This window comes from Corythoichthys intestinalis, chromosome 20, assembly GCF_030265065.1.
Source record: "Corythoichthys intestinalis isolate RoL2023-P3 chromosome 20, ASM3026506v1, whole genome shotgun sequence".
Taxonomy (NCBI): domain Eukaryota; kingdom Metazoa; phylum Chordata; class Actinopteri; order Syngnathiformes; family Syngnathidae; genus Corythoichthys; species Corythoichthys intestinalis.
Genome location: NC_080414.1, coordinates 38,802,001 through 38,946,179, shown reverse-complemented (window position 1 = coordinate 38,946,179; position 144,179 = coordinate 38,802,001). Strand labels below are relative to the sequence as shown.

The 144,179-nt window shown below is 41.2% G+C and overlaps 2 protein-coding genes across 14 annotated transcripts; one reads left to right on the top strand and one right to left on the bottom strand.

Annotated features, from left to right (window-relative positions):
- Window positions 1-7,703: 7,703 nt before the first annotated feature.
- Window positions 7,704-38,373, bottom strand: LOC130909066 (gastrula zinc finger protein XlCGF57.1-like). The gene is made up of 3 exons (XM_057825144.1): window positions 38,052-38,373; window positions 15,114-15,224; window positions 7,704-11,081 (listed from the first exon to the last, which is right to left on the bottom strand). Exons 1-3 carry the CDS (start codon window positions 38,131-38,133, stop codon window positions 9,607-9,609), a joined length of 1,668 nt encoding a protein of 555 aa, XP_057681127.1. The 5' UTR covers window positions 38,134-38,373; the 3' UTR covers window positions 7,704-9,606.
- Window positions 38,374-63,286: 24,913 nt separating this feature from the next.
- LOC130908527 (zinc finger protein 79-like) lies at window positions 63,287-140,884 on the top strand. Of its 13 annotated transcripts, none has more exons than XM_057824041.1 (6): window positions 63,287-63,311; window positions 70,431-70,556; window positions 84,887-84,991; window positions 111,123-111,385; window positions 114,361-114,505; window positions 137,064-140,878. In XM_057824041.1, exons 4-6 carry the CDS (start codon window positions 111,167-111,169, stop codon window positions 138,059-138,061), a joined length of 1,362 nt encoding a protein of 453 aa, XP_057680024.1. In that variant the 5' UTR covers window positions 63,287-63,311; window positions 70,431-70,556; window positions 84,887-84,991; window positions 111,123-111,166; the 3' UTR covers window positions 138,062-140,878. The 13 variants fall into 13 exon arrangements, 12 of the variants coding, with proteins under 12 accessions (XP_057680024.1, XP_057680023.1, XP_057680020.1 ...); XM_057824040.1 differs by having other exon boundaries at window positions 63,287-63,596; window positions 70,434-70,556; XM_057824037.1 differs by having other exon boundaries at window positions 63,287-63,596.
- The last annotated feature ends 3,295 nt before the right edge of the window (window positions 140,885-144,179 follow it).

Below are 144,179 nucleotides of genomic sequence, written 5' to 3'. Positions count from 1 at the left end.
TAGACTTAATGAATCCACACCCCCAAGTCACGTGAATTTTCACACAGCTAGAAGCACGGGCCGTGGAGGGGGGGTGGCAGTAATATCACACTCTTGTTTAGGTATGAGCCCAAAAAGTAAAGCTAATCACATTTATAAATCCTTTGAAAGTCTAGCACTATCAATTATAGACGCTAACTGGAAGAACCAAAAACCAATTCTTTTCATAGTGGTTTACCGTCCCCCTGGTCCCTACTCACAGTTTTTGTTAGATTTCTCTGACTTTTTATCTAGTACTTTGCTAAGCTGGGATAGAATTATAATTGTAGGGGATTTTAATATACATGTTGACGATGAAGGTGACTCCCTTGGTAAGGCCTTTAATGACCTACTAAATGGGACTGGCTTCATTCAAAATGTAAATAAACCAACTCATAGTCACAAGCACACCCTGGACTTGATTTTAACATACGGTACAGAGATTAGTGACCTTAGTGTCCATCCCCACAACCCCGTACTGTCTGATCATTTTCTAATTACCTTTCAGTTTGTGCTTCAAGATAATCCGCCACTAGTGACCAGAACTCAGATGAAAAGGACATTAGGTGATCACTCTGTTTCAGAGTATAAACAGATAATTCAGCCTATATTTGCCTCCATGACATCTAATTATGAAGGAATGATGCCCGGCCTTGCTGTTAATGACGAGTTTGTTGATCGTGTTCTGTTTACGTTTCGTACCACCCTCGATGTCGTCGCTCCCTCCAAATTAAAGTTTGTCAAGCCGAGACGAGTCTCTCCCTGGTATAATGCTGAAACACGCTCTCTTAAACAATCGACACGCAAATTAGAAAGACTTTGGCGCCGTTCCAACACAGAGCACACCCTCTCTGCCTGGAAACGCAGCTTAGTGACATATAAGCAGGCCTTGCGTACGGCTAAAACCAGATATTACTCATCCTTAATAGAGGAAAACAAAAATAATCCTAGGTTTCTGTTCAGCACTGTAGCAAGGCTGACAAACAGTCACACCTCAATAGAACCTTATATCCCAACCACCCTTAGCTGTGATGACTTCCTAAAAATTTTTAACAATAAAATCGCAACTATTAGAAATAAAATAAATGAATCACTTCCAGTTATTAGGTCTGATAAAGTGCAGACAAAGAATTCGGAATCTCCTATAAAACCCTCTAAAATATTAAATAACTTTACCACTGTAGACCAAATTGATTTAATTTCTATTATAATGTCCTCCAAACCATCAACGTGCCTCCTCGACCCAATCCCAACCAAACTTTTTAAAGAGACCCTGCCTCTAACTATTGACACTATCTTAAATATAATAAATACCTCATTAGTTACTGGCTACGTGCCGCAGTCCTTTAAATATGCAGTTATTAAACCGCTCTTGAAAAAATCTACTCTTGATCCTGATATTTTGGCCAATTATAGACCTATTTCTAACTTACCATTTCTCTCCAAAGTCCTTGAAAGAGTGGTAATTAAACAGCTCTGTCAGCACCTACAGGACAATAGTTTATTTGAACAGTTCCAGTCTGGCTTTCGAGCTCATCATAGCACTGAAACCGCATTAGTTAAAGTAACTAATGACTTGTTACTTGCCGCTGACGTTGGATTAGTCTCGATCCTGGTTCTGCTGGACCTGAGCGCAGCCTTTGACACAATCGACCATAATATCTTATTGCAGAGATTAGAATGTGACATAGGCATTAGAGGAGCAGCACTATGCTGGTTTAAATCATATTTATCTAATAGGTACCAGTTCGTCAATGTAAACCAGCAATCATCATCGTACTCTAGAGTTAGTTATGGTGTGCCGCAAGGATCTGTCCTCGGGCCCATCTTGTTTACGCTGTATATGCTTCCTCTAGGTAATATCATCAGAAAACATAGCATTAACTTTCACTGTTACGCTGACGACACACAACTGTATTTATCAATTAAACCTGAGCAGGTCAGGCAAGTAGAAAAACTAAGCGCCTGCGTCCGAGATATAAATACCTGGATGAGCACTAACTATCTTCTACTTAACCCTGAAAAGACAGAAGTCCTTATAATAGGCCCGAAAAGTGTTAGAGACTCTTTATCTGCCCAGATAGTCACTCTGGACAATGTAAGTGTAGCCTCCAGCGCCACAGTTAAAAACCTAGGAGTTTTATTTGACCCTGACTTATCGTTTAAAGCACACATTAAACAAACCTGTAGAACGGCTTTCTTTCACCTGCGCAACATTGCCAAAATTAGAAATATTTTATCTAAAAGTGATGCAGAAAAATTAATTCACGCGTTCGTTACATCGAGATTGGATTACTGTAACTCCCTACTTGCAGCTTGTCCTAAAAACTCTCTAAAAGGTCTTCAGCTAGTCCAAAACGCAGCAGCAAGACTTTTAACAGGAACCAATAGAAGAGAGCACATCACCCCTGTGCTCCAGGCACTTCACTGGCTTCCAGTCGAGTTTAGAATTAAATTTAAAATACTCCTTCTTACATTTAAGACCATTAATGGGTTGGGGCCATCTTATCTCACCGATGCTCTCGTCCCATACCGCCCCAACAGAATACTCCGATCTCAGAATGCAGGTCTACTGGTAGTTCCCACGGTTTATAAAAGTACTGTCGGAGCTAGAGCCTTTAGCCACCAAGCCCCTGTTTTATGGAATCGGCTTCCAGCTAGTATTAAAGAAGCCGAGACAGTTTGCACATTTAAGATTAGATTAAAAACGTTCCTATTCGACAAAGCTTATGGTTAGGCTAGTTGAAGTCGGAGTAGACTCACTGTTTAGTTTAAGCTGCACTAGAAGCTATAATGCTGGGGGCAGTACAGCCGCTGAGTTCTCCTTTTCTTACTCTACCTACTACTTGTCTTACTTTATTTCTATTTTCCATTGTTAATATCTAGTTGTCTAGTCTCTTCATCACTAGTCACCCGGTGTCCCCTTTCCCCCCTACCCTCTGGGGAGGGGCTATTTTTCAGCTGCAGCCTCCTGACTATCCGGACCCCTGGCTGGATTGACGTCCTCGCTGCTACCCCCGTCTCATCTGACCAGAGGGACCTCCTCTTGCTCCTTTACTCCACTGTATTTTTACGGACTACAATTTCGCTTGCTAATTCCCATTAGCCGTTCTGGGGTTCCTGTCTATCCGTCCTGGGAGTGGATCTCTCCTGACTGTGGTACTCCCCAAGGTTTCTCATTTTTCTCCCAATTGACTCTGGAGTTTTTGGAGTTTTTCCTTGCCGGCATGGAGGGTCTTAGGATAGGGGATACCCAGGACTTGAACTGTATCTATTCATCTTTGTTGCTTCATTTCTAATTGTGTATCATATTGCCTCTGTAAAGCCCTTTGAGACCTCTGTTGTGATTGTGGGCTATACAAATAAAATTGAATTGAATCGAATTGAATTGAATAGGCTCGAGTAAGCCACAATTGTTCTCTTTTACTAAAATATGTTCTTAGAAACACATATATTGTTGCCATTGATTTAAAAATCTATAATAATTAGTATATATTTTGACCTACGGAAGGCGCCATGTTTTACGCACGCAATACACGCTGGGGGAGATGACGCGGTTTGGCTGGACTGGAAGAATAGCTACGCTAGCTAGCTAGCAAAGCTAGTATTACAACTGGGATGATTTTGTCACATTCTGCTACCAGTCAGATTGTTTTGTTACAGAGCTCCTGACGTCGTACCTGCATCCAATTCCAGCTCATCAGCAGTGTCATTAAACCAATCCTAGGCGGCTTGCCGAGATATTGACTTGCCGCCATTTGACAATTTTTTTATCCCTTCGTTGCTAGTTGCATTATTGCCTTGCTTTTTTTTTTTTTTTTTTCCGTTTTTCTGCCTCTCACGACGGTTTTCCCTCAGGTTTTTTTTTTTTTTAATTGATCCCGACCTACTTTCACGGACCCGTTTTGTGTTTCCCTTTCGCAATCACGTGTTTTTTGGTGTGTTCAATTCACCTTTTTACCCAATCTCTATGTTATCGTTGCATGCTTGCTGTCTGCAGTGAGCCGCATTTTCCAATTCTGTGGTCAAGCCAGCCGCACTTTCTTTTCAGTCGTGTTTCCATCTCAGGTTTTACCGCACAGACGGACAACGTATGTGGGTTGCGATTGCTTTTTAAGGAAAACCATGACTCCAACATCAAGTGGAAGTAAAGTCATGCCCTGTCCCAGTCCTGTGGTCTAAGCGCTCGTCTGTCACATGGTAACCATGGGTTCAACTCCCGCTGGACCGCCCAGTGTACATTGGATCGTCAACATCAATGGCGACGTGAGCATCATACCTCGTGGCTTCATGCATGCGACAAAGGATATTTGCTGTCAAGTTTTAGGAGAGGCTGCTGTTTAAAAAGGTTGATTCAGCGTATAGAGAGCTACATATTCCCTGCACTTAATGCTCGTTTTCAGTCCTTTTGTGTTTAGATTTACTGTCACTTTCTGCCACATTGCCAGTCAGTCCATGAAAATAGGGCCCACATCACACTGGTCCGCGTTGCAAAAAAGCCTTGGGAACACATACTATACATATCATTGAAAGTGAACCAACCTTCTAGTCTGCGAAGAACAACCTTTGTGTGCATTATTTTGCGCACAGTCGAGTGCTGTTGACCTGGGGGCTACTCTTTTACTCCACAAAGTTCCTCCTGGAACTTTTCTACAGCCGGTATAGTTCTTGCGAACATATTCCTCACTTGATTTCAGAACGCTTGACGACATGCTTTGCAGCTTTGTTAGCCGTTGGCCAGCTAGGCTAGGCTATAGTAGGCAGCAAAACTTCAACGAGTGCCCAGACTTGAAGCATGACTTATGTTTCAGTCCTGAATGTGGCGAATGCTGGACACGTCGTCGAGACTTCGATTTAACTAAGTCACTGAAATAGAGGGAAAAACAATACGTGCACAAAGAAAAAAACACTCCATCTTGGCCAATCTTTTTCATTTGCTACAGCATTGCATGAAGGGAAAAACAGTCTCTCTCCAGCCCAATCGAGAGGAGTCTGGCTGTAGCCGGCCTCTTGGGAACTTTGCTGCAGTTCTCGTGGACATTTCGGATATTGAAGAAAAGGCAATATCGTCACATTTTTTATTTTTTGATTATTTCTTTCATTTCAGGCAGTTACATTGAATTTTACAAATATACTTCTTCTGCTTTCAACAAACAACAAAAAATTGCCTGAAAGGGAGTGGGACGATGATAACCACCCCGACTTCTCAATTATCATGCAAATAATATTTTCCTGCAACCTGTTTTTGTTTTGGTTACATACAGGTAGTGCATATTGTTTCCCGACAACGGTCCAGGACAGAACCCGCAATGGAAATTTCCCCTTGTCAGCAAGAGAGAAAAACAATGAGAGAGAGAAAAAACATATAAGTATATATACACATGTATTACATGTATCCATAACAGGAGTGGTAATAGACCTACAAACAGTTAACAAAACAAAAAACACTGATATACATGTAAGACCCTCCCTGTATATATTGTGACCAAATGAAATGTTTATAGCGCAATTGAAATATGTGAATATTTTTACACTGTTTTAGTGTAAATGACTTAACTCTGTGTACAGCAACAGCCGCAGCCCCCCAACGGCCCACCAAGCCCAGGGCAGGGGAGGGGAGGGGAGGGTCCTCCACCGGAGCAGGCAACACCCAGCCGACACACTGGCGTCCAGCCAGCCACACGCCACAGAGCGCAGAGCGGATACCCAGGCAGAGAAGAGAGGGGAAGGTGGAAGCAGGAGAACACTGAGGAGCCGCCGAGGGACAACAGCTCAGCTTGGGGCGATGGGACCGCTGCATGGAATTTCTACCCAGCCGCCTGTCCCACCGCCCTTTGCTGGAGCTCCCCCGTGGAGTATGATGTGTGTGGTGCATTCAAAAAAAGGTGCGGGAATGGCGGGGCCGTCCGTGAGGAGGTAACCGTGATGTCACCCCCCACCCCCAAGGTCTCATCCATCCCACAATCTTGGTGTGTGATACATCAAAATCAAGGGGGAGCCGGGCCGGGACTGTATGGCCCAGTCTTTACTCTCCCTAGAGCAGAGGTCACGGAACCGCGGACCTCGGTCCGGTTCCGGACCCCCAACCTGTCTGGACCGGATCTCAAGCTCTCGCGAATAATACACGTTGCAACAACAAAAATCATTTTTTCCTCCGGGTTTGAAGAGCGGAGGTGGGCAACAAACAAAAACCTTAGAGGTGACGCACGTGAGCCAGCCAATGGGAGTGAAGCATTTGAAAGTTATTTTTAGAACAGCATGTCTCACACTCGCTTTCCAGACTCCGCGGAGTGATAGCCAAAAACTGAGCCGAATGAAGTTGGAGGAAGAGGCGAAAAGGTACGGCAAATGGCGTGCTCAAAACTACGCAAGATTGATGCAGAAAACAGAGTGTTTTAGGAGAAGTAGACCAACACATTTTTGTTCATTTTACCTGGCGGCAGCACAAGACCGCTATGTTCTGAGACGGTGTTCTGCCAAAATCTGCTACATCGGCAAAACGTACTACATTAGTCGAATTTGACACCCAAAGTACTACTGTGCGCGCTAAACTTGTTTTGTTTGGATGCATACAGGCAGAACGTACTAAAAAATGCCTTAAGAAAATACTTAAATGCAGTTATACCAAATAAGGATGGTTTAAATACGCTACGTGACTAATGTCTGCTTCAAAGCTAACACAAAACACCACAATGGTTAAACGTATGAGAGGGTAATAATACATGCAAAAAGTATTTTTCAGGTAATGAAAAGGTTCTAAAAAACTAAATAAAAACAAAAATAGTGAGTACTCGCCGCTTCTAACCGATGTGCGCATGTGTGCGGATGCTTGCGCAAGAGCGCTGAGCGTTGTGTAGATGTTTCGCCGCTTAGTAAGGAATGGCCGAACAACGGAAGCGCTTGTAAAAAGCAGCCATTTGAAAAGGCACTATGAAATGAAGCACGCAGCTTTTTCGCAAAGTTTCCCTATGAACTCTGCCATCTGTTCTCAAAAAATAGCAGAATTAAGGGCTCAATACGATCGCTTTATTATTTATTACTAATTAATTATTATTAAGTATTATTTATTACTATAAATTTATTTTTAATATTTTATTTACATTTTTGAATGTTGTAATTATCAGCATGGCCACGTAAAGATACGATTGTATTTTTGGGAAAAAAAGAAGCATTAAAAATATTTCCGGACCCGAGATTGTTGTAATTTTTTAATTTCGGACCCAGAGGAATTTTAATTCATGACCCCTGCTCTAGAGGAATGAATGAGTATGTAGGTGCCAGGGTGAAAGGTGTAGGTGCCAAAGACCACCCCCGGCAAACTGACTGCCACTGACACCTGTCTAGGAAATGCCAAGAGATGGTCAATGTTTTTTTTTTTTTTTTTTTACAACATATGTCCTGCATATGATGCATTTGTGTTGTGGACCCACATTCATCAAAAGTGGAATTCAACAAAACAAAATCAAGTAGATAATTTTCTGCTAGCCCTACCTCAACAAGCCAAATCAACCACAGAGAAATTACCAGGTGCCCCCCCGCCCAACCCCTTTTAATTTCTAAGTAAATATATATGGGTCGAAATTGACCCTAAAACCACATACAGTGGGGAGAACAAGTATTTGATACACTGCCGATTATGCTGGTTTTCCCACTTGCAAGCCATGTAGAGGTCTGTAATTTGTATCATAAGTTCTCTTCAACTGTGAGGGACGGAATCTAATACAAAAATCCAGAAAATCACATTGTATAATTTTTGAATAATAAATTTGTATTTAACTGCATGAAATAAGTATTTGATACATTACCAACTAGTAAATATTTCGGCTCTTAGTTCTTTTTTAAGAACCCCTCCTGTTCTCCACTCATTACCGGAAGTAACTGCACCTGTTTGAACTTGTTACCTGTATAAAAGACACCTGTTCACATGCTCAAACAAACAAACTCTAACCTCTCCATAATGGCCAAGACCAAAGAGCTGTGTAAGGACATCAGGGATAAAATAATAGACCTGCACAAGGCTGGGATGGGCTACAGGAAAATAAGCAAGCAGCTTGGTGAGAAGGTAACAACTGTTGGAGCGATTATTAGAAAATGGAAGAAGTTCAAGTTGACGCTCAATCTGCCTCGTTCTGGGGCTCCATGCAAGATTTCACCTCGTGGGGCATCACTGATCATGAGGAAGCTGAGGGATCAGCCCAGAACTACACGGCAGGACCTTGTCAATGACCTGAAGAGAGCTGGAACCAGTCTCGAAGAAAACCATCGGAAACACATTACGCCGTCATAGAAGCCAGTGCATGTCCAGTCACGTCTGAAGTTTGCCACTGACCATCTGGATGATCCAGAAGAGCAATGGGAGAAGGTCATGTGGTCGGATGAGACCAAAATTGAACTTTTTGGTCTAAACTCGGCTCGTTGTGTTTCGAGGAAAAAGAAGGATGAGTACAACCCCAAGAACACCATCCCAACCGTGAAACATGGAGGAGGAAACATCATTTTTTTGGGGCCTGCTTCTCTGCCAAGAGTACTGGACGATTGCACCGTATTGAGGGGAGGATGGATGGGGCTATGTATCGCCAGATCTTGGCTGATAACCTCCTTCCTTCAGTGAGAGCCCTGAAGATGGGTCGTGGCTGGGTCTTCCAGCATGACAACGACCCAAAGCACACAGCCAAGGCAACTAAAGAGTGGCTCCGTAAGAAGCATCTTAAGGTCCTGGAGTGGCCTAGCCAGTCACCAGATCTGAACCCGATAGAAAATCTATGGAGGGAGCTGAAAGTCCGTGTTGCCCGGCAGCAGCCCCGAAACCTGAAGGCTCTGGAGAAGATCTGCATGGTGGAGTGGGCAAAAATCCCTGCTGCAGTGTGTGCAAACCTTGTCAGGGACTACAGGAAACATTTGGTATCTGCAATAGCAAACAAAGGTTTCTGTTTAAGTTTGATTTTTGTGATGTATCAAATACTTATTTCATGCAATTAAATGCAAATTTATTATTTAAAAATCATACGTGATTTTCTGTTTTTTTGTATTAGATTCCATCCCTCACAGTTGAAGAGAACTTATGATACAAATTACAGACCCTTTACATGCTATGCAAGTGGGAAAACCAGCAAAATCGACAGTGTGTCAAATACTTGTTCTCCCCACTGTATGTTACTATATTTATTAGTATTAGAATAAAAATATATACAACTATGAACATTTAACCAATATGTTCCATCATCTCTCAGGAATAGTCTGGTAGCGTGGCAACAATTTAATTATTTTTGTAATTTTCTTGAGATTTATGGGAGGCATTTTTTTTATATTGAAAATGAGTATTCTGTCAAAAGAGATTCCCTCAATGGTTACAAGAAGAATATTTCAACCAATTTTTCATGGATAAGGAAACCTAAAAACGTAACCAAGAAAGAAGAAACACATTGGATCATGAATATTTCTTTTTCGATTGTATTCTATGGCAGATTGAAAACACGGGTCAAAAACGACCCGAACACCGGGGAAAGCAACAGAAAGCTAACACAAGACATAGGTTAAGGAGCTCTAACAACTGAATCTTTGACCACAAACTGAGCAGGAAAAGGTTTCTCAGATGTGGGTTCTTCTGTGTCTTTTTAAGGTTTGCATTTCAATGAATGTTTTTCCACAAACTGAGCAGGAAAAATGTTTTTCGTCACTGTGAGTCCTTGTGTGTTTGTTTATGCTGCACTTGAAACGGAATCTTTCACCACAAACTGAGCAAGAAAAAGGTTTTTCGCCAGTGTGGGTTCTTGTGTGTTTTGTTAAGTCTCCCATCTGAGCAAATCTTTTTCCACAAACTGAACAGGAAAAAGGTTTTTCACCAGTGTGGGTCGTTGCGTGTTTGTTTAAACTGCTCTTGCAATGGAATCTTTGACCACAAACTGAGCATGAAAAAGGTTTTTCACCAGTGTGGGTTCTTGTGTGTATTTTCCAGTTTTCCTTTTTAGTGAATCTTTGACCACAAACTGAGCAGGAAAAAGGCTTTTCTCCGGTGTGGGCTCTTAAGTGTGTTTGTAAGGTGAAATTGCAACTGAATCTTTGACCACAAACTGAGCAAGAAAAAGGTTTTTCGCCCGTATGGGTTCTTGTGTGTTGTTTTAATTGTTGCTTTTCAGGGAATCTTTTACCACAAACTGAGCAGGAAAAAGGCTTTTCGCCAGTATGGTTTCTTGTGTGCAAGTTCAATTGTCGCTTTCGAACGAATCTTTCACCACAAACTGAGCAGGAAAAAGGTTTTTCGCCAGAATGGGTTCTTTCGTGTATTTTTAAGGAGCTCTTGCAACTGTATCCTTGACCACACACTGAGCAGGAAAAAGGTTTTTCACCAGTGTGGGCTCTTGTGTGTTGTTTCAATTGTTCCTTACGATTGCATCCTTTACCACAAACTAAGCAGGAAAATGGTTTTTCGCCAGTGTGGGTTCTTGTGTGTTGCTCCACGTGTTGCCTCTGAGCGAATCTTTGGCCACAAACTGAGCAGACAAAAGGTTTTTCACCAGTGTGGGTTCTTGTGTGTTTTGTTAAGTCTCCCGTCTGAACAAAACTTTTTCCACAAACTGAGCAGACAAAAGGTTTTTCGCCAGTGTGCCTCCTCATATGCGTTCGACAATTATACTTATTAGCAAAGGTTTTCCCACACAGAGGGCAGATGCATCGTTTTTCATCATTGTGATCATGTTTATGACCATCATCACTGTAAGGCGAGAGTGACGTGGCGTCTTCGCTATCAGATAGTGGAGCGATGAAACTGCCCACTTGCAATTCTTCCGTTGAGCTGCTGCTGCCACTCGGAGGCTCAGCCCCTCTGCTGGCCTCACTCGGACCATCTTCACTCTTCAAGGGCTTACCGGTCCACCAGGTGATACCTTCCTCTTCTTTAACGTATGGCAGCTCTTCTTCCTCCTTTTTGATTGGAAGTTGCTCTTCTCTCTCCTTCTGTTGACAGGGCTCTGGTTCCTCCTCTTTGACTTGGGGGAGCTCAACATTCTCTAAAATGCCAGGATATTGTGGCTCCTGCCGCTCAACAACAAAATATTTTCTGAAACCTGCAAGACACAAGAAAATCATTGAAATATTATATGGCATCATCGGCCAATCTGTTCTTTGTGCAAAACTTGTAGGAGATGAGTACAGTTATCCTTCGCAACTTCGCAGTTCGCGTTGCATGGATTCAGTGCATCGCGGGGTTTTAAAAAGCCTCACAGCCAACATGTCTGCGGTTTGGAAGTATTTTGAGGTTTCAAAGATAGATGCTCGGATTGCTGTCTGTAAAATCTGCTCGGCTCAAATGTCCCACTAGGCCAAAGAATTTTTCCACCTCAGGTTCAATCCGCTACTTATCCTACAGACATGTTGAACAATATGACTGGTATGAGAAGCTCACAGAAACAATAAAAATGTCGCTCCCAGCATATAGACTCCTTCTTTGGTGGAGGCTTTGAGAGGGTTTCTCAGGATAGGGCCAAGGCAAAGGACATTCATTGGAAAAGAATGAAATAAAATTCATTTTCAAAAAATAATTGTGTATATGTGCATTACTCGGCCTTTTGGATTCAGCCAAGAATTTTGCAGTATACCTTGAAACCGGTAACCGTCACATGTCTAGTAAGGACTGTCTGTTCCAAAATTTTGGAATAAAGTGTTTTCATGTGCGCCGATCGGATTATCAGTCTGTATAAACCACCCCTCTCGTTCGGAATGGAATAATGAGCCGAAAAAGCTGGATCGGGTCACAATATTCCGAATGGGGTGTCCACATGAAGCATTTTTATTTCGACTCAGGCTTTTAGTCCAGACAAAAGTGTCCATGTATACGTCCCCAGTGATATACACTACCGTTCAAAAGTTTGGGGTTACTTAGAAATTTCCTCTTTTTTGAAAGAAAAGCACAGTTTTTTTCAATGGAAGTCATTAAACTAATTTTTTTTTTTTTTTTTTAAACACTATACATGATTAATGTGGTCAATTACTATTCTAGCTTCAAACGTCCAGTTTTAATGCAATGTCTACGTAGTTTTGTAGAGAGGCCCATTTACAGCAAACATTACTCCAGTGTTCAAATGGTACAATGTGCTTGCTAGTTCCCTTAGAAGGACAATAGATGATTAGAAAACCTTGTGCAATTATGTTGGCACAGCTCAAAACATTTTAAGTGGTTAGAGAAGCTATAAAACTGATCTTCCTTTGAGCTAGTGAGTATCACCTTTGTGGGTTTCATTGAACTCTCAAAATGGCCAGAAAAAGACAACTTTCACGTGAAACTCGACAATCTGTTCTTAGAAATGAAGGCTATTCCATAAGAAAAATGGCCAAAACATTGAAGATTTCCTATAACGCTGTATACCACTCCCTTCAGAGAGCAGCACAAACAAGATCTAACCAGCGTAGAAAGAGAAGCGGGGGCCCGCTGCACAACGGAGCAAGAAGACAAGTACATAAGAGTCATAAGAGAGTTTGAGAAATAGGTGCCTGGCAGGTCCTTATCTAGCAGCTTCATTAAATAGTACCTGTAAAACGCCAGTGTCAATGTCGACGGTGAAGACACGACTTGCTGGCTTTCAGGCCAGCGTGGCAAAAAAAAAAAAAAAGCCATATCTGAGACAGGCTAATGAAAGGAAATGATTAATATGGGCAAAAAACACAGACATTGGACAGAGGAAAATTGGAAAAAAGTGTTACGGACAGACGAATCATAGTTTGAGGTGTTTGGACTTTGGATCAAAGAGAAGAATATTTGTGAGATGCAGAACAACTGAAAAGATGCTGGAAGAATGCCTGATGTCATCTGTCAACCGTGCTGAAGGTAATGAGATGGTTTGGGGTTGCTTTGGTGCTGCAAAGTGGGAGATTTGTACAAGGTCAACATGATTTTAAATAAGGAAGGCTATCAGTCCATTTTGCAAAGCCATGCCATACTCTGTGGACAACGCTCGAATGGAGACAATTTCATCCTACAACATGACAATGACCCAAAGCACACCTCCAACTATTTAGGAAAGAAGCAGGCAGCTGGTATTCTATCTGTAATTGAGTGGCCAACACAGTCAACAGATCTCAAACCCATTGAGCTGTTGGGGGGCAGCTTGACAGTGCCCATCAAACCAATCCCACAAGTTGGATTGGCTTCTGGAAGTTTCTCCAGATTACCCCAATAAATTAACAGCCAGTATGTCATTGGTCTGCAAAGCTGTAATTGTTGCAAAGGGAGCATTCTTTGATAAAAGCAAAAGTTTGAAGGAGAAAATGATTATTTCAAATAAAAATCCTTATTTTTAACTTTGTCAATGTCTTGACTATATTTTCTATTCATTTTGCAACTCATTTGAAAAATAAAAGTGAGACTTTTGAAGGAAAACACAAAATTGTCCGGGTAACCCAAAACTTTTGAACGGTAGTGTAGTTGGCATCCATTGTTTATTTCTGATTAATGGACGAAAGAAGAGACCGTAGGCGCGAGCACTAACAACCATCAAGACTTTTCCTGCTGGCCACACGTTTAATATACAGTGGGGCAAATAAGTATTTAGTCGACCACCAATTGTGCAAGTTCTCCTCCTTGAAAAGATTAGAGAGGCCTGTAATAGTCAACATGGGTAAACCTCAACCATGAGAGACAGAATGTGGAAAAAAAACAGAAAATCACGTTGTTTGATTTTTAAAGAATTTATTTCCAAATTAGAGTGGAAAATACGTATTTGGTCACCTACAAACAAGCAAGATTTCTGGCTGTCAAAGAGGTCTAACTTCTTCTAACGAGGTCTACCGAGGTCTAACGAGGTTCCACTCGTTACCTGTAATAATGGCACCTGTTTTAACTCATTATCGGTATAAAAGACACCTGTCCACAACTCAGTCAGTCACACTCCAAACTCCACTATGGCCAAGACCAAAGAGCTGTCGAAGCACACCAGAGACAAAATTGTAGACCTGCACCAGGCTGGGAAGACTGAATCTGCAATAGGTAAAACGCTTGGTGTAAAGAAATCAACTGTGGGAGCAATTATGAGAAAATGGAAGACATACAAGACCACTGATAACCTCTCTCGATCTGGGGCTCCATGCAAGATCTCACCCCGTGGCGTCAAAATGATAACAAGAACAGTGAGCAAAAATCCCAGAACCACATGGGGGGACCTAGTGAATGACCAACAGAGAGCTGGGACCACAGTAACAAAGGCTACAATCAGTAACACAATGCGCCGCAGGGAATCCTGCACTGCCAGACGTGTACCCCTGCCGAAGAAAGTACACGTCCAGGCCCGTCTGCGGTTCGCTAGAGAGCATTTGGATGATCCAGAAGAGGAGTGGGAGAATGTGTTATGGTCAGCTTTAACCAAAACAGAACTTTTTGGTAGAAACACAGGTTCTCCTGTTTGGAAGAGAAAGAATACTGAATTGCATCCGAAGAACACTATACCCACTGTGAAGCATGGGGGTGGAAACATCATGCTTTGGGGCTGTTTTTCTGCAAAGGGACCAGGACGACTGATCTGTGTAAAGGAAAGAATGAATGGGGCCTTGTATTGAGAGATTTTGAGTGAAAATCTCCTTCCATCAACAAGGGCATTGAAGAGGAGACGTGGCTGGGTCTTTCAGCATGACAATGATCCCAAACACACAGCCAGGGCAACAAAGGAGTGGCTTCGTAAGAAGCATTTCAAAGTCCTGGAGCGGCCTAGCCAGTCTCCAGATCTCAACCCCATAGAAAATCTGTGGAGGGAGTTGAAAGTCTGTGTTGCCCAACAACAGCCACAAAACATCACTGCTCTAGAGGAGATCTGCATGAAGGAATGGGCCAAAATACCAGCAACAGTGTGTGGAAAGCTTGTGAAGAGTTACAGAAAACGTTTGGCCTCCGTGATTGCCAACAAAGGGTACATAACAAAGTATTGAGATGAACTTTTGGTATTGACCAAATACTTATTTTCCACCATGATTTGCAAATAAATTCTTCAAAAATCAAACAATGTGATTTGATAAAAATGCTATATTAGACTGAATAACATTTCCGGATTCATGAGAAGTTACTATATTTAATTTCTGCCTCATCTGAAAGAAAAAAAAACGCTTGAGATGACCTTGAAGGTGTATGAACTCTTTCTCCTCCTCCTTGATGCATGATGACGCTTCTTCCTCCTCCTCGAAGCATGCAGACTCCTGGTGCTCAGGAAGATGAGCTTGGCTGGCATCTGCAAGACCAAGACCACAAACAAGTCTTATTTCTTCTTTTGCAAACTTGTGTCAGGCAAACTGCAAAGTAAAAAACGCCGTTAAAAAGAAAAAAGCACAAAATGCAAATTGCCACAACAAGAGTGCCAATTCCAGAAGCTTCGCAAAAAAAAAAAAAAAAAACAGGCATGGAAATTGGCCAAAGCACGATTGCAAATAGCCATGCAAACCAACCCCAATAGCCCGCAACACGAATGAAAATGGCCCGCAACACAAATGCAAAAGGACAGCGCGGAAGTAGACATGAGGACTTGAACTCCCGTCCTACTGCTGCCACCGTAAAGATGGCCACAGAGCAATATATACCAAAGTGTAAATTTGTGAGCAAATTTTTGCAACTTACGTTTTCAAGCTCTGCAAATGTAGGGATGTGACGTGATTGTGTTGTGGTCAGGGTTGCCAGATGGGGAAAGACTGTCTTCAGCCCAATCACAGCGAAAATAGAATAGAAAGCCTTTATTGTCATTGTAGACAAGAGCTAAAGCTTCGTCATAACATGCACCACATGAAACAAAAGCAAAAGTATAAAAACACAGGTTCCAGTGTACACAAATTGGGAATGAAGTGAATAAGTGATAAGCAGCAAGTCGTAATGTACAGGCGTGCAACAGTGCATATATGACAATTTACAGTATTCATAACGGGAGGCAGATGGTTGACCTGATATGATGAAAATCGTGCATCAATATTGTTGTAACAGAGCAAATATTGCCTATGCAGTACCCAGATTGAGACAGATGTCTGAGAACAATTTACTTAGTGAGATGCATGTGACAATTTAATGGCATTAGCAGTGCAATGACCGTGACATTTCCATTCAAACTGGAGTTGAGTATGGTGACAGCTCTTGAAAAGAAACTCCCAGAGTTTGTTTTGGCTGTTATGGTCCTGTAGCGCTTGCCATTGGACAACGGGTTGAAGAAGTGGAAGCTGGGGTGTGTATTAGGCCTGCACTGTATATCATTTGAATATCGCCATCGCGATGTGCGCATTAGCGCTATCGCGTTTTTACCATGTTTCTGTATGTATGATATAATTTTCAAATTGTTGGTGTGTGTGCAATGGACCCATTGTGAGATTTCTGAATAAAGATCATTCATACACTAAAATTCTGATCGCAATACACTAATACAAAAACATGGTGAATCAAACAAAGTCTTGCCAAACAGAGCTATTTAAGTCATCTGGTGAAAATTCTTCTGATTTTAATATTGCAATATATACTCACCGGGCACTTTATTAGGTACAACATGCTAGTAATTGGTTGGACCCCCTTTTGCCTTCGGAACTGCCTCAATTCTTCGTGGCAAAGATTCAACAAGGTGATGGAAGCATTCCTCAGAGAGTTTGGTCCATATTGACATGATGGCATCACACAGTTGGTGCAGATTTGTCGGCTGCACATCCATGATGCGAATCTCCCGTTCCACCACATCCCAAATATGCTCTATTGGATTGAGATCTGGTGACTGTGGAGGCCATTTGAGTACAGTGAACTCATTGTCATGTTCAAGAAACCAGCCTGAGATGATTCCAGCTTTATGACATGGCGCATTATCCTGCTGAAAGTAGCCATCAGAAGTTGGGTACATTGTGGTCATAAAGGGATGGACATGGTCAGCAACAATACTCAGGTAGGCTGTTGCGTTCCAACGATGCTCAATTGGTACCAAGGGCCCAAAAGAGTGCCAAGAAAATATTCCCCACACCATTACACCACCACCATCAGCCTGAACCGTTGATACAAGGCAGGACGCATCCATGGTTTCATGTTGTTGACGCCAAATTCTGACCCTACCATCCGAATGTCGCAGCAGAAATCGAGACTCATCAGACCAGGCAACGTTTTTCCAATCTTCTATTGTCCAATTTCGATGATCTTGTGCAAAGTGTAGCCTCAGTTTCCTGTTCTTAGCTGAAAGGAGTGGCACCCTGTGTGGTCTTCAGCTGCTGTAGCCCACCTGCCTCAAAGTTCGACGTACTGTGCGTTCAGAGATGCTCTTCTGCCTACCTTGGCTGTAACGGGTGGTTATTTGAGTCACTGTTGCCTTTCTATCAGCTCGAACCAGTCTGGCCATTCTCCTCTGACCTCTGGCATCAACAAGGCATTTCCGCCCACAGAACTGCCGCTCACTGGATATTTTTTCTTTTTCGGACCATTCTCTGTGAACCCTAGAGATGGTTGTGCATGAAAATCCCAGTAGATCAGCAGTTTCTGAAATACTCAGACCAGCCCTTCTGGCACCAACAACCATGCTACGTTCCAAGTCACTCAAATCACCTTTCTTCTCCATACTGATGCTCGGTTTGAACTGCAGGAGATTGTCTTAAACCATGTCTACATGCCTAGATGCACTGAGTTGCCGCCATGTGATTGGCTGATTAGAAATTAAGTGTTAACGAGCAGTTGGACAGGTGTACCTTATAAAGTGGCCGGTGAGTGTATATACCACAATATACTGTATTGCAAACCCCCAAAAATTTGCAATGTAAGTTTTTTCCAATATTGTTCAGCCCTAGTGTGTATAGCCTTTTATGATGCTCGTTGCTCTTCCTAGGCACGAAAAGTTGTAGATAGTGAACAAAGGAGGAAGCGGCCAGCCGATGACCTTTTGTGCCATTTTTATCACCCTCTGTAGTCTTTTCCTATCTGCTTCTGTGCGGCCTGAGTGCCAGACTGACACAGCATAGGCAAGCAGGCTCTCAATGGCTGAGCAGTAGAGGGTCACCAACAGGATGGTGTCGAGTCCACTTCCTAAGCATTCTCAGGAAGTGGAGTCTTTGTTGCGCCTTCTTAAACAGTGCAGCGGTGTTGGTTGCCCAGGAGAGGTCAGCAGAGATGTGAACCACAAGTAATTTGAAGGATGCCACTTGCTTCATGCTTTTGCTGTTGATTAACAGGGGGCCAGGGTTGGTTTTCTGACATCGCAAGTCCAGGATGAGTTCCTTAAGGCTGGTTTATATTATAGGTACACAATAATTATTGGACCGATAATAGGACTTATGATGTCATCCCAATAAATACAACACTACTAATAGGTCCCGTAATATACAGTGTAATATTTTTGGCATGGTGTCGGTGGATTGGGATGTGTGCGTTCGCTTCCACTCCTGTATTGCCAGTACAATGTATCAGTGACTGTGTGTGGTTTAAGAAGACAGAGTTGTGCCACAAATCAAGCGCTCCCTTTCTGTGAAATAACACTCAAGTGACGGCAGTGTGTAGCACGGCTGGCTAATACGTCGGTAGAGTGGGATTTTTTTCAAGTTGTCATTGGAAAACGCTTCAGTCGCAATTGGTAACAAATGAAAAGTCGAAGTTCCACGACGAGGGGAAAAAAGCATCGAGTTAAAACGCATCTTAATAGGCCACTTAAAATATCACAATCGCTTCGATGGCGTTTTAAAAGAGTACGAGGACGCGCGAGCTGCGCACGGAGCCGCCCAGCCAATTCCAACGCCAGCTAAAAAAGTTGTTAGGTTGTACCGTTTAACGAGGCCTTTGAAAAGTTTCACAAAGATGACCGAGGGCTAAAGCGATCACAAACATGATCACAGAAATTATGGCGCTAAACAACCAACCCTATTCACTCATCGAAGACGTCATCTGGAGTCCAGGTTCATCATTCCAAGCCGGCAAAGTATGATGAGATTGCGACATTCTTCCATACTTCGATCGGCAACCATGCACCACTTTCACCACGGACATATGGACGTGTAATGTTAGTCTTGACAGGAAGTGGCCGTACAAGGATTTCGCATTGTGCAGAGAAGAAACCTCATGCTTTATCTAAAAATGGGTTCAATCACTGGCGTTTATATTGATTATTATAAGGCAAGCCATTAATCCTTTTTGTTCTACCATATTTTTGATAGTGAGGAATGAGTGGTGAACCTTACTATGCAGTATAATGTTTGCATTTTACCGTGTTAGTAAGTTATTGAGAGGCCTTTTGGTTATTGATAGGCTTGCAGTCATATAATTAACAGATTAAGAAAGTTGTTTCATGGACCAAGACCACAACAGTCTTCTCTTCTGTTGCTGTAAATATTTTTCTCTGATGACAAAGCACAATACCTGTTCGGTTTATGTTTTAGTTCAGTGCTCCTTGTTCAGGGAACACCTCTTCAATGACATTGACTAATTGTAGGTGATTGACTCAAATTATATTTATTTGACAAAAATAAATATTGACACTTTATTTGAAGTCGAGACTGTTCTCGTCTTTGTTTTGTCCATTATAATAATGTTCATGTCATCATGAAAAATCTGGTTAGGTCAAAGGCAAATCTATGTTGAATCCGCCACTAGTTTTTTTTAACCACCAGGGGTTCAAAAACTGAATATACATTTAAAATTTATATATTTATTAAGGGTGCACGATATCCTTTTTTTTTTTTAAACCGATAACTTCCTGCTCCTCAAGGCCAATACCCATACGATAACCGATAATATATATATAATTTTTCAATGTTTATTCACCTAAGCAGGGTCCCCCCAGAATTGATAAATCTAAATTCAAGACTTTTAAGACCTTTTTTAATGCCATTTCAACTGAAAATTAATACTTTTCTTGCACCCATTATTTACATCATATTGAATAATATTAAATAAAGCTGAACATCAAATTTAACCTCAATTACTAAGTGTTTGACAAAAGAATGCACATATATTGAAGATACAATTAAAACACGTCTAAAGTAACATTATAAAATGTCAGAATTTTTTAAACACACACACGCAAAACCGCATGTTTGTTTATATTTAACAAACTTTTCCAGCGTTATTTCGTTGTGTAAAGAAATTTATAATGATCATAAAAATATGTAGTCTATTTAAACATTAAGAAAATGTGCAGGTTTTTTTCTGCCAACTGAGAATTTGTTACAAAAGACAGGCTTTTATGCAGACATCATCACAAATGTTATCACACAAAACGCGGGTCGGGCTTTAATACTCGCAGACCAGTTCGGGTCGGGCTGGATTTTTCAGGCCCGATTTTACCTCAATCTTAAACTCTTGATGAGCTTAAATTGGCTGCAGTTACGAAGTCGGGAATGCTCCCTCCGGAAAAAACACGATTTGACCAACATTATGTTTAACAAACTTTTCCAGCGTTATTTAATTGTGTAAATGCATTTATAATGATCATAAAAATATGCAGACTATTTAAACATTAAGAAAATGCGCGGTTTTTTTTTTCTGCCAACTGAAAATTCGTTACAAAAGACAGTTACGACATCAGGAATGCTCCCTCTGGAACAAAACGCAATATGACCAACATTGTGACAGCCGATGCCGACCAAAAATTACGTAATATCCGAACAGATCACCAATGGACTCATTTGAAGTATATGAATGGTGGTCTGTTTTGGTGTTCAGAATCCACAATACTTCTGCCTGCAGGGTTTTCGTTCCACCGACAAACGGACACATTCCCGATGCAGAGGTGGGTGGATTCTCCGTTTTGCCGGTTGTGGTGGCACAAGTTGCATTTCGATTTGTAGTGCAGTGCATCATAAAAATTCTATGCGTCATCTTCGTTATGGATTTAAGAAAAAAAAAAAAAAACTTCGTCACGGATATAATTTAGGTTGCAGAGATGTTCTTGAAAATTAAGACCACGGTGAAAAAATTCCAGACTTACAACAGCTAATTTAATACTTTTAATAGCTTTAATAATGGAAAACTAAATTCAATGCTTTTTTAATACTTTTAATAACCCGTGGGTACCATGCTAAGTTTTTGAACACCTGTAGGTCAAAAATACTAGTGGATGATTCAGCATTGATTTGCCTTCGACCGAACCAGAATTTTCATAATGACATGAACATTATTATAATGAACAAAACAAAGACAAGAACAGTTTTGAATTCAAATAAAGTGCCCGTATTATTTTTTTTTCAAATAAATATAATTTAAGTTAATCACAATCAATCAGTCAATATCATTGACGATGTGTTTCCCTGAACATTGAGCACTGACGTAAAACAAACATAAACCCAACAAATATTGTGCTTTGTCAGCAGATAAAACATTTGGTGCAACAGGAGAAGAGACTTTTGTTGTTTTGGTCCATGAAACAACTTTCTTAACGTGGCAATTATAGAACAGCAAGCCTAATGTGACATCATGCGGGGACAGGTGGTGGAGGGCCGTTACATTCTTTTTCCAGAGCTGAAGAATCCAGTCAAAATGGCCGCCAGCCCAAAGACTACGCTTCCTAGCATGCCGCACGCCTCGAGGTGTGGCTGCTTAAGCCACTTAATTGCAGCTGGCCTGGAGGACAATATAAGAGACGACCAGATGAAGCCAAGGGAGAGGCGGAAGCAGACTGACAGAAAAACTTGGAAGAAAGTATTTTGATGGGACCAGACCTAAGTTGCCCTTTTTCAGACATTTTAGTTGATTGTTTGCTTCGTTACTTCTTGTGCCACATTTTGGCCTTTTTCTTTTGGGGAAAGCAGCTGTTTTTTCTGAATAAAGAACTGTTTGGTTGGACACCTTGGCATCTCAAGCTCCTTCCTGGCCTGGCCTACCTCGTGTGCGGTCACACTATCAATAACCAAAAGGTCTCTCAAGAACTTGTAAACATAACACTGTAAAATGCAAACATTTGCGAATTGCCATAGAAGTGTTTAAAACTCAGTGAAGGAAAATACGGCCTCTAGAACAGTAACAAAACTTTGCATACTGGCAAAACAGGAGCGGAAACAAACGCACACGTCCCAATCAGACACCGTGCCCAAAATATTATTAATAGGCCCGATAAAATATATTGTTATAGGATTTATTAGGATGACGTCATAATTCCCATTATGATTATCGTGCACCTCTAATATTTATTATCGGTTATCCATATCGGTAACGTCTTTAAGGAGCAGGAAGTTATCGATATCGTTTATATTTATATATATATTTTGGGTGTGTGTGACAAAATACCGAAATGGTATTATATCGTGATGCTTTCCATACCAAAAGTTTATCGATAAGCTCAAGCCAATAATCGAGATATCCTTTTTAAAAGGTGTAAATGTTAAAATAAAATTTAAAAAACAAAAGGAACCAACAAAAGTTGTTACCAAAATCTTCCACCATAATAGTGTTTCAGTTAACTCTATGGCTGCCATTGACGGCACTCGACGCCCAATCCATTAAGACTGGGAAGTGCTAATGAACGAACGCCAAAATCAGAACATTCACAGTCCCTCTTTCAGATGTTTGGGACATTTACTTTCTGTACGTTTTAGGGCTTTTAAAGGTAATTGCCTGTTGATTCCCGGGTCACTTCCTGTTCTGTAACCCAAAATCAACAGGAAGTCACTGAAAATCAAAAGGTAATGACCTGAAAAGGCCATTGGCTGCCACTGACGGCCATAGAAGTGGGAGCGGTCCGTCTGAAGAGGGAGGTGTTCATCGCTGCCACCCTCCCAGTTCAAATGGACTGGACGTCTACTCATGATAAACTTAGAGCAGAAGGACGAAGATAGAACTTTTTTCTGTTTATTAGTTGTTTTGTAGAATATCCTAGAAGGATTTCCTGACCAATGTATGATAATCTTGATCGCCATATCGTGAGATCATTGTTATCGTGAACTTTGTATCGCAAATCGTATTGTGAGGTACCAAGAGGTTCCCACCCCAAATTTCTGCCTGACGCGTTGAACGTTCCGCGCGAAAACGAGATGTACAGAGTTTGTCATTTTGTCTGCGTTTCCCGGTGTTTGATGAATGAGGAGAGCACGCCCTTTTCATTCAATACTGGTAAATTTGGTGCTCCACCAGCAACTCCGCTATTTCACCTTCGCGCTTTTTTTTTCCTTTACAAAGCCGTCTCTTAAATTCGTGCACAACTATTTGATGGCTTCTTTGTCCCTCCAAGTGTTTTGCAGTCTCTTTCCAAGAGTTGTTTATGACATGTTGATCCTGGTGGTCTTTATCGGCAGAATTATACAAATGTTCGCGAACCGCAGCAATAAGGAGTTTGTCCGCCATGTTCTTCCACAAGTGTTGATGGATTTTCTCCACTTGCCTCCGCCAAAGGCAGTTAGTTTATACAGTATACCATGCATCAGTTTTAAAAAAATTCCGACACGTGCGCAGTGCGGAAATCTGACATGTTCCAGCGCCGCACGGAAAGGAAGGCGGGTCGCTGAAATGACATCCGTTTTCCGTGTGAAGGCATGCTGACCACGCGGATGCATCAGGTATAGACCTGGCTTTAGTCTTGGAAATATTCACTGCCTGGTTGTTGGAGGTGCACCACTCACTGGGTCTGAGGACCTCATCCCGGTAGGCCGCCTCGTTCACATCTGTGCTCATCCCAACCACCATTGTGTCGTCTGCAAATTCACAATGATGTTCTCAGGGTGGGTGGGGCTGCAGTCATGCGTGTCGTGTGAATAGAGTAGTGGAATCGGCACGAAGCCTTTAAGTGAGCCGATGCTGAGCGGGCGGGTGGAAAAGAGGTGGGGACCCGGCTTCATGTGTTGGGGTCAGTTGATCAGACAGTCCTTGATGCAGTAGCAGGTGGGAGTCCTAGGTTGGATAACTAGTCTAGCAGCAAACCACTTCTTGATTAGAACGTGTGACATAAAAAAATTATTTGACATCAAATGAAATTTCCACGTCAATCCAACAGTCCCTCGTTTGTTGGAAGAAATTGTATTGGCCATTCTTCGCAGCGAACAGCATCTTTTGGAAACCCAAAACGGATCACATTCTCACGAGTGTAAAACATGCAGCACACTGGGCTGGCATAACGTGAAAAAAATAAAGGGAAAAGTCCGTAAAATCCAGCTTCTTCCTCAATCTGTCACACATTTTCATGGCTCGGGATTCAAAAAGTTGAATAATTGCGTCCGCATACAGCCAAATGGTCCGTTTCCTCCAGGAGCATAAAATATAGCGTGTAATATGAAATACACATGGTTCTTCTTGTCATATGCACTATAAATTTGAATTAAGCACATTGGTCAACTCCTGTGCCAATAAGTGGATTTGAAACTTCAAATATATAATCATTTTTGATATAAAAAAAAAATTAAAATGAGATTAATCACGAGTTAACTGCATGCTATTCATCGTTTAAACGCTATATGGCAGTAGTATTAAAATTAGATGATATACAGTGACCCCTCGTTACTTCACGGCTCAACTTTCGCACTCTCAGTGCATCGTGGATTTTTTAATCATAAGCATCTGATAAAAATAAAAGTTCTAAAAACATTTATGTAAACACTATTTACATCTACGTTCATATGTACACACACACACACACACACACGTATCATTTGAAAGCTAGAGAATGAGTGTACAGTATGTATTAGTTATATTATTCATGCATTACTTTATGTTCATAACTTATATTATTAATATTTTATTTTATAGTTTCACTATTCGTTAATGTTCTAATGATAACATATGCATTTATAGGACTTTATATACACTTACTGATAAATATACACACTAAAAAAAATTATGTTTAAAAAAAAAGGGGCGGGGGGTGACACTACTTTGCGGTTTTTCACTATTAAAAGCAAAGAGTGATGTACTGTAATGGGGAATTGGTTAACCACCAGTAAACTATGAAAAATGCGATTAACAATTTGAATCCCTTGACAGCACTACTTTTAACATTAAAAATCAGGCATGAAAATGGGTCAGGGGTTTAAAAGGTGAGAAAGGTGTGGAGGAAATATGTTCCGGCGTTCTGCCAAAATGTTCGCCGTCAGCAAAACGTCCTACATGTGGCGAATTTGACCATTTTAATTTTTCACATAAGGCTTAATATTCGAGTTAACGGGGGTTTAATTAGTTGAAGGAGTTGATTTCAACCACCATTGACTCGCGCTAGCTTAGCCACTCCGGAGCCCTGAAACTAACAAATAACTGTCAAACTGCACAGAATTTGTTCAAATCATTTCCAACGACTAATTAAACCCCGGCTAACTCAAAGATTAAGCCTAATGTAAAAAATTCTGAACTTCCCCTTTAAAATAAAGACCATTGAATATGGCCCTTAAAATGTTGTTAAAAGTTTTAAAAGTTTTAGAGCAATAAAACAAACAACACAAATGAATAAAATGAACAGGAATCCTTCAAAGTATTTCATAATGGGTCCTAATTATTTTTCGAACAGATCATGTGACTATAGAACCTTAGAGACAGCCGTTTGCATTGCTTAGCCAAAACTACAGCTGAGGAGGCAAGACGGGTATTTAGAATTTCTTTAAACCTAAGCTTTCAAAACCCTCAACAACAACTGAGCTTGAACCGAGGATTGAGCACGAGCAGTATCAAAAAGTCCTGGCTGTCGTGTTACCTGTTGTGCTGTAATTCCAAGTGGTGCTTGAATTGGATGCTTATAGCGGTGGACAGTCTTTTTGAGCCAGCGCAAAGTTTGCAGCGCACGGAGATATTTTTGTTATCTTTACTGGACAAAAATGTGAAGTAATGGCTGTGTTTCCAGTGTGCAAATGCAGCCGTTTGTAGTATATCTCCTGCCTATTTCATTGCATCCTGGCGAGGTAGCAAGGCTATGTTGTTTTGGCCGCAAACTCCCAGCGCTCACGCATCATGGTAATACACGTGACCCTTTTTGTTCCATCCCCGATTAAAAAATGTGACATGTGATGTCACTCCCATGACTACAGTATTCTTCATTCTACACACATTATGGGGCAATAACAAAATAGTAACGCACAGGCATCAAGGAAAGTAATTTTACTCAGATTACTGATTTAGAAAAATGAACGCGTTAGATTGTTCTTTACTGAAAGAAAGTAATCAGATTAGTTACGCATTACGATACCGCGTTATTGACAACACTGCTTTTATATTACCGTTAAATACACAAGCTTGACGCTACCTTAACGGGAGCTATTTTTTCACCGGACGCTCCGGCAGTGTTCAACGCAAGCTGCAACGAACGGCAGTAACTTTGTCATACCACAAAATATGAAAACGAAAACCATTACTCACTAAATTCAATATGCTGGCAAATGCATTCATCTATAAACAATTGGGAGTGATACTTTACCTCCTCCAGCGAATGTGAATTTGTGCTTAGTACAAGATCATCTGTCGCAATTAGCGATCTTTGACGCTCTTTTTTTTTTTTTTTTTTCCTCCCCGCATACAAACTTGTTTCTCTCTCAGCGGCTGTGATTAACCTCAATGAAGTTGCTGTCCTAGCTAAGCCTTGCCCTATCATTCGTCTTTGTAAGTTTTTAGTAACTTTGTGTATTGAATTTGAAAGGAAAATGTGTGTTTTGTTTTTGACGAACTTTTTCATGAAGCTAAACTGTTGAAGCTACTCACATGTGGAAAAATACGAGTGTACAACGTTTTAAATGTATTCATTTGGTATATTTCAGTTACCACGATTTGAGAGATCAATAAATTGAAGAATTTACGCCTTGCGTTTGGAGTGCTTGTTTTTGGGTTTGCTGGAATAGCGTCACTGACACACGCAGCATCAAACAGGGGAAGGGGTAAGCGCTGCCGCGCCAAGCTAATTCTGGCTGCATTTTCGACACATGAAAAATAACGAATACGTACTACTGTATGACGGAAAATTTTAGTGGTTTTGTAACCGCGACGTTTTCATAGCATGGTAATCCGTGAAGGTAACTGGCACATGCCTACAAACGACCCCCCCCCCCCCCTTTAAATTTTTCTCCTCGGATCTACACGATTCACGTAGGTCATCCTTTTTGACTTCAAAACGGCGAATTTCGCCGAAAGGTGAGAGATTTTCATGCCTGAAAAATGAATTCTTATTGCCAGCGTTGTACCGAAATTTGCGATCCGTCAGATTCTGTGGCAAAGGAAGGCGATGTTGCCAACAGCAAGGCCGACAGCAACGACGAAGAGGAATCGAAGAAGACAACTTACGCCAACGGCGTGAACTGTCATTTGCTTTGTAAACGAGGCTCGCTACAAGTTGCCAAGGCTAATATTCGCTTTCACTGTATTAACATCATGACATTGGATCAGGACATCGTTATTAAGAAAATGCTTTAAAAAATTGAATGTTTCATGTGAATTTTTGACATTGTGAAATAGTCCACTGTAATAAATTGGTATTATTCTTTGTCATGATCAAGTTTTTGTGTAAATATCCCATTAAATAAATGACATAAAATGTATGGCTTTTGATGTTGTGAAAATGTGCGCTTTTCTAAATTAGGTACCGTATTATATTTGTGATATTATGGAATTGTTTGCTCTTATAAATTACTTTTATTCTTTTAACTTATGACTTTCTTACACACACATGCATTCACAATTTGAAATGTATAAGGCTAATGATATAAAAGTATATATGCCATAGAGATGTCCCGATCCGATGACATCTCTATGGCATATAGGCCGATATGGGCAAAAAAATGTGCATCGGTATCGGATCGGCCGACACGGAAAAATTCCGATCCAGACTTCTGATACAGTTTTTTTTTTTAAATCCGGTCCGGGTTTTCCAGCGCACCGATATACATAATCCATTCCAGTTTTTGCTTCGGTTTCCCTAAAATCCGGTCCGCATTTTAAGGCACACCTTCAACACACTACATTGCCGTCTCCGAATCTACCGAGACTTTATCGGTAAAAATGTCAGCTGTGTAGGATCATTTCACCTTAAAGGACGACAAAGACGAAGAGGCAGAGTGCAACATATGCCACAATAAAGTCAAGCGTGGTGGTGGTAAAGCTGTAAGAAGTTTTAATACAACCAACCTAATCAAGCATTTAGCGACATACCACCACAAACAATATAAGGAGTATGTTAAGAAAACCGAAGACAAAAAGAAAGGTCTTACGCAACTAACACTGGCAGAAACTTTGCTATGTGTGACAAACTGGCACTCGACAGTCCCAAAGCCCAGGGAATAACAAGAGTCATTGCCGAAGAATTCATTCTGGATGACGAGCTATTATCTCTCGTGAGTAAAGACGCACCATCCAACACTTATGCTGCATTCCAGAGAAGTGGGAAGTCGGATTTATCCCACTCGGATGGTACCAGTCCGACCTCAAAGCGTTCCAAGCAAATGTAAACAACAAAGATGGCTGATCGCGACGAGGTGTTTTTTATTTTGGCCATCCAAAGACATTTTGACCTCCAGTGAACCTGCCTTCCTATTACCGATCAAATAGTAGAGGAAAAACGACGGCTGCGTTATAGCCCACACTGTAAACTGCCTTTTTTTAGTTAAATCCTTTGCTGATCGTCAATATAAAAACATAGCACAACAAAGATAATTCACTGTATGAGAAAAAAATACATGGCATCTCAAATAAACTTGATTTACTTCATTATTGTGTTATCATTCAATACGTTTTCTTGAGCGCCATTTTGTCCAATGACGTCAGATTGAAACAACTTGGAAGTCAGGGTAGTTATTTTTTCTCTGACTTCGCGACTTGAACCTCCCAGTTCGAGTGGCGTTCCAATGATATTTTCCTAGTCGGAGATCAGAAAAGTCCGACACCCCACTTTTCTTGAACGCAGCATTAGAACCACGGTACAACATGCCCAGCCGTCATTACATCCTTGAGCGATTCGGCCGTGGAAGATTCGAGAACGATTCACAAACATCCAAATTCCGATTATTGAAATATGACAAGTAAAGCGGAACTAATACACAGCGCGGTCTTCGGGACGCAATGAGAAACGGACCGCATTGCGTCCCGAGAGTAAAGGTCATGCTTGTCTAATAGATATCATATGTATATAGAACTAGATGCAAAAGGACAGACTTGACGGCGTTAGCAACACGTGCATTGAAAACTACGTGCGTTAGTAAACAGCCGCCATCTTAAAGCAGGAGACTTCCCTTGTAGGCTGTTGTAGTGAACCTTCCAAGCCAACCTAATTAACTTTTTATCCAAAATACTCCTAAATCGGCAAAATCTTGACTTGAATCTATCTTCAGAACAGTTTTTAAACTCTCACATGTCCAAAGTAGACAGAAGGGAAATTATGGAATAACGGGAGCAATTTTAACAACTTTAACAGTTGAGTCGCTAATTAATTGAATGTAGTTTAAAGCTGCTGATACAGAATGGGGACTTGAGTATTTTATTTACTGTTTTAAAATGTTAACTTGATACTGAAATAGTCGTATATTTAAAACTGAGAGGCTTTTTATACAATTTTTGTAACTAATGCACGAAACATTAAAAGCATCTAATAGCTTGGGGGGGTTGTGGAATTTTCCACTGACAGTTTACAAAATTATTTGCACGTTTTACTGACTGACTATGCCATTTCTGTGTGTTATTTATAATGTTTTGTGTTTGTCACTGAATAAACAAGTCAGTTTCTTGTTACCAACCATTGTGTGTTATTCAAACTCATCTACAGTAACTCAGCTGGCTAGTTGTTATCAAGAGTACTAAAACCCTTTTCAAAATGGGTCTGACAACAAAGTAAGGAGGCTAAATAACTTTAAACTTTAATACATGCTCAGATAGGCCGGTCTCGGCCAGTATCGGTATCGGATCGGAAGTGCAAAAACCTGGATCGGGACATCCCTAATATGCCGTAGTCAGTGATTGATCTCGCTGTATTTTCCTTATGCTCTTGCCCAGCCCATCAAAAGACAAATCCTTACTCATCTGACATTCTTTTACCGTCATCTGAATATGTATTTACTCAAAACCACCTCCAGGACCTATATTTTTTTAGGGGTGGACAATATCCATTTTTTAAAAAAACGTTATCGATAACTTCCTGCTCCTCAAAGCCGATACCGGTAACCGAAAATAAATATATAATTTTTTAAATGTATATTCGCAGTTTTTGAACCCCTGGAGGTTAAAAAAAAACTAGTGGTGGATTCAACATAGATTTGCCTTTGACCTAACCAGATTTTTCATTATGACATGAACATTATTATAATGAACAAAACAAAGACAAGAACAGTTGCGACTTCAAATAAAGTGCCAATATTTATTTTTTCAAATAACTATAATTTGAGTCAATCACAATCAATTAGTCAGTGTCATTGAAGAGGTGTTCCCTGAACAATGAGCACAGAACTAAAAAGATAAACCCAACAGGTATTGTGCTTTGTCATCAGATAAAAACATTTGATGCTACAGGACAGGAGACTGTTATGGTCTTGGTCCATTAAACAACTTAACCTGGCAATTATGGGACAGCAAGCCTATCAATAACCAAAAGGCCTCTCAATAACTTTTAAAAATAACACTTTAAAATGCAAATATTTGCCAATTGCCATTGTAAGGTTCATCACTCAAAGATAGAAAAATAAGGCCTCTAGAACAGTCACAAAACTTTGCATAAGCCAAGGCTACGATTCCAGTAAAGAAATACTTATAGGTAAATGTTGATAAATTTAATTGAAACAAAAAGTGCATTAAGACTCTTCACAGTATCCAAAAGTAAATAACTATAACACTGAAACAAGTTATAAATTTAGTGAAAGCACATTCCTCATTATCAAATATGGTAGAATAAAAAGCAATAATGGCTTGCCTTATAAGAATCCATATAAACGGCAGTGAGTGAACCCATTTTGAATGAAGCATGAGGTTTCTTTTCTGTACAGTACGAAATCCTTATCCAGCCACTGCACCGTCAGACCAAGCATGCTGACAGGACTGTCCGTGGTGAAACTTATGTGCCGTGCATGATTGCCGATCAAAGTATAGACGAGTGTGGCAATCTCATTCTAATTTAGAGCTGTCCCGACTAGTCGACATAGTCGACGTCATCCATGACGTAAATCCGTCGACGAGCACAACATCCCGTCGACGGTTAATGAAGGGTTAAAAAAAATATATGCGTGGAAAGTTCAGAAAAATATATGCGTGGAAAGTTCAGAATGTCGGATGCTCTGTATGCAAGCGGGGAAAGCGGCACAAAGCCAAAAAAGGCGCACCAGAGTGTCCAAAACATTGACTTACTTCAAAGAAACAACGGAGGGTACACTCTTCTGTCCTGTCTCTTCAATGTCAAGCTTGGCTGCACGTCGGCCGTGAATAAACACCTCATGCGCCGTCACCCAGTTTGTAATTTTTTTTTTTTCATTTTTTGTACACCAGAGGGTGCTGTCGCCTTACTGAATAATAATGTTTCATTGACAATGGGCCTATAAGTGCTATTAGTATTGTCCTTAATGCTAACTGAAAGGTTTATTTCATGTTATGGTTTATTTTATGGTATAGAAAATTATATAAGGTTAAAAGGTCATAAATATATACAGTATATACAGTGATTGCACTCAAGGGAGAGATTGTCAATGATAAGGTAATAAATTAAGGTAAAGGCAATTCATTGATATATAAATAAGGTTTAAAAGGAAAAAGGTGAAAAGTTTTTGTTAAGTTCTAATTGTGTTGTTTTATTTGTGTGCACCGTAGCTCTTACGGTGTGATTACATCAAGGATGGAATAAAAGTTGTAAACCATCAGTTTAAGAGACCACCTTTTCAATCGGGATGCTACACTAGTTAATTCTATCAGCATTTGAACTCACTGTTTATTTGTGATTTATTATTGTTATTTACGTGTTTATTTGTACTCTAATAAATAATTTAAGTGTTCCAATATGTTTTTTGTGAACTGATAAGCGTCAACAAAAATTTCACTGCTAAATTAGTAAACAAAAACAAAATTTTTAATTTTTTTTTTTTTTAATTATTAGTCGACTAATCGTAAAAATAGTCGGCTGACTAATCGGGAGAAAATTAGTCGTTTGGGACAGCCATATTATAATTTGCCGGTAAACATTCATCTGAAAAGTGGTGGCGGCTTGGAATGATGAACCTGTGATGGGCAGCTTCATTCGCAGCTCGCACATCCTCATACTATTTTTAAACACCATCGAAGCGATTGTGATCTTTTAAGTAGCTTATTAAGATGTGTTGTAGGTCGACGACTTTTCCCCTCCTCGTGGAACTTAGGCTTTGCATGTGTTACAAATTGCAAGTGAAGCGTTCTCCACCGACAATTTTTTTAAAAATCCCACACAACCGACGCCATGCTTGTTGTTTACTAGCCAGCCGTGCTGCACACTGCCGTCACTTAAGCGTTTCGTCACAGAAAGAAAGCGCTCGATTGGTTGTAAAACTCCCTCCTCCCAAACCACACACAGTCACTAATACGTTGTACTGGCAAAACAGGAGTTGAAACAAACGCACACATCTAGAGCTGAAACGAATACTCGAGCAACTCCTGGGAAACCCAGGACTTGAATTTATTTATTCATCTTTGTTGCTTCATTTGCTGTTTCTGATTGTGTATCATATTGCCTCTCCAAAGCCTAGCAATGTTGTTGTGATCCAGGGCTATACAAATAAAATTGAATTGAATTGAACTCGAGTTTAAAAACTGATCTGAGTGATTTTATTCACCTCGAGGAATCGTTTGATTTTGCCAGCTCTAAGCATCACGTTTTGCCCGGACTACTTTTAATGCGGGACAACGCGCTGATGTGACGTGCGTAGAGGAAGAAGCAATAAAAAAAATATATAAAAAACCTTTCTGCAGCCGACAGTCGCTACAAACTACGCCGTCGTTGCTAAAAACTAGCCCGCATGATGCGGTGGTAGCAGGTAGCATCTGATGTGTCTCATAGATATCACATGTACTGTATGTTGAACTAGATGCGAAATGACAGAGTCAGCGGTGTTAGTAAACAGCCGCCATCTTAAAGCAGTACACTTCTAAGCGCTAATAAGATTAACGTTACTGTCACTCGCTCACGTACGCAACATTGACCCTGCGGAGCGCTAGGTTTCTATTAAGACCACTGTCGATGCGTGGCTAACGTGTCTTACATATAGGCTTTATTTAATCAGTGAAACATAGCGCTGTAGAGTGATGAGGGTGTAAAATGAAAATATGATAAAGCTAACTGTCAATTTCAGCTCAGTCGTCATTGCTGGATAAAACACCAAGTAGCACTGGCCCGTAATGTGCTCCAATACAGCAGGTATCATACTGTAACGTTGACAAAGTCACCCGCTTCGTTAGGTTGCAATAATATCTTTTTGGGAACTTGTGGAATGACAACAACAACAGGAAGGCACGTGTCTCGCTCTCCCGCACCTCCCTCACCAACGCACGTCACGCGGTGCATTCAGGAACGCATGCAAATATCCCCGCCATATTATAACCTGATATGTTACAATACATTTATTTTGAACACTGCAAAAACTCAAAATCCTATCAGGACTTAGTTTAGACTAACTTTAAACTTAACTAGAACTTAAAAATAGCTTGACACAAATGGAAATTCAATTGAAACACGATGGAAAAACGCCTAACTTTTAAGTGATGTGTTTTATCAAGCGTAATGGCATTTTTAGGTAAGAAATATACAGTGGGAAAACCCATTGGCAGTGTATCAAATACTTGTTCTCCCCACTGTATATAGTTTTTATAAGCTCTAAAAGTTTTTGGAGTGAAAGCAGTGAATTGGTCTTTTTTTTTTATTCTAGTCACATCAGAGAGGCAATTGTTGGCTGTTTTCAACAATGTACATCGAAAATAAAGACATTGATTGACTGAAAATGTTTCAATATTAGATGAAATGTCTTTTTTTCTCATGTATATTAATAATTGCTCTTTACCTAAAAAATGTTTTATCCGATTACTTGATTAATCGATAGGATTTTCAATCGATTACTCAATTACTGAAATATTCGATAGCTGCAGCCCTACACACATCCCAAACCGCCAACACCGTGCCAAAAAAATTATACGTATATTATCGGTCCTATTAATAATGTTATTGGATCTATTGGGATGACGTCATAATTCCTATTATCGGACCAATAATTATCGTGTACCTGTAATATTTTTATTGTCACATGTTCTGGTAGGTGCAGACGTGGCTGTCAGAAATTGTGATCCTCCCCTATTGTGTCTAAAATCAATCAAGTCACTTCTAAGGCTCTTTGCTGATCTAATGACAGCCCCCACTTTCCCTAGTACAACTCCTTTCAATTGGACCCCAGAGCTGAAAATTGGGTTAATCGGCTATCGCAAAAAGTGCAAGGGTCAATGTTACGGCGCCACCTACAGTTGGGGAGGATCACAATTTCTGACAGCCACATTTGCATCTATCAGAAAATGTCATGATAAAATGCACAGACTCTGGAGGCTCAATTGAGACAAGATGTGGTAGGGGGGAGTAGGGATAGTGTCAGGGGATCAGGAAAGAGCTTTAAGAATGACTTGATTGTTCTTAGACACAGTAGAGGAGTATCACCATTTTAGAGCTGTCCCGACTAGTCGACGTCGTCGACGTCATCGATGACGTAAATACGTCGACGGGCAAAACATACCGTCGACGGGTAATGACAGGTTTTTTAAAAATTACATCCGGATAAAGTTATGAATGGCGGGCACTCGCGATGCAAGCGGTTGTTACTGGCACCCCCAAGGGGTCAGCTCTTATTTCAAAGTGACCGACATTGTCAGATTGAGCAAAGAGGAAGAAAGTGGGCGAGCAAGAGAGAGGGAGCGACATCGGCGAGTTGGGAAAGTGCGCGGTAGCGCGGAGTTCAGTGGCTGCATCCCCCACGTTTTTGTTTTGGTCAATAAAAGTTTCCATCAAGAGCCATCTGACGCCTCTCGGTGTTGTTATGCACGCCGCCGCCTTCCGGAGGAGGAAATCGGACGAACCGACGACAACGAGCCAAGTGAATCGCCGGTTTACGCTTCACTACGGCGAGGAGTTGAAAAAACCGCCAATTACCAAAAAGGGCAGAACTGGTGACACGTGAAAGTGGCATAAAGCCAAAAAAGCGGATCAGAATAGCCAGAGCCTGGAATAATTTCAAGGAAAATATGGAGGGTGCCACTGTGTGTACTCTCTGCTAAGCTGATCTCGCATACCACGGTAGCACGTCGGCTATGAATGAACACTTGAAGCACCGTCACCCAAGTATAATTTTCGAAGACAACAAGAAACAACAAGCTAGCGGATTGTAAATCCATACAACTTTCTAACGAGTTTTTAAAATGGAAGTTACCTTTATGTTCGTCATATCAACGTGCATTTTTATTTAATAAAATAATATATATATATATATATAATTTTTTTTTTAATTATTATTAAATTTATTAGGATCATGGAAGGTCCCACTTGGGGAAAATATACACATATATTCTGTATATGCATAATATAATAAAAATATATATGGAAACAGCACTGGCCCGCTTACTGTAATCCATGACTGCACTAATGTTAGTTACTTAAATTATAAAGTATCATTGTGTATACACATTTAGTAGTATACTATAAAATACTATATATTTAATTTTTGTTACTGTGAGTATGTGCGCCTCTCATTCAAAATAATTGTGGTAATATTTCTGTGTGCCCTCTACTTTATCTATTTTCAGGTTAAAACAAACAAAAGTTGAATAGTTTTTCCCCTCCCCCAAAAATGCAGAATGCACACCAGAAAAGGCATCTGAACTCAAAGTATTCTGAAAATGGTTGTCCGGGACATTGCAATTCATTTTAACATTTAGAACAATATAGACAATGACAACTTTCACAAAAAGAGTAAGAATTGTTTTGACTCCTGTTAAAGAGGTGAAGTCTCAGTGTTTCCGTTTACATTTTTTTTTTGGCACTAGTTAATGCCAGCAGCATTTGACCTCATTGTTTGTGATTAATTATTGATATTTATGTTATTTATTTATATGTAATAAAGAATTTAGGTGTTCCAAAATGTTTTTTGTGAATTAATAAGCTTCAACAAAAAGTTCATTATCAAAGTAGTAAAAAAAAAAAAAAAAAAAAAAAAATAGATTAGTCGACTAATTGTAAAAATAGTCGGCTGACTAATCGGGAGGAAATTAGTCGTTTGGGACAGCCCTACACCATTTCCGACAGCCACATCTGGACCTATCGGAATATATGATGATAAAATGTACATACTCTGGGGGTCCAGTTGAGAGGAGATATAGTAGGGGAGATTAAGGATGGTGTCAGAACATCAGCAAAGAGCTTTAAGAGTAACTTGATTGTTCTTAGACACAATAAAGAGGTATCACAATTTCCTACAGCCACATCTGCACCTATGAGAAAACGTGACAATCAAAATATACTATCTGGAGGTCGTTTTGAGGAAATACGTGTTCAAATGAGGGTAAGAGGATGTCAAATAAGTGAGGAATTGCCTTCGATGGGCTGGGAAATAGCATAAGGAAAATACAGCGAAATCACACACTAACTACCGCATTTACATTTATATCATTGTCCTTACAGTGTATCTATCTTTTCATGGGACAACACTGACAAAATGACACTTTGACACAATGAAAAGTAGTCTGTGTGCAGCTTATACTAGTATAATAGAGTTCATTTATTTTCCCCTCAAAATAACTCAAAATGTAGCCATTAATATCTAAACCCCTGGTAACAAAAGTGAGTACACCGCATGGGAACTACGTCCAAATTGGGAACTGCTTGTCATTTTCCCTCCAAAATGTCATGTGACGCGTTACAGGAGTGCTGTCAGCATTGCTGCAGGGATTGAAGAGGTGGGGGGGTCAGCCTGTTAGTGCTCAGACCATACACCGTACTCTTCATCAAATTAGTGTGCATGGCTGTCACCCCAGGAGGAAACCTCTTCTTAAGACGGTACACAAGAAAGCCCACAAACAGCTTGCTGAAGACATGTCAACAAAGCACATGGATTACTGGAACCATCTCCTATGGTCTAATGAGACGGGAGGGCTTTCTTCATAAGAGGCTTCCTCCTGGGGTGACAGCCATGCACACCAATTTAATGTAGAGTGCCGCGTATGGTCTGAGCACTAACAGGCTGACCCCCCCACCTCTTCAATCTCTGCAGCAATGCTGACAGCACTCCTGTAACGAGTCACATGACATTTCGGAGGGAAAATGACACGCAGTACTCAATTTGGACATTTATGAGTGTACGTAGTTTCTACGGGGTGTCTATGGGGTGTACTCACTTATGTTGCCGGGGGTTTGGATACACTATTAATGGCTATATTTTGAGTTACTTTGAGGGGAAAATAAATGAACTCTATTATATAAGATGCACACGGACTACTTTTCATTGTATCAAAATGTCATTTTGTCAGTGTTGTCCCATGAAAAGATATAAATATCTGCAGAAATGCGAGGGGTGTACAAACTTTTGTGATGCACTGTATACATTAAAAATTGTAAATGCGTGAGTGTGTAAGGAAGAGTAATAACCTCATAGAATGAATGTAATTTATAAGTGCGGATAATTTCATAATCTCACAAATACAATACAGGAATGTAATTTATTAGAATACACATTTTCACAATGTCAAAAGTCATACAATAAATGTAATTCATTGAATGGGATGTTTACACAATAACCTCTTCAGGAAGAATAATAGCAATTGCAGCTTACTATTTCACAGTATCAAAAGTAACTAATCTATTCAAGCAAAAATTTTCGAAACGTCAAAAATTCATAATATATATGATTTTATTGAAGCAGACATTTTCTTCATGACAACGTCATGATAAAATATCATGACGTTTATTTTATTCCGTGAAAGGGAAAATAAGTCTCGGCAACTTGTAGCGCGCGCGTATCGCCTCGTTTACGTAGCAAATGGTAGTTTACGCCATTAGCGTAAAAGTCTTTCTTCGTTTCCTAATCTCGTTGCTGTTGGCAACATCGCCCTCCTTCGTCACAGATTCCGATGGATCGCAGATTTCGGTACAACACCGGTATCTGTCTGTCAAGCACAGTAATAGTATACGTAAAATCGAACGTGAACCAACCTTGTACACATTCGAGTGTTGATGACATGGGGGGCTCCTCTTTTACTCCACAAGGTGGAGTCAGTGTCGTTCTCCCGGACATTTTCCTTATTTAATTCTGAAGGCTTGACGACGTGTCTTGCAGCTTTGTTTGCGATTGACCAGCTAGGCTAGGCTAAAGCAGGTTACAAAACTTCAACGAGTGCTGAGACTTGAAGACTGATGTATGAGTGGCTGATGCCGGACACGTCGTCGAGGCTTCGGCTTAGTTAAGTAATCGAAATCGAGGGAAAAACAAGACGCGCACAAAGAAAAAAATGTTCCACCTTGGCCAGTCCTGATCGTTTGCATTTCCGACCAGAATTGCATGATGGGAAAGACAGTCTCCAGCCGTAAAACCCGCCTATTTCCATAATTAAAAAACAAAAACAGCCCAAATTAAGACTTTCCTTTCAAGATAAAAATGTTTCTCATATACAATTCAATCTATATTTTTACATGTTCGGGGAAAAAAATCAACAGTGGCATCGTAGCGTTAACGTTGCTCCTATAAGGATCATGGGAAGTGTAGTTCGTCACAGGAATCATTCAGTGCATTCAGCAACGCCCTCTGGTGTTATTATTTTCATTTCAAGCAATAGAATTACTAATATATGACGGTCTACTTATTCATTATTATTATTAAACATCTAAATTACATGTTTGACAATAGAAATCACCACAGAAGTACAACTTTGACAATATTTTCCAGAACCAATTCAAAGTGCATTGTGAGAACATTTTTTCTAAAGATTGGTGTCAAAATCTGAAGCAAATCTTGCTGTCACGAGCCGATGCTTCAAAAAACATCACAAAACACACACACACACACAAAGAAACACTGCATCAAACCAAGGGCGTAGGTTTGGTCTCAATATTGGAAAGGACGATATAACAGCATAACCTGCATGTACACATTTTGCTGGGGACGGGACATTGATAAGACCAAACAGATTGGGTTAACGGCTGTCAGGGCTAAATTTCTCACCAGTAACAACCTAATTAATTCATAGGCTAAATGATTAATGCAAAATAAATCTGTATTGACTTATACTTTCACACTGCAAGTTTACAGTATAAAGTCTTAATTTGATATTTTTTCTTAAATCTAGTCAAATGATTTTCTCCATCTTGTTTTGAGTGTGAAAGCTAGTTAACCCTTTAACACCTAAGCCTATTTTGGCCGAATTTGCATGCATTTTATGTTGCCTTTATATTTCAAAGAAAAAATTTTTTACAATGGCCAAATTGGGTCCCTTTTTTCAGGACACCTTGAACTTCATGTCTAAACTGTTGTTTTCTTCACTGACCAATTATAATCCACATTTTGGACCCAAAAAGACAAAAAAATCCCAAAATCTTTTTTCAAAATTTGTAATGTTGACGTCCCATTGACAACCAAACATGCTCGACCAACCGTTTTGAAGCTTGATAATATTTATTCAACTTGTTAGGGTAAACATTCAATAGAAAAAAATAAGATTGAATAGTTTTATGTTTGACAATTCAACACAAACAGCAGGTATGGTCATAGGCGTTTACACATACTATGGTCAAAACAGGTTATAGAGTGCAAAATAGTGCAAATATATATATATATATATATATATATATATATATATATATCATCTAACACAAAAAGGGTTTGGAAGATATCTCTGTGAAGTTAGGTGTTGTACCCATCACCTTATCAAAAGTATATACGTACATGCAATCAAGCTTCTCGAACACACATCTACATAAAAATTGAAAAGATTATAGTGAAGAAAAAATATATATAACATTGAAAAAAAGTATTTTAAAAAATATTTACAAGTAGTTGAATTCAAAATTCTCCCTCCCTCTCTCTCTCTCTCCCTCTCTCTCTCTCCCCAAGAGTCTGGCTGCAGCCCGCCTCTCTCAGTACCCTGCGCCGCTCGTCTCAGTACCCATCCCGCAGACAGGAAGTGACGCAATATCGCAGCTCTCAGACCGGAAATGACAACATGAAGGAGCGCTCGAGCTCCGAGCTTCCGGTTTTATCGTAATAGTTAGCGTCCATTCGAACGTAAATACTAGTTTACTTTTCTTTTCGCACGTCTTTTATTTTCGGTTTCAGCATCACTCATTATTATTTAAATAATAATTTATTTCCATGCTCCTTAAATTGATTTGGTGAAATCGGGAGATTAACTCTTTAAGCGCGGTCAGTTTGTTAAAGCCTGCTGATTTTACCAAAATGAAAAACACGGTTACAGTACATCAAAATTAAAATACACACTACTGCAATAAAGGTTTAATTAGTGACTGAAATATCGCCTGTGACCTATCACAGTGTGTACTTTAGTTTGTCAAATGTAAAATATACTCCAATTGAGAATATACCAGATATTTTCTTTAGTCAACAATCTCCTCAAAAAAGGTAAATCAATCTTCCAGATGGTTGAAACAGAACTTGAATGGCTCCAAGACATTGTAGTTCGTGCTCATCCTCTTCCATCTGCAGGATGCTTGGGAACTCCTACTGCATTGAATTGCACTTACTACTTATGCTACTTACTTCCATTTGGATCTGTGTGACATCCCTGTATCTGCATGGGAAGACTACCATTTGGGGGTCGTGATTTAGTTTCTTCCCAATGGGGTGGTGATCTTGGAGCTAGTAAAAAAAAACAAAATAATGAAACAATATATAGCTAAGCAGAGTAACAATATCAAGAAAAAATTACAACCTTGTCCTATTTGGATCATGTGACAACATTCAAACCACAAAGGACCAGACAAAACAAATGAAGGCAAAACAACAATACCATACAACAACAAAAACAGCGAGCTGCGAATTGCAGGCATGTACATAATGAAAAATAAGAGTGCAATATAATGAAAACTACACAAAGAAGACTGTTCATTGTGGAAAAAAAGATGTAAAAAGCATTAGCAGCATTAGCCAATTCGCTGCTGAATTCATCAGTACGTATTAAACAATATACGTAGAGCAAAGTCACATGCAGTAAGTAAAGGACGACATTATTTAAATTATATTAAGAATACTAGATATAAGTACGGTCTTTTCAACTCAGAATAAACACTTCATATTTTCACCTCAAGTGTTGTTTAACTATTTAACATTTTTAAACATGCATACGCTTTTAAAAACTTTTTTCAGTGGGGCCACTTAGCGTGTTTTCTTCGCGAGAGGTGAAATAACGTAACTTTTTTTCGTCGCAAGGGTTGACGACATTTCCGGTCTGAGGGGACTGAGAGCTGCGGTATTATGCGACTCAATAAAGTTTTTTTTTTTTTTTTTTTTTTTTTTTTTTTTTTTTTTTTTTTTTTTTTGCGCACTCAATAAAGCTTCTTCTTGAACAGGTCACGGAGGGAGCTGCGTCGCACACAACGTCACACAGCCTACTCTTTCGCCGTTTGCGCTCTACTGTCACTTCTACTCGCCGAGACGCCGATTCATCAGAGGAAAACAACGACAAATACGACTCATCTTCTTCCTTGAGTTAATGAAATAATGCATTAGCTTGTGCTAAATGTAGTTTTAGATTCATTCTGCACGTTTCAAAGTCGCTCGCTCAAACAAACCGGTGTGGTGCATTTTTCGGCACAACACCGGCCGTTGCTTGCTTCGCATGCCTCCATTTCAATAGTTGGCGCCTCGCTCGGAAATTTATTAAAAATTATCACATTCGGTTCCTCCTTCCTGACATCACAATGACACTTGGGATAAGTCGTCTCTTGTACTGCTTTCGGTTTTGAAAAAGGACAAGAAATGATGGAAATATGGAGATGGATACATGGTCCATGCAGCGTTTTAATGCATAATTATGAGTGCAATAAAACTATAAAACTCAAATGACATTATCTCCCGTTTTTCTTGGCTGATTGACTTCAAATAAAAACTGGTGTGGACATTAACTTCCGCACTTTCAAACGAGACCAACCAGCTGCACGTGGGTGATGTAATTACAGCGTGACGAAGCTTCAAAGACGATATGCGTAAACGCGTCGCTGCCGACACGTTCGGTGTTAAAGGGTTAACAGATTAATGCGTCAGATTCGTCCACTTATTTTTTAGGTAATATTGCTATTTGTTCTTATAAAGCCCAAACATCTAAAGGTCGGTCATTTTTCACCTAAATCAAGAAGGCAATGCTTTCATAACTGAATCATATAATGCAAATAAGGTTGCTTAAAAGTTGGTGGGGACCATTTGAGCATCATGTGTTTTATCCCTACACTGTAAAAAATTTCAGCGTAAAATAACAGTAAAGAGCTGGCATCAGGGTTGCCATTTATAAACTGTTCTTCTACAGTCTTGGTAATGTAAAAATGTTTCACAGTAATAGTCCGTAATCCAGAAAACTGTTGATTCCTGTATTTATAGAAAACACAATAAAAGTCCGTCAGCAGGATTGCCATTACCAGACTTATTTTACAGTCTTGGTAATGTAAAAATATTTAATTGTCTGTAATCCAGGAAAAACTGTATTCCTGTATCACCAGAATTCACAGTAAAGAGCAGGCAACTGAGGAGCTGCAGTATGCTGCATTTTTATACAGTGTTTTAACAGTATTATTTGGGAAAATGACTTTACAGTCTATGAATGCATATATTTCCGTCTAGTACAGAAAAAAATGTTGATGTCAGGTGCGAAACAGAACAGGTTTTATTTCATCGTGTTGGCAGGCAGTGAAAACGGACAGGAACTAGAGAGATGGTGCAGTCGGGTTGTGTAGGTCAGGCTGGCGATCTGGTGTAATCGGGTCAAGCAGGACAGGCTGGGTCAGAAGTGGTGATCGGTCAAGGACAAACGACGAACAGGAGTGTGCTGAATCGTTGAACTGATACCGACTCTGGGAGGCAGTGCCTTTTTTCTTTTATTTGAGCAATGTGGAAACCTTTCTCCATTAGGTGAAAACCTTCAATAAACAGTACAAAAAGAAAATGTCAACAGTTGCATTTGACTAAACAATTCAACATTAACATTGAATCTCTGGGGAGGGGCTATTTTTCAGCTGCAGCCTCCTGACTGTCCGGACCCCTGGCTGGATTAACGTCCTCGCTGCTACCCCCGTCTCATCTGACCAGAGGGACCTCTTCTTGCTCCTTTACTCCACTGTATTTTTACGGACTACAATTTCGCTTGCTAATTCCCATTAGCCGTTCTGGGGTTCCTGTCTATCCGTCCTGGGAGTGGATCTCTCCTGACTGTGGTACTCCCCAAGGTTTCTCATTTTTCTCCCAATTGACTCTGGAGTTTTTGGAGTTTTTCCTTGCCGGCATGGAGGGTCTTAAGGATAGGGGATACCCAGGACTTGAACTGTATCTATTCATCTTTGTTGCTTCATTTCTAATTGTGTATCATATTGCCTCTGTAAAGCCCTTTGAGACCTCTGTTGTGATTGAGGGCTATACAAATTTAATTGAATTGAATTGATTTGAATTGAATCTCTTGCACTTAAACTACAACTATTTTAGAACAGTCAATTAACTCTTTAAATTGCACACAGTCAATAACTAATTTCAAATTACAGTGTTTAAATCTCACTTTTTTAAATATTAAACCTTTTATACCATAAAAGGACAAATTCATTAAATTACAATGTTTTAATTAACACAATTAACAACAAAAAGTGAACGCTAGAAAACATTAAATGTCAATGTCAATATCAAACCAGTGTCTCAAATCCCAAATTACCCATAAACAATATACTACAATTGTCCAAACATTTCCACCGGTGAGTCAAGCAATGTGGCTAATGGCCGCTGCTGCTAGTGATGTGCCCTACTGTGCCGAGGCTCCGATGCGTGTGCCGAGCAAACCGGAAAAAAAATCTGCAAAGCGCGCATCGAGGCATGTGTTGATTACGCTTGTGGCCACGCCCGAAGCCTCGGAAGGCACGTTGCTACGTCCGAAGCTTCACGAGACGGGCTTCCTACGTCATCGCCAACACATAGTTTCGCCGGTGATTCGAAATGAAATGGCGCACCGAGACGACAATGAGCTGACAGGTGACACTGACACACCCAGCTCGCATCTTCAAACCTAAATTCAATCGGATTCGTTTTGCAATGGACGCACTGTCCAACATCGAAAAAGAAGAGAACATCCCCTGCCTGGGCTTATTTTGAGCAGTTCCCTCCTAAAAAGGTACAAATTATAATAACCAGTGTGAATATATATTGTAAATTATTGTGACAACACAGTATATCCCTCGTTTTAATGTATTTCTTCTACTAGCTGATTTTTCAAAAGGTGAAGTGCAAACTTTGTTCTAAAGAACTTGGGTACCAAGAGAACACTTCATCTATATGTTGAGGCATTGTACCCCGGCCTCATCCGTCCCTTGCGAAAGACTATTTTCAAAAGCAGGAGAAATCCTATCTAAAAAAATGAAACAGTTTTAAAGCCAAAAACTTTGGAAATTAGGAACGCTTTCCTCAATAAAAATGAATGAAATGTGTGTCTTGTTCCTTTTTTATATGTCAATGTCTAAAATAAAGCAATCATTCTTTCAAGTAGAGCCTACAGTAGATCTTGAGCTCGGGTCGGGCCCAAAATGTCACTCATTTACGTTCGGGTCGGACTTCTTCTCGCTAACTTTTTTTTTTTTTTTTTTTTTTTTTTTTTTAGAATAAATGTATATTTGTATATGGAAGTTAAACTAAGGAATAGTTGTTATAAAATAAAATAAACTGTGGTAATCCCAAACATGAGCCGCAGTAAACCAGTGCATTGTTTGCGCACATGAAGGCTCTGGGGCACTCCGCGAGTCTGCAACTCTGCATCCTGATATTTCCTTTTCGAATTTCGATATGGATATGATATTCGTCAAACATCTTTATTATCATTTGTTTCGAGGGCCGCACCTCTTTATGCAAAGCAGGACTTCGTGGTGTTCTTTAAAATGTTTTGTTTCAGTGCTCCTTAAGGCAGGTTGTTCTTTTGTTTGTTCTGATGCGAGTCATTAAAATAAAGAATGTTATTTAAAAGTATTTTAGTTTATTTTTGTATATGCTGCTGTTCCTCTCCTTGTCAGAGAGGTGCGTCCATGAGAGCACAATATCCCACACAGAAATATATTTAACAAACCTATCCAGCGTTATTTCGTTGTGTACATGCATTTATTATGATGATAAAAATATGTAGACTATTTAAACATTAAGAAAAATTGCGTTCTTTTCTGCCAACTTGATTAAAATAAATGTCTGTTGCTGCATTGTGCCAAGGAAATGACGCATGAACTATCCACCTGATAGAACAGACACACAAATATGAAAGATATAAATGTTTATTTAATATGCATTTTACAGTCTTGTTCAACTGGGAGAATTTGTTACAAAAGACAGGCTTTAATTTGTTATCATTATGCACACAGGTGTTGTCACAAATGTGATCACACAAAATGCAACCATTTTCCAAGCAGTGCTCTGTCCAGGTCTGACTGACGCATTGCATCCCTGCATTTCCTCCTTCTGGGTCCTCACAAAAAATAAAATTTCGGCTTTTTTTCGGGCTCGGGGATACAAATAGAAAAATACAATTTCGGTTTTTTTTTTTTGGGCTTAGACCTGAAAGTTAAGTTAATTGCTCGGGCCGGGTTGGGCTGGATTTCTTAGGCCCAATCTAGGCTCTACTTTCAAGTAACACACACACATTCATTCACATAACAACTCCCTGCCCTTTTGACCCCATCAAATCCATGGTATCATTTTAATCACTCTGTCTGTCATGATATTTATTTTCCACATGAAGGCGCCATAGAGCAAATGAAGCCTCATGATGCTTCGGTCCAGGAGCTAGTGATGGGTCCAGTGATACTAATGCGCCGGCGCGCGCGCCGAGCTCATGGAGCAACCCCTGCATCGATGCGCGTATCGCTACAAGAAAATCACGTGACCGATGCATGAACTCATTGAACTGTGTCGACACAGTCATGACGCGGCAAACTGCTTCAAAAGGAAGCGCGTCTGTCAACGCGATGGAGCTGCTGAAACAATCCACATCTCACGGTTACTTCCTCGTTGTCTACATGTTGTGGAAATGGACGTAAGACAGGGAAAATGCAGTTGTCATCTTCCATTCAAAATACAATTAATTTTAATGTAAATCTGAGTTTATTAGTGTGACAGGTACACGCGGGTCCGTCATTTGTGGAGCCTTGCCTTCACCTTTACCTGTATTTGACATGTTAGTTTAGTGGTCAGAGCGAACGCCACTCGTCCCCGATGCGTAGTGCGCTCGGGTTCGAATCCTGGTCAGAACGCAGCGCAAGACCAAAAATTTTCGGTTTTACTATTAAAGTTATTTTTTTTTTTGCAGGTGAAATGTTGCATTTGTACTTTGTATATGACTAACCTGCCATATACGAACAGTTTCCACCTCCTCAATGCTGAAGCATTACTGGCCCAAGCATGAGAATGAAGTTTCTGATAATCCCAAAATAAACACAGGTATAGAGCCATTCCTTTACTTTCCCACAGTCACTTTTTTGGTAATTTATTAGAAATCTGTAATTAAGCTATAATTTATTTTTTGTCCACTTCAATTTCTTTCTGGTGGGTTATGGTAGCACTTAGATGACGAAGTGGGGAGTCAAGAAGGCAATGCAACTGTAGATGAAATTGCAAAAGTGCAACGATGCATGGCTGAGCCGAACATGAACCGAAGCCCAACTGAGCCAATGGACATCTTATCCAAACCTCTTTCAACTGGAAATTCTTGTGCATGCTGGCATCATTGGTTCCATGCGAGTGTGTTGTCCACAGCAGGCTTGTTTGATTTTAAAAAGGTAACCAACTAAATTTTAAACATTAAAAAAAAAAAACTATGTTTTTGAATAAAATTTTATCAGAACAAAAAGTCCACAGGCATTCCTCATTCACCCATTCATTATTACTTACATTTTCACATTATAATATATGTTCACATAATTTAAAGATATGGAATAATGCAATATGAATGCAAAGACTTAAATTATTTGATTTTACATGCTATGTCATCAATTCAGTGTCAGTCTGTCAAGTGGGTTGCCTGTAGGGATTTTTTATGTCCAGCAGGTGTCAGTATTCAATGACACAGTATCCACACTGTGTCAACACAGTGTGTCACTGTGTCGACACGCTTCATGAGGTCTCACGGACCCATCACTACCAGGAGCGAACCAGTTTGATGGAAAGCCTCATTGCTTCATGATGCTTCAGTTTGCCATCACTGGCTGCTGGCACATTTCATCTTTTAATTCTGCTGCTTACCGGCTGCCTCTCTGATTATATTTTGCCAACATCTCCAGCTGCACAGGACTGCAAGTGTCAATAGCCAAACCAGGGTGCCATCTTCCTTTCCTTGCTTTTATAGCTCTGGGTTGCTCATGGGTTGATTGGCCAATCTCTTCCAGCTGTGCATCGTTTCCATTGTGCTTGCATGCCAGTGATTTTCCAGTTCACGCCCTGGTTGTCTGCTCAATGCTTTTTTGTTGATGTTTATCAGGGTTTGACTTTACAATGGTTGAAAAATAATTGTCCATGTTGTTCTTCAATGTGAAGAAGTAAGAGTTTGTAAAAAAATAAAAATAAAAAATAAAAAAACTGAAGCAAAAAAGCACCTGTCTAATTTACTCCAAATGTAAACATTGGTCTCATGTGTGACGTGGGGAAAAAGTTTGTCGCAGCCAGTGAGGTTTCCACAGTAATTCACCGCCATACCACTAGATTGGTGTGGCTTTGTCTTTGTATGGTTTTGGGGGACTCTTGTTGAATTCCTTTAATTTTCCACCGGTCATTGACAGCAATGGCAATGGAGATGGAACGTGTGCATTTGAAGCTGCAGCTAATTAATATTAAACAACAAATGTTGTCGATACAAATGTTGAAGCGTAGGCAACACAGAAGTCGTTTGCGAATGTTTGAAAATGGTGTTGTTGTGCTGAACCGGAAACAATGGTCTGAGCGGACTAATCACAGTCCTTCGACGTTCACGTCACGCGCGTTGATGTGATGTGTAGTCAGGACTTTTTGGAGGTGCACATCAGGCTATGGCGTAGGGTCATAATCGGGTCTGCGTTAATGGCGTAGGTCTGCCGTCACCGCTACGCAGAAGCATAAATCAGCCTTCAGGGTGATGGAATGCTACAATTTTTGGAGAAGGCCCAGTTTAGATCAGAGTGGGGATACAACAAGAAACATAACATATGAGTAGAATAGAATGGAGGCGACGTCAAATAATATAATAATATAGCGTATAGGCCAACCAAACATCCAGTCTGGTGTTTGCATCGATGTGATTGTGTTGTAGTCTGAACCCATACATCATCCGGTACAGCTAACGCTAATGCATTTAGCTAACATTTGCAACATCAAAATTTAAAACTACTAACAATCAAAACATAAACATAATAAATTTATTAAATAAATAATAATATACAGGTAAATAGAGAAATAATTGAAAATAAATTTTATCGTATAGTAACTCCACTGTTGGATACATATGAGACACTTTTATTTATTTCCCCCAAAAATTCTCTCAGCTGCATCTTTTGCAAAACAATAGAAAACTGCCCTCTACTGGCACTCCAGAGGAATTAACATCAATATTATATATCGCTATCCAGCATCCTAACAACTTTAGTTTAATATAAAATATTTTAGGTAATATGAGTAAGACTTAATTAACTTACCATTTATAAATTGGTACACATAAATCCCAATATAAGTTGAACAACAAGCAATGAAGAGGAGCAAATGTCATCTAAAGTCATCCTCTGATGAGTCTCCAATATCCAAATTATGGGTAATTAGGTCCTCCAGGATTTGATGGCAAATTATTTGCGGTGTCTAGTTATTTTAATTTAAATTGGCAAAAAAACATAGTCTATATTGCCACAATGCTCCAAATTTCCAGTCAAAACTCAGTTTCCAAAAAATACGGTAGTGTCATGTAATTGAAACATCAACATACCGTTTACAGCATTTGTCTTGTTGCTTTAATGTTGGTAACCCACAATGCATTGCTAACTACCCACAATGCATTGCTAACTACAGTAATAAACTGTTTAACACAAAAACTGTATTTTAGTGTTCAAAATTGGCCGTAAATTTACAGCAATTTTTTACAGTGTACCATCCCTAAGCAAACATACACCCATGCATCTAACACTAATGTAATGTCATTTTTCAAATTATTTTGTTAAGTTTGACTGTGTGCCTAAAAATAAAAATGATATGCCATTCACAGCTCATGCAATGCGAGGCTCTAAAAAGGCTCAGCTTATTGGAGAGAAGATGCTGCTGGAAGCAATCAACGTAGCTGAACTTCAAGATGTGGACATAGAAGAACCGGTATGGGGGTCACTGAACTTTGCCAGGACTAACTAAAGTACTCTTAAATAGATATGATGAAGCACTAAAAAAGTACACTAATGTGGTTAATATATCTAGCCTATTTTCAAGTATTATTTTTAAAAATGTGAGATAAACAATATAACTCTTATCTGTATTTTTGAGTATTGGCAGATGACCGGTGTTTTGACTTGTGAGCTCAACTTTGCAAGCTGTGACAAACAAACCAAACAAACAAACAAACCACAACACGTAAAAAAAAATAATAATAATTAAACATAAAGGAAAAACAACGCTGCCTCTAGCGCTAATGTAATTTTTACAATGATTTTGTCAAATCTGACTGTGGACCTAAAAATCAGAAATGACATGAGTTCAAAGCTCATGCAATGTGAGGCTCTAAATTGGCTGTTCAGCTCATTAGAGTGATGCTGCTGCTGTAAGCAATCAACAGAGCCGAGCTTCAAGATGTGGACATACATGAAAGCGTTCAAGTATGGGGGGCACTGGATTGCACTAGGACTTGAACTTAAGTACTCTCACATAAATTTGAAGACGCAAATTCCAAAAAAAGCACTCTGATGTGGCCAACATGACAGTTATTTAGTTTACTTTCAAGAATTATTCAAAACATATGTGACATACTATTATCATGTAATTCTAATGTTATTTTTTTTCATATACACACACATATCTGTATATACACACACATATATACAGTGAGGCAAATAAGTATTTAGTCAACCACCAATTGTGCAAGTTCTCCTTCTTGAAAAGATTAGAGAGGCCTGTAATTGTCAACATACAGTGCCTTGCAAAAGTATTCAGCCCCCTTGAACCTTGCAACCTTTCGCCACATTTCAGGCTTCAAACATAAAGATATAAAATTTTAATTTTTTGTAAAGAATCAACAACAAGTGGGACACAATCGTGAAGTGGAAAAAAATTTATTGGATAATTTAAACTTTTTTAACAAATAAAAAACTGAAAAGTGGGGCGTGCAATATTATTCGGCCCCTTTGCGTTAATACTTTGTAGCGCCACCTTTTGCTCCAATTACAGCTGCAAGTCGCTTGGGGTATGTTTCTATCAGTTTTGCACATCGAGAGACTGACATTCTTGCCCATTCTTCCTTGCAAAACAGCTCGAGCTCAGTGAGGTTGGATGGAGAGTGTTTGTGAACAGCAGTCTTCAGCTCTTTCCACAGATTCTCGATTGGATTCAGGTCTGGACTTTGACTTGGCCATTCTAACACCTGGATACGTTTATTTTTTAACCATTCCATTGTAGATTTGGCTTTATGTTTTGGATCATTGTCCTGTTGGAAGATAAATCTCCGTCCCAGTCTCAGGTCTTGTGCAGATACCAACAGGTTTTCTTCCAGAATGTTCCTGTATTTGGCTGCATCCATCTTCCCGTCAATTTTAACCATCTTCCCTGTCCCTGCTGAAGAAAAGCAGGCCCAAACCATGATGCTGCCACCACCATGTTTGACAGTGGGGATGGTGTGTTCAGTGTGATGAGCTGTGTTGCTTTTACGCCAAACATATCGTTTTGCATTGTGGCCAAAAAGTTAAATTTTGGTTTCATCTGACCAGAGCACCTTCTTCCACATGTTTGGTGTGTCTCCCAGGTGGCTTGTGGCAAAGTTTAAACGAGACTTTTTATGGCTATCTTTGAGAAATGGCTTTCTTCTTGCCACTCTTCCATAAAGGCCAGATTTGTGCAGTGTAAGACTGATTGTTGTCCTATGGACAGACTCTCCCACCTCAGCTGTAGATCTCTGCAGTTCATCCAGAGTGATCATGGGCCTCTTGGCTGCATCTCTGATCAGTTTTCTCCTTGTTTGAGAAGAAAATTTGGAAGGACGGGCGGGTCTTGGTAGATTTGCAGTGGTCTGATGCTCCTTCCATTTCAATATGATGGCTTGCACAGTGCTCCTTGAGATGTTTAAAGCTTGGGAAATCTTTTTGTATCCAAATCCGGCTTTAAACTTCTCCACAACAGTATCTCGGATCTGCCTGGTGTGTTCCTTGGTTTTCATAATGCTCTCTGCACTTTAAACAGAACCCTGAGACTATCACAGAGCAGGTGCATTTATACGGAGACTTGATTACACACATGTGGATTCTATTTATCATCATCGGTCATTTAGGACAACATTGGATCATTCAGAGATCCTCACTGAACTTCTGGAGTGAGTTTGCTGCACTGAAAGTAAAGGGGCCGAATAATATTGCACGCCCCACTTTTCAGTTCTTTATTTTTTAAAAAAGTTTAAATTATCCAATAAATGTTGTTCCACTTCACAATTGTGTCCCACTTGTTGTTGATTCTTGACAAAAAAATTCAATTTCATATCTTTATGTTTGAAGCCTGAAATGTGGCGAAAGGTTGCAAGATTCAAGGGGGCCGAATACTTTTGCAAGGCACTGTAGGTAAACCTCAACCATGAGAGACAAAATGTGGAAAAAAAAACAAACAGAAAATCACATTGTTTGATTTTCTAAGAATTTATTTCCAAATTAGAATGGAAAATAGATATTTGGTCACCTACAAACTAGCAAGATTTCTGGCTGTCAAAGAGGTCTAACTTCTTCTGACAAGGTCTAACGAGGCTCCACTCGTTACCTGTATTAATGGCACCTGTTTTAACTCATTATCGGTATAAAAGATACCTGTCCACAATCTGTCAGTCACACTCCAAGCTCCACTATGACCAAGACCAAAGAGCTGTCAAAGGACACCAGAGACAAAATTGTAGACCTGCAGCAGGCTGGGAAGACTGAATCTGCAATAGGTAAAACGCTTGGTGTAAAGAAATCAACTGTGGGAGCAATTATTAGAAAATGGAAGACATACAAGACCACTGATAATCTCCCTCGATCTGGGGCTCCATGCAAGATCTCACCCCGTGGCGTCAAAATGATAACAACGGTGAGCAAAAATCCCAGAACCACACAGGGGGACCTAGTGAATGACCTACAGATAGCTGTGACCACAGTAACGAAGGCTACTATCAGTAACACAATGCGCCGCCAGGGACTCAAATCCTGCATTGCCAGACGTGTCCCCCTGCTGAAGAAAGTACAAGTCCAGGCCCGTCTGCGGTTCGCTAGAGAGCATTTGGATGATCCAGAAGAGGACTGGGAGAATGTGTTATGGTCAGATGAAACCAAAATAGAACTTTTTGGTAGAAACACAGGTTCTCCTGTTTGGAGGAGAAAGAATACTGAATTGCATCCGAAGAACACTGTGAAGCACTGTGAAGCATGGGCATCATGGGTGAAACATCACGCTTTGGGGCTGTTTTTCTGCAAAGGGACCAGGACGACTGATCTGTGTGAAGGAAAGAATGAATGGGGCCATGTATTGAGAGATTTTGAGTGAAAATCTCCTTCCATCAGCAAGGGCATTGAAGATGAGACGTGGCTGGGTCTTTCAGCATGACAATGATCCCAAACACACAGCCAGGGCAAAAAAGGAGTGGCTTTGTAAGAACAAGCATTTCAAGGTCCTGAAGTGGCCTAGCCAGTCTCCAGATCTCAACCCCATAGAAAATCTGTGGAGGGAGTTGAAAGTCCGTGTTGCCCAACAACAGCCCCAAAACATCACTGCTCTAGAGGAGATCTGCATGCAGGAATGGGCCAAAATACCACCAACAGTGTTTGAAAAGCTTGTGAAGAGTTACAGAAAACGTTTGGCCTCCGTTATTGCCAACAAAGGGTACATAACAAAGTATTGAGATGAACTTTTGGTATTGAACAAATACTTATTTTCCACCATGATTTGCAAATAAATTCTTTAAAAATCAAACAATGTAATTTTCTGTTTTTTTTTTTTCACATTCTGTCTCTCATGGTTGAGCTTTACCCATGTTGAAGATTACAGCCTCTCTAATATTTTCAAGTGGGAGAACTTGCACAATTAGTGGTTGACTAAATACTTACTTGCCCCACTGCGTATATATATATATATATATATATATATATATATATATATACACACACACACACATATACAGTATATATACAGTGGGGAGAACAAGTATTTGATACACTGCCAATGGGAAAACCCATTGGCAGTGTATCAAATACTTCTTCTCCCCACTGTATACAATATATAATACAGTATCGACACAAATGCTGTACTTACAAAGAATAGAATTCAAGATGACTTAATATGTTTTATTAAGTACAATCAAGTCACAACAAAATACAAAATATCAGTAACAGCTAAGTTTGAAAGGCTGAAACGGTTAGCATAGTAAATGGTACCTTTCACTTATAACTACAAATTACACAACAGTTGGGCAAAGGTTTGTAAGGGCACCACATACATAAACAATGTTATCCAACAATGTCCAATCTTCGCTGTCACATGGCAGAACCAAGTTAATAGGTATAGTTCCTGTTAGGATCTTATACTTCTGGCAAAGATTACCAATTACCCGTTCAACATGGATCCTCAAATGTGCTATCTTCCTAGTCTCCTTCACATCTCGACCAGCTAACTGACAGCAACCTTTTGTGAACGCAGGGAGTTTGACCTCTGCACATAACATACCCACATGTTCTTGAATATCAAAGCCTCTGTCAGCCAAGACAATGTCCCCGGGCAAAAGGTTATTAAGAAAACCACTGTTCAAGGTGATATGTTTGTCACTTGTGCAACCACCCCAACCTTTTGACATGAAACAAATTCCCCCCTTTGGTGTGATTCCAATTAGGTATTTCATGGTGTAGTTATGCTTGTAACTAGAAAACATTTACGCACGATCCTTAAGATTTGATGGTTTCTCTGCAAAAATGTCAAAAAAGTCAATAATCACTGCAACTCTGCGTCCGAAGGACTCAACAAACTTGTGAGGCATTGTTTTATAGAGTGTTTCTCTGTCGGGCCAAACAATTGCTCGTCTCAAGTTAGCATGTAAAAAGGGCACCATGTCATTGAACACTTTGTACACAGTCTTACGGGAAACATGTAATATGTGTGCAATGTGTAGTGCAGGCAGGTCCAAACGCAGGCGCATGAAGGTCAGACGGAGTATCTGAAGGGCACTGAAGGCTCCTCCTGTAGCTCACCAACGTCTTCCTCCATCCCCAATTTCTCACGCCTACTTCGTCTAGAAGAGCGGTCCACGTTGGTGGGTTGAACACATGTGTGTCCCACGCGTAAGGATGGTGCCCAGTCAGGGTCTGGCTCATTCATTTCACATGCTGGTTTTCCTGTAATTACAAAAGTCGTATCAGTCATACTACAGGTTAACATTAGTTATTTAAAATGGATTTTAAACCTTTGTAGTGTGTCTAAAATGGTGGGAACTGCCTTCATATGGCACTGTTGTGTATGCAACAGATTTTTTTTTTTTAAAGTTTAACTGATCATTAGGCATAACAAACGAGCAGAAGATTCTTTTGGTGATTTATTAGATCTGTAGTCTCCTCCACAGAGTGCTTGGTCAAGCATATCAGTAGCCTAAGCGGGAGGTAAATATAGCATTTTTTTCTAACACATCTCCCATACTTAATAATCAGTTAGCCAGTAAGGCTACAGTTAGCCACTCTTAGACACTAGTGTGGTTAGCCAAAGTAAACAACACAACCACACGCCATAAGCGTTCAAATGCAGTCAGTATCAGCAACACAACCACACGCCATAAGCGTTCAAATGCAATCAGTATCAGCATCCGAAGAATATTAACACTTCCAGTTGCTTACCTTCATGGAAATGTAGGGAACAGACCGAAATGTTTTCTGTTGATGAATGAAAATGGATGGCCTTTCTTCTCACCGCTGCAACCCAAGCCATTCGACGCCTCTTGGTCAACTCATCTGAGGTCCATACTTTCTCTTCCAGGCTGGAGTGCTAAAAAAACATATCCAATCCTTTTTGCATCCGTTTCTATCATGGGACCTAGAATGGCAGTCTTTCATACAACACAAGTGTAACATTTTCAACAATTACCACGCAGAATGGATGCCTAGCAAAGGATCACGTCGCGGGCATGTTGATGTGCAATACACGAAAACCATTGCATTGCGCCGGTGTTCGGACAAATTTTGCTACCCATCAAAAATTGCAACTTTGCGGTTCTGCGCTTGCACGTAACATTAAAAATGGCCACGAATGCAGCGATTCCAAAGTAAACACTACAAACTTTCTTTAAAGAAAGGAATATTTACTTAAGTTTGATCATGGAACGACATGTAGAAAAGTTCTCAGACACATCCTACCATGTTAGCTGCAAACAACAACTTCACCCCGCTCTCTCACTGTTAACGACTTCGCCGTGTCGTTAAGCATTAATATACGCCATTTTCGTGTTGCACATGTACGTTTATGATGTATTTAGTTTAGTTAGCACCTTTGGATAACATTGAGAGTCCAACTGAATGTAAAAGAGGGCTTTTTCAGCACCACAAAAGCTTTGGGAGCAAATTTTATAAGGGAGCAAATTTTGACAGAACACCGGAAACGTCACGAGACAAGAACTGATAAGCGACGAGCGTGGATAAAATATATGGATGGTGGTGGCAAAAAAAGAAGGGTGGCACGGAGAAGGTTAGAGAGAAAAAAGTAAGTAGGGATGAAGAGGGTTATAGGCTGTATTGGCACCATGGAAAAAGTGCCTAGAAAATGGATTTCGTTCCACTGAAATGGATCTACATGATCTCTGCATTGTAATTTACATACGTTGCTAATTACTACCAAAAAAAAGTACTACTCACGGTTTCCAGTCATTTTTTAGTAATTAGCGTTTTCGTGTCGGTCTTTTTTTCCCCCGTGGCGCAGTGATATTGATACGGCGGAGTCGTATCGTCAGTGTGTGAAGCCATTTTAGGTCACGTGCACCAAAAGGAGACGAGGACTGTTGCTATGCGCTTCGAAAACAAACAATATGGCGGCAACCGTGTCAAGCTACGACACGAGCGAAGATGAACCAAAGATAAGAAAACCGCATTCGGAATTTAGTCAAAAGGCATCGAAACGATGCTATATGCATCTCTCAACTGTCCAAGGGCGAAAAAGGGCAGGAATTTGGAAAAAACGTGCAGAGCCCGCGTGGTTGCGTCAGACAATGGCTTTCTCTCCAGGCTCCGTCGAAGGATCTTGCTGAAAATGCGTCGACTGGGATTTTTAACGACATTGACTACAGGTAAGCCACACACACGCCTTTTGTTGTGAATAACTATGGGAGTTGTGGGCTTCTGGTCAGATCACATATGCAGTTAAGACTTGCAATGTGAGTTCTGGGCTGTAGCGGTCATTATTATGATGTTAGATTGTTAACTTTGAGCAAAAAGTTTAGATTGACAAATAACATAGTATTTAGTCTGTTTAACCGTAGTTCCAAAAACCTATTTGATAATTTTATTCAGGAAAAAATGGCAGAATAGACAAGCCTATATAATTTGGATTGGAAGATTATGTAAATATGATATGGATGAAACAGTTCTCACATGGTTTATGTGTGTGTGCGTGTTTTTCAGAACTGAAACACCCTTCACTGACAGCTACAACTTCTTCTGTGAGACCGTCGTCCATTAAAAGATTAGAGTTGACCAGGAAGTGCTGCGAATGGACAAGCTTGTGGAAATATGGCTTTATTTGGACCATGGAAAAAGTGCTTAGAAAATTGATTTTTTCAAAGCCAATACCCTCCTAACTTAGTCACCAGCCAGAAATGTATCTTGATGTGAATACACAAAAATACAGATCTAGTGTTGCTGTTTTTGCTTGTTTTAAGTGTTATATTAATTCTGGCAACACAAAATCTTTATCAAATGTCATAAACACATCTACCAAACATTTGAAACAAGTATTGGTGCCTTAGTATACACATAGGTGAATTCAGAATGAGAAATGTAGCTAATTTCTTGAAGGAAACACTTCAACATTAATGATTTGCACCCAGCACAATGAAATATATATTGAATTAAGCTAAAGGCTTATGTGTCATATTAAAAATATCACAACCTACTATGCAATGAAATATATAAAATAAAAAATGCACGCCATGATCATAAATAGCTGAAAATCAACCCAATTGCTACCACACCCTCCAAAATGTGAATCATGGCAAAAATGGAATAAGACTAAAAAATTAAAGGGTGATCAAAAATATAATGTGCCAAAATCATAAGGTAATACTTAAAAAATGAAAGACATCACAAAAGAAGTGATGGACACGTGTTGAAGATAACTTCCAAGTTTTATTTCATGTTTCACAAGTGCTCAAATGTGAGCACACCCAGCAGCACGGACAAAATCAAGCCACGATGAGAATTCCTCTCAAACGTGTGCATGTCGCAGTTACTGTCTTGATTGCAACTGTTGTTCGATATTTCACATCATCAGTACTTGCTGGACGTGTTGGTATGTTAAAGACAAAGTTCGTTATCCATCTTTATGGCACATAACGTATGTTATACACTAACATACCACCACTTCCAGCGAATATTGATGACATGAAAGATTACATAACAGACACAATCAACGCGGGAGGGAGGAATTCTCATGTCAACTTGATGTTGTCCATGCTGCTGGTGATGGCCATATTTGAGTACTATGAAAACATGAAATTAAACTTAGTTACTTCCTACATCTGTCCAAGGTAGTTTTTTTTTTAAAAATGTTTTTCGTTTTTGACATGGCATTTTGATTTTGGCACAGCCTTTTTTAATCACACTGTATATACACAAAAGGTTGAAATCATTTAAGTATGGTACTGTTGGTACACATTTATTTAAACATGGAAGTATCTCATACTATAGAAATACACATTATTACACATACAAATATTGAAAAACGAATTAAAAAATATAGAAATAAAAGAATAGTAAAACTGTACATGACAACATTACTCCTCAAAATCGCTTTACTCAAAGTCATCATCCCATCCAAGTGTCTTCTGTTTCTTTGGAAACATTCTCACATACTTGGCACCGATATAAGTCAGTACAAGAAAGTTTTGCAGACATACAGGAACATCTTCCCATGTCACAATTGGTTGCCTTTCAACTACAGTTGACTACTTGCAAAACAGTATTGGGCAGGATTTTTAGTCATCCATGTCACTGCCAACTGCCCATCCTCAATGTCCCACCCATTCCCAATGGGTGAAGGGGCACACATTTTAACTGTCAGACAACGTTTCATAATTGCTGCTTGATAGTCTGCTGTCCTGCAATGTTGGTACAGAGCATCAGTTTTGGGGGGAATAGAATGTTCTGGCAAGACTGACGAGGCCATACAGAAAGATCTGCATTTGGCATCATTTTTGGCACATGACTGGCAAAACAGGTGGCACACGTATCAGGTGGCACACGTATTTACACAACGTGTTAAATGTTTGTAGTTCAAGTTTAAAACTGCTGCCCAGCTTTGCAAACCCAGTCAGGTATTCTTTTTTATGACGTGCAAAAGAAAAGGTTTTTTTGCCTTTGCCATGAAAGGCACAAGCAGAGTCACAACCTGTGAATGTATGGATGCCAATGAGTGCGGAACACACACTAGTGCCAGGAGCTGCAGAGACCTTAGAGACGTCAGTCCTCGTTCTGTTGCCTCCTCCTGTGAAAAAATGCAATTTACACTGTAAATCTATCTGCAGACTTACAGCAATCACTGCCACGTCAGTATCAGGGCTTTTATTGACTACAGCTTGATGTTCTTGAGCCAAAAGGTTTATTTAGCCATTGTCACCCATAACTGGTATGCAATAAAAAGTTCTACTGGATTCACTTTCGACACACTGTACCCTATATACATTTTATAACAAAGTGGTATTGATATCTGGGCTAAAAAATGGTATCGTTACGACACTAGTTTAAATAAGAATTTTTTTAGCATAAGTTAATAACAGTTAACCTTGTAGTAAAGGCGTGCGTGTGGCTTACCTGTAGTGAATCTCGTTAAAAATCCCAGTCGACGCATTTTCAGCAAGATCCTTCGACGGAGCCTGGGAAGAAAGCCATTGTCTGGCGCAACCACGCGGGCTCTGCACGTTTTTTCCAAATTCCTGCCCTTTTTCGCCCTTGGACAGTTGAGAGATGCATATAGCATCGTTTCGATGCCTTTTGACTACATTCCGAATGCGGTTTTCTTATCTTTGGTTCATCTTCGCTCGTGTTGTAGCTTGACACGGTCGCTGCCATATTGTTTGTTTTCGAAGCGCATAGCAACAGTCCTCGTCTCCTATTGGTGCACGTGACCTAAAATGGCTTCACACACTGACGATACGACTCCGCCGTATCAATATCACTGCGCCACGGGGAAAAAAAGACCGGCACGAAAACGCTAATTACTAAAAAATGACTGGAAACCGTGAGTAGAACTTTTTTTTTTGGTAGTAATTAGCAACGTATGTAAATTACAATGCAGAGGTCACGTAGATCCATTTCAGTGGAACGAACCAACACAATTTTGGCTCAGCCAATACAGTCTATTACTTACGAGGTACAGTGGGGAGAACAAGTATTTGATACACTGCCGCAATGTATCAAATACTTGTTCCCCTCACTGTATAGAGCCTACCCACGTACCACGTGCTCGCTGTATGGTTCCGCCCACTTGTCCGTCATTTTGACTCTGTATTAGCATTGTTTTCAATTGATGGCGGAATTTAAAATGCATTTCATGGAAGACCCGGTGCTTTCTGATGCCGCAAACTCACTGGATCTGTTGCATAAAAGGCGTTATGAGGAAAAGCTTCGTTCTATACAGTCGCCAGATCCATATTTGATGCCCAAATCGATGTTTTTCGACCCACTGTCTTCCTGACATCTGCTACGCTGATATTTACAATTATCTTGTCCACACAAAATCACCCTATTCCCACGAAAATTTGAAAAACTTCAAGAGCTTGGAGGCTTATAATACTTCGTTGCTGGTTGGGTGAAACAGGTCCTCATTTGGCAGGAATCTATCTTGTGCTTGGAAAGGTGAGTTACGAAATTTTCAATTCAAAATATTTTGTTATTGCTAACATCCACTGTCAAGTCTAATGTATTTCATGTCGTTTGTCAATGGAGTTAAGGCTTTTAATGTTTATATGGTTTAGCGATAGCACTCTCACGACATACATACGTGTATGTTGTCGGCGATTAGCCTAGCAATGATCTTAATTGTGGTTATTTGTCAGCCCCGTAGACGAGGCCAGTTTCTTTCACTTGGTACCAGCTAAATATTATTCAAAAAATAACGATGGTGGAAGAAAGGGAAGTCACAAAGATCTTGAATTTGAAACTATGTCGTACTACGTCGTATGTTGTCGGCGATTAGCCTAGCAATGATCTTAATTGTGGTTGTCAGGCCAAAACCCTCTAAATATATATTAAATGCATCTTACCGGATATAAAATGACTACTACATAGTCTGTGGTGATTTTTTGGTGTCCAGTTTTCACGTCGAATTGCAGCCGTCCATTTCGCTCTCCTCTTTGGATCCCTCGGAATACGGTAAAACTTCAAGTCTCTCCTTCCATCTTCTCTGTTAGTGCAACCAACAGCCACACACGCCTTCACCATTTTGATTATTAATGTTAAGGAGCAGAAAAACACGCCGTAAATAGGAGAAATGTACGTAGCCGTAACAGGTTAACACTATGTTTTGACGGACAAGTGGGCGGAACCATACAGCGAGCACGTGGTACGTGGGTAGGCTCTATAGGCCTATTGGCAATTGTTATCCACCAGGTAGCTACATTTTAAATAAAATAGATGGCAATTAAAGTGTTAGTGCCAGCTAGTCCATGTCCCTGTTTGCAATCGTGTCAAGTTTACAGTATGCTAGTCCTACTATCCCTCTCCTAAGAAAAATATTTTAGCTGTAAAACAACATATGCACAAGCAGCAGCAATATTATTTCAGAAGAAATATAGTCTCATGCCTTTTTCTGGTTCCACATAGAGATCCTGAGAGTGTTCTGTTCATTTCTCAGTGGGTATTCAAGTTGAAATGTATAACTACAGCCTCTTTTCATTGTGATTTAGCATGAATAATACGATGTTTTCTTTGTGCTTCAGGCAGTCTCCTGCCTTTTCTGGTTCTACACTGAGACCTGGACTGTGCTGTTAATTTCTCAGTGAGTATTCAAGTTCATTCATTCATTCATTTTCCATGCCGCTTTTTAAAAATGTATAATAATTCAATGTGTAGTTCTTCATAGCCGCTTCGTTTTTCTCTCAAAGTGCACGACATTGATTCATTTTACAATAAAATGTAAAAAAAAAATTCTCCCTGGGGGGAATGCCTCCAGACCCCCTAGAGGGTCTGTGTTTCCCTTCGTACAGCGATTCTGGTGGGCTGGGCTGAGTCAAAGTCCAGGGCTGCTTTTTAGTCCCAGTCCACCCCTGTTAATACACACACAAATACATATATATATATATCTGACTGTGTATCATATTGCCTCTGCTAAGCCCTTTGAGACAACGTTGTTGTGCTTTAGGGCTATACAAATAAAATTGATTATATATACACATACAGTGGGGAGAACAAGTATTTGATACACCGCCAATATCAAATACTTGTTCTCCCCACTGTATATATATAAAAAAAAAATATATATATATATATATATATATATATAAGTCCAGCATCCTGAGGCTCTACACAAAGCAGAAAGAGGGAGGCCGAGGACTAATGAGCATCAGAGCCACGATCCAGGAGGAAACTACATCCCTCCAAGAGTACATCATGAAAATGGCCCCCAGTGATGACCTGCTCGGTGAATGCCTCAGGCAACAGAAGCCCAATAGGGAGGAGGACCCTGAGGAGCTATCATGGATGGACAAGCACTTGCATGGTGTGTACCACCGACAAATTGAAGAGGTAGCTGACATGGGAAAAACATACCAGTGGCTGGAAAAGGCCGGACTGAAAGACAACACGGAGGCACTGATCATGGCAGCACAAGAACAGGCCCTTAACACAAGAGCAATAGAGGCTGGGGTCTATCACACCAGACAGGACCCCAGGTGCAGGCTATGCAAAGAGGCCCCTGAGACAGTCCAGCACATCACAGCAGGGTGTAAGATGCCAGCAGGCAAGGCATACATGGAACGACATAACCAGGTAGCAGGCATAGTGTACAGGAACATCTGTGCCGAGTACGGACTGGAGACCCCAGAGTCAAGGTGAGCGACACCTCCGAAGGTGGTAGAGAACAACCGAGCCAAGATCCTGTGGGACTTCCAGATTCAGACAAACAAACTGGTGATGTCTAACCAGCCTGACATAGTGGTGGTTGATAAACATCAGAAGACAGCAGTAGTGATAAATGTAGCAATCCCGAGCGATAGCAACATCTGGAAAAAAGAACATGAAAAGCTGGAGAAATATCAAGGGTTGAAGGAAGAGTTGGAGAAAATGTGGGGAGTGAAGGCAAGAGTGGGGCCAGTAGTGATCGGGACACTAGGGGCGGTAACCCCCAAGCTGGGTGCATGGCTCCAACAGATACCAGGAACAACGTCCGACGTCTCCATTCAGAAGAGCGCAATCCTAGGGACAGCTAAGATCCTGCGCAGGACCCTCAAGCTCCCCGGCCTCTGGTAGAGGACCCGAGTTTGAAAGGAGAGACCATACCGCCCGGGTGGGCGAGACGACGGTTTTTAATTTTATATATATATATATATATATATATATATATATATATATATATATATATATATATATATATATATGCATTACAGAAATAATTTTATGAAAGCAAAATAAATTATTTGGGGATTCAATTTGACAACAAAATAGAAATATTGCGTTTTTCTTTTAATCAGGCACGAGCGCCAGCACCTTGCAGTTTTGATCAGGCACATTTACGAAAGCACATGACTCCTCAGCCAATCACATAGCGTGAATAGTTTGACACGAAGGCCCCCCCCCCCCCCCAACAGACAAACACCCTCCCAAACAGTTCTGGTAACTACACCGTCACTGTTTTCTTTTCACCCGTCTTTTTTTCTCTATTATTCTCCTCGCTTCACTGAGCCGAACCCTCGACGTGTCGAACACTTTTATTCGTTTAAATATTGAAGTCGTCTCGGCGCACTTTGAAGCTTTGCTGCCCACTTCAGCCTAGCCGAGCCTAGCGGCTAACGAGAAGAACGCGTCGATCGTGGAAAATGGACGGGAGAACGACACCGGTGGCAGAAAAATTCCCTGAAGAACTTTGTAACGTTAAAGTTGTTCGTCACAGACGAGAAGGTTGGTTCACTTTTGACGTTCATTACTTCGTGGTACATACAGTGGCCTGGAAATTATTAGAAGTGCTAACGCCGCCGAGTCTGTCTTTTCTCATCTAGTTCTATAAACGTTATATCTACCGTAGGTAATAACGCTATTTATTCGTACTATTCCATCCATCCGTCATCTACTGCGTAATCCAGGTTCGGTTCGCGGGTACAGCAGAAGACAGACGTAATTTATTGTTTTACTTAACTGGTTCTGACGGGGCAGCGTGTCAAAAACGCTGCACTCCGCATTGCACTTTGCACTCGACACTTGTATTCCATGAAGCCTGAGGTGTTTAATCAGGGCTGTCAACCGACTTGTAGGGGCCAGGGGACAAGAAACCCCTCCCCAGCTTGTCACGACAACATACGTAGTACTTTAACGCTTTGTAAGCAGTGACAGTGTAAATTTTCAAATTATTTAAGACGGACAATTAAAGGGTAGGAAAACGCAAAGGGGGTTTGAGACATCAATAGAACCGTTATGTGCCAAGATAACAAATATTGATAAAGTTAACAAAAAAAAATCAATCACATTAATGAGCAATTATCGAAAATAGATCGAAAATGACGAACATTTCCGAAAGTGTTCTGGAAACAGCCGAATGGGGCGGAGACGTCATAACAAGGAAACAAAAGGTCGAAGCAGGTGCCATCGCTGTTTATCGACGAGAGAGTTGCGTTCGTGTTTTATCAAAAAATCGCTAAAATGGTTCAAACCTGTCATGCTATGTGGTTTACAAATAGCCATTTGTCGCAATGTAGTACCCATGAGTTCCCGAACGCAAGAAAAAGAGCTGGACTACGCAGACAATGAGTAAAGTTCGTCAGTGCTAGGAGGGCTAATTTTGAAATTTTACAGGGAAACGGGAACCTGACGAGCCAGAAGATGTGCCTACAACCTCAAAGAAAACAAAATTTATGCTACTTCCCAATCACTAACAACCCATGAACTGCGAAGGAGTGAATTCGTGACCCGTATGTGAATAAATCGAGTGATTCGAGCATGTCTGTGGAACAGGAATATCAGCTTGTAGAGATCGCAAATCACGGCGACTTTAACGTACATTTGAGACAACAACTCTACCGAAGTTCTGGATTAAAGTCATTTCGGAATATCCCGACATCGCTTGGAGCGCGCTGAAAACTGTGCTACAATTTCCAAGATCGCTAGCTTAATGCTAGCTTCTCTCACTCTCCCATCTCGTCTCAACGAAACAAACTCAGCCCTCCCACTGATTGAGCGGGTGAGTTGTATTTTTTCCCTGCACTTAACACGACGGGGCTAAAAACAAATGCTATTGTATATTTTCTGTATTTTTCTGCCGCACATTGCCGGTGGGTGTGTTCCAATTATAGAGGGATCACACTCCTCAGCCTCCCCGGTAAAGTCTATTCAGGGGTGCTGGAGAGGAGGGTCCGTCGGGAAGTCGAATCTCGGATTCAGGAGGAGCAGTGTGGTTTTCGTCCCGGCCGTGGAACAGTGGACCAGCTCTACACCCTCGGCAGGGTCCTCGAGGGTGCATGGGAGTTCGCTCAACCAGTCTACATGTGTTTTGTGGATTTGGAGAAGGCGTTCGACCGTGTGCCTAGGGGAGTCCTGTGGAGGGTGCTCCGGGAGTACGGGGTACCGAGCCCCTTGGTAAGGGCTGTTCGGTCCCTGTACGACCGGTGTCAGAGTCTGGTCCGCATTGCCGGTAGTAAGTCGAATTCGTTCCCAGTGAGGATTGGACTCCGCCAAGGCTGCCCTTTGTCACCGATTCTGTTCATAATTTTTATGGACAGAATTTCTAGGCGCAGCCGAAGCGTTGAGGGGGTCCGGTTTGGTGGCCTCAGCATCTCATCTCTGCTTTTTGCAGATGATGTGGTGCTGTTGGCTTCATCAAGCCGTGACCGCCAACTCTCACTGGGGCGGTTTGCAGCCGAGTGTGAAGCGGTTGGGATGAAGATCAGCACCTCCAAATCCGAGACCATGGTCCTCAGCCGGAAAAGGGTGGCATGCCCTCTCCGGGTCGGGGATAAGATCCTGCCCCAAGTGGAGGAGTTCAAGTATCTTGGGGTCTTGTTCACGAGTGAGGGTAGGAGGGAGCGGGAGATTGACAGGCGGATCGGTGCAGCGTCTGCAGTGATGCGGACTCTGCACCGGTCCGTTGTGGTGAAGAAGGAGCTGAGCCAAAAGGCGAAGCTCTCGATTTACCGGTCGATCTACGTTCCTACCCTCACCTATGGTCACGAGCTGTGGGTCGTGACCGAAAGAACAAGATCCCGGATACAAGCGGCCGAAATGAGTTTCCTCCGCAGGGTGTCCGGGCTCTCCCTTAGAGATCGGGTGAGAAGCTCGGTCATCCGGGAGGGGCTTGGTGTCGAGCCGCTACTCCTCCGCGTTGAGAGGAGCCAGTTGAGGTGGCTCGGGCATCTGGTTCGGATGCCTCCTGGACGCCTCGCTGGAGAGGTGTTCCGGGCATGTCCCACCGGCGGGAGACCCCGAGGTCGACCCAGGACACGCTGGAGAGACTATGTCGCTCGGCTGGCCTGGGAACGTCTTGGAATCCCGCCGGAGGAGCTGGCTGAAGTGGCTGGGGAGAGGGAAGTTTGGGCTTCTCTGCTGAAGCTGCTGCCCCCGCGACCCGACCCCGGAATAAGCGGAAGATAATGGATGGATGGATGGACATTGCCGGTGTTCTGACAAAGTTGGCATGCGCGTAACGTTAAAAAGGACCGCGAATGAAGCGATTCCTAAGTACACACTACAAACTTTCTTTAAAGAAAGGAATATTAACTTACGTTTGCCATGTTTGGCGCACACAACAACTGCATGTAGCCCTCTCACTTAACGACTTCGCCGTGTCGTTAAGCGTTAATTTACGCCATTTCCGTGTTGCACATTTATGTTTGTGATGTAAATAGTTTTTTAGCACCATTGGATAACATTGAGAGTCCAGCTGAATATAAAAGAGGGACACCGGTCCGTGAAAAAAAAGACCCAAATCACACCGGTCCATGGTGCAAAAAAGGTTGGGGACCCCTGCTCTAATCCCATTCATATTAGTGTCGGTTGGCAGAGCGAAACCGATGATAGCATATTAAATGATAATTATTCTATACTAGAGCTGTCCCGACTAGTCGACATAGTCGACGTCATCGATGACGTAAATCCGTCGACGAGCACAACATCCCGTCGACGGTTAATGAAGGGTTAAAAAAATATATGCGCGGAAAGTTCAGAATGTCGGATGCTCTGTATGCAAGCGGGGAAAGCGGCACAAAGCCAAAAAAGCGCACCAGAGTGTCCAAAACATTGACTTATTTCAAAGAAACAAAGGAGGGTACTCGTCTGTCCTGTCTCTTCAATGCCAAGCTTGGCTGCATGTCGGCCGTGAATAATCACCTCAAGCGCCGTCACCGTTTGTAATTTTTTTTTCTTTTCATTTTTTGTACACCAGAGGGTGCTGTCGCCTTACTAAATAATAATGTTTCATTGACAATGGGCCTATAAGTGCTATTAGTATTGTTCTTAATGCTAACTGAAAGGTTTATTTCATGTTATGGTTTATTTTATGGTATAGAAAATTATATAAGGTTAAAAGGTCATAAATATATACAGTATATACAGTGATTGCACTCAAGGGAGACATTGTCAATGATAAGGTAATAAATTAAGGTAAAGGCAATTCATATAGGCAATTCATTGATATATAAATAGGTTTTAAAAGGAAAAAGGTGAAAAGTTTTCATTACTTTCTAATTGTGTTGTTTTATTTGTGTGCACCGTAGCTCTTAGAGTGTGATTACGTCAAGGATGGAATAAAAGTTGTAAACCATCAATTTAAGAGACCATCTTTTCAATCGGGATGCTACACTAGTTAATTCTATCAGCATTTGAACTCATTGTTTATTTGTGATTTATTATTGTTATTTACGTGTTTATTTGTACTTTAATAAATAATTTAAGTGTTCCAATATGTTTTTGGTGAATTGATAAGCGTCAACAAAAATGTCATTGCTAAATTAGTAAACAAAACAAAAAAAAAAATTTTTTTTTAATGATTAGATTAGTCGACTAATCGTAAAAATAGTCGGCTGACTAATCGGGAGAAAATTAGTCGTTTGGGACAGCCCTATTCTATACATTACTGTATTTTGCGGTCACGGTGTATCAGCTTCACAAAAAGAAATGCAAAACATACCATTTGGTGTTTCCCACACGAACTGTTGTCAGGGTTTCATCAGTGTGATTGCTCCCCTCAATGATCCTTTCATTAGGCTGCATTGGCTTTCGTTTGGGCTCAAATTGATAACCCAAAACACCAAAGAAAGGTTCATAACTCTCCTCGTCACCATTAGAAGAATGGTCTTTACGTCGGATTCGTCGCTGCAACGAGAAATGTAATTGTCCGCCATCAACGCCGCCATTCAGTACTAAAGCACTGAGCCGGTTGTTTCCTTGTTTTGATGTCACGCCCACAATCTGCCAGATTTCCGGGATCTCGGGGGCGGGTCTTTTTAGCTTGAAATTGACCCAAATTTCTCTCATTTTCTTGGTGTTGCGATGTGTGTAATTACACGAAGTGACATGATATGAATCCAAAAGGCATTCGTTTATGGATAAATGATGGAATATTAGCATTTCCCCAGGTGTTGACATACACTTTAAATTTAACAGACCGTGATATGACGCAATATAAATAAACAATTTCCATCTATTGTCCCATGTAGGCTTCAATACAATACACCTGAGAGTACTATGCCTGCCTGCTAAGTAGGAGTGGGAACCTCAGATATACGATACGATTCGCGATACAAGGGTCACGATAACGATTATCTAACGATATCATGATTTGCCCGTCGGCAAAGACAATCGACAACCCAGTCGTCATGTAAAATGATGTTATGTGTTATTTATGAGTTAAGTTATGTGTGATTTTCCGCTTCGAAGACTTTGAAACATCACTTGGTTCGGGTTAGCGTGTTGGTTGCATAAAATATCGTTCGGGAGGTGCGACAGTAAAGGTGAAGTCGACAGTTTTGACCATTATGGAGTAATTTTGCCATGTTGTCTTGAATAAATGCAATTTTATTATTTCATATTCCATTTAGCACAAGACTGTTATTTGTCATCACCATGCCATTTATTTAGCTATTGGGGAAAATACTTGGATAAAAATGATATCCTGTAAAAATATTGGAGTAGAGAGACTGAAACAATGACATTTTGCGGCTGTCATCATCACGTTTTCCTCGTTCTAAATAATTCCCCCTCAACGGGCTGACTGGTCCATCTCAATCCATTTATTTAGCTATTGGGGAAAGATACTTGGATAAAAGAAATATCCTGTAAGATATTGGAATAGAGAGACTGAAACAATGACATTTTGCGGCTGTCTTCGGCGCATTTTCCTCGTTCTGAATAATTTCCCCTCAATGGGCTGAATGGTCCTTCTCAAGCCATTTATTTAGCTATTGGGGAAAAATACTTGGATAAAAAGAATATCCTGTAAAAATATTGGAGTAGAGAGACTGAAACAATGACATTTTGCGGCTCTCTTCATCGCATTTTCCTCGTTCTGAATAATTTCCCCTCAATGGGCTGAATGGTCCTTCTCAAGCCATTTATTTAGCTAATGGGGAAAAATACTTGGATAAAAAGAATATCCTGTAAAAATATTGGAATAGAGAGACTGAAACAATGACATTTTGCAGCTCTCTTCGTCGCATTTTCCTCGTTCTGAATAATTTCCCCTCAATGGGCTGAATGGTCCTTCTCAAGCCATTTATTTAGCTATTGGGGAAAAATACTTGGATAAAAAGAATATCCTGTAAAAATATTGGAGTAGAGAGACTGAAACAATGACATTTTGCGGCTCTCTTCATCGCGTTTTCCTCGTTGTGAATAATTCCCCCTCAATGGGCTTCATACTAAATCAGATGTAATTGTGACTCCGCAGACATCATCCACCTGTTGGGGACGCTATAGCCCTATAGACCCTACTCACATGACGTCACAAGCACGCCTCCGCGCCATGTTGTCCGTCTACTCGTCGGGTTTTAGCATTACCGCTACGTAAATTCCTCCTATTATGGCGTGTTTTTCTGCTCGTTAACATTAATAATCAAAATGGTGAAGGCGTGTGTGGCGGTTGGTTGCAATAACAGAGAAGATATACGGAGAGACTTGAAGTTCTACCGTATTCCAAGAGACCCGGTGAGGAGAGCGAGATGGACTGCTGCAATTCGACGAGAAAACTGGGCTCCAAACGATTACCACAGATTATGTAGTAGTCATTTTATATCTGGTAAGATGCATTTAATTTATATATATATAGTAGCAGTGCAACGGTTTGCGGTTCAAAACCTGTTCGGTTCAATACGCCTTTATGAACCGCGCCTTTTTGGTTTTGCAATTACAGTAATTTATTCCGAACGCTTGTGGAATGAATTGGTCAAACTCTCTGTGCCTGTGTGTGACGTGAAGCGCAGCTGTGGGGAAATTCCCGCCCCACGAGTAAATGTCCAATCGCTGTCAAGCACCTGTGTAATAGGAGCCGAGTAACGCCCTCTCTCGCTTCCGAGCGAGGTGAAAGTGAAACGAGAAAGAAAACAAAAAAAGTTATGGCGAGCGGAGGAGTCGACAGACCGAATTTTGAGGAAGCACCGGCTTCTTTCAAATCTGCGGTGTGGCAACATTTCGGTTTCCCTGTGGACTACAATGCAGACGGAGAGAAAATATTGAAAAAAACATAAAACAATTTGCAAGCATTGCTCAGCGCTTGTTCCCTATGCTAACGGCAAGACTTCTAACATGACCCAGCAGTCAGCACTTCAGCCGGCATCACCCAAAGACATCGCTTTCTCAGAGCAGGACAACCCCAAAGATGACACCAGTGAAAACACACGGGTCTATAGAAGAGGAGTTCCAAAAGCCTTACAATATCAGGTCAGAAAAACACAAGAAAATAACCCACGCAGTGGGGATTTGCATTGCAAAAGACATGCAACCATATTCCGTGGTTGAAGATGTGGGCTTCGTTAATTTAATTGCAACGCTTGACCCGCGTTATATTGTTCCCTCGCGGACATATTTCGCCCACAACATAATCCCCGACATTTAAGAAATGGCACGCAAAGCCATTGAAGATGATTTCACGAAAGCACATAGTTTCGCCCTGACCGCTAATAGTTGGACATCCCGTGCTACAGAGTGCTACTACCTAACTGTGACGGTCCACTATAATTCATACCTGTCAAGTTGTACGGTCTCGTCGTAATTTGTACAAGTGAGCACTGGTTTTTAAATGTGTACGCCGTCCGTTACGTCCAAAATCTGCACGTTTTTCGTGCATTGCGTTTTTGTTTTTTTTCATCCGTTCGGATTTGGTCACCGTTTCAGCAAGGAGCCAATGTTCGTTAACCCCTTAACGCCGAATGTCGCGATTCGGCATCATACCGTTCCCGCTTTGAAAGCGGCCAACATATCGTCTGCCTTTGTTCACTGCCGGTACATTAATGTCAAACACATGCCTAGGAACCTTTTTCAAGCATTAGTTTCAGTCGTGTCCGACCAGAGACAACACCGCTTCCTTTTCCGGACCGTGATATTCAAGATGAAAGCCACGTCGAAGTCCTGCGCACCAACTTGACTAATTCATTCAATTCAAGGTAAGTCAGCTAAAATAAAAAAATATGTACCGTCTTATTGTGTACTTGTGTTGCTAACACGATGAGATAGAGTTTCTATGATGAGTATTTTTGAAGCTCTATGACGATTTTGGTTTGTAGCGCTATCGCTACAGCCGGCATCATCGGAAAAGCACCTCCCCCCTCCCCCGCCACCCCGCAAACGTAAATGCGTTGTTTGTCGAAGGTTTGCAACACTCGCACGCGTTTTATCTATAAACTATCACTCTCGTTATCATCTGTAAACATTACAAAAGTAATGTGTTGCATAAAAAAGGGCATTTGTGGTTACTATTTTTCTGTAGAACAAATAAATGAACGCATCCTTTATATGCAACGGTGCACACGGGTGCCTCCATGTCGTTCCACTTTTAGACACGTTTTATTTACACATTGCCACACTTGTTGTCATCTGTAGACATAATAAACATAACGTGTTGCATAAACAATGTCATTGCTATTGATTTATTTTTCTTATTTCTATATAATGAAAAATGAACACAGCATGAGCTGATAACTACCAAACAGAAGCAAATGTATGTATGTTGATGGTTTTCAACACATTTTGTTTTGAAATTATAACAGTAATTTCTTTACCTTATTTTTCTGCAGAAATACAAATGAATGCAGCAGCTTTTTACGCAAAGCTAGCACACTGGGCCAAACCACCTCCTGTTGAGAGTGCTCTCAGTGAGAGTGAGGGCAGCGATGAGGAGTACAATCCTAATAAAGCAAGTGAAGGTGAGTTTGTGTCAAGTTTGAGCTTGTTTGACATCTATGGATGTAACTGTGAACGCACTGAAAAGATAAAAATGTTTGGTGTTTCCTAAAGTGATTTATTATTTTCTGCACCAGGTGATGAAAGCAGCAGCAATGACTCTACAGTGGACATTAGCAGCAGTGAGGAAGATGATGATGATCCGCCTCATCCACCTCCAACCACCAGTGCTGCACCTGCAAGACCTGCAAGAGCTACATCAAGGGCAGATCGAGCCTAAAGCAATATATCCCAAAAAAAGCCATACAAATTGGGATACAAGATTTTTCTACTGTGCGACACAAGAGGTCTGGTGCACTCATTTGACATATTCACAGGGAAAATAGATCCGGTACCAGGCCAACCAGACATTGGAGCCAGTGGTAACATTGTGCTCAAGCTTGCACAAGTCATTCATCCTGCTGTTCTTTGATAACTGGTTCTCATCTGTAGATCTGTTTGTTGCTCTTGCAAAAAAGGGCATACCTGCACTTGGGACCGTGCAGCACAATCGCCTGCGTGGGTGCTGTTTCAGTGCAGACTCATAGATGAAGAAGAAGCGAAGAGGGACATTTGAAGAGCAAGAGGCTCTTGTGGACAATGTCTGCATAAGAGCAGTCAAATGGTTTGATAATAGAGGGGTGATTGTTGCCAGCACATTTGCCAGTGCCCTGCCTGTTATGATAAAAATATTCTTTTATTTATTTATTTACATCATATGTCTTTTAGTCTGATTAAAGATGTGATGTACATCTGTGTTTAAACAAAAACAATAATTGATTTTCAGACTTTCACAAGCAGTGAAAAAAGATGTTGCGATAAAAGTGTGTTCAGACCTGAGATGGGAATGTGCCTTTTTTGCCATTTGTTTTCCTTAATTGCCTGTTGTCGCTAATCGGCATCATACCTAAATGTATGACTATTTTATGGGCTATATTCAAATTAACACTTTCAATTTAATTTAGCATCTATTTGAAAGTAAAAACACACCCCAATTATTTTTTTTATTATTGGAAAAAAATTTTAGGCATTAAGGGGTTAATACTTGAATGACACGAGAAAAGTCATACACGGAGAGGGAAGAGTGTTTGTTGAGACGCTGTAGCAAACGCGATGCTAGGCTAGGTGGCTCCAATTTCCTGACCGTGGCCGACATCATACAATCTACGCCTAGATATCTCATGCATATAGAACTAAAAGCGAAATGACACTCGGTAGCGTTAGTAAACAGCCGCCATTTTAGAGCAGTATACTTCTCAGAAAGGCTTTGTTGTAGTAAACCTTAGCAACTTTTTATCCAAAATACTCCTAAATCGGCAAAATCTTGACTTGAGTCTATCTTTAAAGGATGAAACAGTTATAAAATTTTCACATGTCGAAAGTAGACGGAAGGGAACTAAGGCAAAAACGGGAGCAATTTTATCAACTCTATCGGTTGATTCACAACATTAAATGACCTCCAAACATAGCAAAGGTTACTATGTTTTTTTTTTGTTTTTTTTTAATGAAAAAAAAACATGAAAGGTATCACCAGTTACTTTGCCAAGTAACTTTTTTACTACTGTGTGTGTATTTCAGTAGTCAGTCACTACACTTGCTAAAGAGCTAAGAGGCATTTTAACAGTCAAAAATGTTTAAATTTTAAGTGTTTATGTCATTTTTTAAAAAAGCAAAATAAAGGCAGTTTAATAAAAAAAAAAAAAATTAAATTAAAAAAAACGCAAACCGAACCGAAACCGTGATCCCAAAACTGAGGTTCAAACCGAACCGTGGGCTAACTGAACCGTTGCACCCCTAATATTTAGAGGGTTTTGGGCTGATAACCACAATTAAGATCATTGCTAGGCTAACCGCCGACAACATACAGTTTCAAATTCGAGATGCTTATTTCTTCCACCATCATTATTTTTTGAATAATATTTAGCTGGTTCCAAGTGAAAGAAGTTAAACAGGTGTGTCCAAACCTTTTGCAAACGGGGCCAGATTTGGTGTGGTAAAAATGCGGGAGGCTAACATGGCTGATTTACATAGAACAATATATTTAAACAAATTTTAGCAAGCCCTTCTGTGTGTCACATTTGCTTTATATTTTTCTTTTAATTCATAATTTCAACAATTTCGTCTGTTTGGCGTTCTCTTTCGACACTTTCGACACTGTGCTGTGAAATTAAACTAGCTTCAAGTTGCTAAAATTTCTCGCTGCGTATCTTCCCTGTAATGTTGTCGTACTTGTCAGCGTGTCTTGTTTAGTAATATTGCGTCACATCGAACTTTTTGAAAACGGCGACTGTCTCTTTGCAAATGGGGCAGACACAGTTGTTGCGTGTTTTATTGAAGAAATAGTCCAATATCCACCTATCCTTGAAGCGTCGGCCATCGCAGTCAACTTTTTTTTTTTTTATTGATTGTCGCCATTTTAGAAAATTGGAAGTAAAGGGTCACGCGGGGTAATGTTGCTAAGAGTGCTGCTCTTAAAGTTTTTCAAACTTTCGTGAGAATAGGCTGATTTTGTGTGGACAAGATAGTTGTAGATATCAGGGTAGCAGATGTCAGGCAGAGAGGGCGAAGACAGCGGGTCGAAAAATATCGATTTAGCCATCAAATATGGATCTGGCGAATGGATAGACTGAAGCTTTTCCACATAACGCCTTTTATGCAACGCATCCAATGAGTTTACAGCGTCTGAAAGCACCGGGGCTTCTATGAATTGCACCATAAATTGCACGACAAATTGAAACCATTGAGAATACGGATAAACACAAACGGACAATATGGCGGCCGGATACAGCGACACGTCATTCTGTGACGTTGGTGAGTAGGGTCTATAATGGTAGGCGTGGCTAACCGGCAGATTAAAAGACTAATTTCTCGTCATCTGCGCTTTGCTAAATTGTTGTATATAGTCGAATCGTCTCAAAATATGATTCTAATTCACAAAATAATCCTATTTAAGACTTTTTTTCTCCTTTCGTACGCACTTTAAGTCATTTATTAAACGGTGACACCTTTTCTGTGCAACATTGCTGTAAAATATAAATCTACTGCAAATTGTGTACCTGCACATATAGAGGAAACAAACCACAACCACCGATATCTCTTGGAGAGATCATGATGACTGGTACCCTTAATTTCTTTAAAATTTTAAATCTTAAAAAAAAAAAAAAAAATTAACAGTGCTGTAGGTGTCAGTCAGCAGTTGAGCTTGGAGTGATTGGAGTAAGTAATTTGTTACAATTCTACTTACAAACAAGATCCTGGAACCATTTAACTTTGTATGCAGAGATACCACTGTACCTAAATATTTCATTAATATAATGCAGACCCATGGAAGTGTAGTCTAGTCCAGGGGTCACAATCCGTACCGGTCCACGGCGCATTTGCTACCGGGCCGCACAGAGGTAATATTTTATTAACGACCGCATTCTGGCCAAATTAACTTTGGCCTGTGCCACTGCTTAACACATCAATATCCCTGTCTACTCTAGATATAATACTACAGTATAGATTAGAATGTCGTCATGGAAATCCATTAATTGGACTGCAAGCAGTACATCTTGTTTTGTATATATAATATATCTATGTGCACTTGTCCTCCATAATAACGTATGACTAGGCCACGGGTGCAGCACATTTGTTCCCCCACACGAGCCAAAATGATTGGAAAACAGACGTCTTTGGAGAGATTTTTCACGGCGAAAAAGGGCACCTGACGAGACAGAAGGTGAGCCTACAACCTCGAAGACTCACGAACTGCGAAGGAGTGCATTCGTGACCCGTTTGTGAGTAAACCCAGTGATTCGAGCATGTCTGTGCAACAAGGGGTTCAGCTTGTAGAGATCGCAAATGACGGCAACCTTAAACGTACATTTGAGACAATTAAAGTCATTCCGGAATATTCTAACAGCGGTACGAGAACACTGCAAATCATGCTACAATTTCCAACATCGCATCTTTGTGAAGCGGGCTTCTTAATTAATGCTTAACGACACGGCCAAGGCGTTAACGGTGAGAGAACGGTGTGCAGCTAACATGGCAGGATGGGTCTGAGGAGAACTTTTCTACGTATTCATCCACGATCAAACGTAAGTTAATATTCCTTTCTTTAAAGAAAGTTTGTAGTGTCTTTGGAATTGCTGCATTCGCCGCCAATGGCCGCGAATGCGGTAATTTAACGTGCATCCGCAGAACCGCATAGTTGCAGTTTTTGATGGGTTGCAAAATTTGTCAAAACACCGGTCCGTGAAAAAAAGACTCAAATCACACCAGTCCGTTGTGTAAAAAAGGTTGGGGACCCCTGGTCTAGGCAATACACACACGCTGTAGGGTATGTGCTCGTGTTGTATCGGTCGTGAACGATTCGTTCTTTTTGAACGAATCACCTTCTGCACTGATTCGTTCTATGAAGTTGGGGCTTGTTAGCTGCGTGGGAGGGCGTTTAACAAGCGGCAGCGTCTTCTGACATCGCACACGACCAATCACACGCCAGCCTCATCGTGGGCAGGGGAGGGAGCGGGAACAGAATCAGGGCATCTGTCCCTCACTTCCATGTGTGGCCAATAAGCAGCCAGCGTGCATGCAGGGGGCAAGACTGAGTTATGTCACTTCCCGTTCACTTACTCTGTCCTCTGGCTCCTGACCGAGCTTGTTGTTAACTTGGACTTTCCAGTCATGCGGTGAACAAGTCAAAAAATGAAAGGAAATGACTTTGTCACATATTTGTTAATGCGGAGCCTATCATATGCTGCTCAAACAAACAAAAACACCACACAAACCTAGCGAGCATGGTTTAGTGTACTACCTTTCTCAACAGACTCGAGACTACATATGACGACATACTATCAAATTTACAGTAGTTTAAAACACTTTCATGGGTAGCTACGAGGCAAGCAAAAGCTGAGCTGCAGTCGTGTGACGGCAGTGCAGGGGGAGAGAACTGTCATTGTATGGAGGCATGATCTCCATAATACTGATTTGCAATGAAACTGTATATACATGTCCATTTTTTCCGAGTGTTTTATTTATTTATTTCGTGTCGGGTGTTGGTTGGTTTGACAAATTATGTCCATCCATCCATCATGTGCTACTCAAGCGCCCAAAAACAACGCACGCGGGCACGGGAGATGTCGCAATATGTTTACGTTTTTCTTAACAGACTAATGAGAGTAGAAAGGCGACATCGTAAAGAGCAAACAATTATTTCTCGTTAGCATTTGACGATCTGAGATGAGGGGACAACAGAGGAGCTGACCGGATTATTTTATTTATTAATACCAGTGATTTGCAATGAAACTGTCTAATATCAAAATGTAGTATTGTTTTCATTTCAGAGCAACACATTTGACAACTAGCTATTTACACTTTAGTTTTAACAATAGTTACCAAAAATAATAGCTATGAGCATAAAAACAAAAACACAGCAGAGCGTGAAGTAAATATGATGTGTTGGTCGTTCCATATTTAGAAATTAAACCTTCGATTTATTTTCGGGACAGCAAGCATACCGCGTTGGCTGGTATCAGCAGCATTGTATATGTGATCAAGATCATGCTAAAGGAAGTCTGTGTGCCCCCGACCCTAGAGCTGGGAATCTTTGGGCACCTAACGATTCGATTACGATTACGATTCAGAGGCTCCGATTCGATTATAAAACGATTATTGATGCACCCCCCTCCTTTTTTTCCTCTTTTTTAAAATGTTTTGTACATTAGTTCCAAAATTGTTCAAAAATACTCTCAGGCTAAACCACACTACTATTTTAGTATCAAGTTAACATATAGCAGTAAACAAATATACAAAAATAACATTAAATAAAAAACTCCAGTCCCCATTCTGTATCTGCAGCTTTAAACTACATTCAATTAATTTAATGTTGTGAATCAACCGTTAAATTTGTTAAAATTGCTCCCGTTATTCCATAATTTCCCTTTTGTCTACTTTTGACATGTGAAAGTTTTAAAACTATTTTAAAGATAGATTCAAGTCAATATTTTACCGATTTAGGAGTATTTTAGATAAAAAGTTAATTAGGTTTGCTTGGAAGGTTCGCTACAACAGCCTTGCAGGGAAGTGTACTGCTTTAAGATGGCGGCCGTTTATAAGGGGCCGGGTAATTGGAAGCATGATGTTTAGCTACTCTCGCTCCGTTCCGTCCCGAAGACCGCGCGGCGCACTGAGTGTTGTGTACTTCCGCTTTACTTCACATATTTCAATAATCGGAATTTGGATGTTTGTGAATCGTTCTCGAATCTTCCACGGCCAAATCGCGAATAATCTAAGAATCGGAAATTTTGCACACCTCTACCCGTCCCCAAACCCCAACTCCCCCCACAAAAGGAAAATGTTCAACCGCGTCCTAAATCGAAATGCAAGCACGAGCCATGACTTTGATCCCATAGAAATACGACAGACGACGCGGAAGTTCTCCCTCGCTTTTGCAGCAGCAGGAGGGAGACGATGCTGTGAAAGCAGAATGATATCGTCTGTCACTCATTTCTGAAACTACGACGGGCGGTCAATGAGGAGCCTGTGTGCAAGAGAGGGAGGGACCAAGCAATGTCACTTCCCGTTCAGTTATACTGCGAAGCGGTCTTTGGTGATTCGTTCGTCAACGTCACTTCCCGTTCACTAACCGAACGATTCATTTGGGCGGGGAGGGGGATGAGGGCGGTGAACGTTTCGTTGAACGATTTGTTTGAATGATTTGTTTGAACGATTTGTTTGAACGAACTGGAATGGATTCGTTTCCTCAAGTGAACAATAGATCCCGTCATTACTACTGTGTGCCAACTAAACATTTTTATAAATTCTTATAAATACAGTTGTCATTGACAAATTTTTATTCCCACTCAATTATTTGCCTCAGTCAGTGTTCTAGATTGCGTGCAAACAATAACCGAAATAAACAGACAAACAATTCAACCACCATGTTTCCAAACGCAGCAGTTCAAAACTCTGTTTCCCATAATGCCTAGTGCAGCTTTGCTCACTGGCAGCTACCCTATTAGCGAGCACCGGTAGCTGAGGAAAAAATCAAATATTGCTATAAAAGTTTACAGTCATCGGCAGCGCAATGATTAGAGGTGGGATCTTTTGGCACCTAACGATTCGATTATGATTACAATTCAGAGGCTCCGATTTGATTATAAATCGATTATTAACCCCCCCCCCCTTTAATGTTTTGTACATTAGTTTCAAAATTGTTCAAAAATCTTCTCCAGCTAAACCAAACTAATGTTTCAGTATCAAGTTAACAGTTAAAAACAGTAAATAAAATCCTCAAGTCACATTCTGTACCAGCAGCTTTAAACTACATTCAATTACTTTATTTATGTGAATCAACCGTTAGAGTTGTTAAAATTGTTCCCGTTATTCCATAATTTCCCTTCTGTCTACCTTCGACATGTCAAAGTTTTAAAACTGTTTCATCATTTAAGATAGATTCAAGTCAAGATTTTGCCGATTTAGGAGTATTTTAGATAAAAAGTTGATTAGGTTCGTTTTACCATTACAACAGAGCCTTCTATAGAAGTCTACTGCTTTAAGATGGCGGCTGTTTACAACGCGGCAACTACTAAATGGCAAGTCTATCATTTCTCATCGTCGTTCTCTTGACATGATCTAACGCCGCCATCGACTGTCATTTTGCATTTAATGCTACACATATATGATATGTACTATAGCCGTATGTGGCCGTATGTTTGTAGCAACTAGCAACTGGGCGTTGTTTGAAGCAGCTGTCGGACGCAGGTATTATTGTTTTTTATATCTAGCGGCATGAGTTGAACATGATATTTACTCTCAGTCCGTTCCTCATTGCGTCCCGAAGACCGCGCTGACCAGGGGTAGTGTTAACCGAATATTTTCCGTCGTTGACCGATTTTTTAAAACGGTGACGGAAAAAACTGAAGTCCATCTGTCATTTTGACAGGTTGCAATTCACACCCCAGGCCACAGGGTGGCGAGTGAGCATATTAATTAGCTATTGTCTCACTTGATGCATGACGTCGTTGGCCTTACTGAGAAAAATGTCAAGGCAACTGAGTGTTTGCCTGGCACGGCCAGACTGTTCTCCCTGTATTTTTCAAACACTGAGAGAAAAGTCTGGGACACAGCCTCTCGAGTAGGTACAAAATCAATCGACAAATCAGATTTGTTTATTTGCGTGACGTGTTTTTCACGAGCAACGTCACTCTTGCGCGCCGAAAGTCGTCTCTACAACAACACGGATGGCGAACGGGAAAGCCGAGAATATGTTCCAATCCGCGGTAAATTCCGTTTTAAATGAGCTAAAACTCATCGACACGAGTCATTGACAACAGTCTGTCTCGCGCTAGCCATGTTGAATAAACTCCGTTCTCCTCGTATGTTTACTTCCGCGCCAAGTCCCTCGTCCTGCCCTCGTCGCTTTGCTAACGGCATGTCTGCCCGTCGCTGATTGGTGCACTCCGCTGTCTGTTTGCCTCTTGTTAAGCTTGTTCGGACAGAATATTAATTAAAAATGAATGAAAACTAAATACTATTGAATATGTCATTATTATCATTTTAAAAATGTAAGTGACAGGTAAAAATAGATTATGACCAGATTTTTATGACACTCTCAGTCAAAATGACAGACAACGAAAAAGTCTAGCGCAACCTCTGGCGCTGACTGTTTTATTTCTGCTTTACCTGGTATAATTCAATAATCGGAATTTGGATGTTTGTGAATAGTTCTCGAATCTTCCACAGCCGAATCGCGAATAATCTAAGAATCGGAAATTTCGCGTGCCTCTAGCAATGATGCAACATCAAACGGGATTTTACTAGGGCTGTCCCAAACGACTAATTTTCTCCCGATTAGTCAGCCGACTATTTTTACGATTAGTCGACTAATCTAATAATTAAAAAAAAAATTTTTTTTTTTTTTTTTTTGTTTACTAATTTAGCAATGAAATTTTTGTTGACGCTTATCAATTCACAAACGACATATTGGAACACTTAAATTATTTATTAAAGTACAAATAAACACGTAAATAACAATAATAAATCACAAATAAACAATGAGTTAAAATGCTGATAGAATTAACTAGTGTAGCATCCCGATTGAAAAGATGGTCTCTTAAACTGATGGTTTACAACTTTTTTTCCATCCTTGATGTAATCACACTGTAAGAGCTATGGTGCACACAAATAAAACAACACAATTAGAAATTAACATAAATTTTTCACCTTTTTCCTTTAAACCCTTTAAGGTCTGGGCCTATTTTGTCTGATTTTGCATGCCTTTGAAGTTGCCTTTATATTTCAAAGACAGAATTGTTTACGATGGCCTGGTTTGGTCCCTTTTTTTGTGACACCTTGAACTTCATGTCCAAACTGTTGTTTCCTTCACTGACCAATTATAAATCATAATTTTGGGCCCAAAAAGACCAAAAATTCCAAAATCGTTTTGTCAAAATTTTTAATATTGATGTCCAATTGACAACCAAACATGCGTAACGAACCGTTTTGAAACTTTGTAATATTTATTCAACATGTTAGGATGAACATTCAACCAAAAAAAATTAGAATAAATAGTCTTTTATTTGACAATTCAACATAAACAACAGGTATAGCCATAGGCGTTTTTTGCATTTATACATGCTCTAGTCAAAACAGGTTATATACAGCAGACCAAACAGTGAAGAACAGTGAAAAAATATACCATCTAACACAAAAAGTGTTTAGAGGCCATCTCTTTATGAGTTTAGGTATTGCGGCCCATCACCTGATGAAAACTATGTACACACAATCAAGCTTCTTGAACACACATTTATATACACAAATTGAGAAGACTGATTGTGGGAAAAAATATATATATATAACATTGGGGAAAAAAGTATTTTCAAAAATATTTACAATAAACAAGTTAAATTTTTTTCAGGCATGCCACTCCGAAAAGCAGTTTCGTCCTGGAATTAGACACAGGGCTACATCACAGCCCACACTTCCATGGGGTGTCGGTCCTCTTTCCACCCTTCCGTTTTCATTTCACTTTACTTTCATTGTCACTATAAATGTACATGAAACAAAAGTCAGTATTTATGAAAATAATAAAGTATAAAATAAAAATATATACAGCAATAAATAATAATGGAAATCTATATGTATGACAATAGAAAGAATACCGTAGCTGAATATGTGCTACATCCCTAATCTTCATATAGAAAGAAGACCACAAATTATACTTTGATCTGATATGCACATTTTATTATTACATACACAAACACGCACTTATATTGCATCAAAATTAACTTTGTCTTGCAATATCAAAAGAAACTTTTACAGCATTAAAAAAAAAAAAAAAGTGAGTTGGCTTACCTCTGCTCGTCGATGGCGTCACCCACGTGTTCAAATCCGTCACTATCTTCACTCGAGGACTCTTCCGAAGAAGACGATGATGACGAATTTGGACCACCCTCTTCCTCAAGTTGATCAAAAAGCACAATTGCTTGCGCTAAATTTAGTTTTCCGTTCATCCTCAAAGTCACACAAAGTCGCTCGCCCGCTTGCTTGATTCAAACGGCCGTCGCTCGCCCCCTCGCTGCGTCAGAACACTCCTGCCTCTCGTTCGGTGGAACCTCGCACGGCAGTTATATTTATAAAAAAAAAAAAACGCATTTTGTGCTTCCACTGTGACTTCGAAAGGGTTCGTTTGATTTGTGTTTTTTTCATGGAGCTTCCGTTTTGAAAAAGGACAAGAAATGATGGAAATATAGACATAAACAAATGATCCATGCAGCGTTTTAATGTTTTTTTGAGAGGACAATAAAACTATAAAACTTAAATGACAATATCTCACGTTTTAGTTGGTCGATTGACTTCAAATAACAACGAGAGTAAACCGCAACTTCCGCACTTTAAAACGAGACCAACCAACGGCATGTGGGTGACGTAATTAAAACGCGAGGGTGCTTCAAGGACGACGTGCGCTGAGGACGCGCCGGCGCGTCCTTCGACTCTCAAGGGTTAAACCTTATTTATATATCAATGAATTGCCTATATGAATTGCCTTTACCTTATTTTATTACCTTATCATTGACAATCTCTCTCTTGAGTGCAATCACTGTATACACTGTATATATTTATGACCTTTTAACCTTATATAATTTTCTATACCATAAAATAAACCATAACATGAAATAAACCTTTCAGTTAGCATTAAGAACAATACTAATAGCACTTCATAGGCCCATTGTCAATGAAACATTATTATTTAGTAAGGCGACAGCACCCTCTGGTGTACAGAAAATGAAAAAAAAAAAAAAATTTACAAACTGGGTGATGGCGCTTGAGGTGTTAATTCACGGCCGATGTGCAGCCAAGCTTGGCATTGAAGAGACAGGACAGAAGAGTGTACCCTCCTTTGTTTCTTTGAAATAAGTCAATGTTTTGGACACTGGTGCGTTTTTTTTTTTAGCTTTGTGCCGCTTGCATACAGAGCATCTGACATTCTGAACTTTCCACGCATATATTTTTTTTAACCCTTCATTAACCGTCGACGGGATGTTGTGCTCGTCGACGGATTTACGTCATCGATGACGTTGACTATGTCGACTAGTCGGGACAGCTCTAGATTTTACAAATCACACCAGTACAAAGCTTCAACAGAAGTCAGTTGCTGAAAGGTAAATTTAGCAAGTGTGCATACCGTTTGCCTATGAGCGCCTGTCTTGACGAAGGTTTGTTTGGGAATGATGCCTGCCATAATAAAGCCAGTCTGTGACTGCTCACGCATACGCAAATTGGTATTCAAAGTGAAATAAATGTATTGTCACAGGCAGCACAGTACAGTGGTAATCTGTGCAAAGCGTCAGTCCATTTCAACACACGCTAATTGTCCCGTAAAAAATAATGAAAATCGGACATTTTCATCCATTTAAAAAACCCGGTAGGATGCCTCGGACAGGATGTAAAAATTGGACATGTCCAGGCAAAAGAAGACTTTTGGTCACCCTATATTAGCATTCTATAGCATTTATGCTTGCGGACTTCTGCTATGCAAGTTATCCATTTGCAACAATGCAACATTTGACTAACTTGCATAGCAAACGTCCGCTAGCTTAAATGCTATATAATGTTCACCAGATACAGGCATGAAAATCTCTCACCTTTCGGACAATTTCACCGTTTTGAAGTAAAAAAAGGGTGTCCTACGTTAATTGTGTAGATCCAAGGAGAACATTTTTAAGGGTTGGGGGGGTCGGGAGATTTTTATTAATGTCGGACGCTTGGTATGCAAGCGGGGAAAGACTTATTTCAGTGAAACAAAGGAGGGTACACTGTTGTGTCCTGTCTCTTGAATGCCAAGCTTGGCTGCACGTCGGCCGTGAATGAACACCTAAAGCGCCATCACGCAGTTGTAATTTTGGAAGACGACCAGAGACAATTATAAGCTGGCAGATTGTCAGGCCCTCTAACTAACTAACGACATGTTTTATTAAAGTTGCTAACCCTGTCGCAATATATACAAAGTCCATTTATCGCACGGTAAATAAAAATGAGGGCGAGAATTTTCACGGCTACGTTTTATCATTGCGTGCATGCGTACATTTGTCCGTTTGTTTATGTGGTTTACAAATAGCCATTTGTCGCAATGTAGTACCCATGAGTTCCCGAACGTGAGAAAAAGCTGGACTACGCAGACAATGAGTAAAGTTCATCAGTGCTAAGAGGGCTAATTTTGCAGGCCCAGCCTCCGGCACGGTTTTGTGTGGTGCGCATTTTACACCTGAAAGCTATATGAACTATGGACAAATGAAATCAGGTTTTGCTAAGAAATTGCTGCTGAAAGCAGATGCGGTGCCTGCCTACAGGCGCAGCCACCTAAATGTCCCGAGATAACAAGAAAGAGGACGATGACTGGCTCTGATGAGACCACCCCACCACCCCAAGCAAAGCAAAGGAGGGAAATGGCCAGAGTGAGTACTCTTTTATAATAAAAAACATATCACGCATTGGATATAGGACTGGACACATGTATAAATTATCACTCGTAAAATATAGAGAACAAATCCTCTAATCCCATTCATATTTGTGTCGGTTGGCAGAGCGAAACCGATGATAGCATATTAAATGATAATTATTCTATACATTACTTCATTTTGCGGTCACGGTGTATCAGCTTCACAAAAAGAAATGCAAAACAAACCATTCGGTGATTCTGTTGCCGCCGATGTTTCATCAGTGTGATTGCTCCCCTCAATGATCCTTTCATTAGGCTGCATTGGCTTTCGTTTGGGCTCAAATTGATAACCCAAAACACCAAAGAAAGCTTCATAGCTCTCCTCGTCACCATTAAATGAATGTTCGTTACGTCTGATTCTTCGCTGCAACTAAAAACAAAATTGTCCGCCATCATCGCCGCCATTCAGTACTAAGCACTGAGCCTGGTTGTTTCCGTACAGTGACGTCACGCACACAATGTGCTAGATTGACGATCGACCTAATTTCTATCATTTTCTTCGTGTTGCGATGTGTGTAATTACACAAAGTGGCATGATATGAATTCAAAAGGCATGCGTTGATGGATAAATGATGGAATATTAGCATTTCCCCAGGTGTTGTCATACCCTTTAACAAAGAACATAGGCTCGTAGCAGTGTTTCCCTCTCTCACTAACTCGCTCACTCGCTTGGATGCGGCACTTCTTCGCGTGTAAGCGCCCTCTTCTTCACGTGAGCGCGTTCTTCTTCGCATGAGGAAGCGCAAGGGCGCCCCCACTTGAGCGTGAAAGCACCATAAAAACTAAAAGGCATGCATTTCAATATAATGATAAATAATACACTTTAACACATGGGTCCCCAAACTACGGCTGGATACGGCCCGCCTCCACATTTGGTCCGGCCCTCTAAACCAGGGGTCCCCAACCTATTCCACAAAGGCCCACTGTGGGTGCAGGATTTCATTCCTACCAAACACCATGACAACACATTTTCCCCAATCTGGTGTTTTACAAGTGCAATCAGTTGATTGGAGTCAGGTGTGGCTTGTTTTAGCAGAAGCCTCATTGGTTCAACTGTCTCTGCTGGATCGGCTGGAACAAAAACCAGGACCCACAGTGGGCCTTGAGGACTGGGTTGGAGACCCCTGCTCTAAACAATACCAGAGAGCATTTTGAATTTTTTTTTTTTTTTTACTCAATAGTGTTATTTCCTGGCCTTTTTCTGTGAGGAACTCGCAGAGGGTTATTTGGTTATTATCTATTTAATTATTAGTGTGCTTATTATTATTTATTATTATTATATTATATTATATTATTATTTCTATTTCATTTACTTTTGTTCCGTGAAGAATCCAGAAAAGGTTATTTGATTGTGGCTTTCTGAAAAACAATAATTTTTTACATTTAGGCACTTCTGCAATCGTCGCACTTTTTCTGTTACAAACTGACCCCGGCCCCTCATCAGAGAAGAGAAAGGTTATGTGGCCCTCACAGTAAAAGGTTTGGGGCTGCTTTCTGCTTAACACATGTTGCCAAAGGCAGAACAACGACCTACTGTATATGCCAATATTATTTATTTCTATTAGAAAAATGCTACACATTCTTGTGCATTTGCCACTTATCGCCACAGTTAACATTGAGGCTTTGGGCCTCTTTTGGTAAATGGTGTTATACTTATATAGCGCTTTTCCACCTTTCAAGGCGCTCAAAGCGCTTTACACTGTCTCGCCATCCACCTACTAGTGACGCAGCACCAGGAGCAACTTGGGGTTCAGTGTCTTGCTCAAGGACACTTAGACGAGTTCATCAGGGCGGAGAATTTAACCCACAACCTCTGGGTTGGGGGACAACTACTCTACCACTGAGCCACGCCACCCTCGTTGACCTCGTTGTGAGTTTGTAAGGTTGTGACTTCTGATTAAACAAACTCGATGCCAATCAAAACGTTTGTTCTTCTTTTTCCCAAAATTAGAATCGATAAGGAATCGAATCATTAAGCAATATCGATAATGGAATCGGAATCGGAAAAATCGTATCAATTCCCATCCCTAGTCATCAGTCATCTATCCAAAAATCACACTTACTTTTTTGCAAATCCTTGATCATAAGCAGACTGGTTGAGGAAGCAGGCATCATCGAAGTCCTTGTAGCAGAGATCACGACACGATGATCGCGTGAAATTCATTCGCCTAGTACGAACAAAAGATGTCCATTCACGTGCCCTGCTATCCTTCAGCCACTCATACAACTTTTCTTTAGATTGAGAACAATACATTGCCACACACCTTCATGGCATCTTACCGAGAAGCAATGCAACAATACTGTGTGTATGGCGGACTTCCCTCGCAGTTCTCGGTGTGACGTAAATTCCGAAGATTTCTGAAGATTGTCGAAGAAAAGCATTTTCGTGGTCAAGGGCGTTGCTATGGGTTAAACAAAGAATCTGGAAGGGTTGCGTTAAAAAAAATAACGAAAATATGCTTATAATCGTTTAGCCATTGATATTATTCAAAAACATGGTTGGCCAACCTTACTTCACATTTGGCCTTTAAAATGTATGATGTAGGACTTCTCCGTGTCTCATTTGTAGGCTTTTTCATAAGGGAAATCGGCAATCGGTGGTCACATTTATAGTCAATGTAAGGCATGCTTCCAGTCCCCTTGCAGCCTGTTCCTCAGGTCTGTTTTCACCTACAAAAGAATAAAAAAAGATCAAAGAAATGAAATTATACAAGCATCTCTGACATTGTACAGTTCTGTACATTATACAGTTGACCAAATGTCTTACTGTGTTAACAGCAGAGAAATTTCTCACAGTTCACTGTTGAGATGGGCACTGTCAACGCAATGGCTCAAGCAAGGGTACAGCCCTCCCAATTCATCAGTCAGTGATGCGATCATGCTGACCTGGTCCATGCTCTAAAACAGGGGTCCCCAACCTTTTTTGCACCACGGACCGGTGTGATTTGGGTCTTTTTTTTCACGGACCGGTGTTCTGTCAAATTTTGCACCCTTAAAAATTTTTGCTTCCAAAGCTTTTGTGACGGTGAAAAAAGCCCTCTTTTATATTCAGTTGCACTCTCAATGATATCCAACGGTGCTAAAAAACTATTAATCTTGAACCATTTTAGGTCAATGTCTTTATTTTCGAATGGAAAGATATGACAAGATGGATATATACATTCAACATACGGTACATAAGGACTGTATTTGTTTATTATAACAATAAATCAACAAGATGGCATTAACATTATTAACATTCTGTTAAAGTGATCCATGGATAGAAAGACTTGCAGTTCTTAAAAGATGAATGTTAGTACAAGTTATAGAAATTTTATATTAAAACCCCTCTTAATGTTTTCGTTTTAATAACATTTGTAAAATTTTCAATCAAAAAACTGAAGTCATCTCTTTTTGACAGGAGCACGTTTCTTGTATTTTTGTAAAACTGAAAATAAGGCAATGTGTCAATAACTTGCATAAATCACAAAATAACATAAAATGTACACACACGTGTCCATTTGAGCAGTAGCACTAGCCAATTAGCTCACAAGCATCTAACAATGTAACTGCATTTCACCATATATGTGAACAAATTCAAATACACATCACCAATAACATTATAATGCTCATGAACTTGAACAAAGGAGGAATAAAACTCACAAGCAATGCATGTATTAGACACAAACAGTGTGATGAGGCTGAGAACTGCCACAGAATACTGGATGCAGACGTTAGCTGGTCTGAATAGCACTGTCTATTAGTGCGAGTTCGCGTCGACATATAATCACGTCAGAAAAGCGCACCGAAACCCAAATAATCAGCTGCACCGAATCGCCAGCAGAGGGCGACATTACGCCAGATAACATACGCAAGTCACACCCAAGCGCCAGCAGAGGGCGAAAAAACGCCATAAAACACAATTAACAAGTTGGCCTTTCACTGTACTGACATTTAAATCGTCTGAGCGGGGCAAACGTGCGTTAATTGCGTCAAATATTTTAACGTGATTAATTAAAAACATTAATTAACGCCCGTTAACGCGATAATTTTGACAGCCCTAATATATATATATATATATATACCTAAAAATGCCATTACGCTTGATAACACACATCACTTAAAAGTTAGGATTTTTTTTTTTCACGTGTTTCAATTGAATTTCTGTTTGTGTCCAGCCATTTTTAAGTTCTAGTTACCGTAAAGTCCGGATTACAAGCCGCTACTTTTTTCCCTCATTTTGAATCCTGCGGCGTATGCAATGATGCGGCCAATTTATCAATTTTTCTCACGACCGCCAGGAGCGCTCGAACATAAAATGCAAGCATAAGACACGTGGAATATGTGTGTCGAGGAAGACGCTAGTTGGCACTCTTACAAGTATTTTAAGTTTGTGTCCTTGTGCACGAAAAAAAGTAGCAGACCCTCATCTTTGTGCATTCGTAGAATTAGCATAGCCTGGTACTCCAGACTCACCGCTGTTCCAGCTATTGAGTCTGGCCACCATTAAGCGGATAAAATTTTCAGAGCGGAGCAAGCCACAGCAAACAGACAGCGGAGTGGACCAATCAGCGACGGGCGGGACGAGGGAATTGCGCGCGGAAGTAAACATACGAGGAGAGCGGAGTTTATTCAACATGTTTGAAAAACACACGGAGAACAGTCTGGCCGTGCCAGGCAAGAATTAGCATACCCGCATCATGCTAGAAGAAATGGATATGATGTGCCGAGTTGAATTGAAGGCTTGGATGGCCAGCGGCGTCAGATCGTTTACAAAAGTGGTCGTATGCGAAGAGCAACTTTTGCAAAAGTCTGACAGCGTGGAGCAGCGTGAAAAAAAATCCACCATCACCAACGGGTTTCGAAAAGCCGGTCTGCTGCGTGATGAAGAGGACGACACGCTAAGGAGTGAGCTTGAGGAGTCAGCTAAGTGCCGTGTTGCTGGCGCTGTTTGGAAAGAAAAGTTAAGGTATTGTAACGATGACAAATAGTAACCCGTTAAGTTAGGTTGCAATTCTTTATTTTGGAAACTCGTCGAACAACACACGACTGCTGCCTCTAGCAGCCGACGCACACACAGAGACACACCCGCAACACCAACGACAGCACGTCTCTTGCTCTTCCGCACCTCCCTTACCTGTAAGTCATGCGCTGTATCATAACCCGATTTGTTAAAATATGGTATTTAAACCTGGAAAACTGTGTATTTCTTTATAAATATTTCAGTTTAATATGTGGGCACACGCGGCTTATAGGCAGGAGAGGCTTATGTATGTACAAAATTCTTTTTCCCTTAAAAATGTACTGGGTGAGGCTTGTAATCCGGGGCGCTCAACGGTCCGGAATTTACGGTAAGTTTTAAGTTAGTCTAAACTGTAAGTCCTGATAGGATTTTGTGTTTTTGCAGTGTTCAAAATAAATGTATGATACAGGCTGTATTGGAGCACATTAGGGACCAGTGTTACTTGGTGTTTTATCCAGCAATGACTACTGAGCTAAAATTGATAGTGAGCATTATTAAGTTTTTATTTTATACCCTCATCACTCCACAATGCTATGTTATGTTAAACCCTGTATGTAAGACACGTTAGCCACGCATCGACAGTGGTCATAATTAATAGAAACCTAGCCCTCCGCAGGGCTAATGTTACATGAGCCAGTAGTGACAGTAACGTTAATCTTATTTATTAGCGCTTAGCGCTCTTTATTAGCGCTTAGCGCTTTACTGCTTTAAGATGGCGGCTGTTTACTAACGCTGCCCAGACACAGCCAAGTCTGTCATGCGCATCTAGTTCAACATACATGTGATCTCTATGAGACGCATCAGACGCTACCTGCTACCAACATAGCATCGTGCGGGCTAGAATTTAGCAACGTCGGCGTCGTTTGTAGCGGCTGTCGGCTGCAGTAAGTTTTTTTTTTTTTTCCCTTCCTCCTCTCCGCACGTGACATCAGCGCGTTGTCCTGCATTAAAAGTAGTCCGAGCAAAACGTGATGCTTAGAGCTGTCATAATAAACGATTACTCGAGGTGAATAAAATTACTCGGATCAGTTTTTAAACTCGAGTTGCTCGAGTATTCGTTTCAGCTCTAGTAGAGTTGTTGTCTCAAATGTATGTTGAAGATCACCGTAATTTGCGATCTCTACAAGCTGATATTCCTGTTGCACAGACGGGCTCGAATCACTCGGTTTATTCACATATGGGTCACGAATCCACTCCTTCGCAGTTCGTGGGTCTTTAGTGATTAGGAAGTAGCACTGACTTTGTTTTCTTTGAGGTTGTAGGGTCATCTTCTGGCTCGTCAAGTTCCCTTTTCCCCGTAAAAAATCTGTCCAAAGACGTCTGTTTTTCAGTTATTCTAGTGTGGGGGCTAATTATTTCCGGGAACAAATGTGATGGGCGACGACCTACGTCGTACGTTATTATCGAGGCCAAGCGCACATAGAAATACAAAACAAGATGTACTGCTAAAGGCCCAAGTACACTGCATGCGTGATCGTTGCGGTTCCGGTCCGACTCCGGTAAAAAATAGCGCAGGAGGCAATCCGTTCCCATTATATCCTATTGTTCAACGTATACCGGCCGCGTCAGTGCTCCGGATTGACTGCGAACCACGTCCAGCGTGCCGCATGGCCGCCGGATGGTATAGGCTATTTTATATTTCTGCCGGACACGCATCCGACAAAATGGGCGGAGCTGGGCCTGACGTCGAGAGCCCAGGTGCCTAATCACGGTTTAAATACGAGCGAAGATGGATGATGAGCGCTTCATCATGGAGGTGGAAAGTCACAAAGTGATATACGATGCAGCAGATCGTTACTATAAGGACACCATTAAAAGCGAAACTGCAAAGTGTCCTATTATGTGTGTTTTTCTGGCAATGATATCAAACACACGACATGCTAAGCAAGGGGGGGGGGGGGGGAACAAAAAAAAACAGCGTATCTGGAAGTGGTTCCACTCCAGAAATTCTCGTGCCCGGCGCACAAACAATCTCTGTTTGTATACCGAGTCGAGGGGGAAAAGTACGAAAGAGAAAAAAGAGACACCCACAAGTTTCGACCTGGTGGTCTATTCAAGACGTTTCTCTTTCATCCCTAAATTTCACTTGACTCTTCATAGAAAAAACAACAGTTTGCGCTGGGCACATGAATCTGCAGTGTTCAGACACCAATTCCAAGTATGCGTTTTTTTTAGTTGTGTCGTATATAATTCGCTATCCATTTTATAAATATGACAGATTATTTATCAGTTGTTTATAACAGCTCATCCAAATCATCCTTCTGGGGGATTTCAATGCCAGAGTTGGTCGGGACCATGGAACATGGACTAGCACCATTGGGAAAGAGGGTGTAGGTAACATCAACTCCAATGGGATTCTCCTTCTGACCAAGTGTGTAGAACACAATCTCACTATCACCAACACCCTCTTCAGACAGAAAGACAAATTTAAGACCTCCTGGATGCATCCACGTTCAGGACATTGGCATCTGATTGATTTCATAATCGTCAGAACTAGGGACCGGCGTGATGTACATCTAACCAGGGCAATGTCCTGTACAGATGGATGCTGGACAGACCATCGCCTAATTCGATCAATCATGGCCATCAGACTGATGCCCAAAAGGAGAGGGAGGAAAAAGCAACAGCGCCCCTGCCTCAACATCAGGAACCTGGGAAAGCCTGAGACACAGGAGCTACTCCAAGCTGCTATAAATGACAACTTGCCACCTGTGTATCCTGATGATGTTGAGGCACACTGGAGCTCTTTGAAAACCACCATCCTTAACACTGGCCAAGAAGTCCTTGGTTTAAAAACTAAGAGAAACCAAGACTGGTTTGACGAAAACGACGAGGAAATCGAACAACTAATTTCCCAAAAACGGCAGGCTTTCTGTGCCTGGCAGAAAGACATCTCATGCCAGGACAAGAGGGAAGCTCATGCCAGGGCCAAAGCCTGCGTCCAACGTCGGGTAAGGGTGCTTAAAAACCAATGGTGGACAGAGAAAGCCAGGGAAATTCAAGAACTTGCCGAAGCAGGGGACACAAAGGGCTTCTTCAATGCGACCAAAGCTGTATATGGACCCAGTCATCAGATATCAAGCACCCTCTGGTCCAAGGACGGACAGAACATCTTGAAGACAGACGACGAGATCAGGACCTGCTGGAAAGAACATTTTGAGGAACTCTTTAATCAGAGAGCAACAGTCAATGAGGAGGTCCTTGACAAAATCCCACAGAGGCCCGTGAAGGAATGCATGGGTGATGCACCAAACCTGTTGGAGGTTCAAGATGCCATCGCAAAGCTACGAAACAACAAAGCTGCTGGTCCTGATGGAATTCCAGCTGAAATCCTGAAGGCCGGAGGGAACAACCTTCTTCGGCACATGCATGCTTTCATCAATAAAATCTGGGACAGGGAGGCAATACCTGCAGATCTTAGAGATGCACTCATTGTAATCCTGTTCAAAAAGGGGGACAAGGCAGACTGTGGAAACTACAGGGGCATCTCACTCCTCTCTACAACTGGAAAGATCATTGCCCGCATTCTGTTAAAGAGGCTACATCAAACATCTGAAGAAATCCTACCTGAGTCCCAGTGTGGTTTCCGTTCTGCCCGAGGCACAGCAGATATGATCTTCGCAGCTAGACAATTACAAGAGAAATGCAAGGAACAAAAGCAACCACTATACATGGCCTTCATCGATCTATCAAAGGCGTTTGACTCTGTAAACCGTGAGGCTCTCTGGAAAATCCTATCAAAAAGTGGATGTCCAGACAAGTACATCAGGATCTTGCGGCTCCTGCATGACAACATGTCAGCAACAGTTCTCTGCAGTGGAAGTGAGACTGAGCCTTTCAAGGTGGCAACTGGGGTCAAACAAGGATGTATAATTGCCCCTACCCTGTTTTCCGTCTTCATTGCAGCCATTCTCCACCTAATTAGTAACAGCCTACCCCCTGGAGTCCAGATCATTTACAGAACAGATGGCAAGCTTTTCAATCTTAACCGTTTCAAGGCCAAGACGAAGATCTCCAATACCTCTATTGTGGAACTGCAATACGCAGATGACAATGCCATCGTCGCCCACAAAGAGAAAGATCTCCAGACCATACTTGATGCTTTTGCTAGAGCATACAAGCTCCTAGGAATGGCCATAAATGTTAAAAAGACCAAGGTGCTCTATCAGCCTCAACGAGATTCCACCATAACCCCGCCAACAATAATGATCGACAACACAGTCCTTGAAAATGTGGACCAGTTTTCCTACCTGGGCAGCCACCTCTCCTCGAGCGCAGACATTGACTCTGAGGTACGCCATCGAATTTACTGTGCCGGAGGAGCGTTTGCAAAGCTCCGAAGAAGGGTCTTAGAAAATCCCGACCTGCTGGCAAGGACAAAAATCCTTGTCTACAAGGCTGTTATCATGCCTACACTTCTATACGGAGCAGAGACATGGACCACTTACAGCAGGCACGTAAAAGCTCTGGAGTCCTACCACCAGAGGTGCCTACGTAAAATCCTGCACATCACGTGGAACCAGAAGCGCACAAATGTCAGGGTACTCGAGGAGGCAAACATAGACAGCATTAGCACCACCGTCATTAAACATCAACTCAGATGGACCGGCCATGTTGTCCGAATGCCAGACACGCGGCTGCCCAAACAGGTCCTTTATTCAGAGCTGCTGACAGGCCAGAGAGCTCCTGGAGGGCAGAAGAAGCGCTACAAGGATAACATAAGAAACTGCCTCAAGCAGTTCAACATCAACAGCGCTTGCTGGGAAGACCTTGCCCAAAATAGGTCTGCATGGAGAGACAGTCTATGCAAAGGAGCCACATTCCATGAACTTAATCTCCGCCGGGCTGCCACAGTCAAAAGACAGCGCAGGAAGGAGAGGAAAACTGCCACCCATGAGGCCACATCATATTCCACCCCCAGTAACACATACCCATGCCCACACTGCACGAAAGTCTGTGGTTCTAGAATTGGACTTTTCAGCCATCTGAGGACCCACAAATAACACCTCCCCCCCAGGTGGACTATCATACTCGATTACGAGTGATCGCCGATGATGATAACAGCTCTATGGGATGTTATGTGCCATAAATTTTAAATGTGCACAAAGATATAAACGCACCGACACAACCAAGGGCATAATAGCCCCCCTTCCCTCCACACACGGAGCCCTGATCTCAACATGATGCAGTCAATCTGGAATTAAGAGACAGACACAACTAAAATATTGTAGCGTCGCCGGTGTTGTGCCGACCGGGGCTGTCATCGGTGGGTTAGTTTATGCACCAACGCGGGGCTAGCGTCAGTGTAAATACAGTGGGGAGAACAAGTATTTGATACACTGACAATGGGAAAACCCATTGGCAGTGTATCAAAACTTGTTCTTCCCACTGTAGTTGTTGTTATTGCATTGGTGAGGTGGCGGGAAGTTAATAAAGAAAAAGAGGAAAAAGGCGTTGAAGCTCGTGTGTTGTTTTCGCGGCCAAACTTCCGCTTAGCAAACGTTACAATATCAATATGCAAGGAAAAAAATGTGCTCTCTCTCTGCTTCTCTGATGAGTACATACTACAGACTCCGTGTGTTTGTCGTTGATTTAAATGGCACATTATCGCGCGCGATCACGCGAGAGCTCACGAGGAGACAGAGTTGCCGGACCGCAGCCGTGCAGCAGCCGGTATGATTTGACTGTTTTTGACGGACTGCGTGGAACGCAGTCAACACTGAACCAGACCGGAACCGCAACGATCACGCATGCAGTGTACTTGGGCCTTAACAGTCCAATCAATGCATTTCTATGACGACCTCCTATCCTGTAGTTGTATATCTAGAGTAGAAAGGGATATTGGTGTGTTAAGCGGCACAGGCCAAAGTCAATTGGCCAGAATGCAGTCGTGAAGAAATTATTTATTATTTCTGCGCGGCCCAGTACCAAATGCGCCACGGACCGGTACCGGTCCGCGGCCCGGTCGTTGTGGACCCCTGTTCTAAAACATCCAGTGGATTAGCCGTTCGGACTACACTGTTTCAATCCCATTACCATCACTGATTATATGAAGTCAATTCCATTTAAACCGCAGTGTCTTTGTGGGAGTTACTTTTCAGATTGTTTTAAAGTGCGTATGACACCAAAAAGCATGTTTATTTCATATTTCACGGAGTGTTTTATGCTCCTGAATGAAATTGACTGCTTGGATGTGTGGAAGCAATTGGTTTATATATTCAATTTTTGAATCCCTCGCCATGAAAGTGAGTGACTTCCGGCTCCAGTATCGGGTTTAGGACGAATGCGACTGTTTCAGTATCAAGTGAACAGTTTAAAACTGTAAATAAAATACTCAAGTCCCCATTCTATATCAGCAGCTTTAAACTACATTCAATTAATTTAATGTTGCGAATCAACTGTTAAAGCTGTTAAAATTGCTCCCGTTATTCCGTAATTTCCCCTTCTGTCTACTTTCGACATGTGAAAGGTTTAAAACCAGGGATTCCCCTATATTCAACAGATTGTGGCGCACCGCCACACTAAAATGAAAGCCGCCACGCCTGGCAAATGAGATGTATTTTATTTATTTATTTAAATAAAAAAAAATTTTTAAGGCCGCTTCAAACTAGCGGCAGCCGAGTGGGAGGAGTTCAGCGGACACCTATTCATTGTGTATTGTAGCCTAATGTTCGTAACTATGCAGGCCCCCCCTTAAGAGACGCAAGGGGAACGAGTAGGAAGAATGGGAGAACGAGCGAGATAGCGAGAGATAGCGGTCGCATGTCGTAGCAGCCCGCTGTTATTTTGTTATTGTTTTTCTTTATTATTGTTACCACAATAAAGTGGGTAAGCAAATACAGACTTCTCTCCTTCTTGCCCATATCCGGGGCATTACAATAATTTGGATCGGACTTTTCGGCGAAAGTGAGCGGTGGACGGCCGTCTGGGACGGAAAGCAAACTTTGACTAACTTGCGCTGAGAGACTGCGGAGAGGCGGGGCCCAAAATAAAGCCTTGCTCTATTTTCAGAGCGTTGGTCACAGTAAACGATTTATCAGTTCAAGCAGAGTAAAATGATACATATTCACGGTACAAGAACGTCGTTTCTGGTTCCATCGATTGGTAAGAAAAGGCTGTTTGTACGAGTGACGTGTGGGCGCTCCCGTCAGGGGGGACATTTCACGTGGAGTGGCTATTTTTCGGCACAACACCGGCGCGCCAACTTCAGACAATTAGGGCTGACGAAACTTTGATAAATGCGCCCCCCCACCCAAATTTCGCGATCTCTGGTACACTCGAAAAATGACTCTCATACCTCTCCTTGCTAAGTTAATGGTACCTCGACGTGCCTTTGTGTGGAAATTTAGTTTACGAACAACGGGGAAAAAACTATTCACCTTCTCACCGAATCAAGTAAAACTCTTTACACGGCTATTAGAATTCCCTCAGTGCTCTAAATGGGTCAGTTGACAGAAGGACTGTTATTGTTGTGGTAATGTAGTACTTATGAGGGTCAAATAAAAGGAAAAAGGAGGACTACGACGGTGGTCTGCAACCCGCGGCTCTCGGGCCGCATGCGGCTCTTTAGCGATGCTTCGGCGCTTTTTTTTTTTTTTTTTTTTTTTAAATGGAAAAAGATGGGGGAGGGAAATATATTTTTTTGTTTTAATAGGATTTCTAGGAGGACAAACATGACACAAACATTCTTTCAATTCATTAATATTGTAATGAAGTTAAACTTGTGGTGGCATAGTACAACAGAGTAGTCACGTGGTGCGTCATTCTCTATAGGATCCACTGCAGGGAAAATAAACATTTAATCATGAAGGCTAATTACGTATTTCTAGCCAACTTAGTCATTTCTATAGTAGGCTAATATAGCTAGTATCAATAATTATAAGGCTTGTACAAGGCTTTTAATTTTTTGTGGCTCCAGACATACTGTATCAGTTTTTTTTTTGTTTTTTTGGGGGTCAAATATGGCTCTTTCATCAGTTTGGGTTGCCAACCCTGAGTCACTACGAGATGTAAGTCGTACTATTGCCACGAGAAAAAAAAGTCGCATTAGTACATCGGGTAACGTAGCTGTAATCAGCTACGCATTTTACATACATGTACTGTAGCTGAGAGGTACAACATTAGCCTGGCTAATGAAATATTTCAAATATATCTTTGTTATGGTTCTTCTTGGGGGAAAAAATGAAGGAAAAAAAATTCGCTGTGGCACGACATGGTGAGGCTGTCCGACTCCGATGCAGCCCACCACCACAGGTTCAAAAAATCCTAGGGGAAACACTGAAAACTGTTTTGGAGATTCAAGTCAAGATTGTGGAGTATGCGAATTAGGAGTATTTTAGACAAAAAGTTAATTAGGTTTGCTTGGAAGGTTCGCTACAACAGCCTTCTAGGGAAGTCTCCTGCTTTAAGATGGCCGCTGTTTACTAACGCTGACAAGACTGTCATTTCGCATCTAGTTTTCAAATGTGTTGCTAACACCGTCGTGTCTGTCATTTTGCATCTAGTTCTATATACATATGATATGTATTATCTACAGTTAAATGATGTTGACGTAGTATGTAGCGGCTGTCAGCTGCAGTCACGTATTCTTGTGTTTTTTTATCTAGCGGCATGAGTTAAGCCAAAGCCATGAGTTGAGCATTGGCATTACCCGGGTCTATGACGAGCATGATGTTTACTCTGGGGACACAATGCGGTCTGTTCCTCACTGCGTACCGAAGACCGGGCTGTGTATTAGTTCCACTTTACTTGACATATTTCAATAATCGGAATATGGATGTTTGTGAATCGTTCTCGAATCTTCCACGGCCGAATCGCTCAAGGCTCACTCAAGGATGTAATGACGGCTGGGCATGTTGTACCGTGGTTCTAAGTGTTGGAAGGTGCGTCTTTACTCACGAGAGATAATTGCTCGTCATCCAGAAAAGTTTCTGCCAGTTGCGTAGGACCTTTCTTTTTGTCTTCGGTTTTCTTAACATACTCTTTATATTGTTTATGGTGGTATTTTGCTAAATGATTGATTAGGTTGGTTGTAGGAAAAGTTCATACAGCTTTACCACCATGCTTGACTTTATTGTGGCATATGTTGCACTGTGCCTCTTCGGCTTTGTCGTCCTTTAAGGTGAAATGATCCCACACAGCTGACATTTTTACCGATAAACTTTATATTTACATTGCAGTCATAATGTAGGAGATGCCACGGAGGTAAATTGGGAGACGGGTGTGCCGTAAAATGCGGACCCGATTTTAGGGAAACCATAGCAAAAACTGGAATGGATTATATAAAAAAAACTGGATCGGGAGTCTGGATTGGAATTTTTCCGTGTCGGCCGATCCGATACCGTTGCGCATTTTTTTGCGCATATCGGCAGCCGATCCGATCCAAATATCGGATCGGGACAACCTTAATAGTGTCACCTACTGACATAATAAAAGCTACTGATTCATGCAAGTACTATTTGACAATCTGCGTTTGCAAGATGCGGTACATGGGTTAGGCTTGCATCCACATCGGCCTGTCTAGCATCTTGTGGAGCAGGCACAGGACATGAACTCCTCACAAGCCTTTGGAACTGGTGGCAGAGACATGAGCTGAGGAACAAGCAAATTTCCCTCAAATTTCCACACCATGGTTTCAAGGGTTGGTAGAACTGGCTTTTGCAAGTTAGCTTGGTTCCACACTAAAGCTTGAAATTGAGAACGGTGAATATGGAATTACAGTGCTACAGTGGCAGCCTTTCTATTGGCATACCTCTTACAAGCATGCTTGCCCTGAGGTCATTGATGTGGTCCGCATTAGAGATGTCCCGATCCGATATTTGGATCGGATCGGACGCCGATATGGGCAAAAAATGCGGATCGGTATCGGATCGGCCGACACGGAAAAATTCCGATCCAGACTTCCGATCCAGTTTTTATGAAAATCCGGTCCGGGTTTTCCAGCGCACCGATATAAATAATCCATTCCAGTTTTTGCTTCGGTTTCCCTAAAATCTGGTCTGCATTTTAAGGCACACCTTCAACACACTACATTACCGTCTCCCAATTTACCGAGAGACGTATCTGTGAAAATGTCAGCTGTGTGGGATCATTTCACCTTAAAGGACGACAAAGACGAAGAGGCAGAGTGGAAAATATGCCACAATAAAGTCAAGCGTGGTGGTAAAGCTATAAGAAGTTTTAATACAACCAACCTAATCAAGCATTTAGCGACATACACATGCATTGAAAACTAGGTGCGTTAGTAAACAGCCGCCATCTTAAAGCAGGAGACTTCCCTTGTAGGCTGTTGTAGTGAACCTTCCAAGCGAACCTAACTTTTTATCTAAAATACTCCTTGTTCTGCCCTTCATTTTGCGATGTGCATTTTTCGTTCCTGCTTTTATTTTGACAGCCGTCCGACAGGAAAGAAGTAGCGCGACGGCCATGTTTGTAGTTGTTTCGTCAGTCCGCCGTTTGACGATAGCTGGGTAGCATTGTTTACTGTGCTCACGCTATCCTAAACTTGTCGTGTTGTTTGCGCCTTCGAAGGTATCGTCTGTAAGTACAACACTTTTTATATATAGTATTTAGCGATTTATGTGCCATATTTGGAGCGTTTTGGCCACTTTGTAAACTTTGGCACCTGCTGCATGCTTCATTTGCATATTAGAATATTGAGAGGCATTGTATTGGAATTGGCTTCGTATATATTTGACATATATAGCATATGGATAGTCAAACCTGTCAATCATTTTCGTTCTGTACCTTCTATTTCTTTTAGTTTCACCTGGGTTCATTTTTGGATGTGACAGTGCAGCTAAATAAAAGCACCTGGAGCTTGGATGCTACTTCCTGACTCCCGCGTTCATTTTTGAATGGAGTTTGGCTTGCTGCGAACTTGTGTCCTCTTACACACACAAAGGGAGCAGTATACTCCTAAATCGGCAAAATCTTGACTTGAATCCAGTGTTTCCCCTAGGATTTTTTTGAAGCTGTGGTGGTGGGCTGCATCGGAGTCGGACAGCCTCACCATGTCGTGCCACAGCGAATTTTTTTTCCTTCATTTTCCCCCAAGAAGAACCATAACAAAGATATATTTGAAATATTTCATTAGCCAGGCTAATGTTGTACCTCTCAGCTACAGTACATGTATGTAAAATGCGTAGCTGATTACAGCTACGTTACCCGATGTACTAATGCGACTTTTTTTCTCGTGGCAATAGTACGACTTACATCTCGTAGTGACTCAGGGTTGGCAACCCAAACTGTTGAAAGAGCCATATTTGACCCCCAAAAAAACACACAAAAACTGATACAGTATGTCTGGAGCCACAAAAAATTAAAAGCCTTTTACAAGCCTTATAATTATCGATACTAGCTATATTAGCCTACTATAGAAATACGTAATTAGCCTTCATGATTAAATGTTTGTTTTCCCTGCAGTGGATCCTATAGAGAATGACGCACCACGTGACTACTCTGTTGTACTATGCCACCACAAGTTTAACTTCATTACAATATTAATGAATTGAAAGAATGTTTGTGTCATGTTTGTCCTCCTAGAAATCCTATTAAAACAAAAAAATATATTTCCCTCCCCCATCTTTTTCCATTTAAAAAAAAAAAAAAAAGCTCCGAAGCATCGCTAAAGAGCCGCATGCGGCCCGAGAGCCGCGGGTTGCAGACCACCGTCGTAGTCCTCCTTTTTCCTTTTATTTGACCCTCATAAGTACTACATTACCACAACAATAACAGTCCTTCTGTCAACTGACCCATTTAGAGCACTGGGGGAATTCTAATAGCCGTGTAAAGAGTTTTACTTGATTCGGTGAGAAGGTGAATAGTTTTTTCCCCGTTGTTCGTAAACTAAATTTCCACACAAAGGCACGTCGAGGTACCATTAACTTAGCAAGGAGAGGTATGAGAGTCATTTTTCGAGTGTCCCAGAGCTCGCGAAATTTGGGTGGGGGGCGCATTTATCAAAGTTTCGTCAGCCGTAATTGTCTGAAGTTGGCGCGCCGGTGTTGTGCCGAAAAATAGCCACTCCACGTGAAATGTCCCCCCTGACGGGAGCGCCCACACGTCACTCGTACAAACAGCCTTTTCTTACCAATCGATGGACACAGAAACGACGTTCTTGTACCGTGAATATGTATTATTTTACTCTGCTTGAACTGATAAATCGTTTACTGTGACCAACGCTCTGAAAATAGAGCAAGGCTTTATTTTGGGCCCCGCCTCTACGCGCAAGTTCAATCAAAGTTTGCTTTACGTCCAAGACGGCCGTCCACCGCTCACTTTCGCCGAAAAGTCCGATCCAAATTATTGTAATGCCCCGGATATGGGCAAGAAGGAGAGAAGTCTGTATTTGCTTACCCACTTTATTGTGGTAACAATAATAAAGAAAAACAATAACAAAATAACAGCGGGCTGCTACAACATGCGACCGCTATCTCTCGCTATCTCGCTCGTTCTCCCATTCTTCCTACTCGTTCCCCTTGCGTCTCTTAAGGGGGGGCCTGCATAGTTACGAACATTAGGCTACAATACACAATGAATAGGTGTCCGCTGAACTCCTCCCACTCGGCTGCCGCTAGTTTGAAGCGGCCTTAAAAAATTTTTTTTTTATTTAAATAAATAAATAAAATACATCTCATTTGCCAGGCGTGGCGGCTTTCATTTTAGTGTGGCGGTGCGCCACAATCTGTTGAATATAGGGGAATCCCTGGAATCTATCGTTCACATGTCAATAGTAGACAGAAGGGAAATAATGGAATAATGGGAAAAAATTTAACAACTTAAACAGTTGATCCGCAAAATTAAATTAATTGAATGTAGTTCAAAGCTGCTGATACAAAATGGGGACTGGAGTATTTTATTTACTGTTTTAAAATGTAAACTTGATACTGAAATAGTCGTTTATTTAAACCTGAGAGGCTTTTTATACAATTTTTGTAACTAATGCACGAAACATTAAAAGCATCTAATAGCTTGGGGGGGTTTGTGGGATTTTCCACTGACAGTTTACAATATTATTTGCACATTTTACTGACTGACTATGCCATTTCTGTTTGTCATTTATAATGTTTTGTGTTCGTCACTGAATAAACAAGTCAGTTTCTTGTTACCAACCATTGTGTGTTATTCAAACTCACCTAATTCAGCTGGCTAGTTGTTATCAAGAGTACTAAAACCCTTTTCAACATGAGTCTGACAACTAAGTAAGGAGCCTAAATAACTTTAAACTTTAATACATGCTCAGATAGGCCGGTTTCGGTATCGGCCAGTATCGGATCGGAAGTGCAAAACAATATCGGTATCGGATCGGAAGTGCAAAAACCTGGATCGGGACATCCGCATCCATTGCACCATATAGTTTGCAGACAAACTGTTCTACATTCTGAATGGTGCATTAACTAAGCTCTGGACCTTCACCAAGTCACTTTAAGAGATGATGGTGCTTGACAAACACATGACCAACATGACTCTTTTGTGTGCCCTGCAATGTATGACGTGTAATCACTTCCAGTCAGTGCATGGAAAGCAGGAAGCAGTTTCAGAACCTGTGGTTCCATCTTCAGTTGTTTCACAATCGCATTGATTGGGAAGTACTTTCTCTTCTTTGATGTACCTGCTTTCATCCAGAGCTTTTTGTATGGCATCATGTGGAAGTGGGTAATTAGTAAGAGCAATATGTCAGTGTCTCTTGCTGAAACAACAGTGGTTGATGCCTTGCTTGTTATTCAATGGAGAACAATTCCGGTGTCTGCTTTCTCATGCTTAGCTTCCATGCAACGTATGTTCAGTATTGCATTGGACGCTTCGACACCATCTTCATCACTAAAACCACCTGCTGCCACTAGGATTTTGTTGACTGGTGCTCTCAGAATCAGCTGTTATGACTGGAATCAGGTAAGGTCAGCCTTGTTGTCCTGATGAGCAATGAAGTTTTCCCACTTCGCATGAAGAGGCAAATCTGTGCTTTCAACAGGTCTTCAGATTGCCACCAAGCCTCTTCCACGGTGATTCCGTGTTCCACTTTTAATTGAGTGTGTTTGGTAGCAATCAAACAAGACATCAATCCGTTGGAATTTTGCTCCGCTTTTGAGCACAGCCTCTACAAAGACACCGGCAAGGTCTCCAAATGTCTTTGCGCCTTCTGGCTTAGCAATGGCAATAACCAGTGCTTGACCATCAATTACGAGCATTTGCTCCTTGTCTAGATCTTTGTCATAAAGGTGATCAGGGCATTCAACATCAGCAGTTATGATCATTGCGAGTATGGCCCTCGATCCTGAACGAAGTTGTCCATTTACCTCGCCAAAGATAATGGTACAAACAGTTCATGTGCCATAATACGATTCAGATTGACTCTGGGAGAGATTTTTCTAACCATTTGCAAAGTTGAGATTTCTGTTCAGCGAATGTTAATCAACTCATTCACTCCTAGCCATTTTCACCACAGCAAGGCCCTTCACTCCCAGCCGTTTTGCTGGATTTTGACTGTGTTACGTGCCGAAGACGGCTCGCGAAGGGCGTAACATAAAACAAGCCACACAAAAGTACGAGTGGACATAAATTTATTTACAGAACAATCAAACTCGCAATGAATATGTACAGAATGCCAGCGAAGCGTGACTTCAGTGTAAGCCCAGGCCAAAACAATAAACAAAAGGAACTACACTTAAACCCCACCCGCTAACTAAACCCTGATCATGTAAAAGGAACAAAGAAAAGACAGCGTCTAACCTAACTTCCTACTCTATACAAAACAGGAGAAAACGAGTTGAACAGAAATGGCGACTTACCCTTACTTGCTTCAGTGCTCTCATTTACAGTGGTGAACAAAAACGATCCAATAACGAATAAACACAAAAGACCTCACTGAAAAAGCGGGAGTGTATCAAAGTAGCGATCAAATGCAAACGAGAGTGAATGGCGAGCAAATAGCTGGCGAGGAGGACTGCGGCAGAATACTGTCAAATGCGACCTCTTAGAGCGTTGACAGCGGCAGGTTTAAGAAGCTTGGCACCTTTTCCGGTGGCCAATCAGCGGTGGTGACGTCGTCGGTCCGTCCTGCGTCGATCAGCTGTCGTCATAGTCGGAGGGGAAGCAGCCAGCTGGTGGAGGCGACGATCAGCTGACTGGAAGAACCTCAGAAAATTAACAATTAAACGGCCAGGGGCCGTCACAACTGATTTTGCAAGGCCCACAGAAAATTCTGTTCTATTGCTATATAAACATGGAACCCACCAAAAGAAAGATTACTCTCTTCTTTCAGCAGGAAAAAAAAGTAAGTTCATATCTTCATTAGAAAGTAGCTTAGTTTGAGCAATTTTCCAATTTCTGATGAAAAAACAGAGAAAATGAGCTTTTTGTAAACACATACATTTCAAACATAACTTTGACTTTAACACAGCTATTTTTTGCATTAGTTACATCCCAAACATCTGAATAATGTTTTCCTTTTACAAAATATCACAAAGAACAGGACAAATAGAACTTTTGATAGCAAAGTAACAATTTATTTACACATGACTACTGAGAGTTGACGCAGTTGTCGCCAGATGACGCCGTTGTCGTTGTCTGTCTCACAAAGATGGATTATTTTTGAGTCTGCGGGGTCTGCTCGGAGAGCCAGCTGCACTAGTGGTCCAGTTGTTTTGCTCGGTCGTCCGCCACCTGGCATCATGCCGCCAGCGCTCCGACCGTGCTGTCCGACCGTTCACTGCTGTTGAATCGGGTCTCGAGTCTTACAAAATGCGCTACTGCCCTCCAGTGGCCAGTTTTATTGCTTTAAAATGCGTTTTGAGCTTTGTTCTTTGTTTCTCAGATGGATCGGAAGCTATAAATCAGGGGTCGGGAACCTTTTTTGGCTGAGAGAGCCATAAACACATTTTTTAAATATAATTTCGTGAGATCCATAAATTATGTTTAAAACCAAAAATACAAGTAATGTGTGCATTTTATGTAATTTCAACACTTTTAAAGTACAAGGGTTTGGGTTAGTCTCTGAATTATTTTTAATAACATTGTTACGCTATTGTAAATAAATGATGAGTATTTCTTACGATTACTGGTACTTCTGGTGCTGCATGGTGTTGCTGATGGCTTTGTAGTCTGGTTGATACTTGATGAGGTTAAGCGTCATGCAGGCATTGAGAAACTTAAGATACGTCTCCTTTCATGTTCACGAAGAAGCAGAAGAAATACACAGAGCACCATCAGTTTGTCCATTGGTAGATTTTTTTTTCTTTAGCGAACTCAATGAAGGACTTGGATAAATCCTCCCCTCATGTTGTCCCTTGCATAGCCAAAACTGCCAGATTGTCCTCATGTAGTGTGTCACCGACAACATACCTTGCGATCACGCTGAACTGTGATAAATTGCTTACGTTGGTTGACTCATCCAAAGCGAGTGAAAAAAATGGAGCCGAATTTGTGTCCTTCACTTGCGTTGCCTCAATTTGATTTGACATCATGATGGTACGATCGTGAACAGTTCTTGCTGACAGGGGCATGTCTTTTATCCGTTTAATAATCTTGTCTTTATCCGAAAAGTCGTCAAAAAGTTCATTGGCAACATCAAGCATGAATGCTTTGGCGTACTCCCCATCTGTGAATGGCTTCCCGTTTCTCACAATTGCTAAAGCGCCAGCAAAGCTAGCTGAATTCCAGTCACCTTGTTTGGTCTAAACACGGAGTTGCGTGTGACTAGCTTGCACTCTTGTAAGAAGCGCTTGACATGCTTTCTTCCTGTTGTCCCCCGCCGGATATTTCGATGCAAATGTAGTATGGCGGGTGTCGAAGTGCCGCTTTATATTTGACCCTTTCATAGATGCAATTTTATCATTGTATTTTAGACAACGCCGCAGAACCTGCTCTCGCCACAAAGGCAAATTCCTCTGTCCATTCCTGCTGAAAAGTACGATTCTCCTGTCTTTTTTTTTTCTTTTTGCAATCTTCTCAAAAGGGTTTCTAAAATTAGCGGGTAAAACGAAACTAAAACCGTGGGGAAATTACTACGCACATGCGCACATCGTCAGCTCTTTTTGACAGCAAAATACGGCGACCCCACTCGATCAGTGTCTCTGCCTCATCTGCGTTGGGAATGCGATTGATAGACAGATGAATAGATAGATGCAACTACATGTATGTTTGCCACATTTCCGTTAAAATAACTGTGAACCGGCTTTCTAGTCGCCGGAGATTGTCGCCGTTTTGCGCAATGCGCAAAAAAGTATAACAAAGCTTTTTCAGATATGGCTGGCGAGCCATAGGTTCCCGACCCCTGCTATAGATGCTTCTTGTAAAAAAAAAACTCAAAAGCTTCATTGTCCCAAAACGTTTGCATTTAAACGTGAAGCATTTAAAAATAGAACGTATTTACGGTATACGTTTTTGGGAGCAAATGAGTTAATGTCACTGATTCAGATGTGGTCCAAACACAGGAATGGTATGAATGTTGTTTGATTGGAATGGCATTAAGACTCGAGATGTCCTCAGAGATATACTCACAAAATGCCAGTCAACCAAAGTCCATTGATGACATGGACACCTATTTTTTTCTTATTCATCCCTCATTTTTAAAAATTGATCAGGCTCACTATAGTTTAAGTTTAATCATGAAAAAAACAAGGTTCAAATTTAACAAAACAATTTAGGACATGTTTATGGTTTGTATCAACTAAAATTGTTTCCATTGATCTTCATCAGTTGTCAATTACGCCCAATTATGCCTAATATTCCAATATGAAACCTCATTTGCATATGTAAACATAGTATTTCAGAAAACTTCCAATACAAAAAGTGTTTGTAAAAATGTAAGCAAGAAACTGGTGAAGTTTAGTGGTGATATGTAAAAGTTTATAATTTTAGCCTATTTGCCATTTATTTCCAGCCTGGGAAAACGACATCTATTTTTATCCAAGCATTACAAAAAAATGTGAACCTTATGTCATTGAAATACAGTGGATTTGTATTAAGAAGACATTGAAATTTCTAAAAATGCTGTATGACAACTTTTCCCCAAAAATACCTACAGGGTTACATAACTCTGAATATCCGGACCTGGCTATAATTGCCTTGTACTTGACCGACATTAATAAATGGACCCATGCTTGTATGAAAAAAACTATGGTGGACCTTCAAGATTTGTATTTGAGGACCCCTGCTCTACACAATACAGATGCTTTTTTTTACACCTAGCCATACATTTCATATTAGAGAGATTGAGAAATGTATATTCAACAACGCGTGGTTGAGTAAACAGTCCTTTTGCCTTTGGCTCGAACCAGTGGATAGCAGTGTGTTCAAGGCTTTTTGCATCATATGCAAAAAAAAAAAAAAAAAACGCTGGGTACAATCAGTCCAATGCTAAATCGTCCAAGCACAATACCTTCGTAAGAGGAAAGAGACAAGCTCCCTCCATCGCCGGCGTTTTTCAATCTGCCTGTTTAAGCTAGCCAGCTGCATGTGAGCATGAAGAGACAAGCTAAAACTGAAGCAAGCTGTTTATGTCAACGAAGCGACAGCAGCTAACACTAGCCAGCTAGCTGCCAGTGCTGCCGACCCCCAGCATCCCAGCCCAGCTACGATTGCTTGTGGATTTGCGAGAGTGGATCTATGCACATCGTTTGAGTCCACAGCAACCTTGAAAGCAGAGGTGTTATGGTTGCCCAAGAGTTTAAGATTACACTAAATTCTAATGCTAACGAGAACTCCCAGTGTTTCCCCTAGGATTTTTTGAAGCTGTGGTGGTGGGCTGCATCGGAGTCGGACAGCCTCACCATGTCGTGCCACAGCGAATTTTTTTTTTCTTCATTTTTTCCCCCAAGAAGAACCATAACAAAGATATATTTGAAATATTTCATTAGCCAGGCTAATGTTGTACCTCTCAGCTACAGTACATGTATGTAAAATGCGTAGCTGATTACAGCTATGTTACCCGATGTACTAATGCGACTTTTTTTCTCGTGGCAATAGTACGACTTACATCTCGTAGTGACTCAGGGTTGGCAACCCAAACTGATGAAAGAGCCATATTTGACCCCAAAAAAAACAAAAAAAAAACTGATACAGTATGTCTGGAGCCACAAAAAATTAAAAGCCTTGTACAAGCCTTATAATTATCGATACTAGCTATATTAGCCTACTATAGAAATGACTAAGTTGGCTAGAAATACGTAATTAGCCTTCATGATTAAATGTTTATTTTCCCTGCAGTGGATCCTATAGAGAATGACGCGCCACGTGACTACTCTGTTGTACTATGCCACCACAAGTTTAACTTCATTACAATATTAATGAATTGAAAGAATGTTTGTGTCATGTTTGTCCTCCTAGAAATCCTATTAAAACAAAAAAATATATTTCCCTCCCCCATCTTTTTCCATTAAAAAAAAAAAAAAAAAAAAAAAAAGCTCCGAAGCATCGCTAAAGAGCCGCATGCGGCCCGAGAGCCGCGGGTTGCAGACCACCGTCGTAGTCCTCCTTTTTCCTTTTATTTGACCCTCATAAGTACTACATTACCACAACAATAACAGTCCTTCTGTCAACTGACCCATTTAGAGCACTGGGGGAATTCTAATAGCCGTGTAAAGAGTTTTACTTGATTTGGTGAGAAGGTGAATAGTTTTTTCCCCGTTGTTCGTAAACTAAATTTCCACACAAAGGCACGTCGAGGTACCATTAACTTAGCAAGGAGAGGTATGAGAGTCATTTTTCGAGTGTCCCAGAGCTCGCGAAATTTGGGTGGAGGGGCGCATTTATCAAAGTTTCGTCAGCCGTAATTGTCTGAAGTTGGCGCGCCGGTGTTGTGCCGAAAAATAGCCACTCCACGTGAAATGTCCCCCCTGACGGGAGCGCCCACACGTCACTCGTACAAACAGCCTTTTCTTACCAATCGATGGAACCAGAAACGACGTTCTTGTACCGTGAATATGTATCATTTTACTCTGCTTGAACTGATAAATCGTTTACTGTGACCAACGCTCTGAAAATAGAGCAAGGCTTTATTTTGGGCCCCGCCTCTCTGCAGTCTCTCAGCGCAAGTTAGTCAAAGTTTGCTTTCCGTCCAAGACGGCCGTCCACCGCTCACTTTCGCCGAAAAGTCCGATCCAAATTATTGTAATGCCCCGGATATGGGCAAGAAGGAGAGAAGTCTGTATTTGCTTACCCACTTTATTGTGGTAACAATAATAAAGAAAAACAATAACAAAATAACAGCGGGCTGCTACGACATGCGACCGCTATCTCTCGCTATCTCGCTCGTTCTCCCATTCTTCCTACTCGTTCCCCTTGCGTCTCTTAAGGGGGGGCCTGCATAGTTACGAACATTAGGCTACAATACACAATGAATAGGTGTCCGCTGAACTCCTCCCACTCGGCTGCCGCTAGTTTGAAGCGGCCTTAAAAAATTTTTTTTATTTAAATAAATAAATAAAATACATCTCATGTGCCAGGCGTGGCGGCTTTCATTTTAGTGTGGCGGTGCGCCACAATCTGTTGAATATAGGGGAATCCCTGACTCCTCTACTTGGCCTGTTGTCTGTGTCTGTACTGTGGTGGTGTCGCGTGAGTAGCCTTTTCAAAATGTTGCCTTCTTTCATCCTGCACACATTCCACATTTCCACTTTTGAGAAATTAACACAAATTCACGGATTTTGGTTTTCTTGGTCGATATGGCCATGAAATAGGTATTAAGTTTTTTAAAAATTGTCTTAATTAGGTTTTAAAAAGTCTTCTATTTAACTTGAGGAAACCTGTAGGAACCCTGTTTAAACACTGTGACGCTAAATGTGACAAAATGTTGCCGTAATCTTCAGCATTAGTTAGGGTTCCATAGGTGTGTTGTATCACGCCACTGCTGTGCTTCCTCAACAGGAGGCTTGACTCTAAAAGGACTGTTTATGTTTGTGCCTTACTTATTAAAATGTGATGACAAGCAATTTGACTTACTGTGTCGTAGTGGAGGACAACAAGATACGAATCAATACAAAATTGTCACAGAAGAATATTTTTGAAGCAATAAATGTTTTAGGGACTGTATATGGCAAATGAAGAAATAAGATTTGGCCCATGTGTTATGGTTTTGGTCTTCTAGATGTTAGTCAATCTGCTCGTCCTGAACCCCAGGAGTCTCCTCGCATGAAAGAAGAGGAGGAGGAAGAGTTGACATCTATCAAGAAGGTGGAGGAAGAATTTGTCCATATCAAAGAGGAGCAGGAGGAGTATTTAATTAGAGTTGAGAACCCCCACATTGAGGAGCAGCAGCAACCGCATCCCCTCAAAACGGAGGAGGAGGACCCTTCATATGTAAAAGTGGAGGTGGTGGACATCCCCAAGTGGACTGATGAGACCTTGAAGGTAAGCCTGTCGCAATATGCAAAAATTCCATTTATCGCACGGTAAGTAAAAATGAAGGCCGTAATTTTCCCGCTGCGATTTTTCACGCGAGTGCTACAGACGTGCTGTTAAGGGCCAAGGGGTGGGGGAAGAAAAATAGAAATGGGATGCGGCCGGCGGTGCATAAGTAATGGCCCCATTTACAAAACAAAATAGGACACCCTTGGGGATGATCCTAGGGTGTCCCAAAATGGGACACTCATGGAACTTCTAGTGTTAAAAGTTCGGCTTCCTTGTTACCAACTACGCAAAACGCATCTTCGTTCCGGGTCCGGCAAAAAATAGCACCGGAGCCAATCCATTCCCATTATATCCTGTTGTTCAACGTATAGACCCCAATCACGTGACGTCACAACTCCGCCACCCTGACTGGTACCGCCATATTGTCAGTCACCTCATCGTGTTTACATATTACTGCTACGTACATTCCTCCTATTACTGTGTGTTTTTCTGCTTGTCTAAGGAATCACCGCCTAGTAAACAAACCCAAAAACCTTCCTGACAATCGTTAACATCAATTAATCAAAATGGTGAAGGAGTGTGGCGGTTGGTTGCAGTAACAGAGAAGATAAACGGTAATTTTAGTAGTTGCTGTGTGCCCATTGTTGAAAGGGCAAATCTCGCAAGCAGCACGGTTTGTTTTATCTCGGTCCATAATGCGTTTGTGTCGACAGCCGTTAGACAGCGGCGAAAACATCAGTATGATGCCAACATGATCGCAGACATCATCAGACGGAGACTACGAAGCTCGTCGCCACGGTCGCGCAGCAAGAAGGTGAGCACAACAACAGGTGTTGTGCCGAAAAATAGCCGCCTTGCGTGAAATGTCCCCCCTGACGGGAGCGCCCACACGGAAACGACTTTCTTGTACCGTGAATATGTATTATTTTACTCTGCTTGAACTAATAAATGTCATACCTTTGTGATTGTCATTGGGATATGGTCGTGAAAACCTATACACTAATACATTTCTGTTCAAAGATGGTTATGTGGCCCAGTCCACGATTTGTTACCAAAATACAGTACTAATATTTTGTGCAATTTAATTATTTAAAACTGATCTTACAGTTGTAAATCCATTACTGTATTGCGTCCATGAAAACATTTAATGTTTTCACTTAAATAAAGCGTTATAAATAAGCGCTGCCGTCAGGGGGGACATTTCACGCTGGGCAGATATTTTTCGCCACACACCGGCCCGTTGTCGATCAAGTTTCATTTTACAATCGTGAAAGCGGTGACGCTCAGCTGACCAAATGTCGGTTTATATTCGGACCGGTGCCGATTTTGGGTACCCGACTCCTCATCGTGGCATAAACTGGAGTATGATTGGAAATTTTGTGGTCTCAGGACGAGCTCTGACACATGGGACGGGACCGGTGAGATTTTGGCAGAACACCAGACGGGAGGAAACATCGGTTTGGGCATCAAATATGGATCTGCCGACTGGGTCGACCGAAGCTTTTCCAAATAACGGCTTTTATGCAACTCATCCAATGAGTTTACAGCGTCTGAAAGCACCGGGGCTTCCATAATTTGCAAGTGAATCCACCTTTAGAAACTACGATCATTGACAATACGGACACACAATGACGGACAATATGGCGGCACAATACAGCGATCACGTGATTGTTTGATGTTGGTGATTGGGGTCTACACCGGCTGCGTCAGTGCTCCAGATTGACTGCGGACCATCTCCGGCGTGCCGGAGCCCGCCGGATGGTTTTGGCTATTTTCTATTTTTGCCGGAGACGCATCCGTCAAAATGGGCAGATTCAGGCCTGGAGTCAACAGCCCAGTGTCTTACTCACGGTTTTAACACCAGCGAACCTGGACAAAGAACGTTTCATCATGGAGGTGGAAAGTCATAAAATGCTTTACGATGCAGCAGATCATTACTTTAAGGACAGCATTGAAAAGGAAGCTGCAAGAGGTCCTATTATGTGTGTTTTTCTGGCAATGATATCAAACACACGACATGCTGACAACTTTGTTTTTATTAACACACAGCGCTAACAACGCTTCCTCAACCTGTGGCACATCACTGTAGCGTGCACTTCACGGTGCCTCGGAAAACATCCAATCAGAATATTAAACATGGAACGCCATAGCAGAAGCTATGAGAATGGACGTTTTATATGCAAGTCATGTAATTTAAAGCAGTAATTAAATAGTGTCGCAAACTCATGGTAAAAGCAAAAAAAAAAAAAAAAATCGGGAAAAAATGTTTAATCAAATCAAGTCCACCTCTCTCTCTTCATCTCTGATGAGTACAGACTCCGCGTGTTTGTCGTTGTTTTGAATGCCACATTACGACAGGACGGAGTTGGCGAACCGCAGCCGTGCGCACCCGGTATGTTTTGCCTGTTTTTGACGTACTGCGGGGCACGCAGTCAACACAATGCCATGCCGGACCCGGAACGAAGATGCACCCAATGTATATGGACCCTGTGTCTCTGTCTCACTGCCGCGTTACATAAACAAAACAACATCACCATTGCGTGCTTCAGGGTGCCTCGGAAAACATCCAATCAGAATATTACACATGGAATGCCATAGCAGAGGCTATGAGGGGGAAAAGTTTTCATTTGCCAAAATGCTTGTTATTAAGTGCAATTTTATTTTTTTCTTGAAAAAGACAATTTATTTATTCTGTGTTTCTGTGCGGAATTAATAGTGTTGTCGTTTACTTAAAAGAGGCATGGTCTTGTTTTTAGTTGTGATTTCTTAAAAAGTATTTTTGAATTTAAGAGTAAACATTCATCACGTTTAAATGGGTGTACTTGATTTATTAATATATACTGTATTCTCCCTGTGTCATTGTAAATTGGTTTAAAAAAAAAGGGGGGGGGGGGCAATAATATCGCATATCGCAATAATTTATGAGATAAATTATTGCACACTAAAATTTGTTATCGTGACATGCCTACTTGAAGGGTGAAGATGGAGGTCTGAGTGAGGCCAGCAGAGGGGCAGAGCGTCCGAGTGGCAGCAGCAGCAGTTCAAAAGAAGGATTCCAAGCAGACAACCTCATCGCTCGACCATCAGAGAGTGACGCCTTCACATCACACTCGCTGTTTTGTGAGTATCATGTTACTTACCTTGAGGGTAGTGCGGGGCTGTTTCTGTAGAAGCCTGAGCTGTCATTTGGTGGCATTCGTTCAATCCGTTTAATCTTTATGCGATAGTGTGTCCAATCCTTGTTGTTTGACGATATGACTGACTCATTTTGACATCGGCACATCAGCGCGGGTTTAAGGTGCCATACATATTGGAGGTGGAGTGGCTCAGTGGTAGTGTAGTTGTCGCCAGAGGTCGTGAGTTTGATTCTCTGCCCTGATGAACTCGTCTAAGTATCCTTGAGCAAGATACTGAACCCCAAATTGCTCCTGGTGCTGCATCACCAGTAGGTGGATGGCGAGATACTGTAAAGTGCTTTGAGAGCCTTGAAAGGTGGAAAAGCACTATACAAGTATAACAACATTTACCATGTACAGTGGTACTCGACAGACGATCGCTTCGACGCACGATCTTTTCGACATCCGACGTAAAATTTGAGTCAACATTTGTTTCTACATCCGAGGACATGCTCGAAATATGACGATTTATGTAGTGCTTTCTCGACTAGTAGACGTTGTCAACATCATCGATGACGTAAATACATCGACAGGCAAAACATACCGTCGACATGTAATGATGGGTTTTTAAAAAATTATGCGGATAAAGTTTAGATTGGCGAACGCTCGCCATGCAAGCGGTGAAAGCGGCATAATGCCAAAAAAGCGGACAAGAATGGCCAGAGCCTGGAATTTCAAGGAAAATATGGAGGGTGCCACTGTGTGTCTCTTTGCCAAGCTGAGCTCGCATGCCACGGTAGCACGCTGACTATGAACGAACACTTGAAGCGCAGTCACGCAGGTGTCATTTTGGAAGACGAGAAGAAACAGCAAGCTAGCGGATCGTAAGTCCATACAACTCTCTAACGATTTTTTTAAAATTGAAGTTTCCTTTATATGCATCGTATTAACATGCATCGTCGTATATATATATATATATATATATATATATATATATATATTTACACACACACATAATAAAAATGTATATGGAAACACTAGGGAAAACACTAGGGATGTCCCGATCAAGGTTTTTGCACTTCCGATCCGATACCGATATTGTTTTGCACTTCCGATCCGATACCGATACTGGCCGATACCGTTAGCGACCTATCTGAGCATGTGTTAAAGTTTAAAGTTATTTAGCCTCCTTACTTAGTTGGCAGACTCATTTTGAAAAAGGTTTTAGTACTCTTGATAACAACTAGCCAGCTGAATTAGGTGAGTTTGAATAACACACAACGGTTGGTAACAAGAAACTGACCTGTTTATTCAGTGACAAACACAAAACATTATAAATAACAAACAGAAATGGCATAGTCAGTCAGTAAAACGTGCAAATAATATTGTAAACTGTCTTAAAGGGTATGACAACACCTGGGGAAATGCTAATATTCCATCATTTATCCATCAACGCATGCCTTTTGAATTAATATCATGCCACTTCGTGTAATTACACACATCGCAACACCAAGAAAATGATAGAAATTAGGTCGATTGTCAAGCTAAAAACGACCCGCCCCCGAGATGCCGGAAATCTAGCATATTGTGTGCGTGACGTCACTATAGGGAAACAACCGGCTCAGTGCTTAGTACTGAATGGCGGCAATGATGGCGGACAATTTTGTTTCTATTTGCAGCGACGAATCCGACGTAACGAACATTCTTCTAATGGTGACGAGGAGAGTTATGAACCTTTCGTTGGTGTTTTGGGTTATCAATTTGAGCCCAAACGAAAGCCAATGCAGCCTAATGAAAGGATCATTGAGGGGAGCAATCACACTGATGAAACACTGGCGGCAACAGAATCACCGAATGGTTTGTTTTGCATTTCTTTTTGTGAGACTGATACACCGTGACCGCAAAATAAAGGAATGTATAGAATAATTATCATTTAATATGCTGTCATCGGTTTCGCTCTGCCAACCGACACAAATATGAATGCGATTAGAGGATTTGTTCTATATATTTTACGAGCGATAATTCATACATGTGTCCAGTCCTATATCCAATGCGTGATATGTTTTTTATTATAAAAGAGTACTCACTCTGGCCATTTCCCTCCTTTGCTTTGCCTGGAGTGGTGAGGTGGTCTCATCAGAGCCAGTCATCATCCTCTTTCACCGGGCACCGCATCTGCTTTCAGCAGCAATTTCTTAGCAAAACCTGATTTCATTTGCCCATAGTTCGTAGAGCTTTCAGGTGTAAAATGAGCACCACACTAGGCCTGTCGCGATAACAAATTTTAGTGTGCGATAATTATTCTCATAAATTATTGCGATATGCGATATTATTGCGCCCCCCCCCCCCCAATTTTTTTCTAACCAATTTACAATAACACAGTGCGAATACAGTATATATTAATAGATCAAGTACTCCCATTTAAACACGATAAATATTTACTCTTAAATTCAAATATACTTTTTAAAGAAATCACAACTAAAAACAATAGACCCTGCCTCTTAAGTAAAAAACAACAATATTGATACCGCACAGATACACGGAATAAATAAAATGTGTTTAAAAAAAAAAAAAATTGCACTTAATAACTTAAGCATTTAGGAAAATGAAAACATTTCCCGTCATAGCTTCTGCAATGGTGTTCCATAGGGATGCAACGATACAGTTAAGTCATGGTTCGGTACGAATTTTGATACGGGGGACACGATTTTCGATCCGATTCAATACATTTAATGCTCTGTAAAAAAAAATAACAATTGTATTTTTTGTTTCTTTTTTTTTTTTTTTTTTTTTTTTTTTGCTAACGAGCAAAAATTAAATTGCCATCATATAAACATGCATTTTAGTGCATAATATTTACGTGCTTACTTCTTACTGATATGAAAAAAATTTGTATAAAAGTGCTGAGAACAATCTTTACTGTTTGTAAAGTGAGGCAGGGCACACCGTTGATTGCTACAGCTCTCTTAGCAGCCAGGTTTACTACATGAGCAAGACATCCTATTTATGGTCCGAATCCATCTGTGTCACGTACTGAATTAACAATATTCGCAACATTATCTACAGTCACTGGTATGGATTGATTTGGCCTTCTTAACCTCATGTGACAAATGACAGTTTAGAATTCATCGATGGACTACGTGTCCCATAATCACTCTGGGCTCACGTAGCCAATGGCATGGGACGTACCACATCTAGTTTGCCATTTCATGATATCTAGTGTGTGCGCGCAACCGCGCATTAAAAAAGTTAGCAAGCGCCGCTGGAGTCACGTCTGCTTATTACTACACCAGCATATGACGGCTTTCATAAACAGGACGAGTTTGAAGCACAGCGCTCTTCATTTCATTCAGCTGTTCGTTGTCAAAGTGAGGTTATTCGTAGCAGCCAAGTCGGTAACAATGTTTTGGCGGACTTCGTTGTAAATATCCAGCGTTGTGCCGAAAAATAGCCGCCCCGTGTGAAATGTCACTCCTTACGGGAGCGCCCACACGTCAACAACACCGGCGCGCCATAGATGGTCCACAGTCACTCCGGAGCACTGACGCGGCCGGTATTCGTTGAACAATAGGATATAATGGGAACGATTGGCTCTGGCGCTAGTTTTTGCCGGACCTGGAACGAAGATGCATTTTGCGCAGCTGGTAACGAACTTTTAACAGCACGTCGGCTGCACACGCGCACACACGTGCACGCGAGGCGATAAATTGCAGCGGAAAAATTACCGCCTTCATTTTTATATATCGCGATATTGTTTGATTGTTTCAAAACAATTTTGGCGTCACGGTGGACAGGATTTCCGGAGAACTGCGACTTGGACATGGCTTGTTGTTTGAGTAAAAGTAAAACTTTGGATGAACCCGAAGGGGGTTCTGCTGACTGCGTCTCGGGAGTGCCGGGGTGGGACAGTCATGAGTAAAACTTTGGATGAACCCGAAGGGGGTTCTGCTGACTGCGTCTCGGGAGTGCCGGGGTGGGACAGTCATGAGTAAAACTTTGGATGAACCCGAAGGGGGTTCTGCTGACTGCGTCTCGGGAGTGCCGGGGTGGGACAGTCATGAGTATAGAGAAATTGGGAAATTGTTAACGCGGAATGGGGGACGCCCTGCTCCGTGGGTTAACATGACAACAGGGGCCAGCCCGACGTCAGTCAAAGATTTACTGACTCAGGTTGTGGTCCGAAAAAGAGCGCCTTTAGGGGGTGTACGAGAAATGATGTGGATTTGTGTTGACAGTTAGTTCGTCATTGAACTCAAATTGTATGTTTTTTATGTTTGGTCTGGTGTGGCCACTGCCCAAAATCACTCCATGTTGCCAACGGTTCCATTTGTAGGATGCCTATGTAATGTTCTTTTCTTTCAGTGGGGAAACGGGATGTATTGGTTGACAAATTACACAGTTGCTAGCCGGTTTACGGCTGTGCAATGGGAAGTGTTACATACACCATGGCAAATCTCTTTGGAGCGTTTCAAATGCGCATTGGAACAATCCACTGAGATAAAAAAATTGATTAAGTCACATGCGTCCAATGTTTCCCAACTGATGGTATCAACATTGATGGCTAAAGGAAAAATTTTGCGTGCTGCTAAAATTATTCAGCAACAATCTGCTCATCATTGGTGGGACATATTTTCAGGATTATCACAAACTGCTAGGGTAACGTTGCTTCCACCAATGATTTTGGTCTTAATAGCTATTGCTTTGACTACGCTATGTAATATTGGAATTTGTTGCTATGTCAAACGTCTAGAGGACCAGGTTGCCCGGAAAATATTTCATCAGTTAGAATTATGAGGGTACTGGTAGAAACAATAGACTTAGACGAGGTAGGTGCATGCGTAGTAACTATAACTACTGAAGAAGGGGGGCATATCTTGGACTACCAAGATATGAGGGGTGGATTCTTTTATCGCCGTATAGAGCGACACCCTGACCGTGTAAATATGCTTATAGCCGCGGTGTATGAAATAGTAACCGACCATCATTCATTTGTTTATGCTAATTTGTGGGGGGATCCCTGGTTTCAATGGATTCAGCAAAATTGGAGACATTATGCAGTAGGATTAATAAATTAGAGTTGATTTGGTTTAAAACACCAGGAGTGGAATGTAAGGCAAGGCCCCAAAGCCTTATACAGTGCTGCTCAAAAGTTTGTGAACCCCCTCAACATTTTGGAATTTTCTATTATTTCAACCTGATTTCCTAATCAATCAATTCAGTAGTTTTTTTTTTTTTTTTTTTTAACAGTTGTGTTGTCGAGACTAAATTAAAAAGAGTTTTCATCAACTGATGTAGGTGCAAAATTGAACTGTTTGGTCACAACCAAAACCGCCATGTCTGGCGAAAAGTCAACACTGCATACCACCAAAAGAACCTTCTCCCAACAGTGAAGCATGGAGGTGGGAATGTCAAGATCTGGGCTTGCTTTTCATCCTCAGGACCTGGACAACTCCACATAGTCCAGGGAATCATGAATTCTGAGGAATATTGTCAAATCCTAGAACATAACCTGAAGCCATCTGTTTTGAAGTTAAAGCTTGGCAGAAGGTGGATCATGCAACATGATAATGATCCAAAGCATTCCAGCAATACAACCAAGGAATGGCTGAAAAAGAAGAAGATTCGTGTTCTGGACTGGCCCAGTCAAAGTCCTGACCTAAATCCCATTGAAATGCTGTGGCGGGACCTGAAGCGAGCAGTTCATGCCAGACGCCCATCAAACCTCTCTCAACTGACTGCGTTCTGCAAGGAAGAATGGGCAAAAATCCCCCAAAGTAGATGTGAGAGGCTGATTAGTCACTACAGAAACCGTTTGGTTGAGGTAATCTCTGCAAAAGGAGGCGCAATATCCTATTAAATGAAGGGGTTCACATACTTTTGCACACATGATATCTGAGTTTTTCTTAAATCAACCACTTTTGTTAAATAAAGAATGACAATATAACTATTTCTTTTGTTTCAGTCCATTATTTGGAATGTCAGTATTGTGGATTTGGGTATAACTTAACATTTAATAAGGTTATTTTAGTTTTTTTTACAAAAAATCTGACCATCGCTGTGGGGTTCACAAACTTTCGAGCAGCACTGTATAAAGGAATGTTGTTTTTAACCTCATCAACTGACATCAAGCTGCAAGGTAACCAACCTTACCAAGCTGACTCCCAAAACATCGGCAACCTTACCAAGCTGACTCCCAAAACATCGGCAACCTTATCGAGCTGACTCCCAAAACATCGGCAACCTTATCAAGCTGACTCCCAAAACATCGGAATAACATAACATGTTTTTCTCGTCAACCATGTGAAACATCTAATCGCACTCGAACGGGAGGGGAAGTTACGGGGCGCGGTACTTGCTATAAAGAAGCGACGGAGACAAGTACAATCAGAGTCTGCTGTGGGTTTACGCGCGGACGCCCAGCCTTGGTATTTTCTTGCTCGCTTTACTGAGGACGCCCGGCTCTCCGTCCTTCCAGCACACGGTAATGAGATTTATGTTATTGCATGTAATCTATGAGCTGAAATACAATTGTTGCTTGTTTGCTTGTACACTTTATACTGTGGGTTAAATAAAATGTGCCGCTTGTTTAACGCAGTGAAGTGTTATTGTTTGCTGTCCATGTAAGTCGCCGACGATCCGCGATCCTGAAGTTAATAATAAGTCATAGCAATTGATTATGAGTTGTGACTATTATATTATTTGATACTGTAATTGATTATAAGCAGTGTCTACTCAAAGAATACTTGTCTGATTGGATATAACAGACAAATTAACCCATTGTAGCCTGGTGATTGGGTATCAGCCTCGCTACTATTCACTTTCATTGATACTGTGATTGATCATAAGCAGTATCAGAATTGTTTCAAAACATATAGTTATTTGAAAAATACAATTTACAATTAATTTAAATATAAAAGAAACAGAAATTCAATTGAACTGAATAACTGCAAATAACTGTGATGAATAACAGAACCATTTTAACTCCCAAATTTCCTGCCTTCCTGATAGCTGTCACATGAATAAAAAGAAGAAAAGACATTCCTGCAGCTGTGTTATGTATTTGTCTGCATATCGTCCACCTTCCTTGCTCAGCAATTCTCAACTGGGTCTCATAGGTTTTTGGCCAAGACTACTAGTTTATCCACCATTGCAGGCTTGAGACAAGAACGTTGGCACGTAACAATGTTCCCACCTGTACTAAAAAGCCTCTGATGGGAAGCTCGTAGCAGGAATGCATAGATACCTGCGTTTTAATTGGTCCCACATGTTCGACGGATTGCTTCTTGTTGAGGCAACCACGGCGAGGCACTGTCGACTGGGCTGTTTTTTGTTCCTTATATTCTTGTCGATAGCCAAAATGGGAGACAGTCTTCCCTATTCAACGTGTTGCTTGCTTTCACTTTGAAAACGGCCCCTCCTCCCTCCGCTCTGCTGTTCGTCCCCTCCTCCCTCCACTCCGCTGTAGCGGGGGAGGAGCCGATGACTGCGAGTTGGAGAGAATGAGAGGCTGTGCGCTCTCCTTCCCGCTCCTTCCTCAAAACAAACGTTAGTGGATTAAAAAAAGTGAAATGAAAAAACTATCGCACGTCCTTGCGATGGGACTATTGCGCATGCGCACATCGCGATGGCGATGTTTAAACGATATATCGTTCAGGTCTACTTTGTATGGCGGCCGTATGTATGGAGGTGCCATCGCGTTCCCGGTGTGACGTATTACTTCCGGGTTCGTCCCCTTTCAGGCTCGAACTTCGGAAACGCGATTATTTTGTCAAATATACAACATAAAAATTATTTTTTCTTGCTTTATTTGTTGGACAATGTTTAATTACTTTACTTGTGACCCTATTTGGCATGTGAAGAAATTACTTCACATTACTGCTTTATGTAAGCGACTGTTTCAGTATCAAATAAACAGTTTAAAACAGTAAATAAAATACTCAAGTCCCCATTCTGTATCAGCAGCTTTAAACTACATTCAATTAATGTTGCGTATCAACTGTTAAAGTTGTTAAAATTGCTCCCGGTATTCCATAATTTCCCTTCTGTCGACTTTCGACATGTGAAAGTTTTAAAACTGTTTTTAAGATAGATTCAAGTCAAGATTTTGCCAATTTAGGAGTATTTTAGATTAAAAGTTAATTAGGTTTGCTTGGAAGGTTCGCTACAACAGCCTTCTGGGGAAGTCTCCTGCTTTAAGATGGAGGCTGTTTACTTACGCCGACAAGACTGTCATATCGCATCTAGTTTTCAAAACGTGTCGCTAACACCGTCGAGTCTGTCATTTTGCATCGAGTTCTATATACATATGATATCTATTATCTACAGTAAAATGATGTTGACGTAGTTTGTAGCGGCTGTCAGCTGCAGTCCGGTATTGTGTTTTTTATCGAGCAGCATGAGATGAGCCGAAGCCGTGAGTTGAGCATTGGCATTACCCGGGTCTATGACGAGCATGATGTTTACTCCCGGGACGCAATGCGGTCCGTTCCTCATTGCGTCCCGAAGACCGGGCTGTGTATTAGTTCCGCTTTACTTGACATATTTCAATAATCGGAATTTGGATATTTGTGTATGTTCTCGAATCTTCCACGGCCAAATAGCTCAAGGCTCACTCAAGGATGTAATGACGGCTGGGCATGTTGTACTGTGGTTCTAAGTGTTGTATGGTGCGTCTTTACTCACGAGAGATAATGGCTCGTCATCCAGAATGAATTCTTCGGCAATGACTCTTGTTATTCCCTGGGCTTTGGGACTGTCGAGTGCCAGTTTGTCACGCATAGCAAAAGTTTCTGCCAGTTGTGTAGGACCTTTCTTTTTGTCTTCGGTTTTCTTAAAGGGTATGAAAACACTAAGGGGCTGTGAGATATCAATAGAACCGTTATGTGCCAAGATAACAAATATTAATAAAATTAACAAAAAAATAAATCGCATTCATGACCAATTATCGAAAAAAGATCGAAAATTACGAACATTTCCGAAAGTATTCCGGAAACAGCCGAATGAGGCGGAGACGTCATAACAAGGAAACAAAAGGTCGAGGCAGGTGCCATCGTTGTTTATAGACGAGAGAGTTACGTTCATGTTTTATAAAAAAAAATCGCTAAAATGGTTCAAACCTGTCATGCTATGTGGTTTACAAATAGCTATTTGTCGCAATGTAGTACCCATGAGTTCCCGAACGCGAGAAAAAGAGCTGGACTACGCAGACAATGAGTAAAGTTCGTCAGTGTTAAGAGGGCTAATTTTGCAGACCCAGCCTCCGGCACGGTTTTGTATGGTGCGCATTTTACACCTGAAAGCTATACGAACTATGAACAAATGAAATCCTACCTACACGCGCAGCCACCTAAATGTCCCGAGATAACAAGAAAGAGGACGATGACTGGCTCTGATGAGACCACCCCAGGCAAAGCAAAGGAGGGAAATGGCCAGAGTGAGTATTCTTTTATAATAAAAAACATCACGCATTGGATATAGGACTGGACACATGTATAAATTATCGCTCGTAAAATATATAGAACAAATTCTCTAAGCCCATTCATATTTGTGTCGGTTGGCAGAGCGAAAACCGATGATAGCACATTAAATGATAATTATTCTATACATTATTTTGCGGTCACGGTGTATCAGCTTCACAAAAAGAAATGCAAAACAAACCATTTGGTGTTTCTGTTGCAGCCGGTGTTTCATCAGTGTGATTGCTCCCCTCGATGATCCTTTCATTAGGCTGCATTGGCTTTCGTTTGAGCTCAAATTGATAACCCAAAAGACCAAAGAAAGGTTCGTAACTATCCTCGTCACCATTAAAAGAATGTTCGTTACGTCTGATTCGTCACTGCAACTAGAAACAAAATTGTCCGCCATCATCGCCGCCATTCAGTACTAAGCACTGAGCCGGTTGTTTCCTTACTGTGACGTCACGCACACAATGTGTTAGATTTCCGGCATCTCGGGGGCGGGTCGTTTTAGCTTGACAATCGACCTAATTTCTATCATTTTCTTGGTGTTGCGATGTGTGTAATTACACAAAGTGGCATGATATTAATTCAAAAGGCATGCGTTGATGGATAAATGATGGAATATTAGCATTTCCCCAGGTGTTGTCATACCCTTTAACATACTCTTTATATTGTTTATGGTGGTATTTCGCTAAATGCTTGATTAGGTTGGTTGTAGGAAAACTTCTTACAGCTTTACCACCAAGCTTGTCTTAATTGTGGCATATGTTGCACTCTGCCTCTTCGCCTTTGTCGTCCTTTAAGGTAAAATGATCCCACACAGCTGACATTTTTACCGATAAACTTTAAATTTACATTGCAATCATAATGTAGGAGATGCCACAGAGGTAAATTGGGAGACTGTGTGCCGTAAAATGGGGACCGGATTTTAGGGAAACCAAAGCATAAACTGGAATGGATTATGTAAATCGGTGCGCTGGAAAACCCGGACTGGATTTTTTTAAAAAAACTTGATCGGGAGACTGGATCAGAATTTTTCCGTGTTGGCCGATCCGATACCGATGCACATTTTTTTGCGCATATCGCGGTCGATCCGATCCAAATATCGGATCGGGACAACATGAGTTACTATGACTATGTGTGTCTTTGATTCAAAATAATTGTAGTGATATTTCAGTATGCCTTCTGCTTTATCTATTTTCAGGTTAAAACAAACAAAAGTTGAACAGTTTTTTCCCCTCCTCATAAAATGCGGAATGCACACCAGAAAGAGCATCTGAACTCACACAAAGTATTCTGAAATTGATTGTCTGGAACATGAGGCAGATTGCAATTTTAACATTTTAACAATTTTTAACATTTAGAACAATATAGACATACTACAAAAAGAGTAAGAATTGCTTTGACTCCTGTTAAAGGGTATGTGATGCCCTGGGAAAATTTTAATTTTAATTCCATCATTTATCCATAAACGCATGCCTTTTGTATTCATATCATGCCACTTCGTGTAATTACACACGAGAAAATGAGAGAAATTTGGCTCGATTGTCAAGCTAAAACGACCGGGGCCCGAGATCTGGCAGATTGTGTGTGTGACGTCATTTCAAGTGAAGAGAGTGCCACCGGCCACTAGGGGGGCAGCGCCTGTCTGCATCAATATAATTCCTTCTAGTGAGGGGAGAATTAGCGGTGTTTTGAGCTGTTTATGCTGTTGCATTGTGTTCGTCCTGCACATATTCCAGGTTCCCTCATGAAGAAACACCCCTTGTTGTCAATAAAAGAGAATTCAGAATTGACAGTGAGGGGTGTTTCTTCAACAAGAAAAAAGGCTCAGTGCTTTATTACTGAATGGCGGCGATGATGGCAGACAATTTCGTTTCTAGTTTCAGCGACGAATCCGACGTAGAAGGACGTAACGAATGTTCATCTAATGGTGACGAGGAGAGTTACGAAGGTTTAATTGGTGTTTTAGGTTACCAATTTGAGCCCAAACGAACGCCAATGCAGTGTAATGAAACGGTCATTGAGGGGAGCAATGACACTGATTAAACATCGGCAGCAGATCGTGTGGGAAACAACGAATGATATTTTTTGCATTTCTTTTTGTGAAGCTGATACACCGTGACCGCAAAATAAAGTAATGTATAGAATAATTATCATTTATTGCGCTATCATAGTTTTTCGCTCTGCCAACAGACACAAATATGAATGGGATCAGAGGATTTGTTCTATATATTTTACAATCGATAATTTATACATGTGTCCAGCCCTGTATCCAATGCGTGATATTTTTTTTATTATAAAAGAGTACTCACTCTGGCCATTTCAAGCTTGGCTGCTCCCCTCCTTTGCTTAGCCTTAGCCTCCTTTGCCAGTCATCGTCCTCTTTCTTGATATCTCGGGACATTTAGGTGGCTGGTGTATGGTGGGCACCGCATCTGCTTTGAGCAGCAATCTTGCAGCAAAACCTGATTTCACTTGTCCATAGTTCGAAAAGCTTTCAGGTGGAAGATAACAGAAAACCGTGCCGGAGGCTGGGTCTAGAAAATTAGCCCTCTTTGCACGGACAAACTTTACCCATTGTCTGCGTTGTCCAGCTTTTTTTTTTTCCGCGTTCGGGAACTCATGGATACTATATTCCGATAAATAGCTATTTGTACACCACATAGCACAGCAGTTTTGAACCATTTTAGTGATGTTTTGGTCATCGATGTCGTAAATGCGTCGACGGGCAAAACATACAGTCCACGGGTAATAACGGGGTAAAAAAAAATTGCATGCGGATAAAGTTTAGAATGGCGGGCGCTCGCGATACAAGCCGTTGTTACTGGCACCCACAGGGCTATTTCAATGTGACCGGCGTTGTCAGATTGAGCAAAGAGGAAGAAATTGGGCGAGCGAGAGAGAGGGAGTGAGATTGGTGAGTTGGGTAGCGCCGAGTTGAGTGGCTGCGTCCCCCACGTTTTTGTTTTGGTCAATAAAAGTATCCATAAAGAGCCATCCGACGCCTCTCGGTGTTTTTATGCACACCGCCGCCTTCTGAGGAGGAAATCGGACGAACCCGGACGAACCGACGACAACGAGCCAAGTAAATCGCCGGTTCACTCCTCACGATGGCGAGGAGTTGAAAACACTGCCAATTACCAAAAAGGGCATAATTGGTAACACGTGAAAGCGGCATAAAGCCAAAAAAGCGGACCCGAATAGCCAGAGCCTGGAATTATTTCAGGGAAAATATGGAGGGTGCCACTTCGTGTACTCTTTGCTAAGCTGAGCTCGCATACCACGGTAGCACGTCTGCTATGAACGAACACTTGAAGCGCCGTCACTGAAGTGTAATTTTCGAAGACAACAAGAAACAACAAGCTGGCGGATTGTAAGTCTATACAACTTTCTAACGACTTTTTTTAATGGAAGTTGCCTTTATGTGCGTCGTATCAACGTGCATTTTTATTTAATAAAATAATTGATATATATATATAATTATTATTTTTTTTTTTTCCAAATTATTATTAAATTTATTAGGATCATGGAAGCTCCCACTTGGGGAAAATATATACATATATCCTGTATATACATAATAAAAATATGTATGGAAACAGCACTGGCCTGCTTACCGTAATCCATGACTGCACTAATGTTAGTTACTCAATATTATAAAGTATTACATATAGTAGTATACTATAACAATTAATACTACATATTTAATTTTTGTTACGGTGGGTATGTGTGCCTTTCATTCAAAATAATTGTAATCTTTCAGTGTGCCCTCTACTTCATCTATTTTCAGGTTCAAACAAACAAAAGTTGAACAGTTTTTCCCATCCCCCAAAAATGCGGAATGGACACCAGAAAAAGCATCTAAACTCACACAAATTATTCTGAAAATGGTTGTCCGGGACATTGCAATTCATTTTAACATTTAAAACAATATAGACAATGACAGACCACAAAAAGAGTCGGAATTGTTTTGACTCCTGTTAAAGAGGTGAAGTCACAGTGTTTCCGTTTACATTTTTTTGCACTAGTTGATGCCAGCAGCATTTGACCTCATTGTTTGTGATTAATTATTGGTATTTATGTTATTTATTTATACGTTAATAAAGAATTTAGGTGTTCCAAAATGTTTTTTGTGAATTAATAAGCGTGAACAAAACTTTAATTATTAAAGTAGTAAAAAAAAAATTTTTTTTTAATTATTAGATTAGTCGACTAATCGTAAAAATAGTCGGCTGACTAATCGGGAGGAAATTAGTTGTTTGGGACAGCCCTAGTATTAATGTTAATTACACAGAATGAAGCAAGCACATACAGAAAAATAGCTGTGGCCATCAAACGGTCATATTATATTTGCCTGGTACACCAGACTCACCGCTGTTCCAGCTATTGAGTCTGGCCACCATTCAGCGGATACAATTTCCAGGGCGGAGCAAGCCACAGGAAACAGACAGCGGAGTGGACCAATCAGCGACGGGCAGACGTGACGTTAGTAAAACGACGAGGGCAGGACGAGGGACTTGCGCGTGAAAGGAAACATACAAGGAGAGCGGAGTTTATTCGACATGGCTAGCGCGAGACAGACTGTTGTCAATGACTCGTGTCGATGTGTTTTTGCTAATTTAAAACTGATTTTACCGTGGATTGGAACATATTCCCGGCTCTCCTGTTCACCGTCTGTGTTGTTGTGAAGACGACTTCCGACGCGCAAAAGTGACGTTGCTCGTTAAGAACACGTCACGCAAATAAACGAATCTGATTTGTCGATTGATTTTGTACCTGCTTGAGAGGCCGTGAATGTGATGGTTCCCAGACTTCTCTCAGTGTTTGAAAAATACAGGGAGAACAGTCTGGCCGTGCCAGGCAAATATCATATAGCCTTCACTGTTGCATTATAATTTATGCTGAATGCTTTATCGTCATAAAAGTTATCAAAGAAATCACACACACAGATACAAAATAACGCAACATAGTAATTGCTAGATGCAATCCGTGCTCAATCCACTCATTAAGTTCAGACGTTTTGACAAGGTTAGAGCCGCAATTCGACTCCATCACGTTCATTTTATAGCGTTAGCCGCTAGCGTTAGCCTGTGGCGTGGCTACCAGTAGAACGCACCCTCTCCTGAAATCGTGAGAACCAGGGAGGAAAGTGGGTGAAAGCCTGTTCGGAGGCCGCCAAGAGTCTATTTAACGTCGGGTGAAAGTTTGGCGAAGCTCCTTTAAGCCCGACTCCATCACGTTTGCTTGTAGCGATAGCCACTATCGTTAGCGGCTAGCGTTATCCTACTGGGCTTCTGTTTGAGTTCCGGATAACCACGTGACTTCATATGTAAGCACACTGACTGCTTTCTTAAAGGGGAATGAACATAGCCGAACAACACAGAGTCGAAGTGGGATGAAAAGACTATTTTCTAGTTTTATTAAATTACCGAATTTACCGACGTGGTCAAAATTACGTCGCTCATTGTGAAGAATTTCGGTAACGGTAAATTTTCAGTATACCGCCCGGCTGTAGTGTCGGTAAAGATGCACCGATACCAGTATCGGCAGGGGGGGCCGATCCGGCCCAAAATGGTGGTATCTGTATCAGCGAGTACCAACAAAGAGGGCGCCGATACCATTAACCGATCCAGTAACACTGGACGCAGCCTTTTTTCTCCTCAATCCACTCTGTGTTGTGTGATCAAACGTGATTACTTTGCATGCTTTGCAAGGGATCACACAGACCGGCCAAACTGCTCAACTGGAGCAAACCGATGGCAAAGGTACTTTACTTTTCTTGTCTTTTACTGAAACAAATACCGCAGTAATTTGAGACGTGTTTCAAAAGTGCTATGAAGTAAGCTAACTGTAGCGGACCCGCTCAGAATAAGGGTGAGAGTTGACTGATGATTTGGTGTCTTTTATTATCAAACATTGCAAAATGTTTCTTTTAACCATAAGAAAATTAAGCCGATCACCTTAGAAAATAAAAGGATCACTAGAATCACCATAAGAGCTTTGCCTCTTTTCGAGGGGCGGCTAGAAGAGATCAAAACACATTTGCCGTAACTCCTTTTCGCCCGCCTTCAAGCTACAAACATACAGGAGGAAATGCACCTAAATAATAGCGTAGCCGGAAGTAATGGCGAATTACAATGATTTCAACATACAAGTTAAAGATGTGATGTTAGATAAAGTGTTTGTACATTTCTTGGTGTATTAATCGATGACAAGATCTGCTGGAACCCCTACATTAGCTATGTCCGAGCCAATCTATCACCAAGTATTTAAATTCTTGTTAAGGCCTGTCATATCTTGAACACACAATAATTACAAACTCTATACAATTCATTACGTTCCTTGCGTTTAACCACTTATTTGTAAAGAGGTTAAGTACATAAAAATGTTTGTGTGGATAAATAATTTTGTAATCAAGTATTTATGTACTTTTGACAGTTTTCAGCTAATTTGTAGGTGCAGGGGGTTGGATTTTCTAAATTTACATTTCATACTACTTTATTTATTTCATTTTTTAGTTGATGCCTGATGTTTTAATGCTCATATGAATGGAAATAGAAATGATGGTATGATAAATGAAAACCCTAGTTGTAACTATGAGTTTAGCTGTACAATACCTAACTAGGTAACAAATGAAGTAGGAATGAAAAAAATTTGGAAAAAAAAGTTTTTTAAACAAACCTATGTACACAGAACAATGCAAAAACCTCCTATGTAAGGCATTTTTTCCAACTACACTGCGAATCACTGCCAGTCTGATTGTAATTTGATTCCTATGATACACCATACAATAGATATGATAGATATGATAATAATAATAGACCAGACTGCAAGAGATCAATTCGGTACTAATTAAACTATAATTCCCCACTGCAGAATACACACAGTACATTGTTGTGGAAGAAAAAATTCACACTGTAAAAAAATTAAAACAACTACTCAGAGCTTCCGTGTGCCTCCACAAACTCAAACGCAAGCTGATGCAACTTTAATCAAAGCTCTTGCTGCTTCATCTTTGGAAGTGTGTCGATAAGCTCTTGAATTTCCAGAAGACAGTGGTTTATTTTGTGGGTTGGTGCATTGTTTCCGTGGAATTTGATGGCTTGGAGAATATCATTCTCCTGGTCTCCCACGGAGTCTCCCGCCTTTCGCTTTTTACCTGTATTAAAAAAAGAGGTTGATCATGCCATTACAACACAATCATAGCATGTGCAACACAAACATCGGTTACATTGATTAATAAACTTTATACATACCACGCGGCCTTTGTGGTGTGACTGCCGGGGTGAAAGAGGAGGGGTCCTCAGCTAACTATGGAAGGGGAGTAGCACAGAGCTCAACGGCTGGCGTTTCTGCGATTTGACCCATGGCTGGTGTGCAGTCTGTCAGTGTGCTTCCCAAGGCAGGTGTTCCAGGAGGTCAGTCCATTGAGGGTGTAGTCGCTGGACAGATAGGCTTTATGCAAGGAGTGGAGGGGAGTCCCCCATTAAACTCTGATGTTCATCTTGGCTCATGTCCAAAAAAAAAAAAAAAAAAATTTCAATAATTATAGGTAAATTTAATAAATAAAAAATAAAAAAAACATAGTAACAATGCTGCAATAGTCACAGTGCCATATTGCGTCATGGCATTCCTATGAGCAGATATGACGAGTTTTTTGTTGCTTAAAATTGCTTCCATACCACACAGAAACCTTACATGCACATGAAATCGACACTTTATGCACATTAGGGTGTGTCAAGAAATAAAAAGTTGAGAAATGAGAGGGGGCCCTATGTTTTCAAGTTGTCTTATGATATACTTGATCATAATCAAAAGCAAAAAAATAGTTTTGACTTTATTTACCTACCCCCTTTTTTGATTGAAAAAACAGCATTTTTTGGGCGTTTTTGCATTTTTTGACCATTTCCGCCTAAACCCTGTTTTTTCAGGTATGTAATTTTTTATGCCATATTTATCATTTCCATTTAAAACCAGATATTTACTACAGTTGAAAATGGTCCGTTTAAAAATAAAAAAATTGTCCTTTTAAAAATTAAACTTATTTAGTTTCCAATAACTTTTACTCTTCTAACATGCCAAGACATGCTGCCGGCCATCACAGATCATTAAGAGAACACTTTGTACCCGGATATATTTGAATTGAACTGTTGAACCTTTTTATTGATAACTCCTATTGAGATGGGTCCCAAGACCAGGCATGAGGCTGGTACTAGTCTGGCTGATGTGACAGGTCCAGGAGAACCGATGATACAAACTGAGCTCCCTACCCTCCGGGGTGTCCTGAGGCATGGCATCTACCTGCAGGAAAAGAGGCTGTTGGAGGATGGGGTGGATAGGAGGAACTACAGCATCAACCAGCTGGTCAAGGATGTCAGGGTGGAGTTGGTGGGCTGTTGGCAGAGGGCAAATGCTCAATTCAGTCCCCCGGTTACCATAACAGACAAGTCCATAGAACGGAAAATCCAGGTGGCCTGGACTGCTCTGGAAAACTTCGCCTGGAACAGAGGGGGCATGAATTGGTCACCAGGATTGCCTCAGAGTGAGCAAACCATGCAGAGGACCGGACAGTCGGCTTGACGGTCAACTGCACCACCTTGGGCTGGGTGCGGAGGCAGGACAGCTCAAACAGGACATTCCTTGGACCATCCACCCAGCTGTTGTTGACCTTTACTTGGAATCAGCAGGGGAAGTACACATTAATTATGAAGGAGACAATCTCCTTCAGTCTAGCTAGGAGCTTGCCCTTAAGTCCATGACTGCGGCACCACCAGTCACAGAACAGGTTAGCTGTGGTGAGCCACCGGTGGTGTCCGGTCTTGCCAACTGTCAGTGCAGCAAGATCATTGTCCATCTTGCCACTTCTGATAGCTTTGGTGATCCTGTATCCATAGTGCTGGTCTGAGGAGAGGTCTTTCACTATTTCGTCAGGAAGATCAGGGAGACTTGTCTTCCCTGGAATTGCCGGGAAGCTAAGGGTTCTCTCCAGAGATCTGACAGTCGGTAGCAACTTCAGTCATGGACTTAAGGGCAAGCTCCTGGCTAGACTGAAGGACATTGTCTCCTTCATAATTAATGTGTACTTCCCCTGCTGGTTCCAAGTAAAGGTCAACAACAGCTGGGTGGATGGTCCAAGGAATGCCCTGTTTGAGCTATCCTGCCTCCGCACCCAGCCCAATGTGGTGCAGTTGACCGTCATGCCCACTGTCCGGTCCTCTGCATGGTTTGCTCACTCTGAGGCAATCCTGGTGACCAATTCATGCCCCCTCTGTTACAGGCAAAGTTTTCCAGAGCAGTCCAGGCCACCTGGATTTTCCGTTCTATGGACTGTCTGTTATGGTGACCGGGATACTGAATTGAGCATTTGCCCTCTGCCAACAGCCCACCAACTCCACCCTGACATCCTTGACCAGCTGGTTGATGCTGTAGTTCCTCCTATCCACCCCCCTATCCACCCCATCCTCCAACAGCCTCTTTTCCTGCAGGTAGATGCCATGCCTCAGGACACCCCGGAGGGTAGAGAGCTCGGTTTGTATCATCGCTTCTCCTGGACCTGTCACATCAGCCAGACTAGTACCAGCCTCATGCCTGGTCTTGGGACCCATCTCAATAGGAGTTATCAATAAAAAGGTTCAACAGTTCAATTCAAATATATCCGGGTACAAAGTGTTCTCTTAATGATCTGTGATGGCCGGCAGCATGTCTTGGCATGTTAGAAGAGTAAAAGTTTTATTGGAAACTAAATAAGTTTAATTTTTAAAAGGACCATTTTTTTATTTTTAAAGGGACCATTTTCAACTGTAATAAATATCTGGTTTTAAATGGAGATGAGAAATATTGCATAAAAAATTACATATCTGAAAAAACAGGGTTTAGGCGGAAATGGTCAAAAAATGCAAAAACGCCCAAAAAATGCTGTTTTTTTTTCAATCAAAAAAGGGGGTAGGTAAATAAAGTCAAAACTATTTTTTTGCTGTTGATTATGATCAAGTATATCATAAGACAACTTGAAAACATAGGGCCCCCTCTCATTTCTCAACTTTTTATTTCTAGACACACCCTAATGCACATGCAAAAGAACCGAAATTGGTAGTGGTCTTTTTCGATGCTGCAAATTTATCAAGGGACACCATCAATGTCGTGAATTTCCACGTCGGCCGGCGCCGAACTAGCCGCTGCTCCGCTAGATAATTGTAAACAAATGAGGCATAGCAGTTTTCCCGTTTTGTCCGAGTTGTAGTAAGTTGTTGGCTTTAAGTACTGTAGCCCGTAATTTAGCGTTTGCTACCTTTTTTGCGTTAGCTCCAGCGTTAAGTACTTACCAAAAACATTGAGCAGATCGTTTATATCCCTCCAGGCAGCGTCCTTCTTGTTCCGGTTTTTCTATGTTGGCAACGTCGTATTGTAGGACGCTATGGTCACTCACAGCAATCATCAAAGCGCCTTCCATTTTCTAAGTAGTTCGAAATGTTTGGATTTGTGTTCACCGGATGTGGCGGCAGGTTTCCGGCTCCAACAGCTAAAGTCACATGAATGAGAAAATGTATTCGATTGGCTGCTTCCCCCTCGACGCCGAACTCTGTCGCAGAAAGTTCAACCAAACCATCTTCTTGCGGCGCATTAAATTTGACGCGTGACAGTCGATTTGCGTCATCGCAACGCCCCGACGCGAGGCAGTTTGACGTGCCTTTTCGCGCGTTTACATTGACTTTCAGTGGGAACCCGACGTGCCACAAGCAAATGACGCGGCCGGTGTGAATGTAGCTTTACACTCCTCCAATGGCGGATGGGGTAGTTCCTGTCCTTTTGCTCGGAGTAGTCATTAGGTAGGTCAGTTCATGTGAGCTAAAAATAGAAATTTTTGAGACCTCTGACCGATTTTTGGTCACCGAGTTTTGGACACTCAGACTGAGTCATATTAAGTAACACTTCAAGTAACGTTTTGCAACAGAAAATGTATTCAAATCAACAAAGGCAAGATAATTGGGCAATTTTGGAGCAGGGGGAAGTATTTTTTTTTTCAATCAGGGAAACAAAATCAACAACTAGATCTTAAGAGGAAGTCCCCCCACTTTGTAATTTCATAGTCAGCAGGAGTAAGGACTAACCATCTGTAGTAATCAGACGGCCCTTCTCGGCTGATGCCGAAGTCTTCATCTTTGCCGTATGCATTGAGGCTTCTTGAGGTTATGCACAGCGAAGCCATTGTCATCATCGTGCACTTGATTGTTTCCTCACGCACAACTGATACTCTGGGGCTGAAACTGTCTGCGGTCCATGTCCCGCCAGACTGACGTTCCTCCAAACCGCCCCCAACATTTGTTGCAGTCTTTGTTGTTGTGTAGCCCATATTCCAGCAACTGTGCGTTTTCTACAGATTGTATTCAAGGGTAATGTTTACAAATGCGTCCATGTGTAAAACGAGAAGCAGAAATGTCACGTCTGTATTGTTCGCCTCCGTGGTTTACAAAAAATGGCTCGTTTTGTGAAATACCGACAATGCTGTCCTGTATGATATACTCCCATTGTGATCATTCAACATGCCTTGTTTATCAGGAGAAAGCAGTGAACAGGAAGGGGTTATGGGGGATAGAAGAAAAGGAGAGAAAGAGGAACAGAATAAGCACAAACAACAAGAAATATATTGAATGCCTACACAAACTATGAATATGTTAGTGCTATCTTTAGCTATTTGTAGCTGTTGAATTTTTTTATTTATTTTTTTATCTGGATTATCGATGTGACGTCATAATTGCCATTATCGGCCACCGATATTATCATGCGTGTTTAATTGTAACCCTCAGCTGCATATTGTAAACCCTTTTGCATCAGTCTGGAAACTGTTGCACCAATACTGTTCCAAAATAAATCGTTTAAAACACTTTTATATATGCCTGCCTGCGATGGCTGTGCCGTCGACGTGAGTGAGCTTATTGGCTTAGCAACTGTAAGTGGAACGGACGTAGCTTTTGCAAAAGTTCATTTGGGGTTACCACAAGTGATTCAAATTGGAAAGGAGCCATTTAATCAGGTGGAAATACTTTTAAGTAACATTATAATCAGGGGTGCACATAATTTTTTTGCCCAGGTTCTCAGAGGAGGACCTGGAGATGTGACTTGGTCCTCATTGAGCTTGAGAGCCAACCCGCCTGATGCGATAAATTTATGACAAGCTTTACTTAGAGCCAATTAACTTTAATTAATTATATTAACAATTAATGCTTGATTAACATCAACTGGCACAACAAAATTGCCATTACTTTGAAATGTAAAGAAATAAAAAGCACCAATTCAAAATAAAGGGCATTATGCGGCTCCCACATTAACTCCAAGCCTTTTTAAAAGTGGGATGTCCTCCTCATAAGACCTTATTGAACGTGCATGTTTAGCTTTGTAAAATGCGAGCAAAAACACGTTTGTCAGTGCATGTCGCTGTTCATTACCTTTATTCCACCACTTGTCCATAGGGCGAGCGGGGTCCTGTTTGACATCGATAGTTTGCTTAATTGCCACATGCTCTCTGTTTTTTTCGTGCTTTTCAAAGTTTGGATGGCTGAAATTCTTTGACCCTACATAAAATGCGCTGCTCTTATCGGCGACATTGGGATTCTCACAGCACATTTTGCACCGCATTTCCGTGCGAGCATCATTTGCTTCTAGCCATGGTACCTCCTACTTTTCAGCAAAAGTCCTTTTTTTCGGTAGCTCCGGTGACGTCTCTGTCGTCTGTCTTTTGACGGGGGTGGGGGAACACGGAAGTAATTACTCAGTGTGGCCTGCCTCTTTGACATTTTGAGAAGTTATTTTCTCGTGTCCGCCGCAAATACGGTGGTCAGCCATCGGTACACAAAAGCGTATGGAAGTTGTTGAGGGCCAGCGCGTTTGTCTACGTCCGGTACGCATGCGCGCATGCGGACCACTTATGTGCACCCCTGATTATAATAATTCATATCAACCCTTATCTAACAATAAATCATACAAGTGCTTAAAGTTGGAAAGGAGCCATTTAATCAGGTGGAAATACTTTCCATGATTTTTTTTTTATGTTCATCCAACATGTTATTGATTTTTTTACTTTAAAGTTTGTATTCTTGTGTCTTGCAGGTTTCAGAAAATATCTTGGTTCTGAGCGGCAGGAGTCAGAGTCTCCTGGCGTTAAAGAGGAAGTTGTGCACCTGCAAATAAAAAAGGAAGAGCCAGACGACCCTGAACAGCAAAAGCGAGATAAGCATCTTCCAATCAAAAGGGAAGAAGTAGAGTTTACGCAAGAGGTAGAGACATACGTTGAAGAGGAAAACGATATCACTAGGCCAACTGGTGAGCCTTTGAAGAGTGAAGAGGGCCTGAGTGAGACCAGCAGAGGAGCGGAGCCTCCAATTGGCAGCAGCAGCTCAACAGAAGGATTGCAAGCGGACAGTTTCACCGCTCCACTATCAGATAGCGAAGACGCCATATCACACTTACCTGACAGTGATGATGGTCATAAGAACAGTGACGACAAACACAAATGCTCTCACTGTGTGAAAACCTTTATAAATAAGTATAGATGTCATAGGCATATGAGGAGCCACACTGGAGAAAAACCTTTTTGCTGCTCAGTTTGTGGCCAAAGATTCTCTCAGACGCAACACTTAAAACGACACACAAGAACCCACACTGGAGAAAAACCTTTTTGCTGCTCAGTTTGTGGCCAAAGATTCTCTGAAAAGGGAAACCTAAAACAACACACAAGAAACCACACTGGAGAAAAACCTTTTGCCTGCTCAGTTTGTGGCCAGAGATTCAGTCGCAAGAGCCACTTAAATGCACACGCAGCAACCCACACCGGTCAAAAACCTTTTTCCTGCTCAGTTTGTGGCCAAAGATTCTCTCAGACTCAACACTTAAAACGGCACACAAGAACCCATACTGGAGAAAAACCGTTTTCCTGCTCAGTTTGTGGCCAAAGATTCTCCGAAAAGGGAAACTTAAAACAACACAGAAGAACCCACACTGGAGAAAAAGCTTTTTCCTGCTCAGTTTGTGGCCAAAGATTCTCTCATAAGGGTAGCCTAATAGAACACACAAGAACCCACACTGGTGAAAAACCTTTTTCCTGCTAAGTTTGTGGTCAAGATTCACTCAAAAGACGGGCTTAAAAACACACCAAAGAACCCACACTGGTGAAAAACCTTTTTCCTGTGCATTTGGTGGCGAAAGATTAAATTCCCAGCATCACGTAATGACACACACAAGAACCCATTCTGGAGAAAACCCTTTTTCCTGCCTAGTTTGTGGCCAAAAATTCTCTTCAAAGGGAAACCTAACAAGACACAACAACCCACACTGGAGAATAACCTTTTCCTTCTCAATTTGTGGTCAAAGATTTTCTTTGAGGGAAACCTTAATACAACGCATAAGAAACCACACTGGTGAAAAACCTTTTTTTTTTTTTGTACTGAGTTGGTGGGCAATCATTTAATCAGAAGGATCAGGTTACGAGACGTGTGTGCGTGTTGGTGTGAGAAGCTGTGGCTAAGCACAATTTTGCCTGTCATCCATTGTGGCGTCATCAGTTTGTCCATGCAAGACAATTTTCTTTGGACCTACCTCAAATCCTGTTGAGGATTTGCAGTTGTTGTGCTATACGTGTGCTTTGTCGGTTCCTTATGTGAAGTATGTTCAAACTATTGTCAAAAGAACTGGCTCACCTGATTTACAATTAATATGAATTTAGATAAATTTAGGTCGCGTGATCCTTCGCCAGGATGATTTTGGGGGAAAAAAAAGATTTTTTTTACATAAAGAATCTGGAATGAAAGTATAATAACCTAGAACAGGGTTCATCAAAACCGCACCTCGGGCCACTTTTCGTCTCGTGTTTTCCATGTCTCCCTCCTCCAGCACACCTGAAAGTTTCAGGTTTCTTTAGGGGAGATAAACTGAAGGAAGGACAGAACTCTCCCCTGAGACTGTAAAACCAGACAGACAAACCTGTGCACTGCTTGGATTGATTACCAGAAAGCATATGACTCGATGCCGCATCCATGGATCTCGGACTGCCTGAAGCTGTACAAGGTTAACACCACACTAAGAGCCTTTGTTGCAAACTTAATGAGGCTGTGACAGACCACCCTTGAGGCCAACTTTCAGCCAATTGCGCAAGTCTCTTTCAAATGTGACATATAACAAGGAGATGCTCAATCCCCACTGCTGTTCTACATGGGCCTGAAGCCCCTCAGCCAATTCATCAACAAGACTGACTATGGATACTGACTTAGGTATGGGGCCACCGTCAGTCACCTGCTCTACATGGATGAAATTAAGCTGTCCGCTAAGAGCGAACGAGACATTGACTCACTGATCCGCACCACCTGGATCTATCTACAGCGGCGACATCGGAATGTCATTCGGACTGGAGAAATGTGGCCGAATGGTGACAAAGAGAGGGAACATAGTCCAGACAAAGAGGGTTGCACTCCCATAGGGGTGGAGAGCACATGTTAAGGAGGGCTACAAGTACCTTGGAATGTAACATCATGAAGAGGCCATAACGAATGCTGTAACGGTCAAGTATCTGCAACGAGTACGGCAGGTCCTAAGAAGTCAGCTCAAGGGCAAGAAAAAGACTCTGTGCCAAGTGCACATATGGACACCCATATGTTTGAACATGGTGTTCATTATGGACAAACCACGACAAGTACAGAAGTCTAATAGCAGAACACAGCTCAGGTTCCCAATCATGCCCCTCCAGGTCTCACTGTAATTCCCCACGTGAGCGTTGAATTACCCCAGCAGAACGAGGGAGTCCCCAGAGGGAGCGCTCTCCAGCACACTCGCCAAAGACTCTGAGCCCGGCCACCAGATGCCCTACCTCCAGGCAAGGGAAACCTAAGTCCATTTCATTCATCCATTCATCATGAGGGTTATTTTGAGCCATGCTTTGTCTTGTCCCTCACCAGGACCTGTTTGCCATGAGCATAAAACCCCAGACAACATAGCTCCTAGGATCATTGGGAAACGCAAACAGCTCCAACCACAATACGGAGATGACTCATGGGGTGAAAAAACCCCAACTTTTGTTAAGAATTGGCAGATTCTAAAAATCAGGTGACTCTGACTCAGGTGCAAAAATATGTGATCAGGACATCCCTACGATGTAAAATTTTTTCGTCTCATTGAATCCCTATGAAATTATTTATTTTGCTTTGATAAAATTATGCATATACAGTATATGTATACATGTATATGAAGAAGATGACAATAAAAGCTGACTTTGATTTTGATAATTGCATTCTTTAACTTCTGTTTGTATCCTCATTAAAAGTTTGCAATCTTTTATTATTGTCTGGGGGGGAAAAATCAATTCATTGATCAAAGGGAAACATATGTATAAATATACATTCATATTTATGTGTATGTATTTTGACTTCCATTATTTGTTCAATTACTTGCTCTCGACAATAAATTTTAATATGTATTTAATGTTATTCCAACATTATTACAGTGTTCACATGAAAATGTCTGCCAGTAAAATTAACACTTGCTGTAGCCTACCAGATCTGACAGGTTGTGATTATGATTGTGTTGTCTATGTTGCACCATCAACAGTTTTATTCTTTACTAGGCTCACAGTTGGCAAGTGTCTCATTGCCCTTTGAACTTCCATCATTTTCCAAACTAAGGGCTGATAGATGTATCGGTTCAGTGCACACAAACTAGAGATTCTGATCAAATGTGACAAAAAAAATACTCATACATCAGACATTTTCATGTAATTGCCATACAATGACTCGTTGCTGAAGCGTGATACTCTAACAGCTTGCAAAGTCGAGCTAGCAAGTCATAACTCCGGTCATCTGCCATTACTCAGAAAATACACACAATTTATATTATCTGTATCTCGCATATCTCGTTTTAAATCATACTTGAAAATTGGCTAAATGACAGTCATATTAGCCACATCAGAGTTTTTTTTTTTTTCAATGCCTCATCAGATTTGTAGGAGAGTACTATAGTTCAACCCCATACTTGAACCCGTTCTTCTTTGTCCACATCTGGAATTTCAGCTACGTTGAGTGCTTCCAGCAGCATCTTCACTCAAATGATGAGCTGAACTGCCATTTTAGAGCCTCACACTGCGTGAGCCTTGAACGGAATGTCATTTCTGATTTGAAGGTACAGTCAAATTTAACAAAGTAATATTAAAAATAACATTTGCGTTAGATGCACTGTTTTTGTTGTATATTGTGGTTTGTTATGAGTTGTTTTTTTGTTTTTTGAAACATTGACTCGTGACTGGTAGATTAGCTTTACACCAATCTTTAGAGAAAATGTTCTCACGAAGCTATTTGAATTGGCTCTGGAAAATATGGTAACACTACAATAAGGGTCCCTTTATTAACATTAGTTAATTCATTTTTAGACAATAACACATTTAAGGAACATTATAGACACGTTTCCGAGGTACTTCTGCTTTACTTCTGTTATGTACTCCCTTAATCTAAGTACATGTAAGGCCAAGACTTGATTGGAACAACACTTCTTTATTCAGTGTTCTTCTCATCATATGTGCACACAACTCATCACTTTGATTTCTTTTTACTGTCATACATCACCCACAGGGAGCGCATGCCACACCCACAGGGAGTGCACAACTATGGCAACAGCTGTGTGACATGACATAATATGTCACATCTCCTCTTCCATTACATAACATAACCAGAAATAAACCCAAAAGAAGCTCCTGCTTTTCCCATCTTAGTTATTACTTATAAATCCAAACTAGCAGGCGGTCGCCTGTCACGTGCAGGATAACGACGTTCAACCGTCACTTCAAATTTTTCACTAGTGGAATCAGGTTCCGATACCGTTGCAGGTTCCATTTGTGCATTGTTTGAATCAGACACAATTACAGAAAGATTGTTTGGTTTTGACACATCCAGTAAGCTAGACATTTCTGGTATAATTACACTGCTAGAATCATCACAATCAATAGATCGTTCTGGAGTAGTGTCTGATGTTCCCAACAATTGATCCACATGGCGATGCCAAACACAATCAGCTGTCTGAACTGTGTAGGAAACAAGCCCAGTTTGAGCAAGGATGGTGGCAGGGGCCCACTTTTCCTTACTCTGATAACTCCGGCCCATAACAGCTTTGTACTTGTTTCCATCGATCCATTTGAATAATGTCTCTCAGGGTTGGTGGTTTCAGCAGGTCCATGCCAATACGTAGCTCTCGAGAAAACATTAGGCTTGCTGGCGATACGTTTGTAGTTGCATGCATAGATGTTCGGTATTTGAGGAGACATTCGTGTAGTCTCTGATGTTGTGTACTATGCCCTTGTGATACTTTGAGAGCATGTTTGAGGGTCTGCACAAACCTCTCTGCCAAGCCGTTGGTTGCTGGGTAATAGGGAGCCGACTTGATGTGTGGAACCCCATTGGCTTGCAGGAATTCCACCATTTCTTTTGACACAAATTGAGGCCCGGCTAAACATCTCTCACAACTTCTCAATTGTCTTTTCCAATTTCGTTGATTTCAAGATAGCTACCTTTGGCCACTTTGACATTACACGGGGCGCAGGGCTGATCCCTAGGAAGCCTATTTTCAAAAACTTCAAATTTAATTTGTCATATCCCTGCTATGTTGTATATGTGTGTTCACTGTAACTTCTGTAAGTCCTCCGTAATTTCTGAAGAAGAAAGAGTTGGTGGCGGCGCAGTTCATCTGCAGCGGCTCGATGCTCACTCATCTGATTTATCTCATTGTTACACTTGTGTCAATGACCATTAAAGCTTCTTGTTCTTCTTGTTGTTTTCAAAACCAAAGCTGCTACTGACCTACAACCAAAATAGGCACCTACCTTAGCCATATATGAATCTCCATGAGCAGCGGCATAAAAAAATTCAAAGTCATTCCCTTATAAAATCCCGATTATTTTTTATATAAGTATAACAAAACTTAAAATGGCTATAAAAAATTTCAGATTTTCCACTGGATTCACAAATATCACCAAGTGCTGAGATGATCACCTAAGTTTTTGCCCAAAATAGGAACTTATTTTTTATTTACTGCAAGTTTTCAACAGGTAAAAAATCAGTTTTCACAACAGAAGTATAATACTTGAGGAAAACATGCAGAATCAATTATAAAAGATATGTAGATTATTAATAAATTCTATATACAATCACAACTTATTAAAGAATAGAATAGCCCTTATAATACAGCTGTACAATTAAATTGTGGACCATCTCCCTTTACAGTGCAGGATAAGATCAGTTAAAATCTCAAAAGTGACTTGCAAGCATAAAGTATGAAATCTAAATAAACATAAATATAAAATGCGTATGAGATTCAGGCAGTGCAATAATCTATGTGGTGTTACCAGGATGTGAGCCTCGTCTTCCAACAATCACATAAGCCTCTTTCTATGCCTTACGTTTTCTGGTCAGCTTCCTCGACTTGTACAAGTCCATGTTCCTCGCCATCTCCTTTCTGCCCTCCTTGACTCTGCTCCTTTTTCTTGCCGGTCAGCCACTTTAAGGCCTTGTTCTTCCTCGCTTCTGAAGTCACATCCTAATGAGAAGTTCGCACCAAAACAGTTGAAGACGAACCACCAGGAACTCCAGCTGGTGCTCTTGTCCGTCCTGCACATCAGGGAGTCCCACTGTGACATTCGGAAGGAAGCCATGTGTGCTTCTGTCTGACAATGAATGACCTGAAAAGAATTAAAATGGTATCTGACTGCCACTGTTAGCTTTTCTGTTTAAAAAAAAAAAAAAAACTTTAGTAAGGGGAAAGTGACAATAAATTATAGAATTAAGATTTGTTATTAATTAAGTATTCATTGGCGTTTGCGATCGCTACACAAAAATTTGCCTGGCTCTGCCAGACTATTCTCCACTGAGAGAAATAGTCTGGGAACCATCCCATTAACGGCCTTTTCGAGCAGATACAAAATCAATCGACAAATCAGATTCGTTTATTTGCGTGACGTGTTCTTCACGAGCAACGTCACTCTTGCGCGTCGAAAGTCGTCTCTTCAACAACACAGATGGTGAACGGCAGAACCGAGAATATGTTCCAGTCCACGGTAAAATCAGTTTTAAATGACCAAAAACACATCGACACGAGTCACTGACAACAGTCTGTCTCGTGCTAGCCATGTTGAATAAACTCCGCTCTCTTCGTATGTTTACTTCCGCGCGCAGGTCCCTCGTCCTGCCGTCGCCATTT

What these genes read in the sequence shown, in the direction of transcription:
- LOC130908527 (XM_057824031.1), top strand. Translation starts at nt 63,515, where the DNA reads ATGGACGGGAGAACGACACCGGTGGCAGAAAAATTCCCTGAAGAACTT. An exon ending in TGTTCGTCACAGACGAGAAG is followed by an intron (nt 63,597 to 111,122) that starts GTTGGTTCACTT and finishes TTGGTCTTCTAG; the next exon opens with ATGTTAGTCAATCTGCTCGT. An exon ending in GGACTGATGAGACCTTGAAG is followed by an intron (nt 111,386 to 114,360) that starts GTAAGCCTGTCG and finishes GCCTACTTGAAG; the next exon opens with GGTGAAGATGGAGGTCTGAG.
- LOC130909066 (XM_057825144.1), bottom strand. Translation starts at nt 38,133, where the DNA reads ATGTCCGGGAGAACGACACTGACTCCACCTTGTGGAGTAAAAGAGGAG. An exon ending in AACACTCGAATGTGTACAAG is followed by an intron (nt 15,225 to 38,051) that starts GTTGGTTCACGT and finishes TTGGTCTTGCAG; the next exon opens with ATGCCAGCCAAGCTCATCTT. An exon ending in AGAGTTCATACACCTTCAAG is followed by an intron (nt 11,082 to 15,113) that starts GTCATCTCAAGC and finishes TGTGTCTTGCAG; the next exon opens with GTTTCAGAAAATATTTTGTT.